Source organism: Colius striatus, chromosome 3 (genome assembly GCF_028858725.1).
Source record: "Colius striatus isolate bColStr4 chromosome 3, bColStr4.1.hap1, whole genome shotgun sequence".
Classification (NCBI taxonomy): domain Eukaryota; kingdom Metazoa; phylum Chordata; class Aves; order Coliiformes; family Coliidae; genus Colius; species Colius striatus.
Window position 1 is genome coordinate 58170044 of NC_084761.1, and position 137307 is coordinate 58307350.

Below are 137307 nucleotides of genomic sequence, written 5' to 3' on the forward strand. Positions count from 1 at the left end.
AGGAAGATCTTAATGGTGCTTCTAAAGTGCTGGCTTTTTGTATAGACTATTCATCTGATCATTTCTTTCTGCCACTTAGGACATGGCAAGCAGTATAAGGGAAATACTTAGAATCACAGATCCTACATCCTGGGCATTTGTTTTAAACGGGGAGTGCTTCCAATAATGACCACATGTAATTATAAGTGCACACAGGTAAATATAACAGAAAACAACTTATTAACCTATTTTTTGGTAAATATTTATCACATAATGTTTGTTTATGAACACATTTTGTTTACAAGAATATATCTTTTCAAGTGTGTGCTGAAAATTCCATACACATTTCTAGAGCATGGAGAAAAATCATAATTAAAAAGTACCATCACCACACAAAGTAATAGTAATGATTTTTGTGAATATATATGTTGCATACAAAACTATGTGCTGCAGCCATACTACTTATTCAGGACAAAAGTTTGTACTCTAGGCTGAGTACAACATTGCATTTGGTGACACAACTAAAATTCCTCATACTAGACACAATATTTTGTATGATAAATTACACATACACCTGTTTTACATAGCAATATGTGAGAAAATAGTTGACAGTGCAATAATATGAGGAAATGTCCTTATTTTTAAGAACTTTAGGTTAGCTATTTTTTCTGGTCAAGTTTTACCTGTCAACCACCCATTTGGAAAGGAAATAATAATGTATGCTCTCCTCTCGTCACATTAATCTTTTTTCTTGCCTAATGCCAAGATCCTTCCAAGGAATAAACTTCAAGAGAACAGTGCCAACTCATTTTATATCCTGTTCCTTATCTGCTGGGCAATTTCATTAATACTTCAGTCAAAGTTGCCTTTTTTGTGTAGCGACAGCCTCCTCCAAAAGATATCTCATAATATTTCCACTGCCAGAAATTTAAGACAGATTATTTATACTGTATCTTTTTTTTTCTTAAGAAGAAATATCTGATGTCAGCATGGTTTGTTTTTTTTTTTAACTGGTGGATGTGTGCCTACTATTCACAAATTCAATTACACTTCCTTGATATGGAACAGTCTTTTACATTATTTTACTTTGCAGTTTCAAGTTTTGTTCCTGCTGATTTTTGCTTTGCTTGCTTATTTAAGTCTGCCTGCCATCTTTTGATGTGTCAGCACGTCTCATCATGGGGGAAACAAGCAACAGTCAAGAAGTAAAGTGCAGCTCCAGTTCACACTTTGAATCAAGTGAAGTTGCAGACTTATTGTTTTTCTGACAAGATTAAATCCTTCCAGTAGCAGATGAAGCAAAAAAGACTCTTCCTACACTTTGTGTTCCACCTGTAGGGGACTCTAGATCTTCTCCCACTCCCTTCAGCTGACATGGGAGAAAACAAATCATAAAGACAAGATACATTTGCTCCAGAGCTTTATAAAATACGCCATTTTGGAACCACACAAATTAAAGTTTGCTTCATTAAATGTCCTTATATCCTGTATTTTGACCCGGCTGGTTCTTGGCACCTACTGCTCCCACTGGCTTGAGCAAGAGCTGTCAGCAGTTCACATCCTTTCCAGGAGCACAGCTGCCTCAGGCTTGGCAGGTACTCACCACCTCTTTAACCACACATCCTTTAGGAAGCATGATTTCCAGCACCCACTCTCCCAAGCTCATACTCCTCAAAGCCACATCCCTTCATGCCCCAGTGTTAATCTGGTTGCATCCAACCACTACCCTATTCTTCATCAGCACTGGTGGCTGTGCATCTTTAGTATTTTGTGATGGTTCTGCAGAAAAGCTTGGCATCACTAGAACAGCTGAGACTTCATCATTCCTGCACAGCATCAGCTGCAAAGAGAGCTAAGAGAGCTAAGAAGAGGCAGTGAAATCACATTTGTGAGTATATATTGGATGACAGACAGGCAGTGATGCACTCAGCTAGGTTTTAATAATCATATCCCAAAATAAGATGTGAATGTGCTATGTATAGAATGGTCCAGAGATCATTAATTCAGCCAATACCTACACTTGACTAAAAGATTCCATTTAGGAAACTGAAATATTCATAAACCACAAATTACTATTATCCTAAGATAAGATAAAATGTCCAGTTTGAACAATCACTCATTTTTAATACAGATGTTTTTCATACCATCTAAAAATAACACAACATTGACTTCATGTTTACAGCAGGCCTAGGCATTTCAGCCCCCAAGGAAATCAAGTTGTTTGCTGTTATATTTAGACTTGCTCTCAAAAACCCAAAATGTACTTTTCTCTCCATCACCATCTCAGTTGTCAAGCTCCCCTATCTCTCACAGCCAGAAACTCTACTGACAAAAGACTGACTTCCACTGGAGTACAAATCCTTCTCTACAATTGCCGTTCCAGCTGCACACATTTTGTCACGGTACTAGCCGCATTTCTCTCCTGTTTCTCATTTCTAGGCTGTCCTCCTGCTCTCAGGTCTCACCTTACTTGGTAACAAGAACTGAGGAGTACAGGTTAGACAAACTGTCCTCTGTAAGACCTGGAAGCACTGACTCACACCAGGTTTTCTCATCAAAGATTTGTTGCTCAGTGGTGTCAGTGCTTTCTTCAGATTTTGCTCTGCAAAAAGCTGTGATGTCATATTTATCTAAATTCCTCCGAGACACCACAAGTAGCCCACTCTTTGACATACAGATGGAAATATGGAGTTGCACTTTTAAAAACTGTCTGAAAAACAAAAAGGGAGGAACTATCATTCTGTATCTTGCTAAGAGAAACCAGCACTTTCATAGATATAGTGGTCTGCTAAGCACATCTCCCTTTACTGCTGCATTGGGGTGGTTTAACAAAGGGTGAATTTATTCTTTCCAAAAGTTCATAGAGGATAAAAATATAAGAACTAGATCAAAAAACAAAACAATGCAACGGTAAAAGACCATCACAAAGGATGCTGAAATTTAGCAGAAATGTTCTTGAGTATATAAGAAGAATGAAAAGTTGCAGTTGTTGTATTTGCATAGATAAATCTAGAGTTTAGATCATAGCTTAAGTTTTAAGAAGGGGAGGAACAGTATGAGCTTAGCAATCCTATAACAGAATGGAAGAAACTGACAAAGCTATCAAAGGAGTCTTACTCTGTCTTTGCAAAACTGTTTGTAGATTTTAGTTGTTTAATTTTCTTTTACTTCTTATTGTTGAGAATCTAAGCTTAAGTGTTTTTCTCTCACTCAAAGGAGCAATTTTGGAAGAAGACTGCACAGAGCAACCAGCCAGAGGAAGACAGACATTAAGATGCTGGACAGTCAGGTAGAGAAATTTCTTGATGGAGGCAGTCACATCTGTAACTTTGCATTTTTTTTTTTCCAGTTTTCTTTTTCCAAAGCTCTCACCGCTTCTCTTAACCCTTCCTCTTCATTTCTCTTATTCCCCTCTAAATTTCTAACATTAGAAAGGTATCTGACACTCCTCAGCTGTTGATATTTCTTATATGATGCATCTTTTGCTCATTGTTGCCTCTTCTTTGTTTACTTTGATTGTAAGCACTCATCCAGACCTGTTGTTATTACCATGCAATAACATCATTGAAGTCGCAGAAAACAAGATTTAAAGAAACAAGAAAATAAGATTTATGTGCTGCTACTCAAGTGACTGAGAGTGTAGCAATTAGCAACTAAATCAGATCCTGTGACTTTTAATAGAAAATGTGTAAGGCTCATTAGGAGTTATATCTCTAAAAGAGTCTCACCATTCATGATAGGTAACTTCAGACTTTTTTAATTTTTATCTCTTCTTTTTTTAATTTAATATACAAACAACTGAGACAAGTATGACAGCCTATGATTGATCAGGTTATAGTAATCTGACTATTAGCATTCTGGTGAGGGCTATCCTAAATTTCTGAGGGAGTTCATCATAATGCAGAGATGAACTTGCCAGCCACCATAGTTTCAGTGTACCACTGTATGTCTGTATCCACTGTTCAGGCTACTATATCCGTTATACCTTTTTGGCCAATGCTTACAAAGCATACTTAGAAGCATTAGCAAGATAAAAGGACACAAAAATGTTTCATGAAGCATCAAAAGGTTTCCAAAGATGTTCCACTGCATTTCTAATATGAGGTTTTGCCTTCTTTTTTGATTACTCCTGTCTAAAGCCAAATTCATACAGAAAAATAATGGCATGTATTTAGAGTTAGTTAATACATTCTGACTTATTGTATTAGATGTTGCTATCATTTAGAAGATCATTTACATCTATGTGGGCTAAGCAATAAATAGCTTATGGTTTATGAATTACCTTCTACCTCTTCATATATAGACATAGTTCCATTTTTCTGATGGTTGTTAAAGGTGACAAGTAAAATGACGTTTGGCAGTTGCCCTCAGTTCTCCAGGGAACAAGAGTCACATTCAGAATACACACAATAAAAGAATGTTGTATAAATGTGCTACTGAGTTTGACAGGTTGAAACAACCTTGGTAGGTTATCAAGGACAGACTGAAAAAAATCAGGCCCCATAAGGTGTTCACAGTGTTTGGGGATTATTGATGGAAAATTAACATACTGCTTCCTTATAGCAAAAGAAGCTTCATTAATTTGATTTTGGTGATTGTGCCTCACTCCCTCACCATGGTTTCTAAGCTAAAAACAGATTGACTAAACACTTTGTGGTAACATGAATTCATACATTCAGGGTAAAGATGATATAACTGTGTTGCCCTGTAATGATAGGCTCTATGCTGTGTACTGAATTGTCAAGGCCTCAGGTCTGAGGCTCATCAGGCTTGGTCTGTCCAATGTATTTTTGACCTGTATGCAGCCTCTTTTTACTTTGGTTAGCTCTAAGAGAAGATTTTCCTAATTTACCAGGTTCTAGAGCCAATTTGCTTCACCTGTGTTTATTTTCTATAGTACAATCATAGTCTTCATACAGATAGCAATAACAAGGAGTTATTCCATGTAGAAAGAGGTATTTATGGATAATGTAATACTATAGAGAAATATAGACCTGGTGCAATAGCAGAGGCTTGAGAAGTGGAGAAGGAGGATGAAGCAGAGAGAAGTACAAGCGTGACAAAATAAAAGATGAGGCACAAGTCTGGTACTGAAAACTCCATATCTATAAACAACTTTTAGTTCCAGCGATCACTAAAACAAAAGTGGGCCTGGAACCACACAGAAGTGGGTGTATGTGTAAAAAAGAAGTATCATCCAACACATATGAAATTTGGCTATGAAGTGGAGCTGAAGACCAAGGAAGAACAGCTGATGAAGAATAAGCAAAGGCATAAAAAAGCATTTGCAAACATACAAAAATGGCCCCACACAGATATCTTTGAGCAACAGAGAAGACACTAACCACACAAATGTAACTTTTTTCCTAGCAAAAGAGTCTATAATCTGACAAACCACTGTAACACCCTTACCATCATCAGAGTAAAAACACTGACCTTACATCCCAGCAGTGCAGGGGAAGAGAAAGCAGAGCAGTTTCTCATAATGAATGTGTAAATAACAATTTTAACTCTGTTTTCATGGAATGGTTTGAGTTGGAAGGGACCTTAAAGATCGTCTTTAAGGGACATCTTCCACTAGATCAGGTGTCTCAAAGCCCCATTCAACCTGGTCTTGAACACGTCCAGGGACGGGGCATTCATAACCTCTCTGGGCAACCTGTTCCAGTGCTTCATCACCCGCACAGTGAAGAGCTCCTCCCTAATATCTAATAGTTCTTCTTAAACTTTTTCTGCACAGATGTAATAATTACATTTGGATCAGTAATGGTTCCTGGATTAGACTACTGAGATTTTAATTACGTCAGCAACAATTCTTGGCTTTATGTGAGATGTGTTTTGATTTTTCCTCTAAATATGATTTTGAGTGTAACAATGATTGGCAGTTCTAACTATTTATTATTTATTTTTTTTTTAATAAAGGAAACTTTGGATTTGCTAAGGAAGGGCCATCTTCTGCAGAGTGGTTGTATTTCTGTATATAATTTAATTATTCAACAATAAGGGGGAAGTAATTTTTAATTATTTAATTATTCAATTTAAAATGTTATTGCGAACAAATGGGACTGTATCTCTAATTTTGAGAACACTACATTGTATCCTTCTTCATGGTATACCATTTTATTCTCAAACACTAACAAGACCATAAGATTAAAATGGCCCTTGGAGACCAAAATACTAGTCACTAGTACATCAGAAAGCCTACTACCATTGCTGCTATTGATACTCCAATTAGCTATATTTTGCCTAAATACATTTCTGAACCATTTGTACTTATTTGTTCTTGTGCCAATACTATTCATTACCCAAAAATAATCTTCACTGCCCATGATGTTTATAATTCTAAAATATTCAGTGACTGTCATCATACTTCTCAGTCTGTATTCTGCCAAGGTAGGAAGCTCTTTTTAGTTGTTTCATTGAGACAAAATTATTTTCCTGTAATACCATTAATGCTTTTTTTTTACTCATTCCAGTTAAACTCGATCTCTGTTGAACGTGGATGAGCAGAACTGATAGTCTTACTGTTAATCTTTATTGTTAATATTTAAGTGCTTGTCTTGTCCTTTGTACTATTAGATTTATTGTTCAATTACATTGTGCTTTGGTTCCTTTTCTTCTCATTTCTGTCCAGCTCCTGGTTTTGCTTCACATGTTTTATTGTGGGTCTGTCAGTACATTGCAAATGTACATTGAGCAGTAGATATAAAAAGTGCACTTTTTGTGTCTCAATCACTTATGAAATTATCAAATATGATCAGTCCCAACCTCAAGCTCAGAGGAACACCATCTGAAATCTTTTATTTTAGTAATTCCCCTGTCAGTGTAACTAACTTTCTGCTTAATCTGTTCCACACATAACTACCACCCTTTATCTCAGTACCCATGTTAATCTACCTACTGCTTTCCTGTGTAGCACCCTGTCAAATGTTTTACTGAAATCCATACAGATTAGACACTTTCCATTTCTTTTGACTGGCCTATCACCCTTCCAGATAAAGCAAAATATCAATTGGCACTTAAAAAAATTCAAGCTTGGCACTTTTATGGCAGTCGGTTTTCCAACTTGTATTAATTCAAAAGAATTAACTTTATATAGCTGAATATCTTGCATCCCGATGACCTCAAAATAAAACAATTTTCAAGGACAATATTTGACTTGTTGTCCTATCTTATTAGATGCTGAATAGAAAATTATAATGGTTTTCATGTTGATCTCTGTAATTGAAGATCTACACAGTTCTCTACCAAATCTCTAACCTGTTCAATTCTACATACGGCTCTTCAGTATCAAGGGGCTTTAACCAACACTTGAAGGTCACATACACATAAGCTGAGCAGTTATTTAATGGGTGTTGCCCATTAACAACCTTTGCACTGGAGGAAGGTCTGTCTGTAGGTCTAGTTGCTATTTCAGCAGTACGGTATCCTTTTCACCTCACCTTTTATTAATGTAACCTATTTTAGTACTGTATACTTTGAAAACATCAGGTGAATAAAAGGAATATTTTCCCAAGCACTTAGTTGACGTTGCAAGCACTCAAGAGTTTCTTGCTGAACTGATTCGCTTTCTCAGTTTATATGCATCTGTCTTGTCCATGACCTTGAAAAGTTGAGAGGTACTAACACCCTGTATATATCTGTAAAAGAAAAGCAGACAAAAAACATTTATCTCTTAAACCATTAAATACAATCCTGGCATTAACTACTGATCTTCAAAAAGATTCCTGGCCTGGACATGGATTGGACATTACCACAGGACGGGAATCATTATGAAATCTGCATTTTTTTAGGAGTTGGTAGCCTCCTACTTTGAAGGCTAAGGAAAGCTAGAAGTAGCAGTGCAGGCTAGTCCATGTCAATTAGTTGGAAGCAACTGAATATATGCCAGAGATCCAACACTTACAGGCTTTAAGATCCCTGGCCAAATTTTTTTCTTGAGCCAGCTCCCACACTGTGGGCCCACTTTGTTTTAGCCCAGGTGGCAGTGCTGGAGGATTACCAGCCCCCAGCTCCACCACATCCTCCATCAGGTCCAGTCCCTGACCTATGGACTGACATCCTGCCTGACTTCAGGCCTGCCTCATCACCACAAACCTGCCAGGCAGTCTTGACTGTTGCTTGAACTTGTCTGTGAGCTCTGGGTCTGCCCTGCTTGCCTCATTTGGGTGGCAAGGGCCAAGGCCCTGGATGGCCATACTGTCATGCTTGGCTTCCTATCCCTTAGGGAGCAGCCAGGCCGTGCTGCTCCCTAACAGCATACATCGGTAAATAATCTCTTGATACAGAACAGACTTCACTTTTTTTGCAATATTTCTTTCAAAGTTCTGACACACATACTAGCCCTATTCATTGTACAAGGTCGAGGTGGCTACATCAGCCACATCAATCAGCCAAGCTGAAATGCAAATTGTCAGCCTTGAAAAATGTTGCTAGTACATTGGTTTACAGAAGAGTCTTATTTAATATTTCCACTCATGGCCTTGACTTAAAGAGTAGACAGGTACTAAAGATGTTGGATAGTAACAAAGTTGACAGGAATACAAACAAAAGCAGGAATACACTGGGGAAAAATAAAAAAGACAACTTGGAAAACTGAAGTAGTACTAAGTGAATGAGATCTAACACATGCAAGCACAGGAAGATAGCAGCTTCCTACATGACCTTCCTCTATACACATAAATTGACATCAGTTGAACGTGACAGAGGAGACCTTAGTGGACTAGTTCAGGGTGGTGACTGGACACCAGCTCTGTGAAGTGACTTTGCAGAAGAAAAATGGAAGAAGAAACAAGATGAAAAAAATTAAATACCGTCAGTGAAGAAGAGAACTAACACAAGATCCATTGTGGAAGGAGTTTGTGGAGCCTTACCCAATACACTGAGCTCTTCTCATTTCTCCATGCTGAAGAACTTAAGCGGTAACATGCAAAACCTGGTTTTGCCATAACATGCAAAACCCATTTTATTCAGGGATATTACATTAACTTAGCTAATTTAGCCCAGTGAAATAGTGTCTGAGGCTGAAACATAGAAGGCACATACAAAGAACAGAAATTAGGGATTTTTTTTAATCGAGGTTTGGTCCAATTGTAAACTGTAAAGTTGTAAATAAACAAAGTCAGGCTTCCAAAGAGTAAATTTCTGGAAACACACACTGCATTAGAATCATGGGAGGAAAATCAACCTATTCCAGCTATATCAAGCCTAACTCATGGAAAAGGTCAACAGTTGTGTAGCTTCTGTCAGGATGCAAAAAGCATAGAGATACACCACAGTTAATCTTTTAAACATTACAGGGATATAACACCATATACTACCTAGCACCACCTAGTCAAAGGTCATTGGTTAATAGTGTTAAAATTAACTTTCCTTCTGAACTGAGGCATGCATGCAGGGCAGCCACTGACACCACGCATTGTGTGAACATCCTCATTGCCAGAGGGAACCACAAGCTGTGTCTGCATTAGCAAGCAGAACAGCCCAACAGGAGGAGATCTATCAGGCAAAATGGACACATTTTTCAGTTAAGTTTTGTCCAAAATCAATCCAGTTCACACTGGGAAACTTCTCTGCAATGCAAACCAAAGCTCAGTAAGACACAATCAGACTTGCTTCAAAAGTTCATCCTCCATCTGAACTAGAACATGAGACTGATATAATTACAGCACTGCCAGCCTTAAGCTAGACACAGTTTGAGATAGACAAAGCTTTACCTTTCCACAACTCAGGTACTCTCCCTGAAGTTAACCTCCAGCAGCAATGATTTCAGCAGATGCTCCCAACCCTAGTTTTGCCAAAAGGAAAACATTTGGCTCATTCTATCCCACTGAAGGCATGAGAGCACTATTCAGCACAATCAAAACCACAGGTGAAACACACCGGCTATTAACAGGCATTGCTGTGTCCTATTTGAGAAGCGGGAAGTTAGTCACTTTTCTATCCTGCCTCATACTCATTAAATATAAGCTTAAGAAAGTTTCAATGCCACATTGAATTCATTTCTAAGTATTTTCAGGGGTTTTTTTTCCCCTCCTTTCCTTTAGAGCATCAATAAAACATTAGTTGTGAATGGCTGACTTGTTCCAGTTCCAGCAGGTACACTCCAGGCTCGCTGCAAGGCTTTTCATTTTGAAAACGTTTTTGACATAATATTGCTATGTTACCATCTGCCTGACTGACAAATCCCAGATAAACAGCTTTATTGGGACAATCTCTGTCCCTTAACATGCAATCTATCCTGAATTTCCAGGGGCAGTTTTCAATATCTGAAGACCAAAAACAAGCAACACAACTTGCACTGTATGGAATATATTGAAAGGTTATGTCTGCATATAGAGTATGAGAGACCCATACAGAGAAAGGCAAGTGAAAAATAGATATTGTATTTATTATTTATTAAGAATGAAAAAAAACACCACAAATGGCCTACAATCCAAGCCATGCTGTTTTTCCATCTCATGATGGATGTCGTAATGAGCTGCAAGGAAAGGAAAAAGAGAGTCCTTTCCCTTTTAAGTAGAATGGGAGTTTGAAAGCTTTCTGTGCTTCGTAGTATACACTGAAAGAGCAAAGGTTCTTTACTGCCATCACCTGGAATAAATGAAACCAGAAAAAAAGCTCTTCTTCAAGCAATACAGTCAAAATTCATTAAGTTATGTGCTGTTATGCAGATGCAATGAGGACATAGGCTTAGTTTCTCATGACAGTTGTCAGAGAAGCAGTGAAATTAGGAAATGGTATCTCTCAAGAGAAACTAATGTATCTTCATTCAACGTCTGTGCAATGAACCCAAGCATGATGTCTGCTACACATAGATATCATTTACATCCTAGCAGGGCCAGGACTTCCACACCTGGTGTGCTCACAGAAGGACCTGCAGAATTAAACTTGCAGTTACCAAGGTGGTAAGAAAAGAAAATAAAACTTGATAAGATCTAGGAGAAAATGTAAATGTAATGCAGAATCATCAGCTGTGTCAAGACAGAAATGCAGTGGGGCTCTCAAATCACCACTTGTTGACTTTGATAAAATTTAGCTAAATATTATCAACTTATTTTTTGTTCCACACTGGCCTCAAAATACATGTATGTGATGTCTGGAGAAAAACAGACACTCAACAATGTTCTAATACACATATATATGTAACTTGTCTGCTTTTGAGTCGATCCTATATGGAAAAACATCATAATACTAACACTGCCCAAATATAGCATTATAATAACTAATAGTGCCACAGCCACCACTAAACCATGTTCCCAGATGCCACATCTCCACTCAACCACTTCCCCAGGCAGCCTGTTCTGGTGCTTGACAACCCTTTTGCTGAAGAATTTTTTTCCTAATAACCAATCTAAACCTCCCCTGGAACCTCAAAGCATTCTTTAGGTAAAATAATCAACATTAATCCAGTAGCTTTGAATCACATCTGAGAAATTTTTATATCCACTTTTTAAAATTCTTTGCAGTGATTTATCTCTAAACTATCCTTGGATGGTATGTGGAGCAGCTCTATGTTGTTTACTGCTCATGTATATCATTAAGGAGTTTTAAGACTCTCCAAATAAAACAGAAAAATGTATCTATAATTCTTTGAATGAAATCTATGTTGTCAGGGGGTAAAGACTTCCTTAAGCTTGATGTTCAATAAAGTGTCTTTTCTTATTCAATAAGATAAAGAAAAATGTCACTACAAACACTAATGCTGCATTTCAAAGCCTAGAAGGATGAGATTTCAGAAATACTGCAAATTCAAAGAGTAGAAAACTCAAAATAGTGGTATAACACATTTCTCCATTTCCCTAACTGTGCATTAACTTAACAAGTGGGAAAAGATGCACAATAACTGACAATTTGATGGTTCTTTAACACCTTGTAAAAGCTGTCAGCTGCAGCTTTGATTTGGATAAGCAGCAAACAGGTCAGCAATATGTATTCACCCAAGTTTTGTGGATGCAACAGTACTTTAAAACGTAGGCATGAAATTCTTCAGTTGGTACAGATATTTACAGCACTTTCATATGAGATGTCTATTCTTAATGTTTCATAATGTCTTTTTTCAAATCAAGTCATAAAGCGAAGCAGAGTGAAAGCCAAAAATAAAAATCATATCCAAATGCATGCATGCTCAATTCAAGTTTTAGTTAAATCCTCATGACCATCTTTTGAATTTTTTTCTGAGCTGTAACACCTATCCCAGCTCAAAAGCAATTGGCATCACAGACAGAAAACCCAGCACATTAAATTAATTTCATGAGAGAAATGAGAATAGGAAGCGTAAGAACAGAAACGCAGCTGTGTGGGGCTGGAGTGGCAATACATGCTCTACAAGAAGAGACCAGCTTCTGGCACCATACCTAAAATTGCAGTAGGAGGTGGTGGTGGTAGTAGTAGTAGTAGTGTAGCAGAGGAGGTATGCTACACTACAAACTCACTGCTTGCACACAGAAATATTTTCAAAGATACTTTGAGCACTTACTTTCACAAAAGTCACTTAATATTTGTTGCCATGACCAATTATGAAATACAGGATTTTTTTCACAAAAGAGAACACTAGTAAAGACAAATTTTGAAAATAAAGAAAAATGCTGACACAACCTATGAAAACCAGAAAAGACAAAAACATAAGCACAATCACTGATTTGACTTTTTCGTGTATCTCCTTAGCTTAAATAAGAAACAAAGCACTAAGGAAAGGGTTTCAAACTCTGCTAAAGGCTTTTTAAGCCCATATCCTACTGGAAGTCACAGATATAAAGATGTTTATTATGCTATTAATGTAGTGTTTATTTTGTTCAATAATAATTTTGTTCTTGCTGTTGGACCTGCAAGATTAAATTTGAACTCCTATTTTTGCCAAATATATGCATAAGCAAAGAATCACAGAATAATGCAGGTTGGAAGATATCTCTGGAAATCATCCAAGGCAAGCCCCTGCTCAAAGCATGTCCACTTCTAAAGTTAGAGAAGGTTGCTGAAGGTCTCATCCAGTCAAGTTTTGGAAGGTTCCAAGGATGAAGATTCTGTTTGTTCTTCAGGTAACTTGTTCAACCTTTGGCAGGTCATTCAAATAATCTGACTCTCACCTCTAAACTGGGGTAAGGACACAATATTTTTTCAAGCAGTTCTAAGGGAATAAATTCAGTGCCTGTGACACATGCTTACCTTGATTAGGTGATCTATATACATACATAAGCAATGTCTCTAATTCCCATGCATTTGAATGTCCCTCTGCTAATATTTAATGGCTTGGGAATGTAATTTTAAAAGGTTATGGGTACTGAATACTTTTGGAAAGCAGTTCTGATTTAAAGATCCATTTTGGAATACTTTTGAATAGTGCAATATTGAAAACTGTCAGAGCAACAGGTATTACACGCTTTATGAAGCTCTAGGATACTTTTTTTCTTTTTTGAAAGATGATAAAAGCTTCTTGAGAGGAACTGCCCACTACCTTGTTTTTGCACAGCATACTGCAGAATAAATCTTTCCATTTTCCTGTCATCTCCATTTTAGTTCAGCCCTTTTAGAGCTGCTATAAACCAAAATTGTAATAGTATCTTTTAATAAACAAATTCTGACTTTATAGGTAATTGCTCTTCCCGTAGAGTGACCCTCCCTCAATTCAGGCACAGCTTCAGAGTGCCAAGCAACAACTGCAGTCTGAAATATTTCCGGAGAGATTTTCTTTGGATGAAATTAATGGCCCTGAGTCTTGCCTCAGGACATAAACCCTCTCAATCAGGCATTAATTCCCAGAAATTGCCTAGGGCCTCAATTGTTATTGCTTAATCACACTAAATTAGGTTTTAAACAGAGCAAATGAAGGTCAATATCAGGAAACTGAGTTCAGTGAAAATTTAAGAAAATTCTGAGAAGAACATAATAGGTCTAAATTAGTTCAAAGGATACAGGAACTTGACCACAAGATGTCCTGAATTCAGCTGGGATAGAGTTAATTTTGACAAGAAGCTGGGAGAGCACAGCCAGGATGGCTGACCCAAACTAGCAAAGGGAATATTTGATACCATATGATGTCACATGCAGGATCTAACTGGAGGAACTGGCTGGAGTTCATGCGTCAGGAAAGCGCTGTTCCAAGTGGAAAGCACTTGCATTGTGCACCACTTGCTTTACATATTCTTTCATTAGTAGTAGTATTATTGTTTCTTCTCTCCTTGTGTTTTCCTAGTAAACTGTCCTTATCTCAGCTCATGAGTTTTTACCTTTTGCTTCCAATTCTCCTCCCCATTCCACTGCATGGTGCCTTGTTGCCAGATGGGCTTAAACCACAAGAGGTTTTCTGTGGTTACTGAGGACAAGGCCAGAAGAGCCAAGGAGTTTACTTCTAACTTCAGAGGGTTTTGGATCAGATGCTTAACACTCTAAATTCACTTCTAGCACATGATCAGGTCATAAGAGATGCCTGCAATGTCAAAACATTGAAAATTAATTATAATTTTACCATATTTTTAGTTATCCTGGGGTAGATGATACATTTCAAATACATTCTGTCATAGAACTCTACTGATACTGGACGTACATATTTCTAACTATCTTTAGGATGGATATTGTTTCTCCTCCTGCTCCCCTCTTGTAGTGGGTCTGGGACGGTAGTGATTTTCCACAGCAGCTCCTGCAGTGCTGTGCTTACTGTTGATATCAATATTATGACTACCGCTTGCACAACATCGGGGCTGTCCCTCCAGCATTCCTTCCCCCACCTTCACCAATAGCTGTGAGTGGGCATGATCTTGGGAGGGACTATGGCCAGGACAGCTGACCCAGGCTGACCAAGGAGATATTCCATACTATATGACGTCAGCTCAGTAATATAAACTGGGGGAAAGGAGCAGGAAGGGGAGGCGAGATGCATTTCTGGCCTTCCCAAAGCAACCGCTACGCGTACTGAAGCCCTGCTTCTCGGGAGGTGGCCGGACATCGCTGCTGATGGGAAGTAGAGAGTAACAGCTTATCTGCTTCTGCTTTGCTTCCCGCGCGCGCGGCTTTGCTGCTTATTTATTAAACTGCTTTTATCTCAACCCACGAGATTCCCATTTTTTTTTTTCTCCCCTTCCCTGGCTTGCTTCTCGGGAGGTGGGGGGTAAAGCGGTGTGGTGGGCACCTGGCATCCAGCCAGGCTCAAACTACCACACCTCTTCACATACAAAAAAGCATACCACTTCACAAGCAGGTTCTCTTATATACCTAATAACACCAAACAATGAGGACACAGAGTAGGTGCAGCTGCATGGGTGATCTGTGCTGGGGATCAACAGTATTTCTATACTGAACCCTGGATAGATTTAATGCTAACCAACATTTCAGAGGAACAAGAAAAAGAGCAAAACCCCATAAAAGCTTATATATTCACTTAAACTACAATCAGAACTCCATATTGAAGATTGTAAATATTAACAGTTTTCAGAAGGAGAGTGCCCAACACTGAAGAAAGAAGTGTCCATTCTAAAGTATGGGGCAGAGTGTAAAACAAAAATGAGAAGTATACATAAGCTATTTATTAAAGTATTGTAGATATATGTGTTATATATGTCAATCAAAACTGAAAGAATTCTATGGAACTAAGTACCTAAATTAATCCTCAAAAAAGTATTATGTACAGTTCTGTAAGTGCTTACTTGAAGCAACTGGCTTCAAGCTTTGCCTTTTGTTTAGGCCCAGATAAAAAATGTAGATGTTGATTTAATAAACTTGTGACAAAGGATCTCCTTTCTCTTGATTATGTACTCTTACAAAGCTTTCTACCAGTTTGAAAGCTCCCATTATAGTTCTTCCACTTCACATGTAGAAAATTCTTCAAACTGACAACCTCCACATTAAAACACTGCAAAGGCAGACACTCTTATCTATTTGCCCGTTGGTATTTATACCTCATTACTCTACAAAGTTTTACCTGCAGCTTGTGAATAGCTAAAGTATCCACCTATAACCACTTGGTTCAGTGTCTATTGACTTGTCTTTCTTAAAACTCCTTATTAGCTAGAGGCATCAGAAGATTGTGTCACCTCTTTATTGCTGCACAGAAGAGAGGCTAATTAGAACTCAACCTACTGTATCTGTAGAAGCTCCACTTAACATTTCAGCTACTTATTTATTGTTAGATTCTCAGATCAACGGCATCTCATCATACTTGTAAGATATTGCTGTCTTAGAGAAGTTCAGCTCAAACTTTGTGCTTGTGATAGAAAACAAAAGATTTTGGTTTAAAAATTCCTATTTGCTATTTGCTTCTGTATTTTAAGCTTCAAAACCTGGCAGCGATAGACTCAAAACTGCAGTTATTTGTGGCCTTAAGTTTTTTTGTTGATGGTTGTGGGGTTTTTTTGGCTTTAGGAGGTTTTGGTTTTAATTTAAACAAGTAATTAAGTGCCAGTACCAAAATTTCAAAAAGAATAGTGGTTCATCTCCATTTTTGTAGAAGCCACTGCCAAGATTTGAAGGCAGATACTAGAGGCAGAGCAATTTTGAAAATAAGGACACTTATTTAGGTGTGAAAATGAGATTTGAAAACTACATTTCATGCATTTCAGTTCTGAAATCTTTGAAACAAAATTCACTACTCTATCATAAAATTATCTGCAGATCAAGGCTCTGCTGTCACGATAAAATGTTTTTTTCAAGATTTCCAGAATTATTTGCTTAGAGCTGTAAATGAGAGCAATGGAAAAAAAAAAAAAGAGAACAGGATTTAAAATTTTCATTTAGATCCATATGTTGAGCTGCTTTAACTTAAAAAATTTAAGGACATTAATACCTAGCATTGTGGCTTAGCTTGTCAGGCACAGTTTCAAGTGTCATATCTCTATATGGAAAATGAGCATATATGAAGTGGATGCTGAAATATATTGCTCTTTTTTCACCTATACACACCATTTGAAATGCTTCAGAATAAAATATAGCATTTTAGCCCCTTGAGATTTTCTCCCTAGCCTAAGTAGATAGTGCAGAAGCATAAGAAAAACACAACAAAAAGAGGAGTCCAATCTGCACAGTGAGTTTGGCTCCTTTTGCAAGCTGGTTGATGATCTGATTCTGGACTTTGTGTTTCAATATATCATGGAAGCTTTACCCTGCCCTCAAGAAAATTATCATTTGCTCTGGTAGATTTTTTGCTTCCTTCCTTTCCATACATACACAACTAAAGAAATCATAGTTAGAAATATGCCAAACATGGGGGGAAAAAAATTATCTGCCAGCCCCCTGAGAGCAATTTTCTTCCTTTCTTTCCTTTCCCTTTTCAGTACAGTAAATATTGGAAGTAGAGCCTATAGCTGTAGCCAAGTACTCAGTCATGAGAGTTTAACTAGAAGCCTTCAGTGTCATTAGATAAATAGTGATAAATAACAAAACATTTGGTTCAGTTACCCACACTTTTCTCTTTTTCAGCACTACAAAGAAATGAGACATTAACAGAATAGTGAAGTAGCTTTATCCTGCTTTCCAATACACAGTGTTAATAATTACATAGCTGTAGGAGGACGGAGACAATACTTGTCACACATTGTACTTCATCCTCTAAGGATTCAGCAGCTTCCATTTACCCTTTTTGAATGCATAAGCTTTGCCAGAAAAAACCCAATGCACTACTGCACATTAACTAGCAAAATGTGTGTAATTATCTAATAAGCAGGCTGATGGAACATTTTGGATCATTTTCTTCTAAAGCACTGACCAGATCATCACAAAGAGCAAATGATTATAAAAGCAGTTTAACTTCATATACAGTGTATATCACTTTAAATATTTAGGTAAATTTTCACAGCATTATTAACAGAGATTAATAACATTAACAGAAATTCCAAATCCTGCACTTTTAGCAATCTGCTGAACTGCACACAATACAGCATGTGTTTCTACACAGCTGCACAGCCACTCGTTTGGAAGCTGCCACTCTGCAAATACATGCTATTCAGGTGTTTATTTTTCCGAACATTCTGCTCCAAAGCCAGTAAAGTTGTATCCTTCCTGCAGCTAAACAAATCTAAGCTAATCTGTATTCATCAGAACTAGGCTGGCAAGAGTTGAAAATAAGTCTTTTTTAAAAAAAGTAAAACCATAGCACGGCTCTGTTAAACATGGTACTTCCCTGACTGTTGTACCTGGTAAAACCTAAAAGGTAATTTGTCTGCCTTGAAAGCTCTGCTTCATGAAAAAAATGTTTAGGCATATTAAAGTATTATGTTTTGCTAAGGTCTGACAACATATCAAATTCTCCTGAATTGCAGCCCGTGAAATATTACTTTTAAATGATAAAAGTGTCAGTACCTGCAAAAATGGCAGTCTCTAGGCCTTCTCCCCTCAAACTGTAAGAATCCTTCCAATGGAAAAAAAGGACAGGTATCAATAAGAAATTATGAAATTTAGAGGAAAATTCACAGATTTGCACAATTATTCTGCTATTCTAAACCCTACTCAGCTGTTACAAGATGTTTCTAGACATTGTCATTCGTAATGTGTTTAGACTTGACGAAATGACATAATGCTCAGTGGTAATATTAATCATCACGAATATGTAGCTATGATTTCAAAACCGCATTTCTAAGTCAGTTGCTGTGTATTAGGTCCTGTAAGCTCTCATAGTGAGTTTGTCAGCAGCACAGAATCTGATACTAGATACAGCATCAGTAGGCAAGATGAAGACAGTGCTTCATGAAAGAAATTAAATTTCACTATGTGCCATGCTCTTTCTACACTCATGAAACAATGCTGATGAGGATTGGATTTGCAGTGCACTCCTGGGACAGTTGGTAGCATCTGGAAAATTTTGGGATGATGGAGAGATCTACATGAAAGTCAGAGTGCTGCAGCTAAGTCATGCTGTGTCAGAAAGCATGAGCTATCAAAACTGACAGCTGCTATCGGTCCATAGCTGACTAGTGTGCCAGGGATGGTGGCTGTCCTTGACTGGAAGAAGAACTCAGAAACTTTCTTTAGCTGGAACTGGTCTCATTTCCTTTAAAATAATTTCAGGGCTCTTAAATCTTGATTCGTTCCCTGAGAGTAAGAAGATCTTGTCTACAGGTGATCTGCACAAGGCATACAGACCATTGCTAGATTTCCAGTAATGGGCACTTGTTATCATGACAGTGCCCTCAGAAAGACACTCAGTGAAGTTAATTGTACATGGGTATCAACATCGTCTTTCCCTGTTTAATCATCTGTACTAACATATTTGTCTTTTTAAGAAGCTTATAGTGAGTCAAGTAAGGTGATTATCAAGTTTCAGCATTGCATCTTAAAGAGAGTTATGACAGAAGAAGTCAGGCAAGTTGAAAGATGAATGCTAATTGAGACACAATAGATAAAGTAATTAAGAAGATTTCATGATGAGGGGAGGAATTAACAACTGAAGAGCAAAATTCTATTACCCTGTAATTTTTCACTGCCTAATCATTGCTGGGGGAGAAAAAAAATTAAAATCCCTTACAATGCTGGAAAGGAAGCTCATGTAGTCAAGACTGACCAAGAAACTGCAAGATTCACAAAGCTGTTTTTTCTCTGCATTTCTCACACCCTGCCAGGTAAAGTGAGTGGAGGATCAGTAGAAAGTGCTATGCCAATGAAACATCTAACATGTAGGTCTTTTTCACTTCCCATATAAGTATGAAGTGAATTTTAATTGCCCACACTGCTCACTTTTTCCCCAAATGTTTTCAAAACAGTATTATCTGTTCTGCCATGTTTCTGTCACCATCACAGAACCATAGAAACACAGAATTGCTGCATCTTTGCTGCAACATGATTCTCCATGCCGTGCCTCCATTGACGTGATAGATTGAAGGACCTCAGTAGCCCACTGTCCCTCAAACATTGGCATGCTGCCCCCAAGTTTATCTTTAGTAAGCCTGTTTTATCCTGTTCCCCCTTCAAATCCAGTTTAAAACTCTTTCAATGAGCCCTGCTAACCCCTGTGCAAAGATTGCAAAGATCCTTTTCCCAGAGAGGTGTACCTCATCTGTCATCAGCAGGCCTCGATCAAGAACCAACTCAATCAAAAAAAACCAAAATTCTGCTGGTGACATCAGGCTTGGAGTCAGGTATTGATCTGCTGGCTCTTCCTGTTTCTTCCCTCATTCTTCCCTGCAACTCAAAGGACAGTGGAGAATACTATTTGTGCTTTTTATACTTTGACTGGTCATCCCAAGGCCCTGAAGTCTCTTTTGATTGCTCTCACTTTTTGTTGCAACTTGGGCCTTCTGTTCTCTTCAGAAGAGGGTTTTCTTTGACAATGACCCACCTGTTTTTAATTTATGGAAGAAGTTTAGAAGCAGGGCACAGGCGACTTAACCTTGACCACACCTTGAGGCTAAATGAACCATCATCCTTGTCATTGTTCATTACCACTTGCAGATCCTCATACTTTCAAGGTCCCTTCCAACCCTTAAGATTCTGGGATTCTGTGATACCTATCATGAAAGGGCACCTGGAAAAGTAGCTAAGGCAGGCATCCCAATAGCAATGTTACTTATTCAAAGCCCTCACATAGCTCAAAGTTTTATTCTTAGTCTTAATATGTTAGAGGAATAGACAAAATCAATATGAGTATTAGCTTGGGTTTGTCTTTTAAAATCCAGCAATACTTATACCAGCTGAATGTTTCTGAATGCTTCTGGTACTACTTGGTAGTTCTGCAGCAGATTCATTCAGCCACTAACACTCCTGTGTTCACCTCCAACCCTAGCCGCTGGCACAGAGGCTCACAAGAGGCTCACACCTTTTTTCATCATCAAGTGGAACAAATAATTCTACTGCATGGTGAAACATGGGAGTATTCTTGGATAGGAAAGCACTCCTTTGTGGTTTTTTATGGCTGTTGTGCTTTAGCCAAGGGAAGTCAACATGTGACTCTTACATATGTTAGGACCAAAGAAACATGGAAACATCTGTAACCAACATCTGTAATAAAAGTTTGGTACAGTTAAGGTTCAAAACTAAACATCTATGACGAGTGTAAACACAAGGCTGTACTCAAATTACAGCCTCCTCTGTGAAATCTTCAGTCAGTCAGTGATGAGAAAAGTGTCAGAGCACAGATATTGAATAAAAAATACAGATTATAATGTTCAAGGCAAATGGCTGCACTGTTCACACAAGTCATCTGTACATTTTGAAGCAGTATGCAATAGAAAAGAGAAAAAAGGCAGAATAGAGAAAAACTAGTTCCAAACTAGTTTTAATGACAGATTTTGCAGAACCTGGACTAAATGCTACTGAGGTTACTGACAGCAACATCAGAGATTTTGCAAATCAACAAAAGGCAAAGACTGTTACTGTCTCCTATTGATAAGCAAAAAGATTTGTGTATTCTTTTTTTTTAAATCCTTAGAGTAAGTGTAAAGGAACAACTATAAAATGCTGACGAAATAGATCTGACAAATGGTATTCCCAGCATCATGCAGTAACAGCTACTGTCTGTAGAGGGATGGTCATTTGAGTACCTAAGTACTGCAAAACAGGTAAGTCATTTTCGTAAATATAATAAACTTGGAAGGAATGAGAAGGAATTGTAATCCAAATTGTGCAAGTTTCTATAGGATGAAAAATCTGTATGGGTATACACAAGCTCAGGCCTAAAACTAAGATTCTACATGTAGAGGACTATGAAAACTTTGTTTGGATATGCATTATTTCTGCAGACTGGACGTGAAAAGTAATGGTGATATTTCAATATGGAGACCAGACTTATTGTAAGTAGAGTTTTCATTTGCCTCTCAACAATAAAAGAAAAAGGACTCATCTCTTCCTTGCCATGGAGATATTGGAAATTGAGCTCATACTGTTTATTTTCAGCGTAACGAAGTCTTTCCTGCCTCCTGCTTTATAAGTCATTTATGCTTACAGGATATGTTACATACAAGATAAAGCTATATGTGCACATCAGTTCCTACATAATGCTTTTTGTGAACAGTATCTAAGTAACTTTATAAAAGGTATCGTTATACTCACTTATAGAGGGAAGATGGAAACACAGACATATAAGTTAACTTTCCCATGGGGCTTCAGCCTATTGATTACCTTTAAGAACACAAACCAGACATCTCAAAGTCCATTTTGGGAGTTTTATTAATTCTTTCTCATAATGCTGAAAATTATGCCCAAAATATAGAAATTATGACAAATTATCAGAGAAAAGAGACAAGTTCTCAAGACTGGACTGGGATTTAAAAAGATTCTTACTTTTATGGCCAGCTTTGGAAAGTTGGGCTTATATTATTGGCTATGTCCCTGAGCTTTCCTCCTTAGGCATAGTAGATATAAATAATACTATTTTTTCAGATGAAAGTGCATATGCTAGTGCCAACGTTAATCCAGTTACTAGGGCAACAAGGAAAGCGCACACATATACACAAAATGCACAAGCAAGATAAAATCAAATCCTGTTTATACATGAGTTATGACTATCAGCATTGGCAAAGATTTTTAAAAAAACAGATCACAGAATCACAGAATGGTACGACTGATGCTAGGCTATTAAAAAGGTAGCATTGATTTTACTCTTTCTTCTGCTGCATGCATCACATTTCACTTACGTCCTTTTGATTTCACTCCCAAGCAGAAAATTGTTCTACCTTAAGTATGGAAGTTATTATCATTCCTTCCTTCAGATTCAGGCATCCAAATAAATGAAATTTCAACAATGCTTAGCATCAAGCAGCTTCTAGGCTCTAAGGCTAGTGGAATTGCTCAGGATTAGAACAGGATTAACTGTCTGGAAGAATGTAAGCACAATATCATGTCACTTTTATGTGAAGTAATTTGACAGTGAAGCAATAATATTGAGCCTTACATTGTACCTAATCAAGGCTAAGTTATAGCATTATATCAAACCTTTATTAAACTCGTCTTTGGAAAACAATTCCAAAGTTGATTCACTCTATCAATAACACTTTAGTCACAGCAGTTGCAGCTCTGCTGTAAACAACTTGCTAATTGTATTTCTCAGCCTTTATGGTGGGAGACACATGCTAACAGATTTAAGCATGTCATTACAACAGAAAAGTTCCTTGCAATAAACAACAGCTCACAAGCAAGCTACTCTCCAGATAAATTGTATTTACCCCACGTACACACCCACAGCCTCTTTGCTTCCTTCTGAGAGCTTGCATGGAAGATGAGGAACATCCATTATCAGTACAAGCATGCAGTAGAGAAATGTTCCATCCTCTGCAAGATCAAGTGCTTTCATAATGGAAACAGCGCTATAATTTGACAGCTTAGCATACAAGAAATCATACATTCATTAAGTTTTCCATAAGCTTTTGTGTAAATCAGTGGTCTATAACCACTGATTCAGTGCATGTGCTGGTTTTGATATAACTTACAACATACATCAAGGCTTAACAATATTTAAACCAGTCATCAGTGTAGAAAGTTAGAGCTACATCTTCCAAATACAGTTGCACTTAACAAATTGCCCAAACTCACAATATTTTGTCTTTTATTTGTATATACTTTATTCAAAGACTAATGTGCTGTCTATAGGAGCGTGGTGAGCATTTTATTGTATAACAAAAGTAATCCTTAAATGTCCTTCATAAAACATATCAAATCCTTGAAGTGCTTGCAGTAAATTCTGCACATATAATTATCTATTTATTTATTTTGAAACTTACTGGATAAATTGAATGTCTATATGATTCATCTGCCATGAAACTAATAAAGTTAGTAATAAAATACTGTGTTGATTAGAACCAAGAGTTCGTCTTTATATAGCTGTGTTTACAGAGAACCATATTCATTTCAAATTGGAACACTGTGGTATCAGTGTGGCTATCACTGTGGCTATGAAACATTGCTGCCATCTACACAAATTAGTAGTGAAGACATTTGGTGACTGTTTCCTTTTCATTTTGCAATAATATTTTAGGCAGCTGCTTTAGGAACCTTACTGCTGGGATAATTGTGCAGTTTATGGCACCTTCCTGGGGTTTTTTTCCCTTTCTGTGTATACTTTCTCAAAGAAAAACCTTTTACCTCTGTTACGACTCTCCTGAAATAGTGTATTCTGATGAAATTAATAAAACAACACATTTTGAACACTTACGAAAACATCTAGGACAATGTTTAAAGTAGTATTCAGATCAATTCTACTTAAGTGTAAGAAAACAACATGTAGGAAGATTCATTTCCACAGGTCCATATTTCCATTACCTCACCATATAACTTCCTGAATAAATCACAGATCCACTACATTCTGTAAGTCTACATTTGCCTCAGGCATAAATTAATTCTCTCCACAAAACAAATCTCCTGACCAAACACCCTTTGAACAACTTAACATTCATTTTAAACCAGTCAAAATAAAGAAATAGTTCATATAGTGCTGGACAACAGCCAATTTTTCTAGGTCAGCAGAAATCCGTCTCAAATATTTCCTTCCTATGGTGAACATATTTAGAGCTTAGTTTTTTCCTTATAAATGCTAATTACTTTAGCCTTCTGAACTATCAAAGAGAAACAACTAGAGGGAAATTGCTAACAAAAGAACTCCCAGGGCAAAGCTAAAAGAAAGTATTTTCATACATTTTAAGTGTGAAAGAATCACATGCAAGGCCTGTCTTTATATGGAACCTTGCAAGGGTTCCTTATGCTTTAAAGTACATCTCTGTTCACTAAACTTCTCTTTAAATTCCTATGCGAGTTCTTTCCTCTGTTTTTTCATAATATAGTTCATTGCAATTTCCATGGCAATCATATTTTGGAGAACTTTACATGTACCCTGCAGTTCACATTAGTATACATGAAGTAGAATTCAGAAAGATGCCACCATAGGACTTCAGTGTAGACATGTGCACATCTACTCAATTGGACAGAAAAAAATCACTGGAACCACATCTAGACAAGAAAAAAGCAAGGAAGCTATGCACATCACACTACAGAGCATGGCACAGAGATCTCCAACATAGCACATACCAAAAGTGGGTATGAATAAATGCACATCCCAAAAGAAGTAGAGAGCTGCTGGTGATGTGTTCAGTCAGAGTTAATAAGCCCACCCACTCAGAAGTAAATCAAACCTAATCATTTACACCAACTAGACTATGTGGTATTTATGCCTGATCGTTAGTATCACTCCCCTGAAATAGCCTTAATGGATATACCTCTGTCAGCCCATCACCAGACAAGATTGTTTCCACTAGACCAGCATTTCTGAGAGTCTTCCTGTAAAGGAGAACCTGCACTAAATGTAGGAGAATGGTTTTACTAAAAGTTCTGAAAGCCTTAACAGCTGCTACCAGCTCTGCTACTGACTTCATAGGTAACATTACACAAATCACTTAATCACTATTTCCTTCACTGAGAAAATAAGAAAATTGTATTTTTTTTCCTGGGGACAACACACAATAAATCAAAATGTTAAACATAATCATTGAGTATAAGGTGTTACAGACAAAAATGGTTAGTAGATATTTCTCTGAAGAAAGAAACTGATAGGAAAAGGGAATTATGAAGTTAAGCACACATTTGCTTTTTACTAAAGCAAATGATGCTTTAAAAGCTTCACATTCAACAAATCCTGAAGGTGATAAAAACTTTCCCAAATTTCAGGATAATTTACTAAACAGTGTACACAGAACACACAAAATATAGCTCTGCATGAGATACAACCTGTAACTAATCGTGGTTGTGAAAAGACTTTGCCTTTAATTTGCTTATTTGAATATTTATCCTTTTCATTCATTAATCTTTTGCTCAGTTTTATTGTTATCTTGGGAAATATGGTAGTTGAGAGACAAACAAGGGAAGTAGGATTAGACATAAACTACCAAATGAAAAAAAGAATAAATTACGTTTCCAAATAAAGGAATAATAAATTAGACAAAGCAGAATGGTTTTACTTTATCCTCAGCCTTTGAGGTAATATAAGTGCTGTGCATTTTTTTGACAAATATGTATTGTATTTAAAGTCATAAAAACTACTACATTACCCTCCATCTGTATTGAACAGCTTACTGTGCTATCCACCACTAAACATTTTAAACTAAGTTGTTGTATAAACAAAATATCTTCTGTGAACAAGGATAAAAAATGGTTCTGTTTATAAGTGAAATAATTCTTAATACTAATTACCAGTTGCCATGGCAATAACAGAGACTCAAGAAATGTGTATTTTTCCTGTTTGGCATAATCTGCTTCCCAGACCAGCGTACACAAAAAGAAGCTAAATGTCTGCAGGAAGACAATACCAAGGTCAGATACTCATCCGACTGGCATTTACACATTGACATTAAAGCTGCATACTAACACAATCAATTATGCTTTGCTGCCTCCTTCCTCCCCTCCCTCTTTTTTTTTTTTAGCAAATCATTGGGAAGTTGTATTATAGTGAAAAACTCTACTAGAGTAGCTAGAGAAAAATATTTTGAAATAATTTGATTTGTCTTGCAGTATTTCTCTTTGAGTTCTCATCGTTTTGCTGGTTTGGGGTTTTTTTGCATTCATTTCAATTTTATCTTTAAACTGTGTAACTTCAAAAAAATGAATCCATAATGATTCAAATACAACCACTCTAGAAGTGAAAAGTTCTGCTGAAATACTTTTTTTCAGCTTTAATAAATTTCTAATGGAAAAGGGTTTTTTTGATAGAAACATCCAGTTATTTTTCAATTATCTACCAAGCTTTGAGAATGTAAATATTGAGTTCTTCATTAACATATCTGTTAAAAATACTACATTCATCCAGACATTTGCTTTAATATTTTCTCAAAGGTTCAGAAAAACAGTCATAGGACTTTTAGAAACACACATTGTGCTGGTTTGGGCTGAGACAGAGTTAATTTTCTTCATAGTAGCTGGTATGGGGCTTTGTTTTGGATTTGTGCTGGAAATAATGTTGATAATTCAGAGATGTTTACCTTACTGCCAAACAGGACTTACATAGAGTTAAGGCCTTTTCTGCTTCTCACCCTGCCCTGCCAGCGAGTGGGCTGGGGGGTCAGAAGAAGCTGGAAGGGGACACAGTCAGAACAGCTGACCCCCCACTGACCAAAGGGACATTCCAGACCATATGAGGTCATGCTCAGAATAAAAAGCTGGGGAAAGAGGGAGGAATGGGGCATGTTTGGGGTAATGACATTTGTCTTCCCAAGAACTCGTTATATGTGACGGAGCCCCGCTGTCCTCGAGATGGCTGAACACCTGCATGACCATGGGAAGAGGGGAATGAATTCCTTGTTTTTCTTTGCTCTTGTGTGCACTGGCATGGGGGAAGTAAGCAAGTGGATGTGTGGTGCCTAGTTAACAGCTAGGGTTAAACCATGACATATGTAAACTTTTCAGCAGAAGCAAGGTTCAAAGAATGAAAAATCTTCCTTAAAATTATTTCACAACAATTACTTGCATTCCTAAATATAAATTTGTAGAAAAGGTTTTCACATCCTTAAAACACACAACTTACAAACACTAGCACTGTACCATACAACAAGAATAATTCTCATAGCCATGCACAGCTCCCAAGTAGAGGCAAGTATCTTTACCACACCTCAGCTTCATAACAGAACAGGAATCAAGAATGTTTTGCTCCTTCAGCCCTTGCATCTGGTTTAAATGAATATCTACTCAGTATGAATAATTAGGGGGCTGGGATGACCAGGGGTGCTAGAAAGCGTATCTGGAAGAGAGAAAGAACATTAAAAAGGTACTGGTGCAATCTCTAACTCCTTTCAAATAAATTCTTACCTGCAGCAAATCACCTGATATTAAAACAAAGAGGTGTTGGCTTTATCTTGTAGTGCCATGGCAGACTGGCATGAAGGGAAGAGGAAAAAAAGAAGATCCACTGTAACTCTACTTTCAGTAGCTCACTCTGGGGTGCAAAAACCACAAATGGTGGCTGCCATGGGATCAGTTCCATCCCCCAGCTTGGGAGACTTGCAGCCACTTCAGGGTTTGTGGTGGCACGAAAGGATGTCATGGAATGTGCACTTGTGGGGCTTTATGGTTTGTGTTGGGGAAAAAGCCTGCATTTTTTTGTGGGAAACAGTAAGCACTTGGAGAAATTAAAGTGTTGTGGTGGTCTGCTGTCTCAGCCCCTTCTCTGCTTAAGGTAATAGATGGCCACATCTGGTTTAAGCTGGAGAGACAGACAACACCACAATAGAGAAGGGCTATAAATTCTGCTGAGCAGTTGGGGGCTAAGTTGAGCATGAGACAAAAGCAGTACGGCTGGTACAAAAATATGCCTATAAGTCAATCACCTCACCCCATAAATAGTGGACAGTCCAGGGCCTGTTGAGCTCTTCCGCAGAACTGTTGAGCAAGAACACTTCTCAAGGTTACTCCTTGAGGTTGAGAGAATCTTATCACGTCATATACTCGGTAAATAGCTTGGGAATAAGCATGACGAAACTTTGAAATCTTAGCTAAGTGATATAAAGTACTGTGTGTGCACATGTAATCCTTTAGACATAAATGGCTGACCAAGTCTGAGACTAGGTCTGGATACAGCTGCACCTAAATTTCTGTATGACAAGGAGTTTAGAAAGCAAGAAGGTCCTTTCTGAACCCCATGATTCAATGCCAGGGTCTCCCTGACAGTTTTGTCTGATCCCTTCCTCTATGCAGGAAATACCAAGTGAACATTGCCATTAAATCTTGTTAAACCATTATCACATTTAGTATCAAACTTTGTTAAATCCCTGGTTTATATCAATAAACATATAGCTACTTCTGTCTTATGACTGAAGTGTGTCTCTCATCCACAACAGGTGTTCTGAGTCTCCTCTAGCTTTAAATAATCTATCAACAGACACTTAAAAATGAAGACACTTCTGACAGCAGTGAATTTGGTAATTTGGACAATTAGAGCTTTGCCAGAAATGTGTCAGTGTTTATCTTTGGGTGGCCAGTATGCAAATATTTTAACGAATTGTGGCCAAAGTAGAACCCTGGGCAACAACTACTTCATTACAATTATTATACTATTTTGGTGTACTTTATATTATAGGACTCTTGAGCTAGAGCAATTCCAGAAAGGCAAAAACAGTGCAAGCCCAGTATAATTCCCCAGTGGCACTCAGGAACAATAAGTGTTCTCTTGGCACAAAAATTTTTCACCTTCTACTTATGAACCACCAGAAACTGCAGTTTTAAATTATGTTGACACAATGGCAAAACCAGAATTTCACCCTCTCTAAGTTATAATGCTTCTGCTGTTTTCTACACCTGCTACACCTTTCATGACTCACTGTCTGATTCAAACCTTATTCTCTTCTTTAGAAGCCTCCATTGCTTCATGTGGTCAGTCAGCAGCTGGCAGTCACCCTTCTAAGGCACAGTTTGCCACCTCCATGCTCCTCAACTGTATTTGGCATTGTCTCTTGCATGCACATATCATTCTCAGAGTTCTTCTCAGAAAAAGGGCAGAACTTGACCCTGGCTGCCCTAAAGGGAACTGACAGGTAGGTAACCACCCAATTTTCTTTTGTAATATAAATACAGACTTGGGAGTTGCAAAAGTTCAATCTGACTCACAGATGCTATGGTGATTCACTGCATTAAGGTATCTACCAAGTACTCCTTTAATCATGGTGAGATCCTATATGATTGTAAGCTCCTATAGTAAATGTAATTGCCTTTCCACCACTTCTGCTTGACCCCTGTCTTGTGGTCACACATTCTCTACTCCAGTGAAGGCTAGCAATTCCAACAGCTCTAGTTAGATTCAGATTTTCTTTTTGCCACATAAGCCATATGCTCAGCAGCACACAGCCATGCTTTTAACACACTGTTGCTTGACACTGCAGTAATATTGGACTAAAACAGTATCACTGAGCAATACCTGTAGCTTAGTATACCAATAACTGGAATGTTGTTTTTAATTCACGTCACTGATATGCTAGAGCACAATTTTCAGGAAAAACAAAAAATTTAATATTAAATCATATTAATTTATCACTTTCATTAAATCATTCTTCTTCAGAAGTATATGGATTAGAAATTCTGTCTCATTATTTTTACTCAAAGTTTCCACTAAAACATGGAAATGATCAGTTGCAATGTCTAAGCCTAAGTACATGAACAAGCAGGACAGGGGAGTTTTGAGGAAGAACCTTTAGGACAGGTGAAAAATTCAATTGTCTGAGAGGACCTGAAGAAGAGGAATTGACCCTTCCTCACTCTTATAGAAAATAATTAAGTCTCTCCAAAAAGGAGTAACAGGTAACAAAGTGAGAGAGGAGAATATTCTCGTCATTTGGCCCAGCTAGCACAGCAGCACCACGGCAGTCTCTTGCTCGGTACCCCCATTCACCCCCACCCTCATTAGGATGGTGGAGGCCCCAGCAAAATGGGAGGATAAAGATAAGCAAGGCTGTTGTGGATTGAGACAAGGGCAGGGAGGGCTCACTGTCAGTTACGGTTCCGGGCAAAACAGACTCCAGTACTCGACTTAGAGAGGAAAGTAGGAAAGTTTATTCTACAAGAAACAGAACGGAACAAAAGCAAAAAGGGAGTAGGATGACAAGAAAATTACAACCAGCATTTCAAGATCTCCCTCCCCCATCTCTTCGTTCTTCTCGGGCCCAGCTCACTGCTTCTGATATCTCTACCTCCTCCCCGCCTTCAACGGCTCAGAGGGGCAGGGAATGGGGAATGTGGTCAGTCTCTCACAGATGGGCTCTGCTGCTTCCGTCCTCTCAGATGAGGACGACTCCTGGCATTCTTCACCTGCTCCAACATGGGGTTCCTCCCCCGGGACACAGACCTTAACAAACTTCTCTGGTGTGGGTTGTTCCCAACAGCTGTGGCTTCTGCCGATACAGGGTCCCTCACACGGGATGTAGTCCCTGGTGAATATCTCTGGCGTGGATTCCTTGCCACGGTTGCAGTTTCTGCAGTTATAGAGTCCCTCTCTCAGGACAAGGCATCTTTTGGGCACAAGTTTAATGAGATGCTTTGTCATGGGTTCCTCCCTACAGTTACAACTGTGGATATTGGGTCCCTTCCTTGGGACACATCCTGCTCTGGTCAAAGTGATAAAGGGTCCCTCCTTCGGGACACGGCCTCTTCTGGCCATAGTTTTAATGAAGAAAATCACTGCCCCTGGCTCAGGGTCTGCAGAGAAGTGGTTGGGTCCCCCCCACAGGACACAGCCTCCTCCAGCCATAGGCACTGTCCCTGGCTCGGGGCCTTTCATGAAGTGAATCGCTGCCCCTGGTCCGGGGCCAGCTTTAGCAACATGAGTCTCTGCCCGTGATCTGGGGTCATTATCAAAATGAGTCTCTGCCACTGATATGTGGTCTTTAAAAAAATGAAAATAAATCTCAGCTTCACCAGTTCTCTCCGTAGAATGCAGGGAAGTCTCTGCTCCAGCCCACCTCCTCCTCTCTTTCCTCACCGACCTTGGAGTCCTCATGGTTGTTTCTCTCACTGTTCCTACTCCTTGCACCACCACCAGCCAAAAGAAAAAGAAGGGGCAGAAGGAGGAAGAAATGGGAAGGAGGAAGAAGCCTCCTCTTCCAGCTTCTTCTTAAAAAGTGATTGTGGAGGCATCTAATTGGCTCAGCCCCAGAAGTGGGTCTGGCTCAGAGCTGGGGAGAGTTGTGAGCAACTTCTTACAGGAGCCATCTTTACAGCCTGTTCCCCCTTACCAGAAAAGGCTGTAATGTCAAACCATGACAAATATTAAGGAGGAACAGAAATAGGAAACTTTTTCGCAAGAGAAGAAGGAAAGCAAATAGGTGCCCAAAACAGTAATAAAAATCTCACCCTATGTGAGAATTACAAAAATTAAATAGCGAAAGAGGGGGGGAAAGTCTTTCATCTGTCTAGTCCACCGTGAAGAGGACAGTTGGGTTTTTTCCACTTTCCCTTGCAACAGCTTTTCTTTCTTCAACTGTTAAGGTCTCCTTCACTTTTCCTTAGTTTAAACAAACCAAGTGTTTCCTGTGTTTCTGTATAAGTAATTATTTTTGCTTTTTTCTGCAGTCTCTCCAAGTAGCCCATAATTTTTTCTACATTTCAGGTTACTAAAAGCACTTTCAACACAACTTCTTTGGTTTTCCCCTAAAAGAGAGGATAAGCTCCACCCCTAGAAATAATTTACAGCTCTGACCTACTGAGTCTTGAAGAAAATGTAAAGGTGAGATTAGGTTCAACATGTTCACTCTGGTACACAAACATTGGATCCACTGTGCTAAGCATTATGTGGACAAGTATTTTTTTTGCATTTCCTTGTCACAAGCCCTGCCTCTTGCTTTGGAAGAGAGATGGCAGAAAAGGAGAGCCAAAGGACATTCCCAGAAAAAAAGTGTTTAACACTTTCTTGCTTATTTTCTCTAGACTCTCTCATGGCTTTTCTTAGAAGATTAATTAAAATCAGAATCTAGTTTGGTAACCAGCTAAGTTATTTTCTCACATTAAATGCCAGGTGTTAGTATTTCACAGAACGACAATTTTTGCCTTCTTATTTACACTCTATGGTTCCTGACCACTGAAGGTTTTGACAAAAGTAGACTAAAACGTTATTGTAATCCTGTAAACTTAATCCATTTTGTGTTGTACTGAAGATTAATTGTATTACATTTTAATCACAGCAAGGAAATGCATATAATATCAGAGTTTGAAAAAGAGAGACTTAGAATGTTCTCATATTCTTATCACTGCTTTAAAATATATATCAGGAGACTGGATTCTACTCAAGGTACCACCATCAGCACCTCACGTGTTCCATCTTTCAACCAGCTAGATCAGATTCTTTATAGATCATTTTGCCTAGCTGTCCATTGGGACTGTTTTTCCCAGTTATCCTTGAAGAGCACTAGAGACAGAGATTAAAGTGACTGCTTGGTACAATTTGAATAAAGAAAAATATTAACGCAGTCCTAATGAAAAAAAAGAGAAAGCAAAGACATGGCAGTCTGAAGTCCATGTTTCACGGGTGTACACTTTTCTGTGAAACTCTTTTAACTATTTCTAAGGACACATACGTAGTCCTTATGCATAACACAGGCTGACATGCAAGAGCTTGTACTCAAATCAATACTGTGTTGTCCAAATGCAGAGGTAGCTTTTAATGATTACAAAAGCTGCTAAGATATTAAGGCTACAAAGTAATGTATTTTTTTTATTTCTTTCCACAGTCTTCCTAAATTGTAAGGAAAAAAATCAGTTTTTATAAGCGGTACAAAGCATTTAATAGATACATTAAGAAAAAAAAGAAAAGAAAATATGAAGTAATTCAGATTTTGAGCTGCTATTTCTGCCCCACTATTGCAGAAAAATTGCTTCTCTATATTGGTACTCGATCAGAATAATGGTAGCTTATGCCTTCCATTCAAGTCATTTAAGAGGATATACAAACTGACTCTGCACCTTTAATTTATATTTCTTGTTTCTGGTTTTTGGTGGGTTTTTTTTTTTGACAAAACTTTCTATTTTCTCAATGGTTTATCACAACAACAGTTATTATTAATAGAAAAAAATGCATGGTATTGTCAACAGAAAATGTAGTCTTGCTCTCTGTTGGACAGTTTGGATTCTGTGTAAGTCTTTGAATAGAGCAATATTACAGGATTTTTGATCAGTTCTTCACAGCATTTTTTTAATTGTGACTTGCATGAAAAGGCCCTCATCAGCACAGCTCCATTGAGGCCCAAGGATGTGTCCTCGCTACTGCAGGTAACACATAAGTGCTTTAAAGCATCTTCTTATGCATTCCAGGTACCAATAGTTACTAGAATAAGTGATAAGCTGAGCAATTTCAGCACAAGTTAAAAACCAACTAGATCAGACCGAATCTGAAAAGTAAATCATTAACATAGGGCTTTTTGTAGCTGACCATTTCATTTGTGACTAGCTGAATTCTGGTTCTTAAAATCAACACAGCAGAACAGAGGGTGTCGTGCTAATGACTCTGTTTACTTACGTTATAGTCACACTTATTCACGTATGATTAATGACTAAGTATACAATGAATCTATAAAACCTGAGGACGTACAGTACCAAGAGGTGCTCCTGCTTCACTGTTACCTTGGGGTCAAATGTACTTGGTATCGGTTTGATTGGATGGTTTCTCTCAATTCTCCAAAACAGAATAAGAGTTAACTAAAACAATTTAGTTTACTGAACTGTTAGTTTTATTCTAGGAAAGCTAGAATATATTATTTTCATCTCGACAGAACCTGAAGATTTGCATCAAAATGTATTGTGGAGATTATGTGAGTATAAAGATCTCTGAAATCTTTCAGAACTTTTCATTCCTCTCGAGTTGCAGTCACAGAGGTTGGGAACCATTTCCTCCACTGGTAGAAACTGATCTCAGATGAACTTTATTTTTTATTTGGGCTAAATTCAATACATTGAATATATATTCAACTCAATTGTATATTCAATATATAAAACAATATAATTGAAGTGTCTGAAATTAAGATTAAAATATACAGAATTATCAGTTCCTGTTTTATAAATTTAGACCTTTCAAGACACAACAATTTGTCTTTTATCTCCTTTTGAGATACTGTGGGTTTTCTAAAGTTGCCCTTAGCTTTTATTCAAGGCACAAAATTTCACGCTATCCACCTAATGGTTTTAAAAACCAAAAAACAGGAGTTGTTGAGGAGATGCCAAGTCATGGCACTATTTTGGTGCGTTTTTATTTTCACAATACAGTCTGTAATTCTATAAAGTAACTGAATAGCTTTCTCATTTATACAGATTTGGTTTTGTTCACAATGCAAAAAATACTTTAAAGCTAAGCTACCTCTACATGGGCCATAACACAGGAAAAACTATCAATTATTGCTCACCACCAAAAAGTTGTAGCAATGTACTAAATGGTTTAATCTTCACTCTTGAAGAAAATAAAAGCTCATACTGGAATTTTAAATCTCCATTCTGAAAGCTACTATAGATATTATTTCCTGACAGCAAAATATGTAAATGCTTTCTGCACCTGGAATACAGATAATTATGTTCATCAAGGACTTTTCTATTCTTTTAGTTATTATTAACATGAATAATGATTCACTCATCTAGAATTCTTTTTGCATATGCATTCCTAATAAATTTACAGATGAATGCAGAATTTTCTAAAGGGTGAACACTTTTTCCTTATTTTATTTCAAAGTGTAATTGCACTAATTATTCCAATTGAATCAGTAAAGTATTTCTTCCTACAAAATTATTTTGCATATATTTGTTTTTCTAAAGTAATAGGTATTGAATGGGTTTTACTAATGTGTTTGGTTGTCTGTAATTTGGGATCTCGCATTCTTTACTAGACCAGTTAATAATTGAAAAGAGACATTCTTTGTTTCTTATTTTGTCTTTTAATTACTATGTTACGAATCTATTCCTGATAATTGAAAGAAAACAGGAAAAGTAGCTCCATCTGACAAAGCTAATAGATCCATTTCAGCTGGGGAAGTCAAGAAGTTTGGTATCTTTTCCTCTACTGATTTATTGAGACCAATTGTATTTGAATAATTGACACTGCATCTGCAGAGAGTACGCTGCCTGACATAAACAGTAGTACATTCTAACAACTTATATACGAAATATGTTGCTTTTAAATCATTCAAATTGTTAAATATTATATTTGTAATAATATTGCAAAAGTTTGATAGTATTCTAAAAAAAAAAAAAAAATTATACATTAATTCTTAACTGTGGGAGATATTTACAGCAGCTACTTAGTTTCATGTAATCCTGCGTCAGTCAGCCTTTAGGACCACTTGAGCAGAGTTAACTGAAGTCCCTAATTTTGATCCTCTGAATTGCACCAAAATATTCTAAAATAAATGGTGTGAATACCATGTCTCTATTCGCTCTTCTTCTAAGCATATAAAGACATGCTCATTAGCCCTTTTATTTCATCATCACAGAAGTAGGATTGCAGAGAAGCAACTGTAGACAATGGAGGGCGTAGCAGTCTCAGGAAAGATATTAAAACTTGATTACAGGCATTCTCTGAAAAGTGCTGTGATAGATTCTCAGGTTGGGTAAATTTTTATCCTTTATTCCCATTTCTATGTGTTGTGGGATGGGAATGAAGAGAAATCCGAGGTTTCTGTGAATAGCTCACTGGATCCTAACCGGTGGAGCAGACTTCCCTGCTGAGGCATCCAGACAGAATAAGGACATGTAGTGTGGAGCCCATGCAAATGTTTTCCCTTGGATATCTATTGGTTCCTCAAGATAAAGTTAGTTATGGAACAGTGGCAGTTTTCTTACACAAGACTCAGCAACGAAACAGCAGAAAAACTACTCTTTCTAGCAAATCACAGGCAAGAAAGCGAGGCTTACACAGAACTGAGTGGTGAGGCTGTCAAATTAATTTCATAGATTCATACAATCATAGAATCATAGAACAGTAGGGTTGGAAGGGATCTTTAGAGATCATCTAGTCCAACCCCCCTGCTCAAGCAGGTTCACCTAGATCAGGTCGCATAGGAACATGTGCAGGCAGGTCTTCAAGATCTCCAAGGAAGGAGACTCTACAACCCCTCTAATTTCTTGTCTACTCTTCTTAAACACAACCTTAGAATGAAAACAAGTCTTAAAAGCATACTCCTGGTTTAGAGATATTTTTCAAGGAATCACAAAACATTAATACACCATTAATTCAGAAACATAAAAAATAGGAAAAAATAACTGCAAGTATTACTTTCAAAATTACTTGGTTCCTTAATATTATCTCCTTTATATTTTATGTTACACATATTTGCAATTGCATAGGTTATCTATGAACAACTGGATAGGATAGTATCCCCCAAGATCAAGAATGAGACATATAAAATGTTAAGAGGAGCAGTTCTGACAGATTCCGCAAGGCAGGGCAACATAATTGTCAGAGAGTACACACAGAACGTGGCTCTCCACAGTACCATACAGGTCAAAATATCAGAAATTAGAAAAAATTACATCAGTGACCCACCTAAAACACATATGCAGGGAAAGATGGGAGGCTTGGAGAAAAAATTTCTATGTTTAAAAGTACCGCTTCCATTACTGTATCATATACTATTCAGATGAAGTGTAACACCTACAATAAACTCACAGTAAAACAAAATACTCATGAAATTTATATTTAATAAAGTTGCACACAAGGGATATCTTTGCAAAGTTATAGCTAGCTCATAGCATGTAGTCAGCTAATAAAGCAAGCATTTTATTTTAGTAGATATTCCCTATGGGAAATATTCAGACTAAGGAGTCTGACTTTGATTGGTTTTTATCAGCAGAATGACTTACTGAACAAATATTATTAGAAGGTTGTTCATACTTTAGATTGAATTGCTTGAACTTTACACATCATAATTTGATAAAAGCAGTCTCAGCTTTTACTTATACTTTTGTCGAACTACTTAGTGCTTTGGTCAGGAAAAGCTGTTAACTTGCTCTCACACAAAGGGAAGGTTGGGTGCAAGTATAACTTTCAGACTTAGTACAAATTTTACAGTCCCTTTACAATCTCTTTTGTTGTTTTGATTGATTCCACTGGCACCACATAAGCCTGTTCTTGTCTGCACAGCTGTTTTGGAATCAATCCTTTTCTAAAGAGTGATATGCACATGTGCAAACACGCAGAAATATGTATAAAGTGACCACTTGGACCACTTCTGTGGAAACAGATATGGATATGTTGTGGGAAAAAAAAAAAAAAAAAAAAAAAAAACCACCACAAGAAAATAGTGTTTTCTTTCTGAATAGCTAACATTTTTGTTAGGATGCTGCAGAATAAAAACAATGTAAAAACCACTTCTCCATGCTCACATACAGCATCTGGTCTAAACTAACCCATAAAAAGGCCAAATTGCTCTCAGAAATAAATTTCCTCAGCTGCTCTTTGAAGATGTTTTCTTTCTAATGCAGAAAGTCTTGCCATGCTGAATACTATTCTAGCAAAGAGTGCTCCAGCAAAATGGTGTGTATGTGACGCAGGATGCTAGAATCCAGATGTCAAAATTAAAATCAACTTTTAAATTGTGGCATTCCTCGTGCTCTTTCAGTGGCCGTACTAGGTATTTTTCCCCTGGTTTCTTCAGAAAATTTGGCTATATTTCTGTGCACTTGTCTATCCATCTGTCCTTACCAGTAACTTTGAACTTGATAGTGAATTCATATCTTATTTGTCAGAGGAATGGCAATCTCCTGAAGTTTTGTGAAAACACACTGCTCAATGGAGGTGAGATAAACAGATTCTATTCTAAATAGAGCAGTTTAAACTCAACAGTCATTATTCCATTGGTCTAGCATTAGCCAAGCAGTACATTCATACTTTGGACTCAGTCAGAGGACAAACCATGTTTTACTTAGCCAGTGGTTGACTCAGAAGGGGCCTGATGGATTGTGGATGGAGATGGAGATTCAAAGAACAAGGAGGAAAAATGAACTGCTGTTGTGGTGGCTGGAGGAAGTAAGTAGGAATACAGAGTCAAAACAGTTTCAAAGAAACCAGTTGTTATTATTTGCAGTACTCAGAGAACAACTTGTATAACAAAACTATGTCTTTCAAAACAATACATCATCCTAATATCCACAAAATCCCTATTCTTGAATCCAAACTGTGTAACTGAATATGACATTGTTTGGTCAGCAAAACACCTATGTATACACTTGTGAAGATGGATATTTTTGAGTGCTGTTTCCTACTTGAAGAAAAAGTTTAGTGCTACTGTATCCTGTCCACTGTACCTAAAGAATAGATCTAACACGTGTAAATCTGTGAAAGCCACAAAAGAATGCATGAGTTTTCATAACGTTCACTATGAAGATCATGGGAACATATACTGTATTAATAATAGGACATTTGAAGGATATTTGGGTAAGAGAGGAGTTAGGAGATTAGCTAGGTTTAATTATCATCATGTGGAAAACAAAGTTTTTCTGGTTTTGACGAAGTTATGTCCATTTACAGCAACTGAGGACCCAACCTGTATTTCTCCTTTTGCTTTTTAGATGAGTATTTCCTTAAGGTAATATTTACATAGTCCCTTTTTATTTTTTTTTAATGCATGACTGTATTTACAATGAAAGAGCTGAATACTGTGCTGTCTGCACTGACCCTGGTTGGGTTCCACATGCTTAGAAGTTCAGGTCTGCAGTTTCAACGTGTGCATTGGAAAGGCGTAGCCACATTCTGATACTGGTGAAATGGTGAACACTTTCCTTACTCTGGGATCCGCCCTAGGTTATTATGAATAATACCCATTTAGAGAAGGAATCATTTCAATGTGATTGATTTATGATTGGTAAAGGTGAACTGGCTTGCTGTACATTCTATATAGACGTTACAGGTAGGCTCACTTAATGCCCATAAACAACTTCATTTTCTGTACAAGTATCAAAATTTGTCACTCATAACAGTCAATGAGCTCCACGGTCACTATACCTTTGCTAGTTTCCCTTTGGGGAAATGAAAATGCATAAATAAATTACACGTGACGTTCATAGTGGTTTTATACTGACAATATACACAGTTTTTCCAGGCTTAACTCGAACAGTCACATCACGTACAGTGGACACTCATGATCACTGATATAAGTTTTGTGTCTGATCCTGCAAAAGGTTTAGCGTTTTCCAAAGTATATGTCTGAAATTGGTGTAGATCCTACAGGACTGTCCCACGGAATATGATGTAAGTTTCTTTTTTACTCAATCCCAAGTAATTGAGACCAATGGGAGTTCAATAATGTTTTCTTATTTTTAAAATGTTATTGGAAAAAAATTCCTGTTAATTTTTGGCTTTGAAAAAAATTATTCAATAAATATTCTAGTAAAATATTCAATTATTATATTGAATGGAAGGTTGGTAAGTCATCTAGCCCAGACCTCTTATCAAAACAGGCTCAACACTGAATTCAGACCAAGGTGGTTAGAGATTTGCCCAGTTCAGTTTCTAAAACCTCTGAGATGGAGACTCCAAAATCTCTTCAAGCAACCTCTTTTACTATTTCACTATCTTTGTAGTAAAAAATGCTTTCTGCACATCCAACAGAACATTCCCTGCTTTATTTTATGACTGTTGCCTTCCATTGAGAGTAGTGAGACACTGAACAGGCTGCCCAGAGAGGCTGGGGATGCCCCATCCCTGGAAGTCTTCAAGGCCAGCCTGGATGGGGCTTTGAGCAACCTGGTCTAGTGGAAGGTTACACTGCCCATGGCAGATGAGTTGGAACTAGATCATCCTTAAGATCCTTTCCAACCCAAACCATTTTATGATTCTTCACGCACACCATGTTCTTGATGTTCTGCCCATTGCAGATCAGCTGTTGTACCCCCTCAAAGCTCTCTCTTCTTCAGGCTAAGTCAAATTCCCTAAGTTTCTCCTGACAGGGCAACTGCTCCAGCCTTTTGACCACCTTGGAGACCCGCCACTGTCCATTGACAAACTCTCCTTACTTTCCTCAGCAAGGTGTAAAACAGTTTTGCTCACTAAGGGCACCATCCAAAGCTCCCTGAAATCCATTAAAATACCTCAGTTGACACAAACCATAAGATTTGGACAAAGTCTTAGTACTGACAAGATTATGATATTTGTGTTTAGTCTGCAGAGAGAATAGAGCCTTGAATTTTAGTATTAAGTATACAGCAGTTGGTTGCAGATAAGTAATTAAAATGAGACTTTCCTACAGAGAGAAACTCAGATATATTAAACCCAGAGCCAGAGAAAGCTGTAAGGGCCTGGTCTGCCTTACTTACAGACAATGGAAATAGCCCCTGACTCTGTAATTTAAGCTAGTTTGGGTCTTAAAGTGTGATGTATTAAGGACATACAGGAGAATTTGGATGTTTTAGCAGACTTTCCTCTTTCAAAAAGTTTCACTAAGAAAGCCAATTTCAGCAGACTAAAGCTGAATTAACATTTAGGGGTGTAACCAGAAAAGTTTAACTTTAAAAGAATCTGCCTTTTACAAATTAAAAAAAAAAACTTATTCAGTCTCTAGATGAAAGGCTGGAATTTACTTTTTAACATTACAAATTATAACGTGTAAGTGCTGAACTACAATTAAACAATGACTTTAATCGTGAAACTGTTTCTTAGGAAAGATGATGTTAGTGCAATCCCTCCCCATCTCCGCCCCTAAGCCACTGTTCTGCTGTTCCTATTCTCCTGAAATCTTTTGTCTTTATTCAATAGCAGTCTATGGCTTCAGGTGCACAATATGCTCTGAACTGATTTTTGTCACAGTTTACTACTGGTCTTGTTGGAAACACCATTATTTTTTCTTTTTAAGTTGTTTCTATCTATGGCAGCTTCTGATAAAGGCATAAAATGGGTTGTCACCTGCCACAACCACTCCCTCTTTTTTTTCTTTAATAAGGTGATCATCATAGTAATTCTTGACATTCTGTCTCAAGCAGTTGCCACCTCATGTTTTCTGTTTAGCAGAGGAAGCTGTAGGGATTCTGCAGGTTTTTATTCACTTTGATTTATGATCTGCTCTCTGGTCCTGTGAAATATTTTCAACTACTCTTCAGAAGAAGTTATTGTAATGTGATTGCTGCCTCAAAACTGTTGGAATCTGATGATGGTACCAGTGCTACGGCCTTCCTAATAATTCATCCTGATCGATGGGGAGTTGTTGCTTGAATTACTCAGAACGCTGCTAGACATTTCATTCATTGAGAATGTTTAAAGGTTTATTTCTTCTCAATGTAGGTAGCTTTTTTTCTTCACATAAATTTCACTTGATGTTCAGGATCTTCTGGTGGATATTTGGAAGAATTAAATCTATTTTTTAAAACAAACATTGAATATGAAAAAAATCTCAACAGGGGAACGACATAGCATTCTTGTAGTGACCATCTTAAGGCACAACGAAGAAAAGTCAGGAGATCACACTACTCATTTATCTAAGCTTAGGAGAGAAAAAGATACATGAGCAAAATAACAATGGCCATAAACTCAAAACTGGCCATCCTGATGTCAAAGTCCATTAGCCTCTCACCAGGTTCTTTTAGATATTTCATTCATCAAGGTTGCAACATAAAGTATCAAATTTTACTTATTTAAAGATAAGTGATTTCACTCAGGATTTTCGATCTAGCAGAGTAGCACAAAATGTACTGAAAACAAGTATAATTGTAATACTGATGAGACCTCCATTATTGGACTCTACGATATGCTCACTGTTTTAATGCTGGGCATCACCAGGAAGGACTAGGTGAGTTAAAACCAGCTGAACCTCCTTGTTCTCTTCCAAACTATTTCACTAGTTGTTGAGTAGTTATACTCTGTGTTGGGCTGAGACACTTTTTCACTCCTTTCATGCTGGTCTGGCTAACTCAGAGGCACTCACACCCTTTTAACAAACTCAGGTATAAACATTTACATCACCAATTCATCTGCTCAACAGCTGATAGTTGTTTATCTAAACAAAGGCCACCTTCAGTCTTTCTTGTGTTGAGATAAAATCAGCTTTCTTCACAACAGCTGTGGTCAGTAACATCTTGCATTATTCCCCAAGCTTCATGGGCACACTGCCCTTGCCCAGCTCCTCTGAGCCTTCTTCCATTATAGGGGTTTATTGGTCAGTCACAGCTGACTTCGGCAGAAATGAATTAGGTGAAATAGCCTTATGTGTCCCTACACGCCGCTGTTCAATCAACCCTAAAAACGCTCTGCTTCAAAACAGGGTAGTAAAAATTCTCTAACCAAAGATAATGTAAAGGAACAACCTAGTCCCATGTAGTTGCCTGCTCACTGATCAAAATTCAATCTGTTTTAATTTCATGCAGTTTCCAAATGCCTCTATTGCTCTGCTCCCTCAGTTTATGCTGTGACGAACAATGCTGCTAGGTATGCATTTCACAGGCACGTTTAGGCATGCAAACCCTGTATAATTATGAGGGGATTTTTCACCGTGGGCCCTAGGTTCTGGAAGCAGAGATCCAGCTTTCCCAAGGCAAGCATTGTTTTAATGTATTTCCTCATTTTCTTCTGGAATGTTGGGCAAAAGAATGTTGTAAATGCAGACGCTTCTAAAATATTATGAGATTTTAACAAATCTTTGCAAAACAAAATGTCAGCCATAACCTCCAGGTTTATGTCTCAGTACAGGAGATTACTGTAAGCATTCAGTAATACTCAACAATCTAAAACTACACCCTCTCTTTCATGCTTTCACTCTCCCAATAAAACTACACCAAAGAGCATTAGAGCAGAGGTTTGCTCAGAAATGCAACCTCTTGGACTTCTGCATTGCTTTTGAAGCATGTTTTTCCTTCTCACCTGCTGTGTAACATCTTGTCACCACAGGAGAGCAGTGCCATTTCAGCACTAAGGCTCTGTCCTCTGTGACAGGTGTATGGCTTGTCCATGTGGGTTTTATTTCAGAGGACGCACACCACTGCAGCATCCAAGAATCAATCCCTGTCTGCACTGAACTGTCTACCAATAGATTTCCTTGACTTTGCCTTCCATGGTCTGCTTGAAAACAGGAAAGCTCTTCAGAAGGACTGATTCTACAGTCTGGATTGATGGGCTGAGGTCAATTGCAGGAGGTTCAACAGGCCAAGTGCCAGGTCCTGCACTTGAACCACAACATCCTCATGCAAAGCTACAGGCTTGGGGCAGAGTGGCTGGAAAGCTGTCCTGCAGAAGAGGACCTGGGGATGTTAATCAACAGCTGGCTGAACATGAGCCAGCAATGTGCCCAGGTGGCCAAGAAAGCCAATGGCATCCTGGCTTGTATCAGAAATAGTCTGACCAGCAGGACCAAGGAAGTGATTGTCCCCTTGAACTCAGTGCTGGTGAAGCCATATCTCACAGACTGTGATCAGTTTTGGACCACTCACTACAAGAAGGACATGGAGGTGCTGGAGCATGTGCAGAGATGGGCAACGAAGCTGGTGAAGGGTCTGGAGCACAGGTCTGATGAGGAGTGGCTGAGGGAGCTTCAGGATGAGCCTGAAGAAGAGGCTGAGGGGAGACAAGATGAGTCTCTACAACTGCCTGAAAGGGATCTGTAGTGAGGTGGGGGTCGGTCTCTTCTCTCCAGTAATGAATGATAGAATACAAAGAAATGGCCTCAAGTTGCACCAGGGGAGGTTCAGATTGGACATTAGGAAGAACTTTTTCAACCAGAGGGAGACCGGGCTGACCAGGGAGGTGGTGGAGTCACCATCCCTAGAGAGATTTCAAAGATACATAGATAAGGTGCTGAGGGATATAGTTTAGATCAGTAATGGGCTTGGCAGTGTGAGATTAGTGGTTGGACTCAATGACCTTAAAGATTCAGCTCTAAAGCTTTGACCCAGATATTTTCAATGAAAACAGGTGGAATAAGTTTATTATGTAATAAACTCCTGGAGATTTTGAAATTAAGTGCATAAAGTGAACCAAGAATGCTTCCACAGGCTTGTCAAAGGCTGAAACTTTGAAAGTGGTTGCAGGATCAGACTGATATAGGTTGTGATGGGATAAATCATAGAATCATAGAATGGTAGGGTTGGAAGGGACCTTTAGAGATCATCTACTCCAACCCCTCTGCTCAAGCAGGTCCACTTAGATAGGTTGCATAGGAATGCATAGGAATTCACCCTCACAGTGAAATAGTTTTTTCTTATATTCAAATAGAACTTTTTGCGTTCCAGCTTCATCTCATTACCCCTTGTCCTGTTGCTAGATACTATAGAAAAAGGGATGTCCCAACCTCCTAACACCCACCATTTAGATATTTGTAAATATTAAGATCCCCCCTCAGTCTTTTCTTTTTCTAGACTAAACAGCCTCAGTTCCCGCAGCCTTTCCTCACATGAAAGATGTTCGAGTCCCCTGATCATCCAATCTTCCAAAAGGTTAGACTATGCAAACACCACAAAGTAGCAAAGTACTTTCTTCAACATACATAACTCTGCAACAATAACCCTGTGAACTATGCCAGCAGTAAGACATCATTAGTGGGATAGAAATTCTTTCTGAGGATCCTGATAGCATGGCCATTCTAAATCCATCTCAGTTCAGAGAACACATATATATTGGCAGAATGCTGAATTTGTTAAGAAGCAGCCAAAAAAGAGTTACACTGAAAATCCTCCTCACAAATAAAAATCTGGGACAAATGTCTTCTGAGGGATGAAAGAGCCAAGTGCAATGTGTACACTGCAGGAAAATTTTAATTAAACTTTGTTTAAAAACAAACAAAAGAATTAGAGTTCTTTCTCACAAAGGACTTGTATTTTTTTTTTAAGTTGTATTTTACTGTATCTTTAAAAAGTTTTTACCAGAACCTTCATATTTAATTTGGTTCTACTCAAAAGCATTGTGTTTTTAATTAGATCCTGGCTAGGAGATAGGCATTAACTAGATCAAGTTTAATCTACTGATTGTAGAGTGAGCCTCAAATCTTTAATTTACTGATTGATGAGCCTCAAATAATACAATGGTGAAAATATAAAACATGCATTCAGCAACTTCACTGAAACAAGGGAGAATTGAATACATTCAAAAATCCACTCTTTTGCCTGAAAGATACATTACAAGGCCTATGTTGAGTTTTTTGCCCACCCTTTTGACCAGCAAGAGCTATGACAGCTTCAGACAGCAGAGCCTTACCCTAGAGATACGTCAAGCGACAAGTGAGGCCAAGGGTGCACAGACAGTTCCCCCAGTGACAAAGGAAGATGAGATGGAGCATAGCTTAAGGATGAGTCTGAAAGTCATTTTAGATGCAGCAATATATATTAACCTGCAAAAACTGGCATGGTCTCATTGTCTTCTCTATGGCAAGAATTTATCTCCATATCTCCAAAAGACTTTTTTTCTGATTGTTTTAATGATTAAAAAGGCACTATGTATTTTAGCTTCAGTTGTAAAAGCAGGATCTTGAATTTAAACTAACAAACTGTAGAAGGATATTTGTTTGCTGGTGTGTAAAGGCATGTTGCCCTGTTAGTTTTTTTAAAAGTAACTCCTTTAAAAATCTTACATTTCTGACCATATACTCTTTTCCTCATGTAGCCACTGACAATTTTTTGCCCCTACCTTTGTTCAGCAAGTCTAAAATAATGACCAAACTGATGTCTTCTTTCTCATCTAAAATATCCTTTTTCCTTTTAATTCCATTGCTAACATTTCAAGCCAGTGAAGCTTGATTAGCAGCCATACACAAAATCCATATGTGTATGCCTTTACTACTGAAGGCAACAACATATAAAAGCCCTTCAAATATATGTAAATCAAGAAAAAAACCATATTAATCAGAAGGATTCATAAAATTATCCCCTTTGTTTTCACAAAATTTATTCCCTATTTCCTTGAAATGCAAATTTCAAGTTAACAGCATCACTTTAATCACAGGTATTGACTGAGACTAGGAATCATCATAAAAGATAACTTTTATACTTGCTATGTCTGGAAATCCTCCGAGGAACTAAAGAGGTTAGTCAGGGGACAGAGCTAAGCAGCTTTCAACCTCATTGATTTTCCTTGGTATACATATGGGTCTGTGATTCTATTAAAATGAGTACATCGGTTCAATTTCTTATTCACAGATTTCTTAAAATGAAGAATTAAAAAAACATGAAATAAAGTATCACTGAGAAGGAACCAACAGTAATGGTCAAACATGACTTGTCTTCCCAGGGATAACTGAAGTTCTGTTTCACAAATTCTGAAGTTCTGTTTCATAAATTAAAAACTTTCCATGCTGTTCCCCATGAAGCAAAGACAATCTAATGATTGACTTTCAATAGAATTATATATGCAATGTTGACGTAAAACATCTCAATTAAAGGCTTTTTTCTCCTTTAGCAGACACAAGGAACAATTTTTCCTGCACCGAATTTTAACCCTATTATGGATGCCCAGATGCTAGGAGGAGCCTTACAGGGAATTAGTGAGTATCTTGACTGAATCTAACACTTTTTTTTTTCAGAAAGCTCTTAAAAATTACAAGCATTAGGCAAAACAAAATCTTATTAAACTATACGTCACCATGTATCTGTTGATTCTTCAAGGTATCACATTGAGACATACTGGTGATGTCCAAATACATCCTGTATTTGCATTCACAGGAACTAAGAAGTGATTAAGATTAATCTAAAATCTATACCAACACTTACTGTAATTAATGCTTTCTTTGAGAAAATAAGAAAAGAAAACATAATTCTATGTTACATCACTACAGTGAAGGACAACAAAGGAAAAGTTTTAACTGTAACTTCAACAACTATTACCAGAGACTGTTAAGTCTTTTACTCAGACATCAAGAAATAAAAACAAATGGAACAGAAATTTTAAAGAATTTATTATCTTTTACTCAGGAGCAATTTTTCCTTTCAGTCTACATATGTTAAAAAAATATTGTTTACCAAAGCATTTTTCTGCATTCAGATTTTTGTTTTCCCATTGAACATTGTTAGTATTGCTGCAAGTCAGAATATTGGGGTTTTTTTTTTTGTTTTTTGGGGTTTTTTTACTATCTGAGTATTTTCCTCACATTGAAAATGTTTTCTATATCAGACTTTTTATACCCCTTGGTTTTTCATAAGGTTGCACAGGACAAAACCTTGCATTCTGTTTTCAGTTTCACTAATAAAAATGTGAGGACTCAGACTTAATGTCAAATGAACCACAACAAGTATTATTGATGAAGGGGAATTTGACATATCTTTTTTTTTAAGCTGGCTACAGATTAAAAGTTTTAAACATTTTTCTAAACTACAAACAATACTTTTGATGCAATGTTGCCAACATAACAATGCAGAGATGATTCTCTTAATATCGTAAATACAAGCTCACTAACCTTACTCTTAATTTACCTATCAAGGTACGTGGAACAAAGTCCTAATTTCAAGGATAACTGGCAAAATAAATAGCTCAGAGGCGTTTCAGTCTCTATAGGCTTTATAGGCAGTGAAACCCTGACCCCAAATCCTGCATACGGCATTCATTGTGACGTTGGTTGACTCACTGATACCAGTGGTATTACCCAGGTAAATGAAGTTATTTAGGTTTCTAAATATTTCCTGAAGCCTTTTTTTTTTTTTTTTTTAACTGTAGATACTATATGAGCTGTACAGATTCCTAGGGATAAATATATTCTGGAAAAAAAAGAAAAAACGGTTTCAGTAATACTTCCATTTAGTGAATTTGATGGAAATTAATCAGACTGATGTTAAATCACTGTCTTGCTAAAACGCTTCTGTAATTGTGGCTAGCTGATCCAAAAGAAAGAGAACAAGGTGTATCATGAGCAAATACAGACTTCTGCCAACTTAAAGAAAAAAAAGTGTACTCAATGTTCAATTGCATTTCTGTAAAAATGGAGCCCATCGGTTACAGATTATATGATAAAATTTGTCTAACAAAGCAGATTCAAGTTTCTACTAGTTATTCATACATAGGCATATATGTATTTGTTACTGTTAAATATCCTGTACCTATTAATACTTGAGAGACTACCCTACTCCATTCAGATACTAACTGATAACCATGCTCTCCAGCCAAATTCATTTCTGTTGCACTTGTCAATTGATTTACACTTGAAGGTACATTTATGCTGGAATGTCATTAAAATGATCAGCCATCTGAAATTACAAAGAGACAACTTTTGGGATGGCAAAAAGGTAATTTAAAAATAATCTTCAGAATATGTTAATCATTGTCTTCTTTTTCATAAGCATTAAATATGGATTCATTTAGTAGTATGTTAAATTATGAGCAGTATGCTAATCAAGCAAAAGATAACCTTCAACAAAATGCCTTCACAAATTGGTTAAATTTTTTTACTTTTAAAAACTTTATAACTTCTTTTAAATAGTTGCTTTGAAAATATATATCTTTCCTTTTTTTCATCAAATGGGTTGGCTATAACCTGTCATCCCCCAAAAACAAATCCCTAATCCTGAAATGAAAATTTAATCAATATCAACAGAGCATATGACTGCCCAGGCTCAGCCACAAATTCCACTAGTGTGCCTAGTTCTGAACAGATTTAAGTCTCTATCTGTTTTATTGATGTTTTCAAATCCATTGAGCTTGAGAGATACGGTGATGCATCTAATAATAACAGACAACTTCACTTTTTGCTGGTATTACACCAGCAAGGGAAAGGTACATGAGCAAGGTAAGTGTAACTGATGTTGGTAAATACCAGTAGGATAATCTGTTGATATATTTTTTTCAAGAAATTAGGTTAATGTTCTTAAACAAAACATAGGCAAACATGTAAGCAAACACCTCTACTTTGTTAATTTAGAGCATATATCATGTTTCGTTTACAGGTTGTGAAAAAGACGTGTTGATTGATATCCTAACGCAGCGTTGCAACTCACAGCGGCTTATGATTGCCCAGGCATACACAGACATGTATGGCAGGGTAGGACAGAGTAATTTTGTACTTTCCTTACTTCTGTCTCTCCTGTCTCCAGTATAGTTGGTCAGTCCTTCTCTCAGGGCAGCCACTGGAACTAAATGCCTGGCAGGCACCAACAGACTCACTCACAACTTCATTAACTAACTATTGGTACCACTGATGGTTTCAAATTGTCATTCATCAGTAGAAATGAATCTGCAATAAGGGACACAGAGAGTTTCTTCTATATTTCATCCTGCTCCTCTACTGACCAAACCAGAATTTCTGGACAGACTTATTTCTTCTTCTATGTGCTTTTAGGGGTTTTTGCATTACTTTTTTTCAAGTTTTTGGAATACACAATAAAGTAATCTTGTATTTGGGTTGAAACACCAAAGAAAAACAACTAGACCTATCATTTTGACAAAGGAAAACATTTTAAAGCTCCGTGTAATTTTTTTATGTTTCATTCCTGCCTTCTGATACATGAAGATGATCGAGATGTGACACTAATGATATGTCAGTAAAGAATTGCAGAATGTCCTTCAGGACTGGAATTAGGATTTGCCGTAATATTTATGGTATTCACAGAGAACAATTTGGTCACCATTAGTCTCTTTGGTCTTTCTTCTCAAATCCAAATTATAAAATTAAACAATTAAATAAATGCCTGTAAAAACTCACTACCCTCAAATTTATACCTCTGTCACCTATATTCAGTAAACCTGAAGTGCTATGAAGCCAGTGGGCACAGCCCTAAAGATCTCAAAGAGTTAAAAAAGACAAAGAAAACATTAGACACCATCGTTAAGAATTTCAATCTCTAAAAGTAGGGACAACAATAGAATGAAAAGACAAGCAAACTATTTTTGTATTCAAGCAACAGGTTACAGGAAATTCTGAAAAACATGGAATATCTTGCATATATCTTCACAATTTTAAGTTAAATGACTTCATCAAGAAATGGTTACACTTTACAGAGCAAAATAGTAAAGATATTCTTGACAGCTTTCCCAATAACCCCACTGAGTTCTACCTTTTGCCACATGAAAACAGGAGTCGGCACAAATTAGCTCTTATCTATTTCAGAGACAAAATAGGAATGCTGATTTTTTTTCTCACCTATGACAACAAATGTACTGAAATAGCTAATTTTGTTAGTGCTCCACATCCCAAATAGGATGGGATGTGTCTTGCCCTGAATTGCTGCAGTTTACAGTTTAGAAGACACTTTAGCACACATCAGATATTGCATTTCACTGGTTGCAACCTGTATTAATGGAGATACTGCATTAGGCAAATGTGCCATTAGGCAGTCCCAGCTTTTGAATAGTAAACTGTGCAGGATAGACAAGACAGACAGCTAGGCAATAACAATTTTTGCGTTCTCACCTTGATATAAAGTAAAACAGATGGTTCAATCCTCTACGCTCTTAATTTTAATTCAGTCTGCTCAATATGTTAGTCACTACACCCATTCATTTGATAAAGTGTGACAAATTAGAAGAAATATATTTAAAAAAGAAAAGAAAACCCTAAACTAGCTGCATGATTCAGACATAAAGACAAGTTTTTGGATTCCTTCTCATGATTAGCCTTTGAGGATTTCTTAGAGCAGGAATAATTAAGAAATGTTAATAACGACAGCTTAAAGTTGTCTTTTCTTGTTTTTCAGTACTTCACTTCCCTTAGTTCTGATTGCAGGAGTAATTTTTAATTAGTATCCATTTGTATTACCAATCCATTTTCCTGCAGGCATGTTGTCAGAAGTCAAATGTCTTGATGAATTAACTTCTATTCAACATGTGATTTAGCTTCCTTCATTTCTGCTCTAGCTACTAATTTCATTACATTCAGATACATATCAAACCCAAAGTACAGGCCTGAAAACACAATAATTTATACAGTGGGAACCTCTGGTACTCCTTTAAATTCAGACTTAGGTCAGAATATACCTGACAGCTGCCTACTGCTGTACACAAAACATTAAAAAAAGAAGTACACAAGAATCATCTTAAGCAGAAACAGCAATAGTATAACTAACAAGCTTTCAGCATTTGCAGTGTTTTGAAGGATGCTACCTGGAAAGGCAAGAGCAGGGAGGAAATACTCATCTGTTACTCAGATACCTGCCAAGACGGTACTGAGACACGCAAGAAGTTCCTTTTTATTAGTCCAGCATATATCAAAAGCATTGAATTCAGTCTGAATGTAATATATGCATAAATTGAAGCACATAACCTTCCAGTAATCCAAAGCAGATACTTTTATGTACTGAAAGAAATAGGGATGATTTTTTAAACAATTCACATAGTTGAGCAACACTGAAAAAAGCACTAGAAATTGCCTGTATTCAGCACTTCCAACGGTGCTTAGCTCCCACAGATTGCCACATGGAATATGTCAAAGGAAGCTGCAGATGCTCTACCATGGTATTCAGACTTCCAAGCCTTTAGTAGTTGGACTTAAGCTCCTGAATTTTCTTCTGTATTCTAAAAATACAAAAATCAATAATCCTATGTGGTCTACTGGCTTGTGTGTCTATTGTCTCTGGATTGTATGTCAAGAAGCAGGTAGTATTTTTTTTAATAAATGTCTTCCATACTTAATTTTAACCAAAATTAAACTTCAACAGTTCATCTTTATTCACTGACAGAGAAAACCACTAATACTTTTTTTTAAGCTGTCTTAACAAACTATAACTACTGAAATAATCCTATCTATCCATTTTCTTTTTCAAGGATCTGATAACAGACCTAAAAGAGAATCTCTCTCATCACTTCAAAGAAGTTATGGTTGGCTTGATGTACCCACCTGCCTCCTATGATGCTCATGAGCTCTGGCATGCATTGAAGGTATCTGTCAAAATCAGAATTGCTTAGAGTCGCAATCACTAAGTACAATATTGAAAACATGTTTAACTTTTTGGTTTTTTACATTTGAGCAGTTGATAAACTGCTGGAAGTCTGGACAGTGGAAGAGGACACTAGGTCAGCAGAAATGTAGTGCTAGATGAAGTTATTCATCAATATGATAAAGCAAGTACAAAGAATAGCGTTGTCAGGGAACAAATACAACCCATTAACTCCCACGGTAAACTCAGTAAATTAAAAAAGATTTATACAGGGAAATGTAAGGCCCTGATCCTGCAAGCATTTATGTATGTTATGAACAAAATTCATTTGAATAGCCAATGCCATGCACTGAGTCTCCACCTTTGAGAAGACCAGTATTTCTTTACGATAACATGCCTTACACAAACACAAATTACTACCCGACAAAGCAAAGATCACTCCACTCAAATGGAACTGATCGAACATTTTGAAGGAGCTTTTTCCTTTACTATCCAGGATTTGAGCCTATGCTCCTTAAACAAATTCAAATTTTGACATAAACAAAAATATCAAAGATTGTGGACATGCAGGGCATTGTAGAGGCCAAAAGCACAAATAATTTCATTAAAGACTTCATTAGACTCTTAGAAAACAGGTCTACTCTTGGCTACTGAAAATAATAAACCTAGGCTAATCCCTTCTCAGGAAATTCCTAAATTGCCAGTTCTGGGAATATTGGAAGGTATATCACCACATTTTTTTCTTGTCCTTCAGACACTTAAACTAATGCATTGTTTAGAATCACTAATATATTTTTAATTGCAGTTGGCATTAAAAGGAGTGTGAAACATCATTGGTAACACTGGAAGAAATACTTTTATTAAAATTATTGTCAAGATTACCAAAGTTATAGCTTTTTCTAAAGATGGCTCAAAGTTAAACCCTCTTATTTTATCTTGATCTGGATTCATGTGGCCAAAGTAAAAAACAGGCCACATGTGTCTACAGGGTCAGTTTCAATGTCATGTTCTCCTGTCATCCCAAATACAGAATATTCACCAACACTATACATGTGCATGTCAGGTCAGCATATGCAGTGTATCCTATGCCAACTTAAATTTATAAAATTAAATCCAATCCTGGGGGGAAATGTAGTAATTTGCAGCACTGCATACATGGCCATGATGCTTCTCTTAAATACCAAATTCTACAGTGGGTATTACAGACTGTAACATTCCTGAATAAATCCAAAAAAAAAGAAGACAGAAGCACAACATAATGGTTGTGCTTATATCTACTTCAGATAGCCAGTGCACTTGCTGGGGATGTATGCCCAGTCTTAGCATCTGATTTCTTTCAGCAAATCCTAAATTCTTACTCAAGCTCCACAATTCTTCCCATTATGTTTCTGTCAACACTAGTTTTGCTTCGTTCCCCACTTGTTAATATATATGCTGAAATTCAGGTTAAGGAGGAATATATTTGAAAAACTGGGTTCTGTTATTCATTATTATCTATCATTCATTATTCATTGTATTGAAACAGGTAGACTATGCAAAAGGACACACTGTATTGCTTCAGCAGAGGCTGTGTCTCTTTTGTTACTTCTGGTAAGCACAGCATTGCTTTCTGCGAAAAGCTGTTGTTCCTACTAACATCTTTTCATACTTACCTCTTTCCACACAGGGAGCAGACACAGAAGAAAAATGTCTAATTGACATATTAGCCTCAAGATCAAATATGGAGATCTTCCAGATGAAAGAAGCCTACTTAATGCGTAATAGTTTTTAATTACTGCACAATAGCAGTTGTACTATGTGTGCTCTAGATGTAATAGCACACATGAAGGAACTGAACTACAAAAATGACTTCTCAATACTACCTGGTTCCCTTCCCCATCCTCTCCCACAACTATATACAAAAGGCTGAAGCAAAATATTTAAATTTGAAAATACCTTGTGAGCTGTATCAATGCCTGTGACATTTGAAATATCTGGAAGTCACATTTGGGGATTTTCAGAGACTTTTGTAGACTTTATTCATAAAAAGTACATAAGCTGTTTTCCTTGGGAAAGTGCTCACTTGGGCTGGTCATTCCACTCGGATGGCTTGACAGGGCATTTCCAAGTATCCCACTACCACAGAGCAGCCGCAGTAGTGGGCTGTGCCCATGGGTTGGTGGACAGGTGAGCTGGGGCAGTGCAGCCCATATAGACCTGACAGCCCCACAGCCAGGTCCCAGTAGAATCTGCACAGGTTACTGTGCGATAATTACCATATAAAATGGACAAGTATTTGCATCCTATTTATTTATCCTTTGTTTGCTAATCTTCATGTGTACTATTCAGAGCACGTTCATTTGTGATTTAGATTATACGGTTTTCGTTTAATCTAGAATACAATAGCGATCTTCCACAAGATATTGACTCCGAGACTTCAGGTCACTTCAGAGATACGCTCCTGAACCTTGCTCAGGTACTGTAAAGACAGGTACTATGACTTACATTTCTAAAAAACTTACAACGGCTTCTAATACTATTTGACAAGTCTTAAATTTTGAGGTGGCTGTGGTTAAAGCTAGTTCAATAGGGCTACAGTTTTGAACAAGGTGGGGGGGAAGCAGAAGAGGAAGAGAACTTGAATTCGTTCTACTTTGGCTTTCAGATGGAGGCAAAGGTCAACAGGCTATTTTACTGAGTAAATCCCTGGATGTTTAACTGCTGACCCTCTGCTCAATCTGTCTCATCTCAAAAGCAGTCTACTTCCATGTACAAATGAGATTATAATTTTTAAAGCTCTTGTTTTCTCCTTTCTTAGAATATATACGTCATAATCCAGTCTAGGTATTATGTAAAAATGGAGAGCTATCTACATTTGGATATCAAATAAAGCACTAAATAGCTCTCTGTTTTAAAAATTATGTCCTTTGGGCTACTGCAAATGCTAAATCACAGGATGTTTGCACACAGGCAAACATTGTCACTATCACACACCAACTTTTGCAGTTTTAAAAGTTTGTAGTTTTATGCAGCAAGGTTGCTCATCTTTGACAGATCCTGAGTTCTCATTCTCATTGTAATCACCGTGCTCATTATCTTAAAAATTTTCTGTAGATCAGAGTAACAAATAATGACAAAAGGACTCCCATTAAAGTTCTTAGCAAGATTTGAAATAGCAGCAAGCTTCACTGAGCTAGAGATGTTTCAAGTGTACAAATTAGAAAAAAATATTTCCTGTTTATAATGTTGGGTGGTTTTCATCCAATAACAAAAAATCTTGCTTGTTTAAAAATGAAGAGCTACAAGTTAAGCAATCTCATTTCTCACCTTTTTTAAAACCATGGGATGCATTTTACTCACCAAGAGGTCAAATTTAAAATAAATAATCTAGACTACATTATTAGTCCTTATTTTCTTAAGCCACAGATAGTGACAAAGAGGCCTGAAATCAAGAACTTTTTAGCTAACAAGATCTGCTATTTTTCTCAAGACAAAGAAATGATGCAAGAAATTCCAATATTTTTTCCATATTTTCTATATATTTATATATTTATTTATATTTATAGTAAAACATTAAAATACATCCTTCTTACTTCTAGTATCACGTAACTTACAGAAGATCATTCTATAGCAACATTTCCAGTGCAGTCTTTAACGCTTTTTTCGGACACGCTTTGCTTTTCACTTCTGTTAAATCTCGGGATTGATGACACACACATTTGACCACAGACAGATGTAAAAGTACTTCATATGTGGAAAGCGTTTGCTATATTCTATTGCTATAGCGTGGTATTTACGGTTTTCATGTCCACACTGAGGCAGACTGGAATTACAGGTTATAGTCCTTCCTGGACAAATTAACTGAGTTAACTAACAAATTTGGGATATCTAATCTCTAGTTATCTAGTTATGTCTCTAGTATGAGACAAACAGTTTTTTATCTTTTTGGGAGAGGGTATTGATAAATTATTACTTTCTACAATTTTAAAAAAAGAATTATATATATAGTGGGATTCTCCAGCAGAACTAGGCCAAGAGAAGTCCTTGTTAAATGCTACTGGGGAAAGTGTCTTGTGTAGAGTATTAATCTATTTTATTGTTCACTTGTCCATCTTTTTTTCCTGTGTATTCTTGTGTATGCAATTTTATGCAGTCATTCCAACATAATTTCCTTCAAGTAATTAATCGTGTTACTAGGAATTCCACTGTGTGAAATTCTTACCATTTAATTAAAACATAAATTAACTTTTTCTAACAGAAAAGGGCTATAAATCAGTCATTCTACAAGTTGACAGACAGTACATAATTTTAATCCTCCCTTCCACATGTAAAGTAAAATGACTGCAAATTTTAAACTAAATTGCTTCAAACACATATCATTAAGGGAGTGATTACATGCAGCTTAAGATTGTTAAGAGTTCTGCAACCAAGGCTGATTTGTATCCTTACAAAACAATTACAGTTCAAAAAGCAATTCCAAAAGTTGTGTGCTTTTCTCCTTTTCTAACAACTTTATAATTCAGACCATAGTGTGTTTACTAAAGCATTTCAGCTTGATCTGTGTAACTAAAAAGCTATTAAATGCATGGGAAAAATAGAAGTATTCTGTGGTTTATGTATCAAAGTTGTCACACAATTTCCTAGTCTTGGATCTTGATTTTAGACAATGATTATGAGCAAGCAAAATCTCCACTATTTGATGTGCCTGCTCTTATGATTTATGCAGTAAAAAAAAAAAAAAAAGAGAAAAAAATTCTTCTAGCAATATGTATATTGATAAGAAATAATGAATAGCAATGTCCTTGTTTTCCCCTCATAGGTACATATTATAGTGAGCAATATAACATCCATAATACTGGAAATGGTGATGGTAAGGTAAAAGCTTATTTTAAATGGGACAAAAAATGGGATAGGTAGGTTTATCCACTTTCCCCCTTTTTGCCTCACAAGACCATTTGTCATTCCAGAGCTCCTCTTAGAAGAAATGAAGACATGATAACTCGAACACAGTTTCTACAGTTGCAAATTCAACCTCTTATACACTGATCCAATCTAAAAGCCCATATCACAAAACCAATCACAGAATCTTAAGGGTCGGAAGGGACCTCAAAAGAATATCTAGTCGTTGGACTAGATCCCCCTGCCAGAGTCCTAGAGTAGGTGAAACCAGGAACTCACCCAGGCAGGTTTTGAATGTCTCCAGAGGAGACCTCCTCAAGAAATTAAACATAGCTTTATATAGACCACAGTCTTTTAGATTTAAATTTGAATAGGGTTTGTTTGTTTGTTTTCTCACCCCAGGGAACAAGGATGGAAGGATATGCAGATCCTTCTACAGCTGCTCAGGATGCAATGGTAAATTACAGTTACCTGTTAGCTCAAATATTAAATAAAAGAAAAATACAAATGTTCAAAAGTGATTGTGGAGTTAAATAAAATCTTTTGCTTTTTTTTCCTTTTTCTGATATATTAGATTCTGTGGGAAGCATGTCAGCAGAAAACAGGCGAACACAAAAACATGCTGCAAATGATTCTCTGCAACAAGAGTTACCAGCAGTTGTGGATGGGTAATCTAACAGTTTAGCTATTTTAACATAGACTGGAAAGCAAAAATCTGACCTGCTAGGAAAACCATAGTTCACTGCAGCTCAGTGTGCAACAGGGTATTAGACTGAAACCTCTCAGCTTCCCATTAATGTTAATGGGATTTTGGAAGTCATGCAAAATAGAACTTTGCCTGATGAGTACTGACAGCTGTAGATAGAACAGGCAGGCATCAGGATGCATATTAACAGACAGAAGAATCATGACCAAAGAAAGGCATAGGCTACAGCTGCACTTAGTTTACACAAGATACAAACTGATGACAAAGACTTTCCTTAACTATTTTCTTCCATTTTTCCTAAGTAACTCTTTGCTATGAGTGGAAACACCTTTGGAGAGGCAGTTGGAGTACTTTCAGTAAACGTTTGTATGTGAAAATATGTTTCCCTGTAAGTTTCAAAGTTTTTGATGGGAGCACTTCAGGGTCTACATCTGCTGTCTCATAATGAACAGAGACATAGAAACAACATGGGACATTTAAATTTAAAATAGAGAATCAAACATAATTATAGATCACAAGAAAATTATGTGAGATGATTCAGATCTTCCACTGATAAAAGAAATATCCTGTTGTATCTGTTTAGTGATAAGTTTGAGACATCTTTTGCTCTGCAGTGGAAAAACTGTCTGGTAACAAGTTTATCACTGTGCAGCCAGCTGTATGTCATACACGACCTTCTAATAGTAGCTTAGAACTACTTTTTTTTTTTCCCCCAAGTTTTCCAGGAGTTCCAAAATATCTCTGGACAAGACATAGTAGATGCCATTAACGAATGTTATGATGGATACTTTCAGGAATTACTGGTTGCAATAGGTAATGTAATTTTTTTGCCTTAAACTAGGAGTAGTCTCTTAATAAATACCTAGTATGATATCTCTGATGCATCAAGAATATTATATTTCTGATATTTTATCCACTTTTCTCTCTTATATTGTGTAACTCAACTTTTAGAGAATTAGAAAAAGATATTTCAACTACTTTTCCATGTTTATGTAAATCTAAAAATGTGTATATGAAGCACCAGATTTTGACTGAGCAGAACTAGTATCTGTTCTTTATTTAAGGAGTTTTGTGTGATCCATGATAACTGCATTACTGATTGATTGTACACATCATAGGTAATTGGCAAAGTTTTCAGGACTTCAGTGACACATAAACAAGTTCCAAGTTTCATGTGATTTTGTTTTCTATGTATAAAGACAATAATATTTCTAGAATGATGTCCTATGAGCATATTCACTCGTATTTAATAAGCCCTCTGATACAACAGCAATCAGTATCCATCCAAAAATACTACCAGACCTTTAAAATTATGTTTGTGAAAACCAGTAGTTTAACCTGAGCCACAGACAGCCCTACTCAGCTTTACATGTCAAGGAGCCCAAAGCCAATAGAAATTATTTTATAATAATCATACATTTATCTGTTGCTCCTCTTCTAGTTCTCTGTGTTCGTGACAAGCCTTCCTACTTTGCTTACAGGCTTTACAGTGCAATTCATGTAAGTAGTCTTTCTTCTTCACATAAAAAGTAAGTTCCCTTTTTTTTGTTTGCTTGGCTATTCTTAAGGAAGTACTTACAAATTAATCTGTTCAATCTTATAAGGTGTGACTGCACTTTTAAAACTGCTTGCCTACACAAATTTCAAACTGTGCCTAAGAGTAAAAGGTCAAATTTTTTAATTCTTTAAAAAAAAAAAACCCTATCTGATAACTTTGTTGAGTCTTTTTTTTGAAATCTAAACCTTTTCTTTTCTATGGATTGTATCTCCCCCTGCTGTGCAGAGCTCAATGTGCAGTTATGTCACTACACAATTTTCATCTCCAGGGATTTCCCAAGTATCACTAAAAATCAAATCACAAATTAATGTTACATTTTAAAAAAAAAACCAGGTCATATTTTCTTGTGGTGTTCTATGTATAAATGCATGTTCTTTATCTTTGTGTGTACATGCTAACATACTGAAACAAATGAGTTCTGAGAAGAAATGTGGGCAAATGCAAAGAAACATCTACAAATTCTTCTTACTAGAGGTCACTGAAGACATTCTTTTTTGGTTTTCATTTATCGCTGAAAAAAATGAGGCATTACACCATATACAAAATAAATCATAAACATTTTTGTGTAATGTTTAGAAGATAGTCATAAAAGCCCTCCATGGGTAAAATGTGAAGTATCATCTTAGAGTGGAAATGGAAAAGATGGGATTCAAGCCAGAACCATCGAACAAAATTTTTCAGCAAGGGCCCAGATCCTCTTCCAAATGCTGCCATTTCTGCTCTCTCCTGTTTCAGCTAAACCAGCAGTATTGGCAGTAAAGCACCAAGGAAAATCCTAGGGGCTGGGAGGAAGAGGCAGTATTTTGTCTAAGTGGTCAAAAGAGGATTCTGGCACATGACATGAAAAAGGTTTTCCCAAACTACCAGGAAGTACCAGCTTTCAGGAAAAGTGATGTTTCTCAGAGGTCCTGCATGAAGACTGTTTTTCAAGTTAAAACCTTATTTTTAATTTTAGGAAATATCACATCAATAGTTTTTTCCTCTATTACATTCAGATGATGTACATGACACAGGCCTTCATTATTAAGAGTAAACATTTCTATTTTGTCTTAACATTTTGCTTTGTTTTCTCAAAGTGTTTTAACGAACATAGATAATTCTCAAATGAAATGCAAGAGTTTGCAATAGCATCTGTTTTTGCAGCCAAGTCTGAATTATATCAAAACTTTTTCGTACATCAGGATAGGATGCAATGGAACAGAGTAGAGTAGAGTAGAGTAGAGTAGAGTAGAGTAGAGTAGAGTAGAGTAGAGTAGAGTAGAACCGAACCTACCCAGAATTCTAATGCTTGAATTCATTGTCCACAATGGTTTAAAAGAAATACTTTAGTCTAGCCATCAAACAAGTATCAAATTCTCCATATGCAGCTTTTAAATATCTCATTACTCTTTTTTGGAGAAGATGCCAATATCAATAGCTAGACGATAAAACTTAGCTTTAAACAATAAAAAATCATCACCAGTGTTCCCAGCTCCAAATCTGGATGGATTACCTTTATTGCCACTAGATGTCCCCTTCTCCACACAATCACAACATGAAAACCTAATTTAGAACCGGTTACCAGAAATCACAGGGGAACACAAGCTATGGAATTTCTAAATCAGTGGTTGAAAATCTCACTGAATTCACATTCGGCAGCAGTTGTTGTGAAATGGATTATAGGCTTCGGTATAGTTTGAATGGACTCCACAATGACAGAACAGCTACCTACAAACTCAATACCTAACTACTGACAAAAGTTTTTCTTTTTAAAAGTTTCGGTGCATGGTTAAAACTTTTATATGTGGGGAATTTCTGTTATTTAGTAACATTAATTCTTTATGTAAGCATGCCTAAGAAACTGGCTAATCTATTAAACATTATTATGAGTACATACAGAGAGGCAAACACATGTTGTCCAACTGTCAAGTTTCCTCTGTTTCTAGGACTTTGGGTTTCACAATAAAACAGTTATAAGGATTCTCATTGCCAGGAGTGAGATTGACTTGATGAATATACGACAGCGATACAAAGAGAGATACGGGAAATCACTCTTTCATGACATTAAAGTAAGTTTTTACACACTGATGGATATATTGAGCACTGGCACCACAGAGATTGTGCCAAGCCCTACCAGAAAATCACAGTGGGTTAATATGCATTCAATCACTTTTTTTTTTTTTTTTTTTTAAGGTAATGACTAAAAATAACAATGGGAGAGACTTGAGGGCTGACTTCAATAAGTGAGCAGAGAATTCTCACTCTCATGCTATGTTATTTTGCATATCTTCATATAAGCAGGGCAGGAGTGTAAGATGAGGAACAGTTTGCAGAAATAGTTTCTATGCTAATTGACAACATCTTCTTTCACACTGTCCTGCAAGGTTAGGCTAATACCACTTCTGTGCAAAACCAAGACAAAAATCTGGGTTTATCCTTGCACTTAAGTAGTATCAACCTTCAGAAAAACTATTCTTCTTGTACTCTTGTTCCATGTCCTAAAACAAAGCTGTGACACTAACTGTACAAAAATTACTGTTGCTAAGACACTTCACCCTTTTTATGTTGCTGTAATCCAACTGCAATATGTGCAGTAAGAAATTGCTCATGATTTTTTGGTATTGACTTTGAGAAGATTGAACTGGTGTGACCTAACCTTTCAAAGGTAGTTTTTAGGTAGTTTTTAGTTTAATTGCCGTAGCAATTAAAGGTATGTGAATTAAAATACAGTCTTGGCGTAGAATACTGATGAAAAGAGTGTAATGTTTCACAAAACCTTACAACATCAGTCTAGTCCTTGTCACACATCAAGAGAAGAAAAGTTTTTAAAACACGTGAAATGTGTCTGATGTACACATGAAATCATAATGAAATGTGTATGATGTATGAAAAATGTCACAGAAATGTTGATTTTATTTCTTGCAGCATTTTGCTTCAGGACATTATGAGAGTGCTTTACTTGCTATCTGTGCTGGTGATGCTGAAGATTATTAAGGAAGAAAATGAACTGTGAAGGCTGTACAAATCTATTTTTAAATAGATATTGAAGCTATACACGATACACTCACTTTAAGAGACCCCTGTTGTATTTAAAAGACCAGAAAAAACACAGTGCTGTATATTTACTAATAGACAGGAAAAAATGTTGTCAGGAATGTAATTTTATCGCTGAACCTAATTAATATTTCTGTTTCTACAATTAATGTAAATTAATGAACCAAGTAGTGAAATAACTCCATGTAAGCATATGTTTATTGTTTAGTTCTATGATGTACCAAATTTGAGTCAATAGGCTCTGAAAGAACCTATTCACTTCCACAGTGGAGAGAAAAAATATTTGCTTTATTTACTTTTAGCAGCAGGACTTCTTCCTTTAAGTATTTTTTTTCATTTTCTTTCACACTTTTTATACCTTAGATTTTATGCTGTTATTGCTTAAGTTACTATCAAATCAGTCACTCACCAAAGAGTGCTTTTGTATTCTCTCTTATTTAACCTACACACTTAATGGCATTTCCCTTTTCCCTCTTGAAATAAAGAAATCAGAATCAAGTATCCCAAACCATTCTTGATTTAGTGCAACACAGTGGAAACCCCTGGAAGATGAAGCATTACGCTGCTTTGTGTGGAGAAATTCCAGAAGCTTAGACCCTGACATTCCATTTGTACCTCTGTCATTTAAATCACTAGCCGAATATTGACCTTCAGAGCACTGATGCATTTCCAGGATGGTGTAATTCAGGAGGTGACTAGTAGGTAGGCATAACTGCACCTCCAAATGAGGCTGAGGGATGCAGTGCTCCTCAGCACACCCACAAACACGGTCTAAAACACCTAGTGACAACAACTCACAGCACAAGGAGGAAAGGTGGCAGAGCCCAGCCTCGAGTCCTCATCCCACAAGAAAACGTGACACTGCTTTTAAGTATCCTAAGTCTATTCAGTGCAGTCTATCAACTACTTTCCAGCCTCCTGTCAGTCCCTTATGTAATCAAACGTACGTAAGGGAAAATACGGCAATATTCCCTAACGTAGCTGCCCTTTGTTTTTCTCCTGCAGCTACAAGGTTTCCAACTTGACACATATATTTTAGCTTTTCTTTTTTAAATACATACTTTCTGCAAGTGTAGCTCAGTATGGCTGGATAAAGCATTACGACAAAAACATAAAACACGTGGTTAGCAGCTTTTAAGTTCCGTTTGCACCTGTCATTTTCAGCGTATCTCTGGAAATACTGACTTTATGTCACGAATCTTTTGATTTCCAATAAACTTAAAAATTCAGTTGAGTCTCTCTCGAGTTGGACACATTTCGAAATATTTCTACGTGGACAATGTAACTATTAAGGCAAAACTTTGGAAGCAGCGTCTCTGGAAGAAAAACTAAGAACGAGAATGAGACAGGCACTACCGCAATCTGCCAGCACTAAGAACACCCAAAGCTTACGTTATTGGGATTTTCTTCTGCAGTTAGAGGCAACTAACAAGAGCCGTACCTCAGCACTGTGGAGCGACTCCGCTGTAACTCGCACAGAGGAACAGGCTCACCTCCGCCCCGCAAGCGCCTCGTCCTCGCGCCGCGCGCCGGAGCAGCGCCGCGGCTCCCTCTCGCCAACCGGGGCGGGAACGCCGCGCGGGGCCTATCACGTAGCGGCAACGGTGGCGGCGGCGCTAGGGCCCGGCAGCCGCGCCGGCAGGCAGGGGGCAGGCCCCAGAGCCTCCGCCCCGCCCTAGCGGCTGCCGGCGCTGACTAGGGAGCGGCGGCGCTGGTCTTACGCGTTTGTTCCCGCCCGCCCCGCGCTACCGGTTCCACTTCCTGGGGAGTTGCCAGTGGGGAGCGGCGGTTGGAGTGCGAAGCTTGCGGGGGCTTTGGTTCTCTGACCGCGGTCCGCGCCCGCTGCCCCTGAGATAGAGGCGGCAGGGTGAGTTGTCAGGGCCCAGCCGGCCCACCTGTGACCTGGGCCCGGGACAGCGGGAGCGCCCGCCCGCCCGCTCGCCGGAGATGGAAGCCAGCCTGACGTGTGCCGTGTGCCTCTCTCTTTTCGAGGAGCCGGTGACGCTGCCCCTCTGCTCGCACAACTTCTGCCGGGACTGTGTGCTGGAGTGTCTGGCCTCGGCCGAGGCCGCCCGCCTGCAGCAGCAGCAGCAGCAGCGGGGCCCAGGGCACGCCCGCCTCTCCCGTGGGGGGCCGGGGCCTAGCGCTGCTGGCGCCCGGGTGTCGTGCCCACTGTGCAGGAAGCTGTGCCCGCTGCCCCGCGGCGGCGCCGCCGCGCTGCCCGTCAACACCACCCTAGCCGAGGTGGTCAAGCTGTACCGGTCCGGCACGGCGGTACCCGCCGAGGCGGCGGGGGCGGAGCCGGGGCCGCTCTCCCCGCTAGCACTCGGGGGAGCCTGCCAGAAGCACCCGAGCCGGCTGGTGCAGCTCTACTGCCGGATGTGCCGCCAGGCAGGCTGCGGGCAGTGCGTCTCTGAGGAGCACCAAGGCATCTTCCACTCCGTCAACCTCATAGACACCGTGTACCAGGAAGAAAAAGTAAGTGCCTCGTCTCCCCTCCGCGCGGGGGACTCCGGATGTGGCCGGCTGGGCTGTCCCTCGCGGGGTCTCCCAACGCCCGGGGGAGCTTTGACACGGAAACAGAGGGAAAAATCCGCGGTGTGGAGGGAGGGAGGGAGGGAGACCGCGCGGGACTGTGCTGCTTTGGACCGGGAGCTGGGATTTATTTGTGGACATTACCGGTATGTGCCTTGCCCTGCTGCCATCAGGCTTCATCCAGCACATACAGTGGGCCAGGCGATGTTGCAGCATCAACAGATCCGAGCTCAGCTTACCAAAACACCCGAAGATTTGGGGTTTCTTTGTTGTTTTTTTTTTTTTTTTATTGTTGCTTGGGGGTTTTGGACATGCGGGCTCTGCAGTCTGCCGAAAAAACACCCAAATGCTAATTCTACTAACAAAACTCCATCCACCAATATTTTGTTTATAGGCTCTCTGAGCTACCATAGGTAACTTGAGTCCTAGATAATTGTATATTTAGAAATAGATGGTCTAGGTAATTATTTAATAGCTGTAAACCGAAAACACATTGCTGTTTGCCTGAAGAGAGCTGCTGCCCGGCCTAATGGTTGGTTGGCTGGTTTTAGTGGTAGAAGTTATATTTGCCACCAAAATAGCCATCGTTTTGGTAGAGGGAGGCTTTTGTGCCCTATGCAAATTGAATGCAGAGTGTCATGTTGTACAGCTGTTCTGTGATCAAAACTACAGGACAGTGATGAAGAGTATAGGTATAAAAGACACCAACAGAAGTTGCTTTTGCACCGATTTTTTTTCTCCTGCATCTCCTGTCATCAGTTGCACATTGCTCGGGAAACTAGGGAAAAACAGTCTCGCACTAGACATTCTGTGTAAAATGTAGTGATAATGTGGGAAGGAGGAAAAAACAGTCATAATCTTAGTTTAAAGCAAAACAGAACTCAGTTATGGACAGCCTTCTGCTTTATCTGTGTGAGGCATGAAAAAAAGGAGTTAAACGCAGCTGCTTGTCAAACTGGAGTAACAGCATTGAAACTTACCATGTGATAGATATGTCTGTGAGGGGAGAGGATAAAAATCTGAGGGAATCTCTTTCTATTTAAAACATTGGCCCAGTAGGTGTTCTAGCAGTCTAGTAGGTGAGCCTAAAAACAGTACTTCGAGAAATAGCAAAAGAGAGTAGTTACAAGTATTTAAAAGGTCAAGAGAATGGGGCAGCAATTTTTTCTGTGACAGGACATGGGGTAATGGACAAAAGCTGGAACACAAAAAGTTCCACTTAAACATAAGGAAAAACCACTTTACTGTGAGGCAGCCCTGGCACAGGTTGCCCAGGGAGGGTGTGGACTCTCCTCTGGAGGTTTTCAAAACCTGTCTGGACGCGTTTCTATGCAACCTGATCTAGGTGGACCTGCCTGAGCAGTGGGGTTGGATTAGATGATCTCTAAAGGTCTCTTCCATGATTCTGTGAAAGCTCGTGCACTGATCTAGGGAAGCATTAAGTGTTGTTAAGCAACGTTTTGAATCACAGCCTTTGTTTAATATGTTGTACAGGACATCTAATGATGTGATTCTGGATAACCACTGGAATATATTTATTTTTTGCAATGCATAAAGTTGTTAATAAGTGTTTCATTTGTCCTGCAGTTAACCTTCTTCAGCAGTCTGAAAAAAATGAGAATCATAAACGAGAAGCTGACGAATGAAATCTCAAGTCAACCAAATGATACAGATGTGAGTTACAGATGCTGGATGTTAGAAATGTGTAAAAATATTTATTGTCTTTGTTTCTCTTCTCATGATAGGTTAATCACAACATGGAGCATACTAGTGCTTCTTGTGGCATAAATGTGCTGTGAGCTTACTTTGGGAAGTGACTCCATGTAGACATTGCTACTGCTTTTTCATCTGGTTTTATGTTTTCGTGCTTCTAGATGATGCTGAACAATGAAGCAGAGATAATTGCACTGGAGTTTGGAGAAATTTTTAAAACTCTGGAAATGAAGAAACGGCAATTGCTGGAAGATGTTGAAAATCAAAGAAGTAAAAAAGAGAAAGAATATCAGATTTGGAAGAAAATGAAGGAGACTCACAAGAAGACCACTGAGAATTTTTTGAAGGATTGTGAAAAACTTGTCCATGAGTGTGATCCTCAGCGCTTCCTGGAGGTGATGGCCTCTTTGTTATTATTTCATATCAGTAGTGTAATGAATCTCAAATATTATATAAAGCCTACTATATTGTGATAATGAATTGGATCAGACAAAAATTATTTAACATCTCATACTACTTGTAACAGTACTTTTCATTTTAGAAAACTCTGAAAGTCTTTCTTTGCAGCTTATCCATAAGTGCCTGAATTCACTAAATTTTCTGCATGGAAAACTAAGGAAATAGATATTGACTGTATTATGTTTCTGTAGCACTTGTTGTATTGTGCTACCAGCTGTGGAAGTAAGCTGCCTTGATGCTGGGTACAGAGTTATTTACTAGTGCTGCCTTCAATATTGTTTAATTGTTTTTTTCAAATGCTTTGGGTATTAAGCACTTCCATTGCATTTTTAAACTTGTAAGACACTAAATTGGGTTTTGGGGAAAGATTGGAGACAGAACCAATAACTTGTCTGTGCTGCACGGTGGAGTACTGCATTGGGATACCTGAGCTAAAGTGATTATACTAATTTTAAAACCTGCTGTAAGCTTTGCACCAAGGTGTGCAATTAAGAGAAATCAGCCTGTTCAAAGTTAGCTTAGGTACCTCTGATCTACACTCTACGGTGTAGTATATACACAGACCCTGATACAGAGCCTGAAAGCTTTCCTTGTAGTGTTTAAGCTGATTGCAGAGAAAAAGTTTCTGATTTAGAAATAAAAGCTAGAGCAACTAAAGCCACAAGCTTCATCTTTACCGTTACCTAAGCTAGTGTAGACCTTTTCATCCCATTTACGTCAAACACTGTGGCTGCAGTTGTATGGAATTTAGGCAGATGCCAGAAACATGGCAAAGTGCTTAGATATTTACTGAATTTTGTTTTAATGTAGAGCCTTATACCTTCCTAAGAAACCACAGCATATTGCTGTTTTCTGCAGTGGGTCTCTTTGCTGCCTTTGGATAAATTAGAAGCTAAGAAAGTATTTGGATTTTGGTAACAACTTTTGAAGGAAAATTTCATTTTTACCCAAAGTAAAAGCAACTCCTGCTTTTGGAATAAGTTTCCTGACTCCAGTGATAAGTGAACTTTAAACTTAGCACCTTTCTGCCTGCCCTCTTAACAGTACCCGACTCATTTCCTGCAGGTAGGTTGTTGTTGGTTTAATATTCGGTACGCTGAGATGACCAGGATTTCATAGGAAATCATCTAGTCTACAATCCAGTCACGTTTTTTACTTTTCATTACCCATTCTTTGGGAAGTGTCACTTGACTATGTGCAGCGCACTTCATACTACCGTTATCTGGCTAATGTAAAACTGACAGGATTTTTTAATCTCGCTGTAATAGCATCTTGAGAGCAGGCAGCAGAGGCTTCCCTCACCAAGACATACAAAATCATGTTTCATTTGAACGTTTACAAATAGCTGAATATCTGAATTATATTAGATAACCATACAGGTCATGTTTTGAATGCCTCTCTTTGGCTCTGAAGAAGTTTTTTTTGGCTTTGACTTATTGTGTCATGTTTTGTGTTGTTGCCCCAGACATACTTTTTTTTTTTACATTTGGATGCTCTTTCTTTTTCTTACTATTTTTTAACTGTTAACAGGTTTGTTTCCTGTAGCTGTATGAAATAAAGACAGGGAATTCAGTCTGTGAAGTATTTTGACAAAGTAATTAACTTCTCTTGAGAGTTCATATCTTACATAATTTTGTTTTATTTATAGGTGGCCTGTGGCTTGAATACAAGGTATTTTTTTTTCTTTTTTTGTTAGTTGTTGAGTGTACTTTTATGATTAAAAACTAAGAAAACAGATACTTTGAATGTAGTCAGATACAGCAACTTAAAATGAAATTAATACATAGTAATTAAGACATTACAATGTTTTCAGATTTTTATATGCTCCATACTCCCAATTTTAGGACATAAGGCAAGAGTTGTAGTGATATACTATTTGGGATTAGAGGTAATCAAACTTTTGAATTTAATCCCTGACAGATCTTAAGTATAGCCATTCATTAATACATGGTGATTGGATATCTTTATCTGTCTTGTTTAAGTTTGGGACCACTGAACCATGCCTGGAGCTTTTACAGAAGTCTTTGAAGTCTAAGAGCATGTATGGAGATTCTACAGTTTCGTAATTTTTGTGTTTGCAGTATACATATCTTGTATGTTTATTTCTAAATATCCTTAATTACATTTCTTACCAGGTTTTAAGCAGAGTTTAAGAAGGAATATTGGAAATTAAGGTCTTTGTATTGTGGTTTGGACTAACACTAGCATTCCCATCTGAAAAAAGAATGTAATTTAGATTCAAGTGTAGTACGCTAAGAAAAGTGAGGGCTTTTTAATCTTTTTGGTGAACTACAGGCACTGCTTGCTATTTTTGTTGTGTATGGAACCTAATTCAAGTGAATCATCAAGTAGTAAGTTAAAAGAAAAAAATGTAGGAAACTTTACTTTTTTAAAGTCATACTTTTTATCTCTTCTTCCTCTTAGTGATTTCTTTCTTCCCTTTTTGTAGTAGTAGGCAGGTGTAATTTAGTTGTTGCCATGTGAGTCTTAAATGTTGTTGGGTTTTTTTTCCCTATTCCAGAATGAAAACTCAGCTTGACCTGATGAATATCGCATCCAGCTATGAAAAAGCACCAGAGTATGCTCAAAAGAAGATGGATATTAAACCTGTGATTGATGAAATACTGGCTTTGAAGTTAACACCCGTTAATGTGGACATTGTTAAAGGTAGGGAAAATTATAGTACAAGATTTAATTATAGTACAGGATTCGGGAAGTCGGTCTAGTCACCTGCAACTTGTACAACTCATTACTAATAAACAATCTGCACAGCAAAAGCAAGGAAGTGTTCAGAAAGCGTCTGAGCAAATTAATGGACGATAAATTCTTTAAGGGTTTTAAAATGCATTTTATGAATGTGCTTTCTCTAGAAGGTCCCTAGGCTGTATTTTTGGAAGCTGGGGAGAAGTATCATAATTTTCCTAATCGACCAGTATCACAACTGTCAGAAGTGTATTACTGAACTAAATGGGTATCTGTTGTAGTGCAATATGAATGTTAACCACGCTCTGATTTAATGTTTTTACCTCATAGAGAGAAAAAGTTTGGTTTTGTATCAGGGCAAGCATCTGCAGGCAGTTAGAAAACTTCTTGCGTGGGCCTCTTGCTTTACGTCACAGACGTTTCGGCAAGTACTAGGGTCGTACTTAGGCCAATATACCTTGGATTTTAATCAACACCTATATTTAGATGCACACAGGAGCCTTTTGGTATTTTCCATACTTAATATGCTCTCACAATATTCTGTCTTATTTTCTAATAGATCTGCCTTCTGGAGAAAAAGAGAACTCCACAAAAAATACTCTATTTAAAAATGACATAAAGCAATGTCAGGATCAGAAGAATACACCCAGTACATTTCTTGTAAGTTCTTCACTATGGGGTTACAACACTGTACTGCTTCGTTTATTTTTTTCTTATAAAAATGAACTATGTCTGCTATAAAATGTTTTTCAGCCTGTAGAAGGACAGGAGGAAGCACTAGCAGACGGTAGCAGGATCTGTACTCGCCTAATGTCAATATCAGAAATGTCAGCATTTCAAAATATGAGTCATGAGGTATGATTGAATGTCTTTTTTAAGTATGGCCAAGTTACTACTTGTTAATGCACAACTTTCTAAAGAAGCTTTTATAGTCTTTTTCTTCTTAGAAGGGTACTCTAGACTGTAAATCTGACTAGGTTATTAAAGCTGTCAGGATTTTACTCTTCTTTTTCTTTTTTCTTCAGAAAGCTGGAACTTAATCTTGCTATGGACGTCAAATACTTATTTTTATATTGTAGCGTGGGCTTTTCTGAGTCAGATCTGTAGCTTTCCAATCCAAATAAGCTTCTCTATTGCCCATCTAAAGAGGAACTCATCTGCCTGTGTTCTGTTTTCTGAAGATAATAGAATTCAGTCTTCTGAGTCTACCTAAGGTCTCGATATTTGCCTTGAATATGAATCCAATCTCTCTTTGTTCAGTTTCCAGTGATCCAGTTATACAACTTGATGGGTTTTTTTTGCACGTACTAGCAGCTCCATGGGGGTGGCTGAGTGAGTGTTGTTCCATACAGAATAATTCTAGTTAGTTAGTGAAGCCTGGCTAGCAGTGAATCATATAATGTATGCTCTGAGAATACCAATGGCAGATGATTAAATGAAAAAGTCTCTTAGGTCCTTGAAATATAGACTTATTTGCCTTTTGCTGTATTATTCTGGAGTACATCTGTTCCCATTCTCATTGAGTTTACAGTTTATACAGTTATTGGATCTAGTAAGAAAAAAAATAATCCACCACTGAAACTGCTTTCAGGTGGTTATTTTTACGACAATTTCAGAATTTGTTGCTTTATGTCTAAGCTGGTATTTTTTGCTATTTCTGGTTTAGCAGTGACTTGAAATACAGTTTTCTATAGTCTACTATTTCAAAACCTACTTTGTCATCAGGATTCCACATGTTTCTTGTTCAGTTGTTTTTCAAAGAGCTTTTTTCCATAATCACTTACGGTTTATTACATTCTAGCAGCAATGGAAAACATCATAAATGCTATAGAATATAAGAGAACTTTTGTTCAATCTTGGGATTGTATGTGAGTTTTATAACCAGAGATACTGTTTTACTTAATGGGATTCTTTGCTGTAATTGTAGGAGTTGCGTTACAAATACTATATGGAATGTCAGAAGCTCACCGATGAGTTCAAGACACAAACTTTACCTGCAAATAAAAAGCATAAATTCATAACTGTTGGGATGTTGAAGGATAAATCCTCAGGAACTCCTTTTGTGTCTTCACCTACCAAAACAAATAATGTAGATAAAGTAAGAATGGGAACCTCGCCAAGAGCAGATGGCTTTGAGAGAAGCTTTTCTGGAACCAGTAATCACAATATCCCATCCACGAATAAGAACTTTTCTGAAACAAATGGTGATATAAAATTATTTCATGAAACAAGTTCCCAGGAAGTAACCGCTCCAGCCTTATCAGAAGGCCCTAGTTTTGGCAAACCTCTATCCTTGGTAATTAAAGAGAAACAGCCAGTGCAGGCTTCAGCTGTTATTGTTCCTAGTGAAACAGACACAAATTCTAGCACTTCATCCAGCTCAAAACCAGCAGCACCAGTACCTGTTACTGTTTCAAATTCAGAATTTCTAAATGTTTCTGCAGAGAGACTTTCTGCTTCACCTTTTGCTTTCAGTGCATCTAATGACTCATTACCCAGATTGGTAAAAGCAGCAGGTGCATTTTCCTTTAAAAAAAAAGACAGGAAATGTGTTTTCCCTCAGTTTTACTTAGGAAAAGGTGATCGTGTGGATAAAACTGATGACCAGGATGAAAGTAAACTTAGAAAACATGGTCCTGTAACTAAAACCACAGTTTCTGATGCTTTAACCAGTCCTAATTTAGGCTCAGCAGAAAGTGAAAAGGCAGATTTTTCATTTCCCCTTGGCAATTCAGAAAGAGATTGTTTTGCAGGTTCAGGAGTCAGCAATTCATTTAAGGTTTTACCATTATCCTCATTTTTCAGCCAATCTGAGAAGCCATCTGATAAAAATGCACCATCTCACATGAAAGATAAAACACTTTCTGCAAAGGAAACTGCAGAATGTGGTGCACAGAAACCATCTGTCTCCTGGGAACAAAACGCTGATGCTTCGGTATCTCCCACAACTGTAGCTTGCAATACTTCAGAAACCAGCACTGCAGCTGGGGTGAACGATGTCTCCACATCTCCTCTTCTCCCCAGTAATTGTGTATTTTCCTTCAAAAATAACTGTTTTCAGTTGCCTTCACCGGTCTTTTCATTTGGAAGTATTGTCAGAAATACCTCTGATTCACTGACTTCTCTTGTGTTTTTGTCTGGAAATGGTACTGAAAAAATGAAGATGAAGTGTCCTGACAAAGCACCCCTAAATGTAGGGAAGCCAATATCTTCAGAGTGTGCCGAGCCTGCTTCTAGACATCATCATCCAAAATGTGAAGGTTCATTCTTCCCTGTGAACTCACCTAAGAAAACTGAAAGGGCAGAAATGCTTGCCGATAGTAATTCTTCTTGTAGTCAGCCTTTATGTTCAGGTTTCCTTCCTGTTAAATATGATAATGCATCTTCCACTCAACTCACTACAGCAACAAATCAAGAAACAAAGGTAAAAAATGAAGAAAGTGAAACTGTTGATGAAAACAACTGTTCTTGTCCACGGAGGGAAGATGAACTTGAGCCTGTAAGATCTCAGAATGCAACTTGTTCTGTTCCTGCCACGTGCAATGATCCATCTCTAGGAGGTCCTGTGCTTGAAGTAAATGAGGTGAGAGAAATGGCAAGTGACAGCGATTCTGACACTGAAGAGCTAAGTCAAACATCTGTTTCTACTGATACCAGTGGTACATCTGAATATTTTTCTGTTGCTGAAGACAAAATATCTACCAGAAGAAAATCAGAGACATGAAGAGAGTGTGAAATGCAAGATAACTTTACTTAAATAAGCTGAAATTAAATAAATGCTACTAAACACATTATAAAGTGGGAATATCTGTGATTTGACAGCTAATATTCTCCTTGACTCTTGCCAGTTGAGCTATCTATGTTAGAAACGTTAACTGCTTATCAGCAAGTACAATGTACTAAAGTGATTTTTATAGTACAAACTCAAACAGAAGAAACAACCAAAACGGTCACGTCTTATTCAAATCTTGAGTATGACCATATATCTTTAGGAATGCACACCTTCAGGGAAGTGCCACTGGGGTAGATGGAGGTGTGGGGGATGGGGACTGAGGTGTCCCAGAAAGCAGGTTCAGTGAAGCCTCCGCACCAGGGAGCAGCATATTGCTGTTTAGGTACAGCAACACTTGCACTAGGGTTAAATAGGGGAGAGAGTACAGAAAATAGCATTCCCCTCAGAGGGAGGAGAGGCATGAGGGAAATAAAGGATGTTGAAGAGCATTACTGATAATTCTTTTGCCTGTCTTTCTTTGGCTGTTTACTTTTTCTGTCATGTAAAAGTGCAACTTCTAGTATAATTTCTTTTCACCACATCAGTGTTTTTGTTATATGTTACAGAAGGGTGGCAGCAATGCTTCTGAAACATGGCCTTTATGAAAAGTAACTGTCAACTAATTTTCAGTTCCATTTTAGCAAGAGTTTGGGAATCTCTGGATAATAAGTTGCTGTTAAAAGCAAGCATTAGGAGAATCTAGCTTTTAACACAAAAATGTTTTTCATATTTTATGAGACAGGAAAAAAGGCAAACAACACTACTCCCTGTATGTATCAATGGTCCAGACCTCATTGTATTTTTAATTTGTGAAATATGATACAAAATGAAGATCAAAATACTAACTTACCACTTTCTTCACTATTTTGTTCCATCCAAGTGAACTGTGCTTTAGCTGTTTGAAGACACAGGCTACAGTATTGTTTCAGCAAGAGCTGGTGCCAGATTTTAAATAAATTAATCCTGCGTTAGGTAGAGATGTCAGCCAGCAAGTATTAGATCAGCGTGCAGAGCATTTCATATCCCTACAGAATTTTTCACTGGCAAATAGATAGTCATCTTTAAAGAAAAAAATCTAGGTGATCTTTGTAACTTCCTAAGAGAAATATTACTTTAAATCTCTGCAAAGCTGACCAATAATGTGGCAGAATACTTAACACTTCTTACCCTTGGTTTAGGAAACACTGACCTAATGTTAATTTGCATTAAATTTTTGGACTCCATCTTTCTGTAGCAGTGCAGCCCTCTATTACATGTGCTGAAAAACAGGAACTTTCCTAAGTTCTAGAAACCAATCTTCCCTTTGCAGCTGCATTATAGTAAGGAAGGTGGTGAAAATTCTCAAACATTAGTTTTGTAGTTCTGTATGTTCATCTCTAAGTATTTTGGTTTTCTCCTCAGAATTGTTCCGCTTTTATTTGTAGACATTCTTGTCAGATTCTTCTGTGTGTGTAGATGTGTTAAAAAGGTATTAAGTTAAATTCTGGGAAAACAAAGGTTGAGCATGATGGTAACAACAGAGAGTGTCATGGGTTAAGGCTGATCTTGCCATAATAAAAGCAAGATAAATTGAACCATTTCAGAGAGACAGATTAAAGCACCTATTAGAGATGTCAGTAGAAAATATTTGTTTTCTGCTACAGTGAACAAAAAAAATCCTTTTAATAAGAAACCCTACTTTCCTAAAGTCGCTTTATCAACATATCTGCTGTTAGTTTCCATTAGTTTTTCATGATAACTTGATACGGTAAACATAAAGCAGATATTTTATCTTGTAGTTAAAAGACATCACTGTAGAATCATAAACTAAATAGGCTACAGCACATTGTTTGAAAGCAGAAATTGTTGATGTGTGAGTTCAATACAGTCCTAGAACTGCTTTTCAAGCTTAGCCAGTTGTTTTCTAAGTGCATTATAGCTCAGCTTTAAGGTCTTACACAAGAGAGAAATGGTAAGCAGTTTTATAATGTTTTATTTACAATAGGTCACAGTAAAATTACAGTCCATATGGATACTAAATCAGAATTATCCATTTTCTGATATTTTCACCATTTGATTCCTGGTCATTTTTACTTAATCACTTGGTCATCTTTTACCATTGACTCCTTATTAAAAGCTATACCCAGAGTACAGTGATTTTTATATATGTTATTAGAAGTGAAATGTTTACTGCTGTTACTAATGCTTTAAGAAACATCACAGTCTTCAGCATATAAAATTTGTACCCTGTGATAGGCCTAATAAGTTTGGTTTTCACCCAGGATATCATGCTTATTCCTCAAATAACTGCGAACGCGATAATACCAATTTCTGATTTTATTCTTTGTTCAGTTAATCATGTCTTACGTAAAAAGATTACTCCAGGTCGAGTGCAAAGGTCTACATAAGGTCACTTCCTATCTTAGTTGAGAAAAAAAACACAGTCTTTTCTATTCTGATGTTCCAGTTGTGTCATAGTTTTCTTTCACGCATTAAAAAAAGAAGGAAAAAGAAGGTCCCTTCTGACCCCTACCATTCTGTGATTCTATGATAGAGAATAACTTACATCACTAATCTTGGTCATCATTACAAAATTGTGTGTCAGTGAGGGCTGCTGTCAAAAGCCTAATTTTCCTAGATTATCTAAACATTAGTATGTGTGTATATATTTTCAGACTATGTGTAGACTAAAATGAAGCGTTAAACTTGAGATTTTTCAGGAGTAATATGGAAAAACTGCTGAAAATTTATGTTCTTCCCAAGAAAATAGTTGGGAAATCTGTTTTATTAAACTTGGCAGTGTGTATTGCAAGGGACTTTTTGACAAGTATGCTAGAGGTGTCTTGGATCTTTCTGACTCTTAACTATGCAAAAGGTGAAAAATAAAGCAATTCTACATAGGGTTACAACACTTTATTAATAAAACTTCATTGTACCGATACAAAACTCTCTTTATACTTAAAATCCTGTAGACTAAAACGTGAGATTGGTTGAAAAGCTTATATAGTGGTTCATGAAGGTGCTACTACATAACTTAGTAGAAACCTTGGAAAAAAATTAAACGATTGATTTGATTATAATTGGCAAAGTAATGCTGAATGTCTTTTACAGATGGGCTGAAGGTTTGCAGTACAGTCCTCCTGAGAGGCTAATCTCACCAGCTGTCAGAACTGTCATTTGTTCAGCATATTTCTGAGAGCTATCTTAACATATGTATGTACATTTATCACTGCCTTGGGGGAAAAAAAGTGCAATTGAAAGATAGGTGCAATTACCTAGTTTTGTAATGAAACAGTTATTTAGTTGACATTGGAGCTACTAAAATGGCAATGAGTGAAGGTTAATCTTCTAAAGTAAGCTTTGTATTACTAATATTGGATATTAGTAAAGCTTTATTATACAACATACTTGATAACCCAGACCTAGTCACTTCCTAACTTAAAAGGCAGCTGATCAGTGTGGTAAGAGTATTATGTACTGCTGCTTTTCCTTTTTTTTTTCTTCAGGTAATATTCTTCAGTTTCTCGTCGTAGGCTTTGTCCAGTTGTTCAAACGCCAGTAGAACATTATCATTTGGATTATCACACAGTTCACTTAACGATGTTCTGGGTTGTTGGTTTGGGGTGGTTTTTTTGTTTTTTTTTTTAAAAAAAAAAAAAGGCAAAAAAAGCGCAGTGATTTATTTTAAGTTGCTTTGAAGATGAAATGTACATTAAAAACACAAATTTACCATACCTGATAGACTTAATGAGGAGTAAAAAATCCTTGAGAGCATAGTAAGCATCTGCTTCAATTAACCTGAAAAAAAGGGGAAAAAATCAAATGCATATGCACTATAACATAGTGTTTCACCTTTAATAAGCCCTTCCACATAGGTTAGGTAAGGATGCAAAGAGCATGTGTCATGGCTTCAAACAGTGACATAATACTAGATTACTATAGAAAGACTATAAACGTCAAATAATTAACAATGCTGTATAGATTTGTTTCTATAATCATACTAAACATAGACTGACGAGTGATATTTGTAAAGATAACTTATTATCTTGGGAACATGATTACAAATGTTTGAAAAACTATGCTGTTACAACCTGAACTGAAATTCAACACTTCAGATAAATCTGGCTAAATTGAGCAGGAGATAGTGTAAGCTTTCTACAAATGATGAAGATGCTATATTTTGCAAAAAGGACCACTGATTACTCAAAAGTAACTTAATAAACTCAGTTCCCAGAAATTAAGAATACCACATTTAAAAAAAAATAAAGTCAGTATTGTGTTGAAAATAATAGAATTATGAATGGTTAGGGGTGGAAGGGACCTTCTAAAGATCACCTAGTTCTGCCCCTCAGTCAGGGGCAGGGACACCTTCCACTTAGAGCAGCTTGATAGAACCAAACAATGGGATTCTGTAATCAGTATATTTACTCCTCTTATGATAAGGTGTCATTAGTGCCAAACTCTGCTATTGTAAGAATGGTGAATGGTAGGAGTTGGGAGGGACCTTTAGAGATCATCTAGACCAACCTCCCTGCAGAAGCAGGGTCACCTAGATCAGGTCGCATAGGAATGCATCCAGGGGGGTCTTGAAGAAAACCTGCCTGGGAGAGGGGATTTGGACCAGATGATCTCTAAAGGTCCCTTCCAACCCCTACCATTCACCATTCTGTTGTTACTAGAACAGTGCTTGGCATGTGTATTCAAATTATTAGACTCTATTTGGAAGAGCTGAGAAGAAAAAAAAACCACAACAGATAATACTGTATGGTCCCAACGTCACCCTCAGGGAGCAGACTGAGTTGTTACTTTCTCACTCAGAAATAAAAGTTACAGGCTGTGAGCTTGAAGGCAAAATAAAGACACTTTATTTTGTAGTAGTTGGGAGAGGAAGCTTGTGATTTAGCTTTTTTGAGCTGACGTTGGGAATAAAACAGATAGGTAAATGGTGTCATTAAGAACTGCAAGGTAGAAGTTTTATAAATAGCGATGTTTAATAAATGAGGTAATAGAAGGCCAGTGAGATTCAAAGGCAGAAGTGGTAATGATAAGACATCATGTTTAGCAGGTGCTGAAAGTATGTCTAGAAGATTGAAAAGAACATCAGGGCTGTAAATTGTAAGAGTAAAAGAAAGAATGCTCTAGATTTTCCAAAACTGGAGTTTTAATCTTTAACACTCTTGTCTGTATGTTTTAACACTAATCATTAATTCACCCTTTAGTCTGTTTCTGCCTTTGTTATTTCACCAAGCTTTTGACATCTCTCTGCTACTGTCTTAGTATCTTCTGGTCTGTTGCATTGGGCTTCCTTATTTCAGGGACTTTCCTGATCTTTTTCATTTTGAAAAAAACTCTGATTAAATTAATTAATTTAAAAAAAAAAAAAAAAACCCTAACTGCTGAAAAGCCTGTGAAAATAACCTGTGTCCCTGAAGCCAAGACTTTCCCATTTTTGGTAGTGTTTTGAGTACCCAGATAATACTTTACAGCCATTGCCATTGGACATTATTTATTCTCATTAAAACATTCAACTAATCTAGTAATATTTAATAGCTGTTCCCTTCCTAAATTATGGAGAAGGGTTTAAAGACAAAAAGATGTACTTATGTACCATATTGTAACCAGTGCTGCTGTTTAACTGTATTAAAAATGGTAGTACATACCAGTTATCAGTTGTCAGTGCAATCAAGGACCCATGCTTAAAAAAGTCCAGTGCATAGGCATTGAGCGGCTGCTTCCTTCCTTGATTATCATACTTGTTCCGGTGAAGCAGGGGGCAGTTTGTGGCATTAATTCCAAGGGAACGTAAGACAGCCTAAGGAAAAAAAAAAAATAAATACCTGTTGAATAGCTACAGTGGTTTCATTTTATGTGGTTATCTTGTCAAACCTTCACCTTTAGACCACAAGCGGGGAAGTTCTACATTTCTAATTGTGAGATACTCGAGATACTTGCACGAATACACATAGATGTAGACACAGGAGACAGTTTGTTAGCAAAGTGACTGACTGACACTACCAGTGCAGCTCTGGGACATTCTGAGAAATTTCAAGTTTGACTAGGCCACCAGATTTTTCTTGAGTTAGTAAGGATTTTTCCATATGCATAGGTCATGTATTCAGACTCTCTCATTGATGCTTTGACTGTATTAACCTTAAGCATGGAACACTGGAAGGTTGAAGGTGTATTTCAAATCCCCAATTGTGAGAATTTTTTCAATTACAGAATTATGATTTGTATAATAATTCCCTAATGTTACTAAAAGACCACAGGAAAATACAAGCTGACAGGGAACTTGTTGATGTTTATTACAATTAAGCTAATTTGTATGCTATCAAACATCATCACTGAAATCCTAGTGGAGAAGCAAATGATCAATGCAATAATGCATTCTTTTACTAGGGTCCTTGAGACTACTGTGTTACTGATTTTTTTTTTTAAGAGAGTCCTAACATGGAGAAAAAAAATGGGAGTGGTTTGAACATGAAATTTTAGATTAATTTAGTTGTCTTAGAGTTGAAAGGAACAGAGAAAGCAAACTAAGTACTTTTTTTGCTACATCATCTAGTCTCTGTTTTTTGTACTGTGATACGGTGGTGCTACTCAGTGCTGATTTTTTTTGAGACCTTTCAAATTGTATTTCCTAAAGAAAGAGTGACAATTGATCATAATGCCATGATATTACACAGAGGAAAGAGATTGTAATAAATTATTTTTTTTAATAAAACTGTAATGAAATGCTGCCCCCTGTGAAAAAATAACTTACTTTATTAATGATCTCCCCATGAAATAGATCATTATCAGTCACTCCAGATAAACATGCAAAAGGTGAGACAGCAGATATGCTTTTGGTGTTGTCCATCAAATAAGATGCTAGTTCAGAGCCATGCCAATTCTTGGATGCAAAATCTAGACAAGAAGTTTGAAATGCAACATAAGCTATTCCAACACAAGCACCTTTTCAGTGATCTATTTTTAAAGGATGAAATTTTAATTCAGTAGATCATGATAGGAAATAGAGTTAATCATCTAAACTTAAATCCTTCTTGACAGGTGCTTGTTCCTTTTTTTCATAAGAACCTATATGTAACTGATTATAGTATACAAAAAAGAGCTTTCTATTGGTGAGAATAATTACATCTCAAACGCCCCCTCGCCAGTTAAGCCTTTCTCCGTGTAGCCGAATTGGCTAACAGCCTGAAGTTGCGCCAAAAAATGAAGGGAAGATCTTAAAGGTCTTTTCCAGCCATAAAAATTCTATGATTCTATGAAACTCAAAGTAGGTGATGATGTATAGCAACCTGTGAGTTGGGCTTTTTGTTTTTTCATTTGTACACAGCAGAGATTTTTAAAAAATCACTGTACTGGTGCAGGCAAAAAGGAGGAATAAATACAGTTACCTGCTGCAATTAAAGTGATTCCTTACTGCAAAACTAGTCATTTTAAAGGCATGCTATTTTTAGAGGAGATAGGCAATGGGATAATAGTGTATTGTATTGCTGTTGTATCTTCTTCCAGGAGGATTATGTTGTAGTTAAATACTTTTCACTCAGTGGCAATCCATACTTCTTGATAATTTTATAGTTGTGCCTTTTCATACTGTGTTGGTTATTGGACATTCTTTGTTGGCATAAGTAGCTTAGTTGATTTAAGAAATAGCACACTGTTCTTTAATTGTTACTTTAATCTTTTGGCTGTTCAGGTGTTAGAATTCTAACCTTTGTAAGACTCTGAAAACAAATCAAGCATCACATGCATTTTAGGATCTGCAAATGCATAATGAATAAAGCACTTTTATTCAATAATTGCACTTAATACATTTTTTTCCTTTTATAAAAAAGTCCCTTGGATTTTCACTTGTTCTACAAAATAACAAAATAATAGCAACTAAGATTATCTTTTTCCTGAACACAGTGAAAATATAAGGTAGAATGTCTGTAAAACAAAAGCAAAATAGAAATTGTATTTCTTTATTAGGATGTCTGAAGTTACTTTGTTTTTCTTCACAAAATAAAAATTAACCTAAGTTTCCTAATACAATCCATTTCACAAGTTTTGAATATGCATTCATTTTTCACTCCCTACCTGTCTTCGACAGTGGAAGTCTGTATTCTTGTTCCATATCTGCCAGCTTGGCAGTTGCCAGAAGAAAATGAGCAAAATTTTCCTCTACTTTGCTGTTGTATTCATTTACAGCATCGGCAAAGTTTTTTGGCAGATCTTCTAGAAAGACCTGAAATAACAGTTTATTGCATAATTCAGATAATTTCTTCAAAAGTATCAGTTCTACATTGGTACATACAGAAAGTATTAGTGCACACATAGCATATTAATAGAAGGAAAGAATACAGCTCCAAGTTTAAACAAACGTGTCATACTGCCTGACCATCTAGAATTAATGAATCTTAATTTCATGCAGAAAAGGGCATGGAAGGTAAACAGTAAGTATGGAAATCCTATATTTTTACTGACCAAGTGCTTTGCCAACAGCTTTATTAAAAGTGTTTCAGCTATCTGAAAAGGGACTTTTGAAGGACTGCCTTTCCCAGATCTTGTTTTGCATTTCTTGGTGTTCAACAGGTTCCCTACCAGCCTGACAGACTGATGCTTTGCTGCTATTAGCCACAACAATCCTGTAATCACTCCTACATGACTAGCCACTTTTCAGAAATAAATAACATTTTTCTTCTTGGAATACTCACTGTAAACGCCACATGAACATCATCTGGAAGAGATTTCCTTTGTTGTTCCAGCCATAGCTATGTCCTCTACAACTTTTAAGACTTTGCATAGGAAAGGCAACAGGAGCACATTACAAATGTTTCCCTTTCTGCTCACACACACGGGTGGGGTTACTTACTCATAACTAATGTTAATGCTCATCCTACTACTCTTGTACAATCTCTGGAAAAAGCCCTAAGCCTACAGCATCATATTCTGCAGAGCATGCTGATCTCCTGGTTCAATGGTATGTGTCACAAAAAGCTACAGTTCTTTAGACACAAAATTCTAGCAGAATGAGGAGAAGAAATTGAATTGCCATTTGAGGAAAGAGACACCTGGATTATATTGTATAAAGAAATGCTATGTCATTTATACTTTTACAATTTGTAATATCATGATGGTAACTCTATTATCATGTCATCACTAAAACATACTTGAATAATCTAGTCCTTTTCATTTAACCTGGCACTTAATAGCTACTTCTGTGATTAAATCAAGGCTTCTTTACTTTAACCAAGTACTTTCCTCATTATTCTAGCTACGTGTGTGTGTGTGTAGGTGGCAAGGTGTTGGTGAAGGAACACAGTTCAGGGCTGGCTGTTGTCAAAAGAGGCCAAGGCCCCACCACAGGACAGAGCTGAGTTCATCAGGCACAGGTGCAGCACGTCTCTGGAAACTTATTTAAGAAAGGGTAAAAATGCCCCAGAGGCAGGGTGAGATGCAGCAGTGCACAGACCAAGACCAGAGAAGGTGGGGGACTTAGTGCTCCAGGTGATGAAGCAGAGATTTCCCTGCAGCCATCTCATTGGAGAGAACCATGCCAGTGCAGATATTCACACAGCAGCCTGTGAAAGACCCCACACCAGAGCAACTAGATGTTTCCTGAAAGAACTACTGCCCATGGAGAGCCCACACTGGAGCATGTTTATCCTGAAGGACTGCAGTCCACAGAGAGGACTCACACTGGAGCAGGGGGGACAGGTGAGGAGGAAAGAGCAGAAGAGAAAGTTGTTAAGAACTGACCTCATTTCCCATGAGCACTGCACTGCTTGGAGGGGCAAAGGAGTCAGGCATGAAGGAATAAGGTTGAGCCTGGGAAAGGCCGGGGGTGGGGAGTGAAAGGTGGTGTTGAAATTTTGTATTTTTGTTTTCCACCACAAAAAACTATTTTATTTGGCAAGACATTAATTTACTTTTTCACAAGTGGAGGCTGTTTTGCCTATGAACATAACTTGTAAGCAATCTCCCTGGTTTTGTCTCACCCCGTGAAATTTTACATCCTATTTTCTCTCCCACACTGTTGAGATGGAACAGTAAGAGAGTGGCTGGGTGGGCAGCTACCTGCTGGCTCATGAGGCTACTGCGCATCCACAATGACAGTAGTCTAACTGACCTCTGAAGTGTTACACAAGTTACAGTAAAGACCAATGCTTTCTCTACCTTTGACTGGTAAAATCTGTGTTTGTATTTCATTGAGCAGGCTGGAAGGTATTTTCTCCCAAACAGGTGTGCTAGAATGAGCACTAGCTTTTCCAGGACAGCTTCTGAAAAAACAGTTGAGCCTATATCAAAAGAGAAAGTGCTTCAGTTAAATATGGAAGTGTAAAAAAGTTATTTTTTTTCTTAAATAGTTCCTATTCAAGAGTTTCCTTCCCAGCTGCCGTTGTCATGACAGAGGTTAAGCACAACTATGTTGGATAAAAATCAACTCATTGCACACAAAAAACTCTGGTGTATAATTAAGCAATTAACAATATGTACAAATTAATACTGTATTCTTTTATATTCACATACTGCAGCACATCTCAGTGCACAGAACAGATTTGACCCCTGCAATGACACATCAGTAGAACTTTATTTTTTTAATTCCTTGATATTCAGATATCCGTCTTATTTGCTACATGTCATTCAAATCTTGCTCTTGAGTCAGAGTTATTAACTTTCCTATGTATAGCATTCTCTTTTACCTCATCAGAATGTTTCACAAACAGTAAAGTTCATGACAGCAGCATTGTCATATGTGCACCTTGGCTTTCTCAGATAGAAATGTAAGCATATGCAGAGTGTGCAGTGGCAGAAGCCAAGGAGATGAGGATGAAGGCAGAAAATTTCAGAACCACTGTGATTACATAACCTGCCATAAACTGCAATTAAGATACATGGATTATTATTTACCTTTAATTGGCTTGCACAATTTGTGGAATAAACCTTTCACAAGAAAGCTCACTAAAACAAAATTTGAAGGTTCGTAATAGTGCAAGTGTGTCACAAGTCCAGCAAATCCTATGGGGTTCCCTTCTTGGTCCAAGTAGCCCTATTTAATTTAAAAGCAAAAAAAATATTGGATATAACAAAAACATGAAGTTATGGCATTCAGAAGAATAGTCTGTCAACCTAAATGCAGAGGTACCTATTGAGACCATTTAATTTTCACTGAAAGTCAAAATCTGTCTTAAGGGAAAAGCAAGACACCAACTATTTGAGTATTTCCATGGGAGATCTTCATGTCCCTGTGCAAAGCGTGGATTTTGACTTCATAGTTTTAACGCCAATTTAGATTATGTTGCAAATGCAAAGCACATACAGTCACCAAAGTAAGATTTGATGCAACTTTCATTAATAAAAAAATTAAACCAAATGTTTGGTGGGATAAAAGCACAGCAACCAGTGACCTGTCAAATGTGTTGCTACAAGATGTTTGGGTGCTAGAAACATATAGTTTCAAAAAGCAGCAGCACCAGCTCATGGAATAAAACTCCATTAAGGGCTATAAATTCCAGGACATCTCCTGTCAGAGATCACTGCATCATACCCTGTAAGAAAGTAGAGAGTATCCAGACAATCATCATTATATGATTGGGATTTTTTTATGCACTTCTGCAGGAAAATCATTGGAAACAGAATACTATGTACGTGAGCAAAGTTTTGTCCCATTCTCATATTAACTGTAACTGTTTGGAATCCTTACTAATCTCTCTTGTACACGGATCAGATTCTTCAAGAGAAGTATCAGACTCCTGGTCTCACATCCAAAGGACACCCAGCAGAGGAGGCAGAAATATTGCTTAGGGACCCTACAGGGAGCAGGATTGGAAAATCTGGGCACAGATGATTTATTAATGTAATCACATTGTTGATGCTTCTTCCTCCCTGTAGTCCTGAGCTGTAAGCTAAAACAGGGTCATGCATAAAAGCGTTCCAAAATGTTATCTGTCAAATTGAAACTTACTTTGAAGAGATACACCACTAATTTTCAATCTCTGTAAGACCTACTTCCTAAATTTTTGTTAGATGTCATTTCTCCCAGCATTTTGGAAATCATGTCATGCTTAGTATGTTGTAAACCTCTATCATTTCACATGCATGTGTCTTCATTTACAACATAAATGCACAAGTCTTAACTTCATTTAGAATCGTATAGACTACATCATACAAATTTTCCTGTTGACTTCATAACATAAGTAGCTCAGGATTAACTTCAAAGCACTCTTATTTCATGTTTCCTTAATTTTCTAAACAGAAAGAAATCACATATTGCCATGGAATATAAAATACATGATAATTTAAATAAAAGCATACTAACACAAACTAGTATCTATAGATTTAGGAACTATCCTTTATGAGCATGAGTTAAAACCTACCTCTTTGATAAGAAATTGCAAGGAAAAGATAAAATAAATTTTTAATATTTCAGCATATCTTTCTTTTCTGAATGACATCAGTGAGTGCTTCAACACTGACAGTGCCTGGTCAAACAAACAAAAAAGAAGACATCAGAAATCCAAGGGCACATTGATACTGTAACAGGCAAAGAAATTTAGTATCTGGTTTTTATGCTTTGTTTCACCAAATGGTTTTCAGGGTAAAAATGATGGGTGGGGTTCATGTTGTATTTTTGTGTAGATTGAATGCCTAACTCCTAGAAATCCTTGTGAAAAAGTCCATCCTCTTGTCTGTCAGATGTGTTCTCATTTTCTAAATTTATGCTGAGGTTAATTACATTAAATTTATAGAGACCTAAAAGGCAAGGATTTACATATCATTAAACTAAAACCAGACAGTTTTGAAATTAGTCCTTACATTTTAATACAGATTTAATATTTAACACAAAAGTCTACCAATTTGCTTTGTTATCTTAAGAAGACTCATGTCCAAATTCGTTCATTGAGTCCTTGAAAAGAAATGTCCATATGCTGAGGTGGATGTAAAAAACATTGGGAAGTAAGAGTTCCTTAACCATTACAAGAGGAAATCTCTGAACAATTTGTAGTCATGGGCATGGGTTGTTTTACTTAAATCACTGCACTAAATGACAAGAATAAGAATTCTTTGATTCTAGAGAGTTAATATGAGCATTTAAGCAAGTAATACATTGAATTTTCTCATTGTTTCAATTGAGACCATGTATGTTCACATCTTTTCCTCAAATAAAGACGAAATTTTAAACATTGAAGAGGCAATAAAAATGCTTTCCTGGTAGAAAATATGAAAAAAATATGAAACCTTAGCTCTGGCATCTGCTTTGTCATCAGCGTTTGCAGCCAACAGCATGAGTCTCAATATTAAGGAAATAGTCAGAGGAAACTGGCCTTTCAACTGAGGTACATTGGATTTGATGAGTCTTTCAACTTTAGGCAGTGGGATATCATAGAAGAAAACATTTCCAATCACATCTTGTCCCCGTCTTCCAGCACGACCTGACATCTAAGAAAAAAATACTTAATAATTAAAAAATAATGTTCTTAATTTTTAAAATAAATTGTATATACTGGTACTATCTGTAAAGTCTTATGAAAGCATTTATATGGAATTATTTTTACAGTGTGTGCAAAATATGTTGTACCTCACATACAGCTGGTTTACAAATGTGGCGGGTTCATTTACTTTTTTACACGTGAACTTCCAAATTTGACAGAAGAGCTAAACATTGACCAGAATACTTACTTTATGTTGTTGAGTCTCCTTCTCTGGGGACATTCAAAACCCACCTAGATGGGTTCCTGTGTGACCTACTCTAGGGAGTCCTGTCCTGGCAGCAAGGTTGGAACTAGAAGATCTTTTGAGATCCCTTCCAACCCTTGAGATTCTGTGATTCTATGGTTCATATGTCTTTTATAGATGCGTATATATATATACTTTTTTTTTTCAAGGAAAGTTTTAACTTCATTTATACCTATAAACCAGGTTTGTTTTCAAGTTCCATTTAACTCTGAATTATTTCTGTGTAGATTTGGGGCAGAGGTAGTCTGAGGATTAATAAAGAACAGAGAATATGAATAAGGAGTAAAGAGAAGCTGCCCAAAGGTATATTCCTTTGCTTGGATCACCTTGCACCAGATACTAGTACCAGATGATGTGACAAAGTCAAAGTCACATCATTTATGTGCAGCAGAAGAGAGATGAACATAAGTCCAGCTACTGCATAGATCTACTCACACCCTGACTCAGAGCTACCTGCCAAGTGATGCCATCAGCTGTATCTGGTGTAAATGGCCTTCAGAAACAGAAGCAAACTGGCAGTATTTTGTTAAAAAACAAGTTTAGAAAGTAACATAAAACAGGGAACAGGAAACAGGGGCTAATGAAGAAGATAGAGTCCCTCAGCTCACCCAGTAAGTTGTGCCATAACTGGAGACATTCTGCTTTATTGCATTTGCAAGCTCATCTACACACTATTGTGTTACATTGTTTGGAGTGCCTCTTCCCAGACAAAAGGAACTCAAGTGTCCTATTCAGTTAGCAATCTTTCTTTTCCTTGTTACATCCCCACTATATGTTCTTATAGCACGTTTTTCACACATTTGTAAATCCCTGGCTACAATAAAACAGATTTTGTCTTTCTGGTTCTCATAGCTGAAAGCCAAATCTATGCCTTTATTTTACTGAACGGTTGTAATATTTTCATTGCTGAAATAGGTCTTTTGACTACATACGTTATTTCTGGGCTAGCAGTTCTGAAACATTAGTAAAATTATCTTATCTAAACCTATTCTTGTCACTAAAATGAACAACTAAAACTCAGAAATACCCACAAATATATGTTAAAAAAACGCCATTATTTCTGAATTTGGGTGTGATAACAGCTGCAAGTGTACTGTTCTTGTAATAAAAAGTAGATGTTATGTTTCCATACCTGTCTGTAATTTAGGGCATCTAAAAAGATAGAGTCTTCAACAAAAACAACAGATTTACATGGCATGTTGATTCCTAGAGCAAGTGTTGAAGTTGCTGTGACTACCTATAAAATATCAAACATTAGTATATCTATCAGAAATAGAAATATCCAATTAAAAAAAAAGAAAACAAGCAAGGATGACAAACAAGAGCAAAAGGCATATAGATGAGGTGCTGCGGGAAATGCTTTAGTGATGGTCCTGGAAGTGTGAGGTTAGTGGTTGGACTTAATGATCTTAAAGGTCTTTTCGAACTGTAATAATTCTAAATGTGTGGCTGACCAGCTTTCCAGAGGGAAAGGATCTAGTGGGTTGGTTGACAGCCAGATGAATATAAGCCAGCAGTGTGCCCAGGTGGCCAAGAAGGCCAGTTGTAGCTGTGCTTGTGTCAGAAATAGTGTGTTCAGCAGGGCCATCGAAGGGATTGTCCTCTTGTACTGGGCACCAGTGCTTCTCCCAAGTTAAAAAAAATAGGAGTTACACCATGGGAGGTTTAGATTGTACATTAGGAAAAATTTCTTGACCAAAAGATTTGTCAGGCATCAGAACATGCTGTCCAGGGAAGCGGTTGAGTCACCATCCCTGGGGGTATTTGAAAAACATGTAGTTGTGGTGCTTAGCGACATGGTTTAGTGGTGGATATGGTAGGGTTAGGTTAACACTTGGATTTGATGATGTGAATAGATTTTTTCCGACCAAATGATTCTATGATATGCTAGTCTGAAAGACTGAAACTCTTAATTAGAAATAAATTCCACAGTTATAAATTTATGTAGCTTATTTTATTTGTTTGAAAACTTTGAAGTCATTTTTTTTTAAATGAGGATGCCAGTCAATGTGATATATTTTACCACTGGTGAAAGGTACACTTTATTTTTAAATTTAATACATGGAGAAACTAAAATTTTAGGAAAAAGAACTGATCCCAGTTTACCAACCTTAATATAGCCCATCCTGAAAAGCATCTCCACTGCTTGTCTTTCCTTGCTATCCATAGACCCATGATGATACCCAATGCCCCTCTGTGCCATTGCTTGCTGCAGATAACCTCTTCTCTGAAACCTAAGTCGGTGAAAAATCTTCCTCAAAGTCTACGAATAAAGAGAAATGTTAAGTATTAACCACAAGCATGTCTTCTCTGATGAAGTTCCAAGTACTTCAGAGAAATACAGCTGTTTATGATCTTCATTGACCTGAAGCTCAAAGTATATAATTAGATGTGTACCATCAGTAGCTTCACTATGATGATAAATTCAGGCTTTTCAGTACACTTCTATGTTCTATCAGGTTTATTCACCTCTGTAAAAAATGCCATTACAACAGTCCCAATTGTCATATCATGCAACCAGACATGGCAAGCTTGTGTGTTCATGACTTTCCTACTCAAAGTATGGCCTCATGACCACGTACCATTCGCCACTATCACAGATTCCTAAGTAGCTTCATAAAGTTGATACTCTTTTGCTCCTGTTTGTTCATCACTGCTCAGTACTACTATCTCATTTCACAACATAGCTAGAAGCTTCCCATTTGCAAATCTAGAAAAAGCACTGAAATAAGCTTTTTCAGTATTTTGTGAATTTCATTCTACAGCTAAGTGGCATCTGTTCCAAAGTCCAAGGTAATTCTTCACTGCCTTTACCCATGTACAACTGTGGGAAGCAGTGTTCCTTTCACACTGGCTGACAACAGCCTAAAAATGCCTTTTGCATTGAAAGTTCACAAGATAAGGAATTGTGGCAACTTTCAAGTCTGGTCCCAAAACAAAGAATTTTCCTCTTTTTCAGGACACCACAATAGGAAGAAAGTGTTATCAAAAGACTTCATCAAAATTTTGAGCATCCTTTCTCCAAATTAAGAGCTATAGTTCTCAATTACTTTTTTAACTAAAAAACACCGCTATGAAAAGATTGTTATCTGAACCACCATCACCTTTCAGGAAGCTGAGAGTAGAGGGGATATGCTGGATCAAGACCCAGTCACCCACTACTACTGGAAACCATGTCATACAAATCTTTTTCATAAATTATTCCTTAATTATTTGTATACAAATATAAACATAAGCATTTCTGATGGACATCTGCAGATTTTTAGTGCCTTCCTCTCCTCCCCTTTCCTTGGGGCCAAGAACACATTGATGAGCACAGAAAAATTTTTCTTTGCAGGGACTAGAAGATTTTTAGCTAAAATAATTTATTATTTAGCATTTTGACAAGATATGAAGGGCTTAAAAATACTTTCATAAGTACACAAAAGCTTCATATAGCCTATGTTGATGACTCAGTCAGAAAAACAGGAGTCTGAGGTCTAAATCAACAAGTAACAGAACTGCACTGCTGATAGTTCATGGAAATTAACTGTAGTATACATCCCAGGATTCCTATCACAAGGACAAGTCATCATCTTTTTATTTGGCAGAATGAGAGTTGCCCACAGGTCTTAAAAAGTTTATCTAAGATTGATACCTGGATTCAAATTTAAATGGAAATACTCAGAATATTTCATGACGTCAATGAGTGCTGTTACGAAATACAACTCCATCACACATTACATGCATTTTATGTATTTATGCACAAATTCATGGACTTCAGACATCAAAAGCCTAAACCATGTTACAGTTATTAGTGAATTACTTACGTCTTCATCTACTGCTTTAGGATCAGCATAAGTACATATAGAAGGGATAGCAGTAAGCCTTTTAAGCCTTTTTTCCAACTGTGTTTTTGTATTCAAAAGAAATACCATGTTTTCCATTTTACTGGGGTTCAACTTTTTGGCATCCCTGTATAAAACAGACAATTTAAAATATTATTTCTGTAACTAACAATTTTCTCAATTTCAAAATATTCTTCAAGTATGGAAAGATGGAGATTCATTCCTTTTTAGACTGTAGGCTCAAACACGTAGGTAGATCTGTTACACTGAATTTACCAATCATGCTAACAGCTTCCTTTTGTTGTGGTTACAACAAGTAACTCTGTATGAACCATAGAAAAGGAATTATGGTGATGTACAAAAATTATGGAAGATGAAGACAGAAACTCTAAGTACCTCATTTAGCAAATTCATAAATAATGAGATTGCACAGTAGAAGAATTAAACATTAATGAAAATGTGATTAATTTATGCCAATAATGACATGGACTGTAAAGTTTTGAAGGGGGGGGGGAACTAATTAGAGGCCAATTTTCAAGCTACTTCAAATTCTAAATATGTGTCTAAATTCCTACTGAATTTTCAAGTTAGCACCTACTACTATTAAAGTCAGCTATGTTCATTCTTTCATGATATTATGTCTAAAGAATGCACTGTAAGTTGTCATGATTAGGAGGACAAAAGCATGATGCTTTATGTTCCTATCAATTCTGTTAACTACAGCCATAGTTCACTGCCAAATGCCTTACAAAAATCCACAGTCTATGATCACAAAAATCAAGAAAATTCAAGGTTAAGAGGTAAACAAATACAGTACAATCCAAGCAAAAGGCTGATGAATACTCAAAGAACATCTCACTAGTATGAGGAACCCATATCTCAGAGATCCACCACCATAACGAGCCATGGTAAGGCTAAGCTATGAGAACATCCTCACACAATGGCTTACCCCACAGCAGGGTCAGATGCTACACTGTTTTTCACATGCATTGCATGACAAAAGTTAATGTCTGGAGAAAGAGCTGTTCTGATATCTTGATATCTCAGCAAGGAATTATTCCAAATTGACCATCTCATATACTCAGGTCTTTCTCTTTGATTCTTATGTTGTAGTGCCAGCACCTTACACAATGTCAGTAAAATTTGAGTTTTCCTGCTGCCTGACTACACACTAAATACTGTGTATAGTAAGCATACTACTGATTGATACCTGCCATGCACCTGCTTGGATTGTGTGAGTTGCTAGAGCACAAAGAGCAGCAGGGACTACTATACTCTAAGATGGATCAATGTGGTGCTGAAATAAGTTATCATGAAATTATGCTCTGTCATAATATGTAAGCTTTTTAATAATGTGTAGTTACAGTACTTACTGAGGGTTGAACTTTGTTAGCATTTTCTTCACTTTTCTTAGTTCATCACTTAAACGTTCTTTTTCCCTCTCAATATTAGGGTCTTGTTCTCTTCTTTGTTTTCTTATCAAACTGAGGAATACACTCTCAGCTGCACGTTCCACTGAAAACACGTTAAATCTCAAATAAAAAATAATATACTTCAGTTAGGTAAACTCTATTAGAGCCTTTATTTATGTGTAATGCTGGTACAACAATATTTAGTGATCTTTATCACCTGATAGTAGTTAGAATCTAATCATCAGAAGCATATCCCCAGTCTTACCTCTGTATCATAGTCCGCATTCACTTTCAAAGAGCTATTACACCAAAATTGATTAGTAAAACATAAAACGGTTCTGCCAATAAATTATCTATAGAAAGTATGCTGAGCTCTAGCTTTCCTTAGCTGAACTCTTAGACATACAGATAAAGCAAACTGTAGCTTAAGTCATTTTAATTCTTCTTATCTACTCAGTTGAGATTCAGTGCCTGTCTTTCTTGGTCTTCTACATAACTGTTCTTCCTCATAGCTTTTTCAGTGTTGGACTGTTTGAGGTTTAACTGGGACAAAGCTTCACTCTCAAAAAGTGGGGTTTTTACTCTTGTTGCAGTAGCCAGATCCTGTTAACTAACAACATGTAAGGTATTTGCAACACATAGGGTAAGGTTGCACAGTAGTCCACTAGAATATTCACAAGTCATTCAAATCTGGCAGCCAACAAGAACATGAGAAAAAACTGAAGGGCTTGATTCTTTTATCCAGAAAGACCAAACACAGATTTTAAGGTTAGGAGGTAACCTTTCCTTAACATAAGCTTTACACATCTTCATGGATGACATAGCTTAATAACAGCCATTTGCCTTTTATTCTTTTTTCTGAATATGGGCAAGACACATATAACACACAGAATGTGAATACTTACATGAAAAATATTGCAGGCAGCTTATCCATCTCATGTAATTTATCAACAAAGTTTGCAAAATGCTTCCACTTTTCCTGTTCCGAACAATCCACAGGTTTTGGCTTAAGGTGCTCCAGTAGCTCATTCACCTGACCAAAGTATTATTGTGGAGATTTTAATGGCAGAAACTTCTGTCTAGAGGCTAACAAATATCAACACTCCATTTTCCTTTGGTCAACCTCTATCAACTAAATTTTTTTTTAGTAATTCAGAACTGCAATAGCCACGTATTGTTTACAAAGTAAAAGGTCTGCAAGTTATCAACTGACATTTTAAGAGCTCAAATTGCAAATTGTAGTATTCCTGGCTACTGTCACTGTGAAAATAATAAAGTATCACTAACATACTGATTATATTTTCATATTTAAGTGTCATATGTAAAGAAATTTGGTTTTTTTTTCCCAGATGTTCTCTATTTTTTCTTCATTGTCAATTCACCACCTTTTCAGATTCCTTTTTACATTGTAGGAATAAGGACTTGTTTCTCTGCTTACTGCTTTAATTTCTACCTTCTACACAGAAAGATACACACTGCATGTGGATACACAGTGGTTTCAAGTGACCAGCTTGAAAAAAAGAGGTAGAGTAAAAAAGTGGAGCAAAGGTATAATGTTCTCACTAATTGTAGGACGTACCTAAAGAAATCAAAATCCCACAGCAATATCAAATGTCTGATTCTCAGAGAAGTTTGTGAAAATATCACCTTGAAAATGCTCATGGAAATGCCACAGATATCTGTGCCTATCTTTCAAGACAGCAACAGTCAAATCTATTCAATAATAATTATTGGAGGTGAAATTCTCATAATTATATTATTACATCCAATTACTATTGTATTAAAGCTGTACATTATCTTAAGAAAGTGCTCTGTAATAACTGTTACCTTCTGTATTTGGCCAAGTACAATCCATTTGCTTAGCTCTTTCTTCAGTTCTTGTTCATATTTCCTTACATCTGCCTTTTTTATTACTACTTTATCCTTGAAAGAGACAAACTTCTCTGGATCTAGCTCCTGGAAAATAACATTAATATAAAATATCACAGTACTTTGTTATCTATTTGTTTTGATAACTTTTGTCCACAGCTGTGTATACACACCTGTGCCCTCGGCCACTTTTGCCAGACTTTTACCATTGTGTCATAAAGCTGGATGCTCTCTCGTGGAGACAGAGAAAGATCTGAAGGAATACCATAGTTCTCAATCTGCAAGGCGTTGAAACAAAAGGAAAATAAAGGAATCGTTCTGATGGAATCTGTATTGCCCATACATACTAGTTGCTAAACTACATTAAAACCAGTATTATGCTTACATGACTGGCTGTTAATGCAGCACATGGATGACAATGTTCAATGACAAAATCACTGCCATTTAAAGAACACACATACTTTTCCAAATCGTTGTATCTTTCTTCATACAAGACTGTGAAGAGACAAAAATGCTATCATGATGCACTGTTGTTTTAAAAAGCAAGTACTTAATCCTGCAAACTTTAGTTTAATTTAAAACAAAAAACCAAAACAAAATATGCTTAAGTTCAGAGACCACAATTAAAGATTTTGCAGAAATAACAGTAAAAATTTTCTTTTAGTTACAAAATATTCTGATACACACCTAGTCTAACACGATAAGACTTCTTTTGTTCTCGTATTGTAGATTTCACTTTACATTTTGTTGTAAAGATCTTTTCAGAGTTTGTAGAGCTTCTTGCTATTCTAGTCTCAGCCTGTTGCCAATACCTTTTCACAGATTGTAACCACCTACAGTGCAAGAATGAAATAAGTTGTACAAAATATTTTTTTAAAAATTGCTACAGCTAAAATACATTAATTAGTACAATCTACTCAATTTCTCCTATAGAATTTCCTGTCTCTCTCTCACCATCTTCAGAGTGCCATTTTCTGCAGCTTATCCCATGGTGGAAACAAAAAACATGAAATAATACCATTATATATATATATATGCATAATATATAGTGCAGGTGTCTTATCTGATTGATAATGGATAAGCATGTTTATCAGGGTTTGGCAATTCAAATAGATGCAAAAGCCTCTTAAATTCCTCAGTGTAGCTCAATTTTAGGGTCTGAAGGAACAGTAGTGCCTGTTCTTATTACAGAGTTGTGAGTTACAGTATCAATTTGTGTCAATTGGGAGAGTAAGGGTAGCATAATACATATAAAAATGTAACTCCAAATTAGTTACCTCCCAATAGTAATTGACCTCTCTATCTAAAACAGCTCATGTCCAATTTAATTATGCTCTTGTAAGCACAAGAATTCCCCACGTACTCAGTCAGGTGTTCCGGGTTACTGACAGTAGCAGAGAGCGCCAAAAACGGACATCGAATTGTTACCAGAAGATGCTCCCAAACGTCTGCTCCAATTTCACCGCCAAGACAATGAACCTATGTTTTGTGGCAAAAAAAAAAAAAAAAAAAGAAGAAGAAATGTTTCCTATCAAAGTTTCCCATAACTGGAGTCAATTTGGTAAGATCAGTACTGAATAATACTTACATTGTAGCAAATGACCACGAGATCCAAATCAAATGTCCAGTAAATCCCTCTCTAGACTTTGCTGGACAGAAAATTAGTCTAAATTTCAACGCTGCATTCACTTTTGTACCCTACATACTCACTGGCACCAGCAAATTAATTCCATATGCAACAAAGACTACAGTAGGAATTTTAAATATAGTAAGATTACTCATTGATCTTTTCCTTGTAAATATACCATACAATGTGAAATGTCTATGATCCAAGTCTGCAATGCTGCACAGAGACTATAGTGGTGGCTTTTAGGCTTTCAGTTGAATGGCTTGAAAGGAAGGAATTTCCTGGCAGCTGTGACAGAGCTATACATCCTCGTGAAGACTAACAGAGTTTTAAGTTCTTTCACTACTGTTCATAAACACTATCAATGAACAAAAAACCAAGCAGGTCTGTAACAATATTTCTTAAAGTTGTTTGGATTTGGTTTTTTTACCACAAATAATGTGTGCAATGAAAAATTGAGTCATCAGCATTTTTCCATGTGTTTTTTTAATATATTCTTTAAATTAAAAGATTACATTAAAAGACTATTACAAGATTTTTACCTCATCAAATATAACATATTGTATCCTTTTGGTCCATTTCTGGCAACGTGGAGACAGCATCAGGATTTCTAAACATTGAGGCACAGTCACTAGTATCTATGAAGAAAAGTTTGCAAAGCGTTATTTTAAACTGACTAATCAACTACAAGCAGATTCTCTATTTTAAAAGCATTTATAAAACAGATATCTATTTGATTTCTAGGTAAGAATGAATGAATGAATAATCTGTCACTGCTGCCTTTGAGATACGTAAGAAAGAGGTACCCACGAGACTACAGGCTGGTTAGTCTCACTTCTCCCTAGGAAGGTGATGGAACAACTAATCCTGGAAATCATTTCCAAATACACAAAAGGACTAGAAAACCACCAGAGTATTCAGCATGGACAAACCACACTTGACCAACCTTGACCAACTTCTGTGATTAAATGACTGGCTTTGTAAATGACAGAAGAGCAGTGGATATTGTCTTCAGTAAGGCTTTCAACAATGTCTCCCATAAGATCCTCACGGACAAGCTGCTAAGGTAGGGGCCAGATAAGCAGACAGTGAAGGGGACTTAAAACTGGTTGGAAGGCTGAGCCCAGAGGCTGATGATTACTGGTACAAAGTCTAGCTGGAGGCCAGTAACTAGCAACGTACCCAGGAGTCAATAGTAGGTCTGATCCAGTTTAACGTCGTCATTAATGACCTGGATGCTGGGGAAAAGTGTACCCTCAGCAGGTTTGCTGATGGTGCCAAACTGGGATGAGCAGCTGATATGCCAGAGGATTGTGCTGTCATCCAGAGAGATCTAGATAGGCTGGATAAATGCACTGAAACTCATGAAGTTCAACATGGAGTTGTGCAAAATCCTGTACCTAGGGAGGAACCCCAAGCACTGGTGTATGCTGGAGGCTATCCAGCTCTGCAGAAAAGGACTCGAGGGTCCTGATGGACACCAAGTTGAACATGAGGCAGCAATGTGCCTTTATGACAAAGAAGGCTAATGGTTTCCTGGGCTGCATTTGGCAGCAAATTATTTATTGATAGCAAATCAAGGCAGTGAATTCTTCACCTCTACTCAGCACTGGATAAGGCGACACCTGGAGTCCTGTGTCCAATTCTTGGCTCCCCACTATGCAGGAGATCAACCTAGTGGCCTTCCATGATAGAGTGACTACATCAGTGGACAAGGGAAGAGCTACTGATGTATTCTATTTGGACTTCTGTAAGGCATCTCCTGTATACTGTTAACCAAAGGGTTGTCATGTTTATTTTCAGAAGGCAGAGGGAATACAGAAGTAACAATTACTATGCGCCACAACACCCATAAAAATATACCTGAGAATTCATGACATCGTAACGATAATCTCGTGTGAAGACTCCACACACTACCAATCCATCTGGAAGTTTCTTGGTGAACCGACTGTATATAGTTCCCACCACTTGGTTTACAAGGGCCTTAAATAAAACAGGTAATTAACAAAACTAAACAGTGGATGCCTACAGGCATGTGATCTTCTGAGACAAGTAAAAGTATTCAGTCTTGGCACTGATATGAATGTACTAGACTATAATGCACTATGTAGTATTAAGTCCAGGCTGCCATCAATGTTAATTTTAAAAAGATACGGTACTTGATTTTCAGTCATATTCAAATGATTACACAACACTAAATTTCTTTGAAAAGTGAGTTATACGTTACTAATAATTACTAATAGTTTACATTATTTCCAAAGCAGTAAAAAATAGATCACATTCAACTGCATCTACAAGCACGTTAATGATCTCAAAGTCCTCAGACTGTAAGTAGAAAATAAATTTCTGCACCCAGACTGATATTCAAATGAAAATATTATTTTTATGCCCAATTTGGGTATAATCATGAAAATTTTACTTACAGAAAGCAGTCTATAGAGATTGTTGTTGGATAACAGCACACATAATTCACTGTCCAAAAATCATATCACTGACTATTAAAAATTGTTTTGGAAGAAATCAAAGCATCATGCCTCACAACTTAGGTTAGTTTTTAACTATTAGGATAGAACTTCATTAAAAAAACATCCCACTGCCTAGATTTTCACTAATTTTCTTGTGAAGCATCTAATGGTGAACTCAATTAGAAAAAGACAACTTAACTTGCTTGATCATTGTTCTGTTCTAATATTACTTTCACCATGTTGGTAGTCTTTTGGAAGTTTTATCATTTACTTACATTCTACTTATAGCATTTTTGTATATATTAGTGTTTGTGACTTAATTTAGCTGTACAGATGTTAATAGACACAAACTCTGCATGAGCTTAAATATTTTGCAGATTTTTTGTAAACATGCTCTTTCTAATAACTGTAAAACAGAATAGAAAAATTCCACTTCTAATTTAAATAATTTTTTTCAGTTACATTTTTGAAACAAGTTACCCCAAACAGTTTCAGAACCAAACTGAGTATTATTATATTAATACATACAGAATACATATAGTAGGATGTAGCCTTACCTTTGTAGGAGCAACATACACAACTACTCCTTCATTGCTCGTTTTCAGAACTTTTTCCATGCAATAATATGATGCATATGTTTTTCCTGATGAAGTGGGTGCAACGATCACTGCAGATTCATTATTATCTACAGCATCAAGAAGTTCTCTCTAAGAGAAAAGCAATTACTTATGTCAAAATGTATTGTTATGAAGTTCTTATTGAGTAAGCCAGCTCGTTCCATGAACACATCTCTTATTTTTACACTTAGACTTTATATACACATTTTAGACTATAGAAAGTCAAAGTTAACCTAGTTGGTTTATGACTGTATCCTTTTCATTTAAACTGTTAGTGGAAAAAAGTGGAACTATAAATTATAACTCATCTTTTTCAAGATACTGGTACCAGAACATTTTGAGTCCAAACTCGGTCATTTTCAAACTACATCTAAAACCCGATTAACTCAGTAACATATCACTTACTTACAAAATTTACATTGTTTTATATAAGAAAGGTGAGGATTTTTTCTTGCATTGTAATAGTTATATCAATACCGTCCAAATCTTTCTTATGCTCCTAGGGCAGAGCATTTATTAATCTGTTTACTTCCCTATTACTATCATCCTCCACGCTCTCTCCCCTGTCAAAGGATGGAGAAGGGATATAGAAGAGGAAAGAGAAATATTACTAACACTCTCTTTCTCTATCAGCACATATGCCATGTTCCAAATTGCTTTTTAAGCAAGCAACTGTTTTGCAGATATGGGCATGCAAAACAGCAAATTCAGTTGGCCTCCCTAGACCAAGAATAAAAAATTCTGGGTTAAACTTACTCTGCTTTAGGCAGAAAAGCTATTTTTCAACTCAAATTATGGGTAACTCAATAGAGAAAAATGAACAGAGGATGAATAGTCAGAGATTGTCCAAATGAGGTATTATCACCATCAAATACAAAATCCCATGGATTTGGCATTTCTTATATTGAATTTCTTGGGCCAAACTCCACGGAAAAGCTCTCAATGTAAAAAGAACATAGAATGCAGTCTAAAATTATCTACTGAACTGCTTAAACTTATTGCAAAATCAAATTCATTAAACAAAAGGACTTTTGACAAGTAGCATAATAACATGGGGCTTTTAATAATTTAAAAAAAAAAAATCAAAGAACATTTTTCCATTAACTGTGTATAAAAAAAAGAGTTTATCTTGTTACCTGCCATGTGTCTGGTATGAAATGTTGCACTCGGGGATCTGGATCATTCCTCTCCTCTCTGAGCAAGTAATAATCCATGTATTGTAGTTGAAAGCGAGCTGGACCCACTTCGATAGCATAGTTGCTTCTATTGGTATCCTTACTTTCTCCCATCTATAAGATCAAATGAAAATTCAAGTGTATTTTAAGAGATTAAGAAAAAGGAACATCTTTTATTTGGTGGAACCCTGAAGGCTTTGAAAGACATACAAAGGTGCAGACAATTTTTAAATAATTTCTTACAGAAATCTACAGCATACAACCTTATTTCAGGGTTGTGCTAGTACCTCTTCAAAGGAGACTATATTCCAAAAACAATGTGTCTTCCATGCCAGTTGTGGTGGTGGTGGTGGTGCTTTTGTTGTCAGAAGACCTAACAAAACTAGCTAGCAGACAGAGCTCAGCGTCTTCAAGCTATTGCCTGTCAGACCCTTCTCATCCCATATTTACATCTCTTCTTCAGTCTGTCCGGACCACTTGTGCAACAAATCAAACTTGCAAAATGAAATTCAGTATAAAGACTGTGATCCTAAATTCTGTAAAGCATCATATTTTTGAACCATATCTGAATACTCTAAGACATACCAAGTTTTAATGCTCATGGGCATGTCTGGTTGCAACATTTGATCCTGAAAGCTGTATAGAAAAGTATTACACATTACAACATGCACCAGATTAAAGAATCATGTAATAATTTGGTTTATCAGGGATGTCTGGATGTCAATTAATCCAGCTCACTGTCAGAAGCAGGTGCAATTAGATCAGGGCACTCAGGCCTCTGTTCAGCTGAGTTTTTGCTATCTCCAAGCATGGATATTTCACAACCTTTCCAATTTCATCAAAGAAATATTCTCAGTTATTCCTGATTGTTTCAGTCATTCCTAAAATTAGTCAAACTTTGAAAAAACAATAATCAAAAAGAAGCTACTGAAGAAGCAAAAGTAGATCCAAAATGCACTGACTCATCTAGAGCCCTTTAAGTAAGACATTAAACTTACTTACATATCCCTTCTATTACCAACATATCTTTCAAGACCCTTGGATCCTACAACTCTGCTTTATTTTGGAGCATGACATACAATAACTATGTAACCAAGAGCAAACAATCATAATACACCAGTTTAATTTAGGTTAAAAAAGAAAAAAAAAAAAAAAAAGAGATACATAATTTCTACTCTGAGAGAAGAACATTTCTTACAAAACAATCACTTCCTTCGTCATCACTTAGTCACAGTCCTGATCAAGGAAGGATTATAAACACTTTCCAGAAATAAGCTTCCAAACAGTCTTAACGCTACTGTACCTGAAAAATGCGACATTGAACTGATTGACAGATGTTTTACAGGTCACTGTAACCTTCATTTTGCTATTGACTTCATATTCTGTAGGCTTTGAGTTACATCCTCCCTCTTCTGCCTGAGAGTCACATCGTCTCTCACTAACAACATCCCTTCTAAACACAAAGGTGTCAAACTGCTCTTAACATTAAACCAGCTAGTCAGCAGATTATTAACATGCAGAACAGCATAAGGTCAATCCTCAGAGACAAATTCAATGAAACTGTTGATGATCTTAGCTGTGCTAGCACAGACAAGCAAATTCAGTATCTGAAACTGTTTCCTGGAGAGGTGATTAGTAATACCTAAGAAAAAACAAAATAGTTTTCAACCACCTCTGAAGTCTCAAAGATTTCCCTTTCTAAAGTAGTACACTTGGGCCTGTTAGAGACCAGTTACTTATCACTTAGCATTTATAAGTTATTTTTAACATGCGGAGTTCAGCTGATGTGACAAATTGAACAGTAGGTACCGCTCTGAGATGTCTAAGGTATCAGGCAGACATAGTTGGTGCAAATTAATCTTGATGCATGTTTCAAAGGGTATCTTTGCATCCATATAAAGTTCTATTTACTAAAGGAGATGTGGCCTATTGTGCCAGCTAGCCCTGACATTGGGCATAGATATGTATCCATGGAACTACAGATGAATATCCAAACCAAGACTAGGCAGTTACAAATCTTATGGCACAGTACAAAACAAAATACATTCAATATAAATCTGGCCACTATTCAATGCTTAAAGAAAACACTGTTGATATAGATCTACAGATCCAGTTACAGTAGAATAATTACAGTCCATAAAGTTACCTGGCCAGATAGAGAGCATGCCAAATTCTCAAATCCAAGAAGCCTTAGATATTTGGTCAGCTTTTGTAGATGTGTCTTCTCCAAGAGATCCTGATACTTTTCAAGGAGGATATGAATTCTCCTCATGACTTGAACAGCTTTGCTTAAATCTTTACATTTGTTACCTTCAAAAAAAAAAAACCCAAACAAACCTACATTTATTTGGGAGCTGATTGTATCAAGAGCCTTCTGATGTTAAGCACCCAATCACATTTATGGCAATTTAAAAACTAATTTTATTTAAAGACATCTAGATAAAGACACCCCACACTCCTGTGACCTCTGCAAGGAGTGACACTGAAGACCAAGCACCCAAATAATTCTGTTTCTGCATGGTCAGCTATTAAAGGAAGTCATACATCTACACAATAACTGAGCTCCCCTATTTCACTTTCTTGACCCGCACATTTGTTACTCAGTCTTAGTAGCAACATATTTTACTTCAGTATTTACAGCTATCTAGAGCAGTGTGTGTTTGGGCTCTCCTGACTGAGGAGGCTGAACAAGTTAATTCTGGTGAAATAGGAGACCACTAACCAGGCTTGCAGAGATTTCTGTGCAAATCATCATCACTGTGAGCTAACCACCTCAGCTAATTATAAACAATCCATTGAAAGACAGATCACTTTAATGTGCATGATACATAACCATTAAAGATATATTTTTTAAAAAAAAATAATTGTTTATATACACAGTGTTTTCAAAGCAAAACAGGAGAGCAGATTGTAGAATCTGGTTTCATTGAATCATTTATGGTTGACTCAAAGGATCTTGAAATTGCAAGTGTACCAGAGCTTGTTAATACTTAAAAACACCTTTCATGCTCCTGCAACAGAGCTGTATTTACACATCTTTATTCCAGCTGAGAATGTCAAAGTCACTCACTCTCCTGGTTAAAGGGAGTGGAAGCGGAATACTGAACATGAGTTTCACTATCATACCTTGCCCTCTGCAGTGTTCCTTCCACACTTCTACACAGACAGACAGTCCTGTCATTTCTACACTGAACTTCACAGATTTATTTTTAAGGGTCTTGAGAAACTTGTCCAATTTATTTATTCCAACAGTCAGATTTGCTTTTATTTCCTTTTCAATTGGTATACACAAAGCTTTCCATTGCTCCTGTTCTTTCTTTTCTTCTTTAGTTTGCAGTCGTCTCTGGTTTTCTTCTGCAATTATTTCTGCTTTACTTTTCTAGACAATAAAATGAAGACATTTAGAACTAGCCACCACTATGTGCAAGCATCATGTCAAAAATGCTAATCCATAAACACAATCAGAGCACATACGTTATATTTTTTTATTAATCTGTGTGACACACTGTGTTTTGGGAATTGATTAAAATACTAATTCATTCTGAAGGACACAGAATTTTGGAATCCCAGTGTATGTTGCTCAAAAGAGCTTCTCTAAGCTTCATTTTAAGTCAGTAGAAAGCTTCACAAGCAGTATTTAACACACATACACCACCACCACCACCACCACCCCCTACCAAATGTGGAAAAATAAAATAGCAGATGCCTGAAAGCTAAATTTCAAGTGTTTACTTTATACATGGTGTAGTGGTTTTGCCTGGGCCAGGTTTTTTGTTAGCAGGGGGCTACAGGGGTGGCTTCTTTAAACAAAGAGTTGCCAGAAGCTTCCACTTTAGCTCATAGGGTTAGGGCCAGTCAATTCTAAGACGGACTCTGCACCTGACCCAAGCCTAGCCAATTAGTGATGGAGGTAACAACTCTGTGAATAACGTATTTGAGAAGGAGAAGTTGTGCAGTTGCAAAACTGCAGCAGCAACAGGGAGTGAGAATGTGAAAACATCTCTGCGGACACCAAGGTTAGCGGAGGGGGAGGTGAGTGCTTAGGCCCTGCAAGAAAGGCTCCCCTGTGGTATGTGGTGAGGACCATGGTGAAGCAAGTTGTCCCCCTGCAGTCCATGGAGGACCATCGGAAAGCAGAGACCCACTTGCAGACTGTGGAGGACTCCATGCCGGAGTGGGTGAATGCCTGAAGGAGGCTGTGACTCTGTGGGAAGCTCACCCTGGAGCAAGTTCCTGGTAGGACTTGAGAGTCTGTGGGGAGAGAGGAGCCCACACCAGAGTTGGTTTGCTGTCAGGACTTGCAGTCCTGTGATGGACTCATGCAGGAGCAGTTGGTACCTGAAGGACTGTTCTCCCAGTGGATGACCCATGTTGGGGCAGGGTGTGAGGAGCTGCCCTTGTGGGAGGCCCCATATGCTGGAGCAGTTAGTGAGGAGCTGCAGCCCATGGGAAAGACCCACATTGGAGAAGTGTATGAGGGACTGTCCCCCGTGGGGAGAGACCCTAATTGTAGCAGTGGGAAGTGTGAGGAGGCCTCCCCCTGAGAAGAAGCAGCGGCAAAGTACATCTGTAATGAACTGACTGCAACCCCCACTCCCCATACCCTGCACCACTGGGGGAAAGGAAGGGGAGTCTTGGAAAGAGGGAGGGGTGGGGGGAGGTGTTTTTAAGATGGTTTTATTTCTCATCTGCCTGCTCTTATTGATCCTTTAATAAATCAAATCTTTTTCTCCCTAAGTTGAGTCTGTTTTGCCCGTGATGCTAATTGCTGAGTGATCTCCCTGTCCTTATCTCAACTCACAAACCGCTCATTATATTTCTCTCTCTCTCTCTCCTGTCCAGTTTAGGAGGGAGAGGGATTTTATGACTTAGTGGACACTGGGCTAAACCACCACACGTGGGTAACAATAATTTTGATCATATTGAGATGCTTTTCAGTAAATTAAATAAAATTGAGACTTAAACTTTTACCCAAAGTTAACAAAGTTATTTTATATAAAGACTGTTACAGGTAACTCAACAGGTCATAATCTGAAATTCATAGTACAGTCTATTATGAAATATTCAAATTATTATTGCTCAGTATTGTTCATGAGTATGCAAATACATGCTATATACTCTGCAATGTCTGACAGTGTTCTCACAGTGAGAATTCATTGCGATATCTACAGGATCTTTCACAGAGAACATTTCCAGATAGTGCAGGGAAATAACTGAATAATGGTTTTTCAAGGATTTCTCAATAGTTTCCTAATGTAAAATTAAATTCATGAACTTGTTTCCTTTAGTTGACATTATAATACCGGCCATGAGCCTTTACCGAGTTCATAATTCTATTTTTTTTTTTTTAATTTACTTGTGTCTGTTAAAATAGAACCATTCATCAGTATTTATAACTAGGCAGAAAAATATTTTTGACAGTTAACTAATTAAATTTGAAATACAAAGGCAATTTAAATTTCCTCAACTGAGAACTGCCTTCAGAATATAAAACTTCAGCTATGGGACTCATACAGTAGAATCCTTCTCTGGTTAATAGGAAAAAGATTTGGAAAGAGCAACTTGAATATACTCACATGCTTTTTTTGTGTCTTTTTGAGAGCATTGTTAGCATTCCCTGACCCATTCTCTTGTGCAATAAGTTTTGAAGTGCAGTCTTTCAAGGTGCTTCCATAAAAATGCCGAAAAGTCTGTAACTTTTGTATTTGTCTTATTTCTTTTGGATCTTTGGATTTTGCTGTAAACAAATATAATTGATTAAAAAGCACTTTGACAGAATTCCAGCCTAAAATGCCATTTTGAAAGAGGCTGGCTACTACGACTCAATGAAATCCAGCAGTACTTTGAATTGTCTGAGAGATAGGAAACGGACTTAAATCCAAACTACTTCAGAGACACACTAAAAATGTTGGAAAATTTAACAAGTAAGATTCCTGGAAAGAAATTATAACCATTTGAGCAGAATGCCTAGGTTTCTCACACAGTCCGTGAAAATAGGGAGGTGGCTTCTGAAGGTAGTTCAGATTATTAGAAAGAGATCTCCTCTTCCACATGAAAACAATAGTCTATCATCAGCACATAACTAAAGCTGCTGGAAGAACACTTATGAAGACACTGAACTGAGCACATGGGTACTTGCATAGTCAAACCTAGATATTTCTCTCTACACTAAAATAAAAAGAACACGAGTCAGTTTCTGAATATGAAGAAGGTCTTTCTGTTTTTCATGAGAAAGTCCAAGATGACACATGACAGCATTCAGAGTACTCATGTAAGGCACGAGAGATGGCCCTCTCGTCAGTTGGAGTGTAAATATCCTGTGGAAGTTACAGTGCATGGAAGAATGCAAAAAAATTATCCAGTCAGAAAGATGAGCAGATGGAACCCTGGTTTCATATATCAAGCGGTGCAAATATCCACTCAGGAAACAGTATTTCTATGACTGAATAAAAACCATAAACAACACCAGAAGTACCAACAGTAATCCTGAACTCCTTAATTCACTGTATGATGCCATAGATGATGGGAACATATTTGAGAGAAAGCTTTGTGTACTCACTGGTACATACAGTATCAGATAATTCATTTCATGCAAATATGCATACCTAAGATCAAAGCTAAGTTTGTTTTCCTTAGCAGCTCACACACAGATACGTGTGTCGGTTTTTTCTTACCATCAGCATTGCACCGTACTCGCTCATATTCTTCAGTTAAAGGTCTGCCAGAATGCCAGTGACAAAGCTCATCAAATTTCTTGTATTTGATAAGTGATGTAACTGCAGGATCATTGCTGAAATATACAAACATTGAACAGAGCAGAAATTAAACAAAACATTCAAAACATTAAGAACACTGGATATCTATCAAAACACAATTTCACTATGGCAGAAAAACAAAACAGGGGTTAATTCTGCTCCAATTATAGTGTATTAAGACAGCCTTGGTTTTTCAGAAAGAAATACTAACAAACTAAAACCTCATTTTATCACTTATTTTCATACAGTTTAATCACAGAATGCACTGCAAGTAGATAATTCACATGCTGGTGAAAAAGTACTCATCGTGCAGCACAGAGCCCAACAGGACAAGTGGACGTAAAGGATAATCTTTTGCTACTTTTATTTTTCTGCAGTATTTTTATTAAGTGTTTTTCTTTTCCTGAAATCAATATCAACTTTGCAACTCAGGATAAGGCCACTCAAATATAAATCATACAATTAGAAAAACAGTTCCAGAATGTAGAGTAAGACTGAAAGACTGTAATGCAAACTACACTATCAGAAAATACCGGTATATTGACTCATCCACTCTTTTTCTGAACTCTCTGTTAATATTTACACCAGTACATGTAAATGTGAAAATTTACCCAGTCTTTGCAAAACCACTTCTACATTTGTACAAATCAAGCTTAACATGGATGTAAAGTACAAAGGAGTAGAAAATAGGCTCATATAATGTTCTTATATTATATTCTTAGAATAAAGCTCATATACGTACCTTTCTAAAACTGGTAGGTTTTTCAAAACATCTCCAGCATATTCTTCAACAAGACCAGATTTCACTGAGATTAATCCAACGTTAGGGATTTTGTCTTTATAAGCTTTACAGTGTTAAAAAATAAAAGATGTTTAAATAAAAATACATATCATTGCCTATCATACTTGAAAATTTTGTCACATTAAGTTACATATTAAATTCCATAAAGTAAAATTTTTTTTAAGTAAACAGCAGTTCACTAGTTCCCCTTTTCCTGTTGCTTCTCAAGCATGGGAAGAAGAATGAAGCAGACATTACTGTTTCTGAGTAGACATTCTCATAATTCGTTTTGACACCTACGCTAACTTTTTGAATGCTACAACCCATCCCTTCACACAGGCATCTCCTTTCCTGCTCTGATTCCACAGAGACCACTCTCCTAAATACACACTTTCAACTGCACTTACAATAGATGACTAAAGACGGCACGTAACATTGTGCACCATTCCCATGTTTGAAGCCTAGCCACAACTCCAGTTTTCAATGTATCCAAAGGAGATACAGAAATAGGCAACACAAACACTGTGCCAGAAGATGTCTTAATATCCCACAGATAACAAAAAACCTGTTTGTTTTTTTTTTTCCCCATTGGAGCACACTCTGCCCATTTGACATTTTTTGAATTGGCTGAAAAGCACCCACAAAATTAAACAAAATTATATTCCATGCTTTCCTGAATTTCCTATAATCTTTTCTAAACATTTGTACAATTTGATATGTTAGAACAAACATTTGAAGGTTGTAACAAAACTAGCTCTCAAGAAATGTCAGATATCAGGAAAAAATCTCTACCTACTCCTTTCAGATACTCAGAAAAGTCCTATAGGTGAGGGAAAATAACAAAGAATCACTGAGCCAACTATGCACCTCTCCAATTATGGGCTCCTAAACAGGATGATGATGTAATTTAAGACAGTTACAGGCAACTCACATTTCTACAACCTTCAAGGATTGCAATGTGAGCTATAGTGATTGGTTGGACTCTCTACAGCAATTATGCATCACTGAATTGATGCGCCCATGCCCAATACCTGCAAAATCCTATGCCAATATGTACAAGGATGTTCTTCTGAGATAGTCTTCCTGCAGTGTAGTTGTTACTTCAGTTATGAATAATTTTTACAAATTTTACTATTAGTATTACACTAATCATAATGGCTATTACAATACACACAACAGATTTGGTCTAGCCATCATGGAACTAAACCAAATTCCTACTGAAGTCAGTAACAATACTTAGGCTGTCTACAGTAGAGTCAGAATTTCTCCGGTAAGGCCTGATCAGACTTATTTTGGCATCAGCTGCAGGTTTTTCTAGTGGGTTGACTGGAAGGAAGAGAGGATTCATGAAGCATGGTTTAGATTTATGATTAGGGTAAAATGAGATCACTACTCCTAGAACTTTTAGTAATAATAAAGAAGATGATGCATATAACTCTAACTTGTGGAGGTGTTAGTACCTTTAAATAATGTCTGTTTCTGTTCAAGAAATATTTGGGAGGTCTGTCGTATTGGGAAAGCATCTCCAAAACTGTATTTCACAGCCAGTTTTCTTACTGTGTTCCATAAACTTTGGTATTCATTCCCTATTTCTTTCCCCAATTCCTTTTTGAACTCTAATCCTGCAAAGGAAGAAAAGAAGGTTCTATTATTATTTATAAAAATATAATAAAATTATGTTTTCTTAAATGAAACCTACCTATTCATCTATGCAGCATCAGACATAGACACTTCAATTCTATACAAGGTCTTCAGTCATTAGAACAAAATAGAATGGAACATTGTACATTCACAGTTTTTGATAGCCCAGGGTACAAATAACTAAATGTACTGAGAAGATAAATTTTGAAAAAACAAAGTAGATTCAGACTGTGTGGAAGTCTGCAAGTTGCACAGCTAAAGAAGAATTTCTCTCACTTTTGCCTTCTGTAAGGGTAGGATCTTGAATTCATAACTTTCTTTTTAGAGGCCAATAATGGGTATCATTATGAAAAGTAATGTTTCATATTCCTACTTTGTATTTCTTATAAAAATTCTTTAAATTTGCTTTATTGAGATATATACAGGACATCTTGTGACTAGATTCATAAAGAAACTGTTTTGTTTACTATCAGACTTGTGGCAGAGGATTTCAGATAAACAGAATTACTCTCAAGGAACATTTGCTACAAACCTTTTTTCCATACTTCATTGCTCTGTCAACTTTTGTAATTTTTGTGTCAACCTTAACATGCCTGATGGTGTTCTTAAAGTTCTGGTTCCCAAATTCATGTATTTATAAGACAATATATGTTTCTGTCTTAATCAATCTCCTCTGAAATTAAAAATACTATCCAACGTCATAGTGACAGTAGGAAAGGATCTAGATTCCATTCTGGTCATGGTGCACTAAGACAAAATGAAATGTAGAAAATTGGCTAAAACATAAACAGTTAAAAATACCCAATTACAGTGATCCAGACTTCTCAATGCCTGTGCTATATCATTTGCATAGGTATAGGTGGGACAAAGAAATTACATGGTAAAGTATCCTGAATGAATACTGGTGAAAAGTATTTCCACATGTAATTTTCGAGACTTGGCTATAGAAAATAATGTATCCATTATTAGATGATTAGTTAGAAAATTGTGATCACTTCTGCTTGTACAAGCAGTTTCATTCTCATTTTGCAGCTTAATAAAGTTAGACATGTAAGCAAGTAAAATGTTCAAAGATAAATACCTTTGGTGTATTCAATCTCATAGTAATGTGCAAGATTTACGAGCAGTGAATCATCATTTAAGTCAGGCAGGTAAGTTAAGTCCAATTTCCAATCATTTTTCCCACTGAGCTGTGTCAGAGCAAAATGTGTACACAACTGTTGCTGTTAAAATAAGGCAAACAATTATTCTTATGGAGCACTTGTTCACATGGAGGGATCAAAGTATCTCCAAAGCAAGGTTAATTACCACAGAATTTATTGACATTAAAACAACACATATACTTGACTTCTCTGTCATCAGGAAACTGCTTTCACTGTAATAACCAACTTTGAACAATATGAAGGCCTGCCCTCAAAATTGCTATACTAAATGAGTCTAAAAGATCCATCTAGTCCAGTACTCTAACACTAATGTTGGCCAATTGGAGAACTGAGAAGTATAGAGATATTGCCCTAAACATTCTCCTAGCCCTACTAACTTGTGGCTCATAAGATTCATGAAGCAGGTAACATTTGTTTCCTGCAGGTACATTACATTCTTTGACCTCATCAGATGACTAAAGTAACATGAAAAAGAAAATTAAAATGACAATTACATCTGATGACAGGGGAAGTAGGACAGCAATACACATACCATTCTTATTAATGGTAAAACTTGCTTAGTCCAGCAGGATTTCATGATCCTAATCTGAGCTCTCTGTGAAAGAGGCATATGAAGAAGAAAAGTCACTGTAAGACACTGCATTCTACAGAGGTCAGCTGCTTCTTCTGAAGATAGGGGTTCACTTCTTCCCTGTTGAGAGACAACAGATAAAAAGTTGACGATGTCCACTTGAACTGTGTTCACTTCTGTGTACTTCAGTAGTTTGCACTTTGTTAAATCAGATAATTTTGTTCTATTTTAAAAATGTGTGCATTTTAATTACTTGTAGATATATCTACTTGAAAATCAACATTCTTGTAGTGCTGGTAGATGCAGGATCAGTTATAATATTTAAAAAAAAAAAATCTCTTCTCAAAAACGGAAATGATTATGAAAACCAAGACAAAATTTAAAAACACTTGCCAATGTGTCTTCTTTTATATAATAACAATGTGTATTACTCTTTTAAGAGGAAAGGCTAAAATTTAGATATAGGCCCATGCTCTTTTCTAGATAGCACAGCAAAAACTCTGTACAGAAATATAGCTGTGACAACCTCTCACAGCTACCTTATGGTCCGCTGAATATGTCTCAAAACATTACTGATATATTGAATTCATGTTCATTTGACAAAAATATGAGGTTTGTAGTATGATCACCAAAATGACGTCATGACCAAATCTAGAAAGAAACCCTTTTCTGAAATGTCTTGCTAACCTGAGAGTGTATTCTTCTGTAAAAGCTAGCATACCACTGAGCGTCGGGAAAAGAAAAAATAATAAGTGCAACTACCATATAAGCTAAAACTTCCTATGAAATGATTACTGCTAAGGTACAACTTTCCTCAGGAATAGCCACTGCAGCAGGGGCACAGTGCTACACACTTTTGGAAAAGCTGTGGCTACAATAATTATCTGAACCTGACCATTTACAGAGTGTAGTCACAAAGGAAGCAGTTGGGCCTCTCTTCAGCTTGGGATCTAGAAGAACTACCACCTCCCCCATTAGCAAAATACTTACGGTCACTGTGCTGAAAAGACATTTAAAAAATTCTTACTTTTGCTGGTTGCTTTCTCGTTGTTCTTTTTGCTCCCTTTGCATTTTCCAACAGGTCACTGTATATTTTTAACCCCACGGCACAAGCCAGAACACAGACTACACGCCGAATGTCAGATCCTTCAGGCCACAGTTGTTTCAATAGATGGATAGTCTGGCAAACCTGTAGTTATAACAATATGAATAGCACAAATGACTGCAATACTAAAAATTACAAAACCAGGACAAGTCTTATCCTTTACAGAGTTCCATTAGAGAAGGAAAAAAATACAAAACACTACAGAAGAAAAAGTGGGCACAATCATTAGAAAAAATAGGGGTTTTTTTTATGTTCCTGAGGACACCAAGGGCCTTGAATATCCCTACCCATTCCCTGGGGCCTCCTCCCACCTGCACAGGACCTCATTTCAGCTGCTCGGGGCTGTTAGTCCCTTCCTCAAGCAGTGCAGCAGCAGTGCTGGTCTTCAGCTCCTCACAGCTCAGCAGGCCAGTCTGCCCTTGACCCCATCTCAGGGAGGTGCTAAATGCTTAGGATGGCAGCTGTCCCCCGTGCCCCTTGGCTGCCTTGCTCTTGCCTGAGGCAGTAGGACAGGGCCTGGCTACCAGGGCCTGCCCTGCTACCCACAGGGATGCTCCTACAGCCCTGGCCCTGAGGGAGCAGACATTACAGATACACAATTATTTTAGTTAACAGCTTAACATCACAATACCGAGTTAAGCACTTGTTAAGCACTTGCTAAGCACTTGCTAATAGTTTAATCAATTAGCTAAGCACTTGCAAATAGCCCAATCACCTGTTGATTAAGTAAGTATTCATTTGAATGACATATGGATCAAACTGCATGAGTTATATACCACATCTGATAAGGACCTGTTAAGACAAGACCCTGGTGTATGTATTTGTTAGGTTATCTTAGCTGTTACTAAAACAAAGAGACTGATATCTTTTTTTAACCAATCACTATGATATTGGAAATTTTATAATAGTTAGGAACCAATCAAAGTAAAGGGCAAATTAAGATATAGACGTTTTATGCATGCTTTTGTTGCCAAATGTAGTTCTTTGTTTGAAGTGTATAAAAAACTTGAAAATTGTAACTAATGAAGCAGGATTGGAGGAGTTATCCTCCCCCACCGTGTTTCCCCAGTGCTGCATAACAAAGAAGTGCCTGCTTATCTGCATTCCTATGTAGATAAATTTTGGAGATCCATCAAAAATTGGGGATCCATCAATACCCTGATGTTTTTCTGCTGCTGTGGTATCCAATTATTGAACTTGCTTCAGGAAAGATAATCGTAAGAAAACCAAATCTTATCAATAGTCGAGCTTTAAAATGCTTTCTAAGTAACACCCTTTCTTAGTGAACTTTAAAGAAACAGCTTCAAGATGCTTTAAGGAAAAGGGAGCACAAAGGAGACCTTCTCAGACTCAGGGTGTCACTCAAGGATGAGAGCCTTCATTTCTGCCTAGGAGAGAATTTCTAGTGTAGGAATAGGATAAGATAGTCAACCAGAGAAGAAAAAAGACAAATATCAAAGAGGTAAAATTACCTCCTTTTTTATGCTTTCCAGACTCAGCTTGAGATGTTCATACAGATGTACAATTGGTTCTCTATACCTTACTAGCTCCTCACAGGCACATCGCAGATCTCGTTCATGCTAAGATGTGCAGAAGTCAAAAGTTATAAACAAAAGTCAATGGGTAAAATGCATCAAAGAATATGAGCCACAGACAGAAACTGCTCAGATGTATCTCAGTTCTCAGCTTCCAAGAAATATCTATTCTAAATTATTTTTTTTTTAAATCATATCCCTGGCCTAAAGGCTAGTCTTTGTTGGGCATAATACAAGCTAACCAAGACATGTGATACCGAAGGTGTGAGAAAGGCTGTATTTGAGACTATCATACCTTATGTGAAAAAGGACATGAAATGAAAATAAGACTATTGAGAACAGGGCAGGAATTTGCCACTAATCCCAATGCTTGCCCATTAAAGATTTCAAGACTAGTAGATCATATAAACATAAAATGAGCCACATAGTGATAATTTATAATTTTAATATGTGATACTGATAGAGATAGTTCTTCTTAATTAAAGTAACATCATTATTGAAAATCAACATCAAAGTTGGGCAACTTACCCTTTGAAAAAATAATCTGTGTTTATACACATTCTGAACATGATATCCATAAATTCTAAGAATATCATACTCCTGTCCTGAAGCAAGCACAACATTGATTTTCTTTGACAATGAATGAGTAATTAAAATAGATAAATAGTTTGTTTGGAGTGAGGTCAGTCCTATGTCAGATACAATGATAAAGTAAGGATAGCTTTTCTTCAGAAAAATCTCCCATTTGGAGGATAAACAATTGGAAAATTCTGTATGAACAGTGGTTCTTGTGTTATGCCTCAGGTGTTCTATTAATGCAGTACGTAAGGAAAGAAAATGAGGATACTGGAAGTACATCTGTTCTGCATCCTGTAGGAAATAAAAACAACAAAATTATTCAGTTGCATTTGTTGACACAATGAACAGTCTTCTAATCCTGATTAGAATCAAGCAGTTGGTTCTGAAGGAGTGCAGTGGTTTAAACAGCAAACAAATGTTGCTTGTTCAGTACCTTGAAGAAAACAATGATGTATTTTGCTCCCTTTTCAGTGAAGTCCTGCAGAAAGCATTCAATTTGGTAGAACAAGTTTAGATACTGTGTTTCTTCATCTAAAAACATAAGCAGTAAGGAATCCCCATCTATCACAAAGAATTCAGACTCAACAAAGTCTTTTAACAGACTGACGTACCTGAAAGAAAATGAAATAGCATGTGTGTAACACTACTCCAAGAAAAGTCAGACAGAAGAAATCTGCTTACAAATAGATTTTTAAATAAATGGGTTTGATCACTAAATCAACTAAGCATTAAATGTATCAATTAAATAAATAGCAAGCAATCTTTTTTGGATCCAAGTTTAGGCCTAAATAGCTCACCACCCTTTCCACTATTGAATGTATTAGCAATTGTCTCCTTTACAACTCCAGATACTTTTGTAGCATCTGAGGCTTCCATGACTTAGGTGGCACCTTTTGTTCCTGTCTGCTTATGCAGAAAGTGTTCTCTGTTCTGTATGAAATACCTCACAAGAGATAGTCACAAATAGATTTTGAGAGCCCTCCTGCCTGAGTTTCCAGATAAAAATAGAAAATGAGTTATCAATAAGTATCATGACAACAACTACTTCCCTCATCCATGGAGTGTCTACGTCAAGAAAAATATCTTAACAGCAAAAGCAATTTGATCACAATACATTCCTTCATGAGACCAAAGAATCAAAAGACTTCTTCATCCCCTTCTTATTTCAGAAAACTATGACAGTCAATAAACTTTGCATTAACCAGGCTTAGGTCAAACTTGAATCAAATCCTTTGCATTGAAGATGGGAACTATAAACAGGCAGCATCTTGGTAGTTTTTAACACATCTTGGTAATTGTCAGCATTCTCCAAATCTTTCATGAATCCATGAAGTCCAGGTACACAATGTTTTACCCAGGACAAACCAAGGAGTCATTAGAACTTTTGCAGGTCCAGATGAAGAACAAGGACCTTCTGATTGGGATCAAGAGCCTCTGGTCTACAGTTTCTTATCTGATGTAATGATATGTAATGTAATGAGTAGCCTTCCATGAACAAAAACTATGGAAACTTCTGTCTAACACATTTAAATTGTTTGCCTAATTTCTTTAGCATGTTAGCTCCAGAATGCAGAGGAAACATTTCACTGTCAATAGGAATGACATTATTGCTAATTCTTTCCATATCAAGCAGGGAAAGGAATCAGAACCTGGACATGTAGAAGATAATGCCTGAGAACTGGCACACAAAAACACAGAAGGTATATATGAAAAGGAAGACTTTGTAGGAAAACAGTTTTAAATGCTGTAGAAGTAGTAGCCTTAAAACGTGAGGAAACACGCTCCAAAAAAAAAGTGTGCAGAGGACTTGAAAAAGAAAAAATAACAAGTTAAAACTGTAGATCAGCGTGCAGACAATCCCTACTCTTCAGGCAGACTTTCTATTACATTAAGAATCCTCCTTCATGTGGCTGCAGGAAGTATGAAATCCTAAGCATGCCTTAGGTCTTCTAGTTTTCTGCAAAGCTAGGTGACCAGCACACAATTTCTTTCTCTAAGAGCTACTGCGTTGTGATGTCTACTTAGTTTCAATAAACTATTTTTAGAACTATTTATTACATTTCTTTCCATGAATCCCATTGTACTTACTGAGATCTTGATAGGGATGCCCAAACGTGTAGTCGCAACTTCTTCAGAAATTCTGGTTGTTTTCTTACTTCTAAAAGAATCGCATACATGGTATCAATAGACCCATATAACTGTAACTCAATTGATTACAAAAGAGCCAAAATGTAATAAAAGCCACAGACATAAGCATAAGCTAATAATAGCTCCTCACGTTTATGCTGCAGAACTCTGAAATCCTTGCATTCAGTTCGTGATGCCCACTGTATCACCTCTTCAGTGGTCGAGACGCTATAAACGTTACCATAATCTGTGTCTTCATCTTCTTTTGCTCTGTCTTTCTCTTCTTTAAGTATCTCTGCAACAGCTGCTTCCGTTTTGTCACTGGTCTCATCTTCCTCATCACTGTTACTTGTCCTCCCACTCTCTTTGTCTTCCTTTGTCAGAATGAAGTCTGTTTTCTCACTGCTGCTATGTTCATTATCCTTATCATCATCGCTAGCATCCTCATGTGCATCAACATGAATGAAGTTCTTGAAACGACCTTCTGCAGAAGCCATCACAGGTCTGGATTCCAGCATTCAAAAAAAGAAAAGTCTATGTAACCAAGACATATTTTCAGGAGGTGTGGTACACTCTGAGGGTTCAACTGTTGTATTATTTACTTCACAATTAGACTGAAATAAAACTTTAAGAAATCAGGAAGTTTCTTTGTGAACATGCCCGAGAGATACATTTTCAGTTTAAAATCATTAAATATTTTTATTAACAATAAGAAACACATCAGTCTTAGAGTTTACTAAAGAGAAGCATTACATCTCTGTTTTCTATGAAAGGACCCTTGCAGAGGTTAATCATAATTTTCTGTATCAGCTATTTTTATATAGCACGTTTCAAGGAACAATGCATGTTTCCTGATTTAAGCGACTTAGATCCACACCATTCATGCCAGTTCAGTCACAAATAGGCCCACCACAACATCTTCATTGCATGATGGGGATTATAATGATTTGATATCAATCCCTTTGTAATGTTAATATTTTTTTCTTCTTCCCTTTTTTTTTTTTTTCCAAGGGTAGAATTCTCAAATCTTGGGTGAGTATAAAACCGTAATGGTTAGAGCTACTCTCCAGGAAGCCATGACATTCAGTTATTTTGAGATAAAGAACGAACAAGCAGCTTGGGATAATCCTGCACACTCTCTATCTCATCAGCTTGGTTTTTCAGAACTTAGTTTTCGCTAGTTTCCATTCAGGTTAACAGCCTCATGCAGTATTTACTGTTTCAATATTTGCCACTGCAATGTTCATATGGCTTAGATATGATTATACTTCATTTTCCTGAGACCATGAAATAATTATTTCATCTTTCAGGACGACTTTTAGTCTCGCAACCTTTCATTGAAATTTAACTAAAGAAACTGAAGTAAACCAGACATTTTTCAAATTTCACAAACTCAAAACTAAGTTGAAATTTTCTTTCTGATTTTCACTTTGCACTTGCTCAGACTCTGAACAAGTGAAGTTCTAGAAAAAAGCATTTCTATTACCCACTTACAGAATACTGTAGATATAATGTGCTACAGTGGTGTGCTTAATGGAACTTTGTTGTTAAACTTTAATACCTTTTTTCACAAAATGTAGGCTATTTATACCCACATAAAGACACCTTTTGTGGATCTGTATATGTACGTTTTGTCAAGGCAGAAATAAACCTGAGGATTTTCTCCCATTTTCTGATCTAAATTGAAAAAGCTCTATCAAAGTCCTGAAAACACCATTCTGGGATGAATCATGCATTTTTGCATGTTGAAATTGTTGCTTACTTAGAAAATGGCTGTCACTACTTCAACAATCTCCTAAGCAAACGTGACTTTCAGTATCTGAGAATGTAAAGTCAGCTGTTCTCCAAGAAAGCAAAATTGTATCTGTATGTACTCATGTACAGAGTGCTACATTTCCTGTAGGGAAAAAAAAAAAAAAAAGCCTTATTTTGCTACATCAGTGCCTTTCTGCAGCGCACACACTGCCATCTGAGGTGCCTGGGGCTACAGTGTGGCCAGAGGTGATCAGGTGGCTTTGACATCCTGACAGCACCCCTATTGCCTGGAGGGGTGCTCCCCTGCTTGCCATCCAGCCACCTCATCCAACCCTAAAACAACCACAACCCTAACGCAATCCCCAACCCCAGCATCATGTCTATACTTAACTGTCCCCACGGCAAAACAAAGCTCAATCCTAGCTCTAACCTCAAACCCAGGCTCAGCCCCAAACTCTGCTCAGAAGGGAACGCTAACAACTTCTAACAAAGCCCCGGACCGTACCTTCCACCGCTGCCCCCTCCACTCTTCATCCACTCTAGCCTACCCTCTGCTCCGCATTTAAAGTGCCATTTGAGGGCGCGTCCCCTCCTCCCCGCCCCCGCCGGACCGACTTTCGGTTTCTGTTCCCGGCGGGAGCTGGCCGAGAAGCTCCAGTTTCGTTTCCAAGGTGCCACGGCACTGTTAAGCATCACCGGGATTTCCCTGCTTCCACTACATTACATTTTTCAGTCATAGTATTATCTGAACTGAGGATTCATAGCCCCGTGTGTAACTATCCAATAATTACACACTCAGGAGAGATGTGGATTATTTCTTTCAGGTTTGCACAAGCTCGGCGGTTTTCCACAAATCAAGCACACCTAATGAAACTTTATGCTCTAAATTTAAACACGAAAACTGCAGTTAGTAACTGTGAAATGTGTTCCCTTGATTCGCGTCAATGTGGATCAACGAACATGGATGATAATTTTTGGTAACTTTATTTGTTCTTGTGTAACTTGTTCTTGCTTTTCGTAATGGCAGCTTGGCAGGTGTCCTGGAAGACTAGCTTGAACCAGGTTTTGATAAGGAGGGTGTTTCTGCTTCTTGTAACAGCAGCTTGGCAGATGTTTTGGGGAGATTAGCTTGAACCAGTTTTGCAGAGATATACACATGGAGGTCGCCTGGGGGACACCATGAGGAAGACTACTGACTTCCTCCAACGACCACCTAAAGACGGTGAAAAAGACCCCCGAGATGGAACAAAGCATGCGAGAGAAGCAGAGGACCCCTTCCCAGAAATGATTAACATTTTTCAGCCCCTTCGAGGAAAAGTCATGAATACGTATAAGGCCTACCCTACTTAATGCGAACTCGGGATGTGACGGGTGTGTGTCCTGATAGAGCAGAGGCTCTCAGTGCACCCAGCGCTGTTTGCTTGCTCTTATTCATCCAATAAATTCCTAAACTCAACCGGAATCTTGCTCGGGGATACATCATTTATCACAGTAACATTTGAAAACCACCATTCTACAATGATCGATTAGTAATTTACATGCAATTATAGTATTGCTTACAGGATCATTTTATTGTTCCGCATGCTCAGGGCAAGGGTCTTCACCTGGGTAGGGGTCTTTTTGACCTGTAGGTGTGATTTTTAGTATTATAATGAAGGTAGTTCAGTTAAGGATACATGGGTCTTGAGTCTTCTTGCCAAATCAGCAATATGTTTCTTCAAGACCTAGTTACTCCATTGATACCCATGGTTAAAGAATGCTGTTTCAGAAGATTATATGTAACACCTTGCACAAAGCAAACAGACCATTCTGAACTCCTTGGGTTAACCATCAACAATGGTTGCTTCAGCTAATGGTCTAAGAGTTGTCAAGTCTGCATTGCTTAAGAATGTGGTTAATGCAGGTTGCATATACCGTGTAGAAAATAGTAATTGCTGTTTCTGTCCCTGTATTCACCACAATCTATTATTTTATCAGATTGCTTTATTCAGGTGGGAAATTCCATACAAAAATAAACTGAGACACACTTTACACAACCTTTTAGCATTTCCAGAAAAATATTTTTGTCGGGAAGAGTGACAGATGCCTATCACTTAGTTTAAAATCAGGAAGCCTTGATTCACAAGTAAACCTGTGTACTGTTGAAACAACATTTAAGAAACCAGAGTTTACACATTAGATTGTCTTGGCGAGAAGTGAAACACCCATCTCCTCTTTAGATCAGACACTTTTGAGGGACACAACATATGACACCTGTGGTTTTCTACACGTAACATGCAATGTCCTTGGGGATCCACTAAGTTTTCAACAGCCTCCCTGGTGGACAGATGACACGGCACACTTACCACGTAAGCAGATCAGAGGTCTCTTCCATATCCTGCACTTCCTTTGAGACCTGTACAAAGATCTCAGACTCAGGAGAAAGGTATCTTTTACTGTAACACACCCATAATGCTCCATCATATCTGAATTGATTTGTTTAGCCAAAATAAGCCACTGCTCCCTCCTCTCAGCACCATTTTGTTTTCTTTGGTAGGTAACAATCTGGGAAATAATTTCCTTTCCTCAAATTAAACAGGAGGTGATCTTTAGCCCAATGCTTCTACATATTTTTAATATAACTTTTAATAAGGTTTCAAATACAGATCTTTAGATTCAATTCTCCATCCCATCGGAGAGTTCAGAAAAGTGCATTTAGGGTCTGCTACTCATCTAAGAGGCAGACCAGATACTTTACTTTCCTGAAGAAGGTGGAGCTGCTTTCATGAAAATATATTTAAGAAAGAGCAAAACCACCACTCAGGCAGAGGAGTGAGGGTAGGAGAAAAAAAAAAAAAAGAAAAAAGGGAGTGTGAAACACTAGTGTGAACACAAAGAACATCAAGATCAGGTCTGCCATGATGAATCCTATGCTGGAGCAGGTAGATGTGCCAACTGTGGAAGCCTCCATTGGAGCAGGTTTATCCTGAAGGACTGCAGCCCATGCAGAGGACTCATGCTGGAGAACGGGTAAAATGTCAAGAAAAACTCTTATGTCCTGACTAACGCCCGCAACCCTTACCTCCTAACTCAGGAGATGGGAAGGTATAGAGGAGACAAGAATAGGGAGGGTGAAGAGAATGAGTTGGTTAAAATTTTTACTTTTTGTTTCTCATGACTAAAATCTATTTTAATTTACAATAAATTACTTTTCTCAAAGTCAAGTCAGTTTTACCTGTGATGGTAGCTGTTAAGTAGTTTCCCTGTCTTTGTGTTGTTCCATAGTCATTTCCATCCTATTTTCTTCCCCCTAATGTTGAGGAAGGGGAGTGAAAGAAGAGCTGGGTGAGGATCTGGCATTGGGATGAGGTTGATCTACCATACTCTTCTAAATCTCTCTACATAATGCATGAGGTGAAGAGGGAAGGGGTACAGATGGGCGCTTGAGATCAGGATGTGAGATTACCATTCTTTCAAGCATGAATCAGAATGCCTAAAAATTATCGAGCAGTTCGCAGTAACCATCTAGTCTAGAAAAACAGCTACAGAAATGTTACATGATACACCTTCCAAAGGGGAAATTCAAATTGTAACTGCTCAGCAATGATAATTTGAGACCAAGGAACGACCTAGTCCTGGCAGTGCGAAAGCTAACTCCAGAATCAGGTTAAACAAAAGAGATGGAACGACTCTATATAAGGGAGAACAATTTCCCTTGTTGATAAAAGAAATGCTACGGTACTGATTTGTAATGACATGACTAGTTGATGATAAACTAACCATGAGCCAGCAATGTGCCCTCATGGCCAAGAAAGCCAATGGCATTCTGGGAAGCATCAAAAATTGTGTGGCCAGCAGGTTAAGGGAGGTTCTGCTCCCCCTCTACTCTGCCCTGATGAGGCCTTGTCTGGAGTCCTGTGTCCAGTTCAAGGCTCCTCAGCTTGAGAGGGACAGGGAAGTGCTGGAGAGAGTCCAGTGCAGGGCCACCAAGATGATCGGGGGACTGGAACATCTTTCCGAAGAGGAAAGGCTGTAGGAACTCGGGCTATTTAGTGTAGAGAAGGGGGGGGGGGGGGGAATCTCATTAATATTTATAAGTATATAAATGGTGGATGTCAGGAGGTTTTTTTTGCTGTATCCAGTGACAGGACAATGGGTAATGGAAAGAAGCTGGAACACTGAAAGTTCCATTGAAACATAAGGAAAAACTATTTTACTGTAAGAGAGAGGGAGACCTGGCACAAGCTTCCCAGGGAGGGTGTGGAGTCGATTTCTCTGGAGGATTTCAAAACCTGCCTGGGTGTATTCCTATGTGACCTGAACCTGCTTCTGCAGGGGGGTTGAACTAGATGATCTTTAAAGGTCACTTCCAATCCCTACCATTCTATGATTCTATGACTGGTGCTGGCACAAGTGTGTATCAGGAATTGGCTCATGCCACATCTTTGCAGACTCCCTTTAGAATATGTACATAGATACACACAATATATAGGACAAAAATAATAAACTAGTGTTGGTGTGAGACTTGTGCATTCTAAGTCCTAACAAAAGTTCCCCAAGACTTGGTCTAAATTCTATCCATAGGTAAAATATAATGGTACAAAATCCACACAGGTTATTTGTAATAGTCTACGAAATCTCTGATTATTCCTACACTATATTTGTATCAAGTACATAGACTAATCACACTGAACATTCCTTCCTCTTTCTTTCAGTCTCATTATCACAGAGGTAAAAAGTCAAAGGGATGCAAACACAGGAACAGCAGTAAAATGCTTATTGATGCATTGAGTGGGGCACGCGGTAAGCAAATAAGTTTTGATTAGAGAAAGAACAAGCATGGTAAGACAACAAGAGCACTGCAAGCCTGATATTATACAAAAGGATTTTTTTTTCCTGCCATCCATACAACAGTGTGTTGAATTTACACTGTATATCTGCTTACAAAAATTTACCTACCCATTTCTAAACATCAGCCATTCTAGAAGCAATCAATAGGAACTGGCCAAATTTCTCCTGTTTTGCTGTTGTACTCACTTAATGAAGCAGTAAAATCTTCTGGGACATCATTATGCATTACCTGAAGAAAAATAGAGTTTATATGTATATTTCTGACCAACTAGAAGAAAATGTGAAATGCTACAATCAAATTAAATACTGTATTTGAAGTTCATTATGATACAGTCACAACAGTCAACGAGGGAAGCTGCTGGGGAACAGGAGGAAGAGGACCACTCCCAGCTGCTGACCCAGGAGCAGACAAGCAGGACAGGGTGGTGACAGTGAAGAGTCCCCCAAAACAGCCTTGTTCTACTAGGCAAAGGAATAAGCCCTGGTCAACCCAGGAAGCCCAGATGGTATCTCAGGAATGAGGTTAAGACAAGCCAGCTGCAACTGGACTGAGCTTAACTGCAGCCAACTGATTAACACCAATTAGCATGCTAGGGGCCTTGATGGCATTTGAGCATAGGTTGCATTATTTTTCAATCAAGTTTCAGTATCTGTGTATAAAGTTCCAGGAATGAAAGCTGACATAAAGCTAAGACCCATGTATTTTGCAGTTTTGAAGTGCAGAATTCCAAAGCTAATCCACTCCTTAGCTGCACGTTTTTGCAGACATGTATTTCCATACCTGTTTATAGTTGTGTGAAAAAGACAACAGATTTACATGCATGTTGATTCCTAAAGCAAATGACCTAGTAGCTATAACAACCTAAAAAAAAAAAAAAATAAAGCAAATTTTTTGTTTCAAACATTTTAAGTTTCAATTTTGAAAACCAAAATTTTTCAGTCACAAAATTCACAAATTCCAATATATCTTCCTTACTTCCTTCAAGTACAGCTAAGACACATAAGTGCTTCACCCCTAAAACAAGGGACTTGTGGCAGAGCTCAGATATTTCACAGTCAGGGTGGTTGTTCTGTTTAAATGATGGCCTTTATAGAGTGATCGTTATCTGAGCAAAGGATTCTTTAGGTATTTTTTGAGACTTAGACTGTACAGTGCGCGGTCTTCTCTATCCTATGAGAAAAGTAAAGCTGAAAATGTTATCAATGAAAAGTCAAAACCTAACGAACATAATGATTAGTACTGCAAATATATCAAGAATAGTTGCAAAAAGGTTTTACTACTCTTTCTCAAAAAACAGTTCTTCTTTATTGAGTACAGTGACGCAGCAAAGAAGTTACAAGATAATTGAGCATCTGTCAGATGGAAAAAGGATTATGAAATGGATTAGGGATGAAAATAAGTAAGAATATTTAGCATTCTGAAATGGTGTCAATTTGTCAAATTATGCAGACATGCCATTTCAGTAAGGATTTATATTGGCATAGTTATGTATTTTTAATTTAATATATTTAATGTAATTATTTTAAGGGATTGTGCACATCCCTAAGTTTATCTAAGGTCAATACATATTTTACAACATAGTCAGGTGAGCTGTAAGATCAAAGGGTATTCAGGGGCAAGCCAGTTCTGAGATAACTGGAGAAAGAGCTAGTTGACTGAAATACTGACGTAATACTAAAAAAACAGACCTAAGCAATATATAACTGAGTATTCCAGTTTTCATCCGTTCTTTGTACCACCCTTTCTAATAGTACAATCAGCTTTATCAGTGACCTTGGCAAATAAATATTTGTACACATTTAGTTTGAAGGCAATAAAGCAATCACTGTCTAACTTTGAGCAAGCTAGTTGGCAACTTCTCTTTTCCAGAATTAAATACTTTTTAAAAACTGAGTGTCATGGTTTAGGACCACCCAGGAACAAAGGACCATGGTCAGCCACAAGTACCAAGGACCTTTGGACCTCTCTAAAAACAGGGAGGGCTCAACTGCCATTTATAGTCCCAGGCAAAACAGACCAGGCTACTCAACTTGGGGAAGAACACAGAAATTAATTTAATCTACCACCAACCAAAACAATAAAACCCCAAAACATAACAAACAGAAAACAACACAGAGTGGTACAATAATGAAGAGTACAACCAGCCCTTTAAGACCACCTTCTCCTCACCCCTCCCCTCTTCCTGGGCTCAGAGTCCTGATCTCTATGTCCTTACCTGCTCCTCCCATGAATGGCTCAGGGGTACAGGGAATGGGGATTTCAGTCAGTCTTTTGCAGATGGCTCCTGCTGCTTGTCTCTTCTCAAGGCACATAGGCTCCTTGCTGGTCCTCCCTGCGCTGGTACGGGATTCTTCACACACCCAGCAGCTCTGCCCAGGCTACTTCAACATGTGTTCATCCCAAAAGCTGCAGCTCCTCTCTGCCTCTAGTGTGGATCTGTTCTGGGGACCACAGGCTCTCCAGCATGGACTGCGCCATGGCCACCTCCTCACATAGTCTCTCACCCATATGGGACCACTCACACAGAGCTGCTGGTGGCTCCCAGTCCTGCCATTGCCCTCCATGGGTTGCAGGGGCACAGCCTGCATTCTTGCCACGGGCTGCAGGGGATCTCCAGTCAGATGCTTCTCCTTCCTCCTCTTTCTCTGACTATGGGGTCCACAAGGTCATCTCTATCTTGTTCCACTCCTCCACTTCTTCTGCCAAATCAGATATCTCTTCTTAAATAGTGATGGCAGAGGCACTAGATTGGTCTGGCCAGGCTGGAGGTGGGTCCACCTCACAGCCAGGGGATGTTTCAGGAACTGCTTATAGAAAGAGCACTACAGCTTCCTCCCCCTGTTACCAAGTAAAAAGTGACTCCACACAAACCCGTGACATTGGGATGTATTTGTTCCATATTAGTAAAGGCTACTGGAAAACCTTCTTGACCAATAATAACCTCTTTATTGCAGTTAATAAACCCTTTCCAAATAGCAGTCAGGAAAATGGAGACATAGTTAGCTTATCACAGTTGACTTCATATGCATAAAATCTTTGAAAAGACTTGTATAAATCATTTTCTAAGCAGCATCTATACCAACTGTCTTCTGTTGTGGTCTATAGCAGCATACTGATGTCTAATTCCCTTCCACACAAGCATCTTTAAGTTATTTGTCTTGTTTCACTGACTATGTTCAATCAATCAATTTCTGCAGAGTCTAAGATTAATAATATTAAAAATAAATGGTCTTCAACACAACATTTGCAAATCCACTGCAAAAATGCCAACATTATTTTTAATAGCCTTAAGGAGCATGGCTGAGGACTTTCTAAGATACAGCAGTACTTTCCAATGTTTCAGTAAGAATGGAAAATAAACAAATTTCCCAAGGAGTCAAAGTTAGGACAAACAGAGCTAAAAAATGTCACACACTCCTCACTTTTACTTAAAATTCACTAGTTTTTTGTCTGTCTTACTCTAAAGAGAAGCACGAAGCAAAGTATAAGCATTGTCCCAAAAAAAGAAAAAACTACAGAACTAGAATACTACTCTGGACACTTTTTTTCTTCCTTTTTTTTTTTCTTGCAAAGAAGAGAGAAAAATTGTAACTCCATGTGATAGACATTAGTTCTGTACCTAATAGCAGTACCAGAATCTGTCAACATGGTAGTAAGAACAATATAAAACACATGGAAAATAATGGATTTTTTAAAATCTTTATGTAATATAATAAGAAAACACCAGTAATTTTTTTTTTACTCACCTCTGTATTGGCAACTTGGCAGTTTCCATATATGCAGTCAGGAAGAATCCTAGTAATTCTCAAGAGTTTGTTGCATGTGTTGCTGCTCAGCTTCACTAATTATAATTTTTCAGTTTTGCTGACTGTCCTTTTCATGACATTGTACAAAGTCAATGTGGTTATTAGCTTGAACCTTTACCAAAGGAAGCTACTATCTGAAATTTTCTGAAGTCCATTAGAATTTATATGAGAATCATAGAATCAGAGAATCGTTACAGTTGGGAAAGACCTTTAAGATCATCAAATCCCCCTTAAGTAGTTGTAGAGAGTGATCATATCTCCTCTCAGATAGAATTATCTTATATTCATTTTTATTTAATATACTTCTACCCAATTTTTCTCCTTACTTGCTTTTTTCTCCTTACAACAACCTGCAGAGAATATTGTTTATTTGTGTTGTTCACTTCAGAACTGTGTCTCACCAAAGCCAATGGTAGAAGTCCTAGTGATGGTAAGAGCAGGTCAATGAAAATAAATCCCATCTATTATGGCTTTTCCACCTTCTACTTTTAACTGTGAGGTAGACTGTGAAGGTCAAAAGACTGCGAGGCCAAAACCTGCTGAATGCTGCAGAAAGGTGAGAACATTGCATTTTCTTGTGATTGGCTCATCTTTAGGTCTAAGATGCATGCAAATTATAATGTGTTTGTGGCAATGTTGCAAGTAGGGGAAAAATAAATAATGTGGAAATATGAGTATTTGTCCTTAGAGAAGCAGGCAGGCACCTAGGTAAAAATGAGATTAATCCTTGTTTAGAAATGATAAAATGTATTCTTGGTCAAAAAACTCAGACTGATCCTGGATGCACATGCAGATTTGGATATCTAGTCATACTCAGATAGCCATATGATAATGCTTGACAGAGAAAAGGCAGCTTGGAAAAGGGAAGAATAAGGAGGAAATATCCATGGGAATCCCTGTAGCATTTGAATGGTTTTTTTACAGAAATACAGAAAATACAGAAAAACACTTTGTGCTTCTGGAGAATGTAGGGGGAACCACGGTTTCTTTGTATTTTAGAAAAGTTATTGATTTTTTCATCAGCTAAGACCTGGACTTGGGAATATTGGTATGTTTCATTAGAGTCAAACTTAAATAATGCTTCCAAGCTGTTGTATTTCTGTCTGTCTTCCCTATTTTTTCCCCATTTTGTTTGTTAATGCTTTTGTATGATTTTCAGGGGTTTGCATTGTTTCCTCTTCAATTTTTTCTACGGGTAGTTGTTTATATTTTCAGACCCTTGTTCCAACTTTTTAGGGCTGAATCTGAAATCAGTAAGTTCCTCACTCGTAGATGTTTTCTTGTCAACAACTACTATGCAGGTGAGATCCCACAGGATTCAGTGGAAGATTCTGCCTTCAGCTCTTCCACCAATACCACCAATACCACCAATGTAACAACTACGTTGCTTTGGAGAGCAACTATGGTGTTTTTGCAACAAACTTTGGAACTGGAAATACTGAAGCATTCAGAGACTCACTCTTCTGATTGCATAGATGACTGTAGAGATAATACATCTGAAGAACCTAGTTTTGGCTCACTCTCCAGAATCTGCTTTTTTACCATTGAGTCCCTCTGAGATCAGTGCTGTGACCAATACTATTCAATATATTCATTAATGACCTTGATGAGGGAATGGAGGGCACTGTCAGCAAGTTTGTTGACAATACTAAACTGAGGGGAGTAGCTGACACACCAGAAGGCTGTGTTGCTATTGAACAAGACCTGGACAGGCTGGAGGGTTGGGTGGGGAGAAATCTAATGAAATTCAACAAGGGCAAGTGTAGGGTCTTGCATCTGGGAAAGAATAACCCCGTGTACCAGTACAGGTTGGGGAATGAACTCTTAGAGAGTAGTGTAGGGGAAAGGGAGTCTTGGTGAACAGCAGGATGACCATAAGCCAGCCATATGCCCTCGTGGCCAAGAAGGCCAATGGCATCCTGGCCAATGGCCCCTCAGTTCAAGAAGGACAAGGAGCTGCTGGAGAGAGTTCAGCACAGAGCCATCAAGATGATGGAGTGGAGCATCTCTCATGATGAAAGGCTGAGGGAGCTGGGGCTCTTCAGCTTGGAGGAGACTGAGGGGTGACCTCATTAACATTTACAAATATGTAAAGGGAGGGTGTCAGGAAGATGGATCCAGGTTCTCCTCAATGTCCAATGATAGGACAAGGGGCAATGGGTCCAAGTTGGAATGTAAGACATTTCAAAGAAATACAAGGAAGGATTTCTTCACTATGGGGGTGACAGAGCACTGGAACGGGCTGCCCAGATGGGTTGTTGAGTCTCTTTCTCTGGGGACATTCAAAACCCACCTGGACGAGTTCCTGTGTGACCTATTCTAGATGGTCCTGCTCTGGCAGGGAGGTTCAACTGGATGATCTTTTGAGGCCCCTTCCAGTCCTTAAGATTCTGTGATTCTGTGATATAATAAAAGATTTTCTCATGTTGATAAAGCAAGGTATGAAAGGAAGCCATATTTTCAGTCTACTATCCCAAAGGAACAAAAAAACAAAAGAAAAAAAATCAGAAATATTTATTCTGTGATTTTTTTTTTTATGCTGTAAGAAATTGCTTCGACTCTAATATCTCTACCTTTATCTTTGATACCTGCAATTCAGCATACATTTTAAAACTAGGAAGTGAGAAAATTTTCATTTAATACTTGTGTCTATCAAAATACTTCAATTTTGAGTGCTGCTCCAAATGATATGGGAAAGTTCATCATTGAGAATCTTAATTATTTGCTTATATAACATTCCTGCATCTGACAACCTAAGCAGCAAACCTATTTAGGTCATGAAACAATTTAGAAATACATTTTCTAATCTTTTTACATTTTAGTTCCACTTACTTTTGCTATTTAACTTACATGATTTACAGTTAAAGGCAGCAACTGGATGGTAGTGATGTATGACAAAATCATCATTCCCCAAAGGACATACAAACCTCTTTAAATTCTTGTATCTCTCTTCATGATGCAGGCTAAACGCATTTAAGGTTTAAATCTGAATTTGAAAAGCCAGCATTTGAATATAGGCATACTTAAAGCTATAGATTATCATCTTCTCAGCAATGTCCAGAATGCACTTCTGGGGCTTTGCTCTAACCTGCATCACTGAGCAATACAAAGTTAAATATTTAAGCTGCCAAAAGAATAGGATTATTTTCAGCCTGGATCATGTTAGTAATCCACTCCCACAGTATAGTTACATTTGGCATCTGCTGAGGCTGAACTGAGCAGCAGAGGGAGGGTAAACCTCAATCTCTCTTCCTCCTGGTACATAATGTATTTTGTAGTGAAGTACAAATTAGTGTGACATGGGAGCAGATGACAGTTTATTGCAGCTGCTAGGAATATTTCCTTTTCATAATCTTTCTCTAGTTCTTCTCATTCACTCCTTTACTACCTATTGTTCACTCTCAGAGATTCATCCCCTTTCTAGTTTTGTTTCTATCACTCATTTACTGTTTCATCTGATTAAGATGGTAGAAAACTATTCACTTTTTTCATGGATTAGTTCTCTCCTGCATTGTCTTCATGAATTCACTCACTATGGAGCCAGAAAGGTGGAGCCAGTGTGAGATAAGGTAAATCACACAGCTGGAACAGGACAGAGAAAAGAGAGTGGAGAGGGAGAAAGAAAACTAGAGTGGCCTCTTTTGCCCCAGTACACCATTAAATCAGCTTGGCTCAGGGTCACTGATGGTGCTCTTTAGAAAACTCCATAATTGCAAAGATGGTTACATTCTCATTTATATAAACAGTAACTGTAAGTACAAAGGAAGCAGACAAATATGCCATTCAGTTTTAAATACAGAATTAAGGACCTAAACTTAGATGCCTATTTTTAAGAAGCATAACTGTATTTTAAAAGAGACTAATATTTGAATTAAAGGAATTTTAGTTCCCCCTACTTAGCCAATCTGATACCGTTTTGCTAGTTTTCTGTTTTGTCTTTCCATTTTTGGAATCTGTCAAAACCTAGAGATTTTGTCTTCTTTTCTCTCAGCATATTGTCAGCATCTCTCTACTTTCTGTAACCATCTAAAAAAATAAACTGAAATGCATTGTACTATATTTCTAGCAGATGTGGTATATCTATACAAACTTGGCAAACTCTTCAAAACAGTGAGAAGAACTAGTGTAGAATCCACTGATAAAAGGGTATGATATGTCACTAAAGAACACATTTTTTATTTCCATTTGTCAGCCATCAGGTGGCAGACAATGAACAGCATATAAATGGCCTGCTGTGGGCCTAAGAGATTCCTTTATTTATAGAGCTTGTGCCTGACCAGCCAGAGATTAGGTAGATCCACTGACTTCTTGTAAAATGCACAGTTAGCAACACAGCAGTGTCCGGGAAGTTGCTGAACTGCCATTTTAAATGGAGCCTACGGATTCAATCTCTCATCTTTATGAATACAATTCCATTATAGATTTGCATTATTTTCTACATTTTTTTTTCAAGGATTTGTCACCACAGAAAAATTCTGCTGAAAACTTCCTTCTGGAAAAAAGTAAGTGAAAATTTAAAATAAGACAATTAGAGGTAAGCAAACTTAAACATGATTTGTAGCCAATTATATGTGTTTATTCATCTTTGTAATAAATAGAATTATTTTACTTTGTGCTTTTCTTTACACCTACATGGATACACATGTGTGTGTACTTATTTGTCCATGTGTATATGTACCTAAGCATATCAATGTTAGTGCAAGAGGACACTGTCTCCCATAACATCCTCATCAGAAAGCTCAGGCGATATGAGTCAGATGAGTTGGATGTTAGTGAGGTGGATGGAGAACTGACTGAATGACAGAGCCTAGAGAGTGGTGATCAATGGCATGGAATCGAGTTGGAGGCCTGTGGCCAGTGGAGTTCCACAGGGATCGGCTTTGGGGCAAATCTTGTTCAACATCTTCATCAACAACCTGGCCGAGAGGAGAGTGTACCCTCAGCAAGTTCACTGATGACGCCAAACTGGGAGGACTGGCCGATTCCCCAGAAGGCTGTGCTGCCATTCAGCAGGATCTCGACCAGTTTGAGAGTTGGACAAAGAAGAGCCTCATGAGGTTCAACAACGACAAGTGCAGAGTCCTCCACCTGGGGAGGAACAACCCCATGCACCAGTACAGGCTGGGGATTGATCTGCTGGGGAGCAGCTCTGCAGAGAGAGACCTGGGAGTGCTGGTGTCTGGAGCACTGTGCCCAATTCTGGACTCTCCAGTTCAAGAGAGACAGGGAACTTCTCAAGAGTCCACTGAATGGATAACAAAATGATCAGGGTCCTGGAATATCTCACCTACAAGGAAAGGCTGTGAGACCTGGGGCTGTTTAGCCTAGAGAAGACTGAGGGCTGACCTTATCAATGCTAATAAACACCTAAAGTATGAGTGACAAGAGGATGGGGTCTTTTTTTCTGTAGTGCCCAGTGACAGCACAAGGGGTAACAGACACAAGCTGTAACGTGAGAAGTTACACTTGAACACAAGATAAAATGTCTCTCCTGTGAGGGTGACAGAGCATGGGCACAGGCTGCCCAGAGTCTCCTTCTCTGGAGGTTTTCAAAACCTGCCTGGATGCGTTCCTGTGTGATCTGGTCGAGGTGAACCTGCTTTAGCAGAAGAGTTGAACTAGATGATGTCTAAAGGTCCCTTCCAAACCCTACCATTCTGGGATTCTGTGGTATCATAAGAATGGAAATGATTAGCCTGAAAAGGATCAAGCTAAAGGTTACCACAAGCTGTTTATAATTTCCTTTCATCCCCAGAGAGTGTATCAGTGGGCTCATCAAAATAATTCAAACTGAACACCATCAACAGTCTTAAACTGAATGCTTTGTGTGTCTGGGCCACTACAAAATAGCAATATATCACCTGACACAGTACGAGAGCCCCTAGCTAATACTGTGAAGGGAGAGTATTAGGCATTACACCCAGTGGATGCAGACCTCACTCATAGACATTTTACAGGTTATGGTTCATCATATAAAGTACAGACGTTAATCATTACTGCTATGAATTTAGTGGAAACAGAAATGAACTAAGATATGAAAGCTGGACATAATAAAAACACTCTCAAAAAGCATGATATGGGTCTATTGTGTGTCTTAGCAGATTTAAAGCATTCTTTCCTCTTCTGTTACTCATCTGGCCCAACATAATCTGCAATATAATTCTGATGAAAAACTACTTCTTAGAAAACTCAGATGATGTCAAACTGATGAATTACCATAATACCAAGGAAATTCCTCAAATACAGAATATGTGTCTCCCATAAACTAATGTCGTGGTTTAGGCCCATCAGGGAACAAAGGCCACGATTAGCCTCGAGTACCGAAGAGGCTGAGGATTGCTCGAGGGCAGGGAGGGCTTAATTGCCGCTTAAGGTTCAGGACAAAACAGACCAGGCCACTCGGTTTGGGGAAGAAAACAGAAAATAATTTAATGCAAAATCAACCAAAACATAACCAAAATGAAACAACCCAGAGTAATACATCAATGGGGAGTCCAACCAGCCTTTTTAAGAACACCTTCTTGCCACCCCTCCCCTCTTCCCGGGTTCAGAGCCCTGATCCCGGTGTTTTTACCTTGCCCCCCCCTGAACGGTTCGGGGGGGCAGGCAGTGGGGGGTTCAGTCAGTCGGTTTCCGAGAGCTTCTGCCGTTTGTCCCTCCTCAGGACGGGTGAACTCCACACCAGTCCTCCCTGCAAGTCCGTGGGGTAACTCACAAGCATGGCAGACTTGCACGGGCTGCTCCGATGCCCACTTATTCCAAAGGCTGCAGCTCCTCTCTGCCTCTCGTGTGGGGCTGCTCTGCGGCGCGCAGGCTCTCCAGCACGGCCTGGGCCATGGCCGTCTCCCCACACAGTCCCTCGCCCGTCCGGGCTCACCCACACGGAGCTGTTGGTGGCTCTCAGTCTTGCCACGAATCTCCATAGGTTTCAGGGGCACAGCTTGTATTCTCGCCACGGCTTGCAGAGGGGTCTCCGGTCTACTGCTTCTCGTTCCTTCCTCCTTCTCTGGCTGAAGGGTCCGCGTGGTGGCCTCCATCTTGTATCACTCTCCACCTCCCGACTCGCATTTCAAATTCCCGTCCCCTAAATACTGATCGCAGAGGCGCCAGATTGGCCCAGCCGGGCCGGAGGTGGGTCTGAACCTAGGAGCCGGGGGAGGGTCTTCACTGCAACCCGCTCCCCCTGTTACCAAGCCAAAAGCTGCTCCTGGCTAAACCAGGACAACTAACTTCCTTGAAGCAATCTGAGCTGCACACAAAACTCTGCTGTTAGTATGTGCTGCATTTAGTGTTGGATAAATTTGGTAAGAGATGGATCCCCTTGAGTCCTAACCAGTTCTCAGAAATTAGAGGGGCTAGGGGCAGCTGGATTTCTCTCTCAATAGACAGGCCAATTATTACTGTGTCTGTAGTCCTGACACCAGATGCACAAATAGCCTGTCTGCTGTAGGTCTGGTTGCATTCAAACAAAGCAGTCAGGTGTCTGACTGATAGAGTTTATTCAATATGCAACAAATACAGATTCTTTGAGATTGCTGGTGATAAATGCACTAAGCTGCAGGATGGCTACAGTTCTCAAAATACAATTGCCATCAAAAACTCAGTCTCCTGAGGGATCACTTGACATAGCTAAGGTTGCAAATCTTACCAAAAGGCATCCCTTCCGCAGAGGGTAAGAGGTTGCAAGCTCAATATAGGACCAGTCCCGATCCTTTATTATCACTATGCATCACTAACCAAATGGCAGACTGAAGACATTTATTATGAAGTCTTGCTAACATTTTGAACTGTATTTTTGAGGAAATATGTATCTGAATGTATTAAATAACGATCACTCAGATGCCAGTGTACTAGGTAGACCCTAAAGACCAAAGTAACCTTACACCTATACATCACGTGATGAAACACTAGTCCATCCAACATACGCCATCCAACACACATCTAAAAGTAAATTTTAGAAATTCTTAAGAAACTATCAGAAGGATTATGCCATCATATTCAAGTAGCCCTCTATTCCATGATGCAGCACAACAGAAAAAAATTGTTAAGGCTGCAAAGTCAAGGATCCAGAGATCAGATAATGACAAAATTACTCCTGTTTGCAGAAAGAAAAAGAAAGCACATAGGAACTTAGGACCAGAGTGAATAAACTGGATTAAATCATTTCTGTCTTTTTCTTCCACAAGTACTATGTCATGTGAACCATATGTAGCCTTTATGAGATCCAAGCAGTGAAGCAACAGCCTGTACAAATATGCAGTCTGCTTTCAAAGCTGGTACATTTAGGAACCTGAAAGCTTTGTGCAAAGACTCAAGTCTGTATATGAAAGGCATCCTCCTTGACTTACAACAGACCAAAAATTCAAATATTTGATTAAAAACAAATCCTAAGTCATAAACTGTTACCTATCCATGTAGAATGCTAATGAAATACCAGAATAATTACATTTCTTTTAATAATATGGAAATAATTAGAATAAAAACTCTGTAATTTTTTAAAGAGTTTTGATTAAAATATCTTTATCAAACCATCTGAAAGTTTAATAAACACAAAATAGAATAAGCTTCTTACCTGGATTTCTGAAATCTTTTTTGTTAAATTCATTGAGTATCAACATCTGTTCTATTTCTTCTCTCTGAAAAAAATAAAATGTATTTGAAAATTCTCTGCAGTCACTTTTATTTTCTACTTCATTTTCAAAAGATGCTAACTTTCCTTCACAGCTCTTATCTGCAAGATTGTCATTATCATTTCCATTTTGGAAACAAATGGCAGATGCTATGACTGTCACCTTTCAGATTGAAAAATAAGTTCTATGAATTATAGCCAGGTCTTACCCTTGCCCAAAATTTCAAAGCAAATAATACAAGTATTAGATTTTCAGAGCCTTTTGTGAAAGCATCACGAAAACTTCCTGTCTTTCATTTGCAGGTTCTTTGGATCTAGTCAAGTTTTGATGATAAAGTCAGAAATTGTATTCCAAGCAGTCTGAAGGTGTTTTGTCTAGTAATTCACTTGGATGAATCATTTGTTTCAGTGGCTGCCCCAACTGTCTCACTGACAGCTTTTAACTTTCACATGCATACTTGCATCATCATTAAAGGGTGGTTGTCATGACTCTTCAGGTCTGCTTCATCCCAAATCCACATTCTTTTTGACTGGTTGAGTATTTTGCATGATTATCTGTAGCATCTCACTTTTAAAAAGAGAATTTTTAGTTCACTAATCAGTCAGTCTGGCTCCCTTTTCCGAAACTCAAACGACATCTCATTCAACAACTGTGAAATATGTGAATTTAGAATGAACTGTTCCTTCTTTGGCAGAGAGTGTGCAATACAAGGTGTACATCTGATGGTGTAGAATAAAAATAAGTCTGCAGATAACTTTATACTTTGTCTCTTGATCATAGCCAAGGTATCAAACATGACATGAAGAGAGGTGTGTGTATGTTTCAATGCATTTTTTCATGTTTGAAGGTGACCAGAACCTAACATATTATGTCTTGACTGTATTTTTACACAGCTTTTCATCACTGCATTCTAAATGCTCTCAATTCATCTCTGTTTCATTGTTTTGGGTTTTTTTTCCCCAGAAATGATCACTGTTTAGGAAAAGGAAATGACTTGATCCTGCCCAAATGGAGAACATGTTTAACAGCTTGTTTTACTTAAAAATCTTGGACTTCCTTTTTTCCCGCTCCATCTATGACAAAGTATCAGGCAATGTTTACCCCTACAGTGCTTACTCGGTGGTTCTGAAGCTGTAATGTAGAGAGAGAGATGTACAAAATCAGTACTCTGGCAAAATACTAACTCTCCCTTTTGACAGAACCAGTAGATTCAATTTAGGGGTCCAAGGTCTATAAAATGACTCCAAAATGAAACGACTGTCAGTGCTGCCACACAAGTTTTCATTGCCGCTGAAAGGATGCTTCTTTCTCACAGATTCTGAGGTTTATTTGATGTCATTCTTAAAAATATCTATTTTAAAAAATAATTTGATTCTTGCATGATTTATCTCTAAAAGGCAATGATAATTTTTTAATGGAATAATATGTTTCTGTCTGAAGGACAGAGGCTCTTTAAATATAAAATATGCATTTGTAAACCAGAAGTACCTAGAACACTTCACCCCAGAAGAAAAAAATATATGGTTTTAGTTTTAAGTCATTAACCATGTGCTACTATAGAATACACCAGTCCCAGTCCGTAAACACAGGTAATTGCATTTTCAACTGGCATTAGTCAGAGCTTTGTCTGATCTCTCTTCCTTTCACATCAGAAAGAGATAAAGGAAAAATCCTGTTGTATTTTTATACATGATACAGCCTATCCTAAAACAAAAACTAAGTTGACGTTGCTTGTCAATATGACACCCACCATGTCTGGAATATTTCTGCCACCACCTTTTTCAGCACCTGTCTGTTGGCCAATCAGAAAAAAGCAAAAGGCCCAAGTCTCTCCAACTCCATGGAAACTCTTTCCAAAAATACTCCCAGGCAAAGTGTCTCCC

General features: G+C 37.6%; 3 protein-coding genes across 10 annotated transcripts; 2 read left to right on the forward strand and 1 right to left on the reverse strand.

Annotated features, from left to right (window-relative positions):
- The first annotated feature begins 46708 nt into the window (after nt 1–46708).
- ANXA10 (annexin A10) lies at nt 46709–62210 on the forward strand. The gene is made up of 11 exons (XM_010203944.2): nt 46709–46781; nt 49171–49265; nt 51983–52096; nt 53762–53852; nt 54471–54550; nt 57376–57429; nt 57548–57641; nt 58397–58492; nt 59121–59179; nt 61163–61285; nt 62142–62210. The coding sequence occupies exons 1-11, from the start codon at nt 46742–46744 to the stop codon at nt 62208–62210; spliced, it is 915 nt and encodes a 304-aa protein (XP_010202246.2). The 5' UTR covers nt 46709–46741.
- A 1716-nt stretch (nt 62211–63926) lies between these two features.
- LOC104554529 (uncharacterized) lies at nt 63927–81211 on the forward strand. Its single transcript, XM_061992420.1, has 8 exons — nt 63927–64748; nt 66393–66479; nt 66680–66913; nt 68626–68648; nt 69499–69644; nt 70240–70340; nt 70434–70535; nt 71608–81211. Exons 1-8 carry the CDS (start codon nt 64218–64220, stop codon nt 73402–73404), a joined length of 3021 nt encoding a protein of 1006 aa, XP_061848404.1. The 5' UTR covers nt 63927–64217; the 3' UTR covers nt 73405–81211.
- On the reverse strand, nt 68608–118765 carry LOC104554528 (DExD/H-box helicase 60). Of its 8 annotated transcripts, XM_061992414.1 has the most exons (39): nt 118663–118697; nt 118165–118299; nt 116554–116906; nt 116364–116433; nt 114709–114886; nt 114225–114566; nt 113634–113741; nt 112084–112245; nt 111018–111176; nt 110404–110545; nt 109142–109303; nt 107643–107745; nt 106820–106935; nt 105722–105882; nt 103272–103524; nt 102292–102455; nt 100107–100259; nt 98911–99060; nt 97752–97871; nt 96431–96526; nt 95625–95740; nt 94949–95094; nt 94647–94756; nt 94435–94539; nt 94220–94348; nt 93298–93425; nt 92354–92512; nt 90963–91107; nt 89264–89416; nt 88286–88390; nt 86656–86856; nt 85794–85898; nt 84328–84466; nt 83593–83714; nt 81514–81661; nt 80195–80337; nt 79092–79243; nt 77167–77229; nt 75407–77036 (listed from the first exon to the last, which is right to left on the reverse strand). In XM_061992414.1, the coding sequence occupies exons 3-39, from the start codon at nt 116897–116899 to the stop codon at nt 76934–76936; spliced, it is 5457 nt and encodes a 1818-aa protein (XP_061848398.1). In that variant the 5' UTR covers nt 116900–116906; nt 118165–118299; nt 118663–118697; the 3' UTR covers nt 75407–76933. The 8 variants fall into 8 exon arrangements, with proteins under 8 accessions (XP_061848399.1, XP_061848398.1, XP_061848396.1 ...); XM_061992415.1 differs by lacking the exons at nt 75407–77036; nt 118165–118299 and adding an exon at nt 68608–71752 and having other exon boundaries at nt 118663–118765; XM_061992412.1 differs by lacking the exon at nt 118165–118299 and having other exon boundaries at nt 116364–116430; nt 118663–118765.
- Between the last annotated feature and the right edge of the window lie 18542 nt (nt 118766–137307).

Coding starts and splice junctions, on each gene's coding strand:
- ANXA10 (XM_010203944.2), top strand. CDS start 46,742: ATGGATGCCCAGATGCTAGGAGGAGCCTTACAGGGAATTA. Junction 57,642..58,396: donor TTACCAGCAGTTGTGGATGG/GTAATCTAACAG, acceptor TTTTCCCCCAAG/TTTTCCAGGAGTTCCAAAAT. Junction 58,493..59,120: donor GGAATTACTGGTTGCAATAG/GTAATGTAATTT, acceptor CTCCTCTTCTAG/TTCTCTGTGTTCGTGACAAG.
- LOC104554529 (XM_061992420.1), top strand. CDS start 64,218: ATGGAAGCCAGCCTGACGTGTGCCGTGTGCCTCTCTCTTTTCGAGGAG. Junction 70,341..70,433: donor ATACACCCAGTACATTTCTT/GTAAGTTCTTCA, acceptor AATGTTTTTCAG/CCTGTAGAAGGACAGGAGGA. Junction 70,536..71,607: donor TTCAAAATATGAGTCATGAG/GTATGATTGAAT, acceptor CTGTAATTGTAG/GAGTTGCGTTACAAATACTA.
- LOC104554528 (XM_010197604.2), bottom strand. CDS start 118,691: ATGAAGAGTGGAGGGGGCAGCGGTGGAAG. Junction 84,467..85,793: donor TGCAATTTCTTATCAAAGAG/GTAGGTTTTAAC, acceptor TAAATTAAATAG/GGCTACTTGGACCAAGAAGG. Junction 83,715..84,327: donor ATTGTGCAAGCCAATTAAAG/GTAAATAATAAT, acceptor CTTTTGATATAG/GCTCAACTGTTTTTTCAGAA.